This window comes from Polypterus senegalus, chromosome 17, assembly GCF_016835505.1.
Source record: "Polypterus senegalus isolate Bchr_013 chromosome 17, ASM1683550v1, whole genome shotgun sequence".
Taxonomy (NCBI): Eukaryota; Metazoa; Chordata; class Cladistia; order Polypteriformes; family Polypteridae; genus Polypterus; species Polypterus senegalus.
In genome coordinates this window covers 35,479,210-35,621,856 of record NC_053170.1, presented here as the reverse complement: position 1 = coordinate 35,621,856, position 142,647 = coordinate 35,479,210, and the positions used below count along the sequence as shown (strand labels likewise).

The 142,647-nt window shown below is 36.1% G+C and overlaps 4 protein-coding genes and 3 long non-coding RNA genes across 10 annotated transcripts; 3 read left to right on the top strand and 4 right to left on the bottom strand.

Moving 5' to 3' along the window:
* Nucleotides 1-6,402: 6,402 nt before the first annotated feature.
* Nucleotides 6,403-13,568, bottom strand: LOC120517139. Its single transcript, XR_005630998.1, has 3 exons — nt 13,455-13,568; nt 6,633-6,670; nt 6,403-6,463 (listed from the first exon to the last, which is right to left on the bottom strand). It is a non-coding gene; the product is annotated as an uncharacterized LOC120517139 (long non-coding RNA).
* An 11,957-nt stretch (nt 13,569-25,525) lies between these two features.
* Nucleotides 25,526-26,119, bottom strand: LOC120517186 (claudin-23-like). Its single transcript, XM_039739353.1, has one exon. It carries the CDS (start codon nt 26,117-26,119, stop codon nt 25,526-25,528), a length of 594 nt encoding a protein of 197 aa, XP_039595287.1.
* A 12,242-nt stretch (nt 26,120-38,361) lies between these two features.
* LOC120517753 (claudin-9) lies at nt 38,362-39,314 on the bottom strand. Its single transcript, XM_039740218.1, has one exon. The coding sequence runs from the start codon at nt 39,102-39,104 to the stop codon at nt 38,430-38,432; it is 675 nt and encodes a 224-aa protein (XP_039596152.1). The 5' UTR covers nt 39,105-39,314; the 3' UTR covers nt 38,362-38,429.
* A 9,456-nt stretch (nt 39,315-48,770) lies between these two features.
* Nucleotides 48,771-111,553, top strand: dhdds (dehydrodolichyl diphosphate synthase). Of its 3 annotated transcripts, none has more exons than XM_039739773.1 (9): nt 48,771-48,849; nt 54,456-54,576; nt 64,213-64,329; nt 66,080-66,222; nt 92,918-93,034; nt 101,668-101,769; nt 104,662-104,776; nt 106,641-106,748; nt 111,094-111,553. In XM_039739773.1, exons 2-9 carry the CDS (start codon nt 54,514-54,516, stop codon nt 111,343-111,345), a joined length of 1,017 nt encoding a protein of 338 aa, XP_039595707.1. In that variant the 5' UTR covers nt 48,771-48,849; nt 54,456-54,513; the 3' UTR covers nt 111,346-111,553. The 3 variants fall into 3 exon arrangements, with proteins under 3 accessions (XP_039595707.1, XP_039595705.1, XP_039595708.1); XM_039739771.1 differs by having other exon boundaries at nt 48,838-48,917; XM_039739774.1 differs by lacking the exon at nt 48,771-48,849 and having other exon boundaries at nt 54,470-54,576; nt 64,213-64,345.
* On the bottom strand, nt 53,365-126,682 carry LOC120517444. Its single transcript, XR_005631038.1, has 3 exons — nt 126,541-126,682; nt 98,451-98,548; nt 53,365-53,868 (listed from the first exon to the last, which is right to left on the bottom strand). It is a non-coding gene; the product is annotated as an uncharacterized LOC120517444 (long non-coding RNA).
* On the top strand, nt 114,328-119,733 carry hmgn2 (high mobility group nucleosomal binding domain 2). Its single transcript, XM_039739775.1, has 6 exons — nt 114,328-114,514; nt 117,031-117,069; nt 117,450-117,479; nt 117,669-117,716; nt 118,175-118,252; nt 118,830-119,733. The coding sequence occupies exons 1-6, from the start codon at nt 114,500-114,502 to the stop codon at nt 118,863-118,865; spliced, it is 246 nt and encodes an 81-aa protein (XP_039595709.1). The 5' UTR covers nt 114,328-114,499; the 3' UTR covers nt 118,866-119,733.
* On the top strand, nt 125,468-138,140 carry LOC120517443. Of its 2 annotated transcripts, none has more exons than XR_005631037.1 (3): nt 125,468-126,132; nt 133,204-133,348; nt 136,348-138,140. It is a non-coding gene; the product is annotated as an uncharacterized LOC120517443 (long non-coding RNA). The 2 variants fall into 2 exon arrangements; XR_005631036.1 differs by lacking the exon at nt 125,468-126,132 and adding an exon at nt 130,510-131,763.
* Nucleotides 138,141-142,647: the final 4,507 nt, after the last annotated feature.

The following is a 142,647-nucleotide window of genomic DNA, read 5'->3' as shown; positions in this document are numbered from 1 at the left end:
TTTAAGGGGACTCAAATTTCCTCTTACCTCGAAAAAGACACACAGTTTATTGGTGTTTGTGTATTGGCCTGCTGTATGAGTGGGTGTGCAGTACGATCGACTGGTGTCTCGATTACCTGCTTGTATATCTGGCCCAATGCTCCTGGGATATAAAGGTCTTGTTCCCGGAGTGTCTGCAGTCTGGAGGCATACTGTGTACGTCTAGACAGGCTGCCTTTAATTCTCTTTACCTATTCTGTGGCATCTTGTACAATTAGATGATGTATGGCCTGCAAATCCTTTCCCTTTTAAGGCACAAATCACACTGCACATTGCAGAACAGTTACCATCTAGTGATTAGATTATAATGTTTCATTGAGTTTTACTAGAGTGAATCTGGTAAGATTGTTAGATGTACAGTACATTTCACAAAGGTCAGTTTTAATCAATTATGATAAAGCCATAAAGAAATTCCCTGAGAAAGAAGTTGTAGAGTAGATCTTGGTAATGTTAATGAACGATGCTTAGTATACTGAAAAACATAAGTGATAGGAAACCTGAGAGATCTGTTCAGCGGATGAGTATGTCAAGAAAGAAACTGAACGCAGCTCAAGAACTGGACTGTAGGGCTCATGAAAGCAAATACATTTTATTTAAGAATTCCTTTAACAAAGCTCTCCTGCTGGATGGGTTAACTGGTGACTGAGAATTGACCTGGTGCTGGTGAACATGGATACCATAAGGGACTGATCTCCTGCCCAGGGCTGTTTTCTTCTTCATACATTGTGCTTATTGGAAATGCCAATGGGACCCTGCATTGCATAAAGCAGCTTTAAGAATATTATTTTTTGTTTTCTATGTGGTGGAATATCAATGCCAATGGAGGTCATTCTTAAGATGTACAACAAGTATGCGACATCTCAGCTGGAGCCCTGTGGGCAGACTTTCCATGTTACAAGAAGAACATAACAAGAGAGAGAAATGAATAAGATCCTTAATAGGAACAGAGTGATGATGGGATTGATTACAAAGTAGAGTAACGTAATGCATAGTATTACCTTGAGAGCCTTACTTTAAGTACAACGGAAATCACAAACTTTCTTTTTTGAATTTCATATTCTCATTACAATTTTTCTTCTGGTCCTCAAATTCAAAAGTTTCAAGAGCAACCTTGGTAAAGTTATTACATTTTTTTTTCCATTTTTTGAAATTATTACCAAAAAATTGTTTGTTACTCTAATTTAAAAATGTGGCTTTCTCCTATTGCAGAGTACAAATATTTGTAGTTCCACAATCAACCAAGAGATGGTGCTGAAGAGGCAGTCACACTGACTCCTCCAAGGCTGCACAAATTCAGTCCCAGAAGGCCATAGTGGTTGCAGATTTTCATTTTAACCTAATCTCTTAATTATAATTTGTCAAAAACAGAACTTATTTAGTTTTTATTGTCTTCATTTTGCAATGCCAGATCAGCTTCAACATTTCTCATGGTTAATTGGCAGCTGATTAAGAATACAAGACACGATTACAGAGAACAGTGCTGGTATTAGTTTCAGCTTCCCTGCGAATCTGCTATGGATAAGGATATTTGGAAGATGAGTGAATAGATGGGACTGTTTTAGACTAAAAGAAGCTATCAAGGGTTCAGACTTAAAAACTGAGTTGAAACAAAAACCTACAGCTGCTGGGACTCTCCAGGACTGACCCTTAAAACTCCACTCTACACGTTCATACATATGCCTACTCCCCATGATCCAATTCAAAACTGCTTACCCCAGAACAATCAAGGAATCAGTCCTAGCTGGAGTACAAGTCCATTCATTAAGTCATTCATTTTTTGACTTGCTTACCCTGTTCAGGGTCACTGAGGGAGGCACTGGGCACAAACCAGGTACCATCCCAGGACGAGGTGCCAGTTCATTTTAAGGTTCACACCCAAAACGCCCTAGGAAATCGTTAAAGATTCATATGAGTCGGTGTGATCAGCTGAAGAACAGAAGTCTTAAAAGGCTAGGCAAACCTCCTGGTCAGAAACTGGCAGGGATGAGAACCAGAAAATTCAAATTAAACCAGCAAACTAATTAATTCAGGGAAGAGGGTAGTGCAGAATGAAGAATTGGTACCTAAACCAAAATAAACATGAGATTCTGTAAAGATGTTTGAGATAGATCCATAAAGAAATGGTGAGAAGGTGCAAAATCCACTCACGCAGTGCCTGGGGTCAAAGTCTGAACCCAGGAATCGGAACCTGAGAGGCAGCAACACTGACTTTCCAGATGCAATCATTCAGATACATTGATGAGATGGGGAGTTCGAGGCTGGTCCGGTCCTGCACAGGATGCCAGTCCATAGCAGGGCACACTCACTCAGACCAGGCCAATTTAACGCTGTCGGTCAGCCTAACTACCTAGCAAATGGAGTGGACTGCTTTGGAACTAGCAAAACGGGCCTGACCACCAGGGATCTGTGCCTTCCTCATTTAGTCAGTTCTGACAATTAAAACATGTTTCACTGTGAAAGCCATTTTGTAGCATGCGATGCTTTATTCTGACCTGCAGCATGAGATGCCAAGGCCATTCCACCAGCTTAGGGTTTGGGCACTGCCAGCAGTAATGTAACTGGACTAGTTGCATGCATTAAGCCCTTGATTGATTCCTCTGTAACAGAAGAAAGCACAATGCCATTTGAACCATCAAACATGAACATCTCAGTGAAGTTATTGTGCCACCTCTGCGATTCTTCTCAGTCTCCCTGATATGGACTACATAGAAAATGAATTCTGAAGAACATCCAGAAGAGCTCGATCTTCGGGGCTCTTTAACACCTTCAAACAAACTGCTGCTTTGCTGTACGCCAGGGCTTTACTACCCTTTGGTCCTTGAGCAGTTTTGAAAACATCCTTTCTGCACCTGAGTGTCATGTCTTGGTCTCTCACACTGTCCTGCCTTATTGTCTAATCTTGCAACTCTTCTAAAAAATCAACAACTGAACTTATGGTGAACCTTCTAGGACAAAACGGCATGATCCCTACAGACACTGGTCTTGCCGCACGATGATCTCTCATTAATACCATCAGGTAGAAGAATCTACTAGACGGTCACTGCTACTCGCAGTCTTTACTGTGCAGCTAATGGCTGAGTGCTTGACCAAGGGTTTAGTCCAAAGGCTAAGGTCCAGCCTTACCCTGCCTGCTTAGTACTTAAACAGGCTCATTCCAATCTGCCAGGGCTCACTCATGGATACTCTCAAATCATGTGGCATCTCATCTTTTAAATCTGCATGTATTCCACTTGTTGCTTTTCATTTTCAACGTTCTGTTTGTTTAATGTGCAGTGCAGCAGTTAGCACCAGTGAATCATGGCTCTGTGGTCCTGGGTTCAAATCCCATGCCTGTTTGTTAGCCTTGTGGGGTTTGCATGTTGAGTTGTCTTCTTGGTACTTTGTTGTACCTCCAACATACCCAAAGACATGCAGGTCAAGTTAACTGGCGTCGTGTCCCAGTACTGGTGCTCCTTTGAGGGATGTGCTATGGGACTGGCTCTGGCCCGGCATTTGATTTAGCATATTCTACAATGCGTGAACACACGTTTGCTTTGTGCCTGTGCCTAGAATTGCTGTCTCTTAGTTGACTTTTCTTGCCTCTTGCTTCATTTGACCTGATTGTCATACTGACCTCTTTTTGTTCTTGACCTTGTAATCTCATTATCTGCCTGCCACTCACATATAGGAATTCATCTTCTAATAATGTTAGCAGCTGCTTCCATCCTCCTCCCACACACACTTAAGACCTCCATGCTTTCAATTAACGCTCTGTTCAAATGAGGTGACATATAGCTCGAGTCTGACGAGTGCAACTCCATCCCCATTCTTAGAATATAAAACGTATAGATAAACAGGCAGAACTTTATTTGTCCTCAGTGGGAAATTTACTGTAGCTCTTGAAATAAATAAATAAATAAATAAATACACACACTTTGGTCTGAACACACACCAGAATGACTATAACACAAGAAACTTAAAAAGAAACAAAAGTCCTGACATGGCTGTCCGTATATACTGTACATAAGCTCAGTATCGATATTGTAAAACTGCGTAATATCAAATGCTAAGAATCCCATCATGTCTCTTTGAAGCCTTGACTAATTGATTTGCTTTGCCTCTCGATGCCTTGCTACTTAATAAAGAACATTGGTACAAATAATGTCGCATTGCTACTAAAACGTCCCACAGCAGGCCAGAAAAAGGAACTGCAGTGGAACAACGTCATAAACAGCCAAAAATATGTGTATGTAAAGGGAGAAGCAGACATCACACACACACAAAGATGTCTTACAATTATAGACTTCGTTCTTGAGAAAACAAAAGAGAAATGTCTGGTGACAAAACCAAATCTCTGCATCTTCAAGCTATAAATTCCAGCTTTTCTTGGCGCTTGACTATTTTGCATTTGGACTGTCTATAAACTTTTCTTACCACACTATAATCTTACTCTGGTGTTTTGGAATATACTGTACAATAAATTAGTTATGGAGAATGGCATCTACTGGGATATGCATTTAGAGGTAGTGTGTTTGTAAAGATATACATTTTAAAATGCTAATTATTTTTTTGTTATTCAGCAGTATACAGTTTGTTCAGTGTTCTAAATATACATTTTATTTCCCCTCAGCACCAAACCTGAAAATAAGGATACCTTATAATGTTTGCCCTTCCTTTGCCACCTCTCTACTGGAGCCACGTGCCTACTTTAAACACCCGGTCCAGCCTGCCCTTTTAATCTTCTGCTAGCCAGGTAGGCAGGTTTATGCGTATGAAATGCCACCATCATGCATTGCTACTTGTACTTTAAAACCAGCTACTGAACTATTGAAGTTATTTGTGTGCTGATGGTCACTTGATACTTTCTGCATGGACAGCATATGTAGTTTTTATTGCATTACGACATTATGTATACTTTCCTGTGTTTTTGTGAGTGTGTCTGCCGGTGTTGTATTATTGTCAAACTGTTCTGCAGAGACATGCAAGAATCAAATCACCTTTTTGTTATTGCTGTTAATGACCTGATTGGATCATTTTCTGATTCTAATTTACTGTTAATATGCTTTCATTCAAAATCTCTAACATCCCACTTTTGCCAGTGGACAGAACATGTTTATGATCGTCTTGCTGTACGTATATTAAAGCCAACTAGACTGAAACACAAGACATGCAGGCACTGCTCAGGCACTGCTCAGGCACTGCTCTGCCACTGGAGTCTCCTTCAGACGCTCATTTGTGAACACATGAATGAGTGAAATCTGCCCTCTAGAGTCGAGAGCTCAGATGGCACCAGCGCTAGCTACACTTGCACTCTTACATTTATAGAGAGATTTTTTTATTCTTGTCATTTGCTTATACAGACTGACTGTGAATTGAGTTGTTCTCCATGTTGAACTAATCTGAAACTCAACCTCCTCAAATGTAATAAGGTGAGTGACACCTTCACTGTATCATAATTCTTCACATTTTTCAAATGTAACAGCAATGGCAGCTATTTGTCTATTTAGTAAGTCCATCAGATGGGTCCATCCATCATCAAACCCATTTCATCCAAATCGGGATTGTGAACAGGACAATAGTTCTTCACAAGGCACACACATTCACACTCACTCATGCAGGGTACTCTAAAATTGACACATCTTTAGGATGTGAGAAGAATCCACAATACCAGTAGAAAATAGAATATGCCAACACTACAGACGGTGATCAGGGCCAGGATTCAAATCTGGTGACCTGGAGCTGTGAGGCAGCAACAGCACCTGAACTCCTGAACCCCCAGTCACTATTAATGCTTTAAAACCAGTGTCATGTTGAGAGCCAGTCTGAATGCTCTAACAGAGGCACCGTCAAACTAGAAATGTTTCCAAGGGAGACACAGAGAAAGAGCTGTTGATGTCGTACTTATAGTTATGAGACACAGAAAAGATGAGAAACTTTTATAGTCAGTAAGGACCTACCAGAGCGGCAGACGTGTTCCTGCTCTAAATTATAAGGATATGCTACAGAACAGTATCTCATCTACATAAAATGGATTTCATCAGAGGTGCCAGGCTAAAATGCAGATCCAGAAAGCTATATGGGACAGCTAACTCTTTAAACAGGGATTGTGTCTCGGAGGCAGAGCGATATGTGGCAGCAAGGGGCACTCAATTGAGAAGGACCCTGCATTTTGTGAGGAATAAGATGGACGTGGCTCCTGGAATGTCCTTAAACTGATAATAGAAAACCATATCTCACATCTCAAAGTTTGAAACTGCAATTGTCAAAGTTGTTACTTAAATGCAGTTTCTATGGAAAATGTAAACAGTTCATTAATGTTTAAAAAGTCTTTTTATTTTTACAGAAGTAATGATAGTGTACCTGCTGTAAGTGTCATTCCAGTTCCAGATACTGGGGTCTTCATCAATAACACGTTATCATCCACTTTGGCTTACTGTGCACGAGCCTGAATACACACAGAGGTGAACCAAATACAACAGTAAAAAAAATGTAGGATTTTGTGAAAAAGATATAGCATGTTAGATAAATAGGAACAATTGGAGGTATGATTTATATAAGCAAGGACAGACATAGACTATGCCAAATGAGAACCAAAGGACAAAACTAAACTGTACCTGTAAACAAGTCAGGAGCTGCAACCTGCAAGAGCAAGCTAGAGCAAAAGAATACAGGAAACAAAAATTAGACAAGGAGTCGAGAATGATGGCAGAAAAGAGACAAGGGAATGCTGCAATAAACATAATGGGGAAGCTCAAAAATCTGAGGATCTATTGGTGACTGGCTTAAGACTGAAATACGTAAACCACATGTGCTGTTTGTAAGCAACAGGAGACACCACCAGTGAAAAAAGAAGTGGCCATGAAAACAAAAGTGATACGTGTCATGACAAAATGTGTGTTCAGAAGTTCACAAAGCTAGTGCTGATCTATCTATCTATCTATCTATCAGATGAACTTCACCAGCACTGAGAGGAGTCAGAGTATTCAGTGTACTTTACTGTTGAATTTTCACAGGCCAGTGGCCCATCTTAATGGAGAAATAGGTTGTGTTGCTTCACAGGCCACTGGTCTGCCTATACCCACTACACTGGGATAGAGGGCTAAGACACAGCATCGCATGGCCCAGAACTACTGTAGCAATAACCCCAAGATACCTCTACAGTGGAGTTCTATGTATTACAGCTTAATTGAAAGAGCATTACAACATAATATTTAACATTTGCTAATAATTACAATCAAACCAGACTTAAAGTTATTTTTTCTACAAATGCAAATGTGAAATATGGTATTTTATTCTGGATAGCACATTTTCATAACAAAGAATTTTTGAACAGCAAGATTTCAAATAGCACAGGATACTGTAGGTGTAAAGGTAAGTAGTAAAGGCCAAAAAGCAACTGACTGACATTTTCAAAACAAAAAGAAAGTCGAAAATGCAGTATAAATTCATGGTTTTGCCTCTCCAACTCTATTAAGGTAAAAAGCCCCATACCCATAAAGGTAAATTTCAAGGAGGAACGTCCTGCTGGTCTGCTCAATAACAAGACTCTGGTTTATGAATGGTTGTTGATGGCAAGGCTGACTTGCATGGCCGGCCAGGAGAGTTTATGAATAAAATGTTGCAGTTTTGTGCATTAGCCACCACTTGGCTCCAGTTTCAGGAATGACTTTCACATGCCCATGGGTCTGGTGACCATGGAGTCACACGTACACTTTACATAATGTTGATTATATTCTTGAATAGTACCCAGCAGAACAGCAGATTGAAAGGTTGGGGGCAGCTTCCCCAATGATAGCGGGTCGTCTGTTCTGCATGTAACAATATGTTGCAGAGATCCTGTCACTCGGCAGATCAGCCTGGAGCTATTTCTCAATAGGATGTTACTTGACCGTCATTCCCCACGACTTGCCTGCATTTCATCAGTACCACATTTTTTTCACATTTAACCTTTAATGATAATGTCTTACTTTTCTTTGGTTAACCTGTAATAGTGTACTTACTGTTATCCTGAGAGGAACTGTTGTCTTATATAAGTTTAGATTCAGGTTCAGAAAATGAAAACATAGATGAGTTTTAAACTTAACGCTTGTAAGAAAGACTTTTGTCACATACATCAGATTTTTGAAATTATGCAAGGATGTTTGTATTAAACTGAAGACAAATCAATGGGTGAGAAGTCATAGTTTGGAGTACTGTAAATGCATTAAATAATCTCCAAAGTTGTAAGCACCCCAAGGTTGTCTCGAACTGAAAGGCTATTATGGCAGTATTGTTCTGGACTCCAGTATATGAATGGGGCATTGCTAAATATCTTGCTCATCCTCTGTGTTGTGGATAAAAGCCTTGTGCTTCTTTTGTGTTGCTGATGAAAGCCAGTGAACATGTGAAAAATACAAATAGACTGCCTGAAGCTTGTGGACTGTGGAGTGTGGGAGGCTAATATGGATTGTGGTAAATATGTAATTGTATTTGGGTATTATTTAATATACAGTGGTGTGAAAAACTATTTGCCCCCTTCCTGATTTCTTATTCTTTTGCATGTTTGTCACACAAAATGTTTCTGATCATCAAACACATTTAACCATTAGTCAAATATAACACAAGTAAACACAAAATGCAGTTTTTAAATGATGGTTTTATTATTTAGGAGAAAAAATCCAAACCTACATGGCCCTGTGTGAAAAAGTAATTGCCCCCTGAACCTAATAACTGGTTGGGCCACCCTTAGCAGCAATAACTGCAATCAAGCGTTTGCGATAACTTGCAATGAGTCTTTTACGGCGCTCTGGAGGAATTTTGGCCCACTCATCTTTGCAGAATTGTTGTAATTCAGCTTTATTTGGGCTTTTTCTAGCATGAACCGCCTTTTTAAGGTCATGCCATAGCATCTCAATTGGATTCAGGTCAGGACTTTGACTAGGCCACTTCAAAGTCTTCATTTTGTTTTTCTTCAGCCATTCAGAGGTGGATTTGCTGGTGTGTTTTGGGTCATTGTCCTGTTGCAGCACCCAAGATCTCTTCAGCTTGAGTTGACGAACAGATGGCTGGACATTCTCCTTCAGGATTTTTTGGTAGACAGTAGAATTCATGGTTCCATCTATCACAGCAAGCCTTCCAGGTCCTGAAGCAGCAAAACAACCCCAGACCATCACACTACCACCACCATATTTTACTGTTGGTATGATGTTCTTTTTCTGAAATGCTGTGTTCCTTTTACGCCAGATGTAACGGACATTTGCCTTCCAAAAGTTCAACTTTTGTCTCATCAGTCCACAAGGTATTTTCCCAAAAGTCTTGGCAATCATTGAGATGTTTCTTAGCAAAATTGAGACGAGCCCTAATGTTCTTTTGCTTAACAGTGGTTTGCGTCTTGGAAATCTGCCATGCAGGCCGTTTTTGCCCAGTCTCTTTCTTATGGTGGAGTCGTGAACACTGACCTTAATTGAGGCAAGTGAGGCCTGCAGTTCTTTAGACGTTGTCCTGGGGTCTTTTGTGACCTCTCAGATGAGTCGTCTCTGCGCTCTTGGGGTAATTTTGGTCGGCCGGCCACTCCTGGGAAGGTTCACCACAGTTCCATGTTTTTGCCATTTGTGGATAATGGCTCTCACTGTGGATCGCTGGAGTCCCAAAGCTTTAGAAATGGCTTTATAACCTTTACCAGACTGATAGATCTCAATTACTTCTGTTCTCATTTGTTCCTGAATTTCTTTGGATCTTGGCATGATGTCTAGCTTTTGAGGTGCTTTTGGTCTACTTCTCTGTGTCCGGCAGCTCCTATTTAAGTGATTTCTTGATTGAAACAGGTGTGGCAGTAATCAGGCCTGGGGGTGGTTACAGAAATTGAACTCAGGTGTGATACATCACAGTTAGGTTATTTTTTAACAAGGGGGCAATTACATTTTCACACAGGGCCATGTAGGTTTGGATTTTTGTTCTCCCTAAATAATAAAAACCATCATTTAAAAACTGCATTTTGTGTTTACTTGTGTTATATTTGACTAATGGTTAAATGTGTTTGATGATCAGAAACATTTTGTGTGACAAACATGCAAAAGAATAAGAAATCAGGAAGGGGGCAAATAGTTTTTCACACCACTGTATTGTGTTTTAAAATATTACTGTCTTGTTTCCTGGTCAAACCTAACAGTGGGTTTAGTTAAGTGAAGGGCTTGGTTTGTTTTGAAGTTACAATGACAAATGGGCTCTGGAAAAAAAAAAAGTTTTTGGATGGAGAAAGAGGTTTGAAGATTTTATATGACAGAACTTAGAGCTCAGTTGGCTAATGCTACACCATTATCAGTTGTATATCTGGCTGAAGAAAATGTCTAGCATTGTAAATTCCCCTTCACCCACACGTATTTATGATATCCAGATGATATAACACATTCATTTTGTATCTCTGCTGAAGGAAAGCTGAAAATAAAATAGCCATATAACTGGAAATTTAGAACACATAAAAAAATGTACAGCATGTTTATGAGGAGAACACAGAAAACATATGATGGCAAGATAAGGAAGCCAATTTCTGTTTTACTCTGGGTCTTCATTTGCATATCAGGAAATTTTGCTTACCTCACCTACTTGCTTACATACTAAGCACCACACCAGTGGACTCCAGTCTCATTGTCCGTCTCTGTCTTCCCCAGTCGCTCCATCTAGTAATGAGACTTTCGATGTGAAGCACCTTTATACCCTTTCTTCTAAGGCCACCTCTGTGTCAGGAGTGGGATTTCTTTTTCCACAGGAGCAGCAGGTTACAATTATATGCAGTGGCTATCAGTCTTCCTGCATTATCCTAATGTAGCCCTTGAAGAGACGCATCTCAAAGCCAGTTCACCATTCACTTAAAGTGCTGGTTTTCCCAGTAATCTTCTATGATACCTGCCACAATGGAGGTACATGGCACCACCCACTCATTCTGGTCAGGGACTGTGTGTTGCCACTTTGGAAACTGAAGACTAATAACTAACCTCTTGCCAGTCCTCCCAGATCTCATTTATGAAAAAGGGACAATTATAAACCATGTGCACCACCTACTGTATTGTTTAGGAGGTATTCTAGATTTTTGCCAACTCTGTCTGTTTCTCCGTCTTACAACTGTCGGTCAAGAATCTCTGGCAGCCTGGGACACTTGCCCTCTGTTGACCTAAAACACTTTCCCTATCTCGCTGCTGCCTCAGCATATTTACTTCTAGCACACTGAATGTAGTTACTGGTTTTATTTGCCTATTCAATGCCTCTATTCCCACATTAACATGTGAATTTTCACGTTCCTGCCAGTTCAAGTTTGGCACTCTAAATTATAAATGATGCGCTGCCGCTAACCTATGCCAAATCCATTGGAATCTGCAGTTTTGTTTGTGCCTTACCGCTAAAGCAAAATATTGGTGCAGTCAGTATCATCATTTAAAAAAGCGAGTGACTCTGCTAGATTTTTGTTTTCTATTACATGATGAAGGGTGTGTCTAATTAAATTAGTGATGACATCTTTAAACATCCTTTGTCCTGGTTATGTTTTTGGGTGTCTTCATTACTGAGAGCCTCTTCCAGTCTCTTAAATGTCTCCCGATCAGCTATGCCAGGTCATACAGAGGACAGCTCCTGATGTTTAGGGTATAAGATATTGTATCGGTGGCCATTTAAGATGAAACGACAGACACCTTTTTAAGTATAGTGGCCTTTTGGCTAAGGTCCTGAACTGTAAATCACAAGGGTGCACAGTTCATCCCAACCAGTGACTCCCTGAGGGAGCCAATTCACCTAACTGTGCTGCAATTGTAAAAACATGGAAACAATCAGAGTGGATCTGCAGAGCACCTTGCAGTGATCTTCACTATTGATAGATACTATGTCAAATCAGATTTAGCATTTTGTATAATCTATAATGAAACCAATTCTTTTTTTTTTTTCAACTAATTGTATTGATCTTTGAGTAAAAATTACATTTACATAATGAAAAATGGCACAAAGAACCTGAGGGGCATCAATTAATGACTTCTGCACCAGTGCTCTGAACTTTACTACCAACTATTTTTCATTTTGCTTTGCACAGAAAATTCCACCAAGAGGTGCTGTAGCACTGCTGCTTAAACAGTTCTCGTAATTTGAAGACTTGCTTGAAAGCTCCTTCTATAATAATCAGCCTCTGTCAACTCACGTTGTTTTACCTGAGCAGGTCTTGCTCTTTGTTCATGCTCTTATAAGACATTTGCTATTTCCCTTTTCTTTTTACTGCTCCTTCAGCGCCAGGCTATTTGCTGCTGAATTGAGGGCCCCTGATGCATTGGTTCAAATGTTCCATAATTCTTAATTGGTACGAAGCACTCTAATATTGTTATAACCTCCTTGACTGAGGTCATCCTTCTTGCCATCTTATACACGTTCTTTTGATCATCACAACAAATGTGTTTAATACATATTCAAATTCAGAAATTCTCATTTGTTTAACTTGGTGCCTAATACTCGATTATAAATCTTACATTTTGTCTAAAATCTTCTGCCATTTTCATCAATAAACCATTGTATTGTTTGTTCCCAATCTCAATTAACTATTTTGTCATCATGATATTCATTTTCAGAATCTGCTCTCTCCACTACAATGTTGTTCACCACCAATTAGTTTTTTGGATGCGCACAATAAAGTGATTCCTTATTGCCTTACTTGCATGATAACTCGCCGATACCAAAACCTTCATACATTATATTAAAAACCTTGCATGGCATATCCCCTGAAATTTTTCAAGTGAAAGCAAAGAATTTGAAGATTGCATTCTGACGCTCTGGTAACTTTTAATGCCATCATGTGTGCCCTGTGCTCTTCAGCATATCTTATAATTTGTTTAGCCTTAAAGCTTCTTTGTATATAAGCTTGACAAATATGTAAAATAATTTCCCATTTTGGCACTTTCTAGTAATTCATCCCTACTTACTATCCTAGGTAAACTTCATGTGAGTTAACAGTTCTACTGAACTAATATGGCTGTTTTCATGCAGTGTAGACAAACAGATGTGAACCTGTTGCATATTTAGTCTGGCACTCATATACCACTGGAACCAAATGCCTGTTGCACACATTGCTCTTGTTTCTATGCTCCTCTAAATGATAGGATGTATTCATGATGTTAATACTAATTACATTAAGTGAAGCAAATATTATACTATTTTGATCAAGTGTTCAGAATACTGACAAAGTCTTAACTTGCATGTTCAATCATGCAACATGTAAACTCTCCAGAACAATGATAAACAAGAATGTATTAAAACGCAGAACTTCATTGTATTGAAACACAAATATGATGAGACAAATAAAAAAAAAAAAAAACAGCAAAAATGAGTTGGCTAAAAAGCAGTTTAAGGTAATCAAGTCCCAAACATAATCCAAGGAAAGAATCAAAGGCAGAAGGAGAAATAATCCACATGAAAAAATCAATACTTACAGACTGCAATAGCAACCAAATTCGCTCAATCATCCGCTGGTGAGATTGCTTCCCTAACTCAATAAATACCTGGAGTGGGGTTCTCAGCAGCAGTGATGCTAAGTTGGCCTTGTCTTTTGGGGTACTACTGACAAACTACAAGGATAAAAGAAAACAATACATTACACTAAATTGTATTTTTAACATAAATATAACATGGGTGGCATGGTGGCGCAGTGGGTAGCGCTGCTGCCTCGCAGTTAGGAGACCCGAGTTCGCTTTCCGGGTCCTCCCTGTATGGAGTTTGCATGTTCTCCCCGTGTCTGCGTGGGTTTCCTCCCACAGTCCAAAGACATGCAGGTTAGGTGGATTGGCGATCCTAAAATTGTCCCTAGTGTGTGTGCGCCATGTGGTGGGCTGGCACCCTGCCCAGGGTTGTTTCCTGCCTTGTGGCCTGTGTTGGCTGGGATTGGCTCCAGCAGACCCCCGTGACCCTGTAGTTAGGATATAGCGGGATGGATATAATAACATTAACAAGCAATACATAAGCACATGAAAAACACATTAGAATAAACAGGGAATACATAGATTAAAAATGAAAACCTAAGCCAGAGAAAACCCCCTGATTAAAACAACACAAAAATAACATCAGATATGTGATCGGGTGTCACAAATTGACAGTTTTTATTGTGACCAGATAAGAGATAAGGAAGTTAAACAACTTATTACTAAATGAAGCAAGCTGTTAAAAAATGAAAAGGATAAATAAAGCAGTGAAAAACAGTCCCAGGTAAGGAGAGGATTCATAATTTGTATAAACTAAAACTAAAAATTAGTTGAGTTGAGTTCTTTAAGTATTCCAAATAAACTCCAATAACAGTATTGGTTGCTAAGCATCCAACACACAAAAATACTACAATTACATAAATTATAGGAACTTTAGTGCATTACATAAAGATCTGCTTCAGTGTGCTTGAGCAGTGAATTAATAAAAAAGCATCTGTTTTTACTTTATAAAGTACGCGTTTTAATTTCCCTTTGTTCACAAACAAAGTATAATCTATTTATCTATACAGCATGAATTCTGCAAAGTACAATTATGTTCACTAATTTAACATTTGCAGTAAGTCATACTGTAAGTATATTCTTTACATTCGACCATTCATGCTAGAAATTACAAGTGTGAATTTAATGTATTATGTAACCGCAATTTCTTGGTTTGACTCAAATTAGATTTTGAAAATTAAAGAGTTTTAAAAAATTAAATATTACTCCAAATTACACTGATTTAATATCCGTTTTAAAAACTATTATGCCTAAATGTTGGTACCTTATAACAGTTTGATCCCATGTACTGTATATGAAAAGCATTAAACACCAAAAGTATATCTTAAGACAGAATTGCAGAATCAGCTGACTCGGTACCTTCTAGTAGTTTAGATAGCCTTAGTGCTTATGAGAGGAAGACTAAATATGAAAACAATGCTAATGCTGTACCTTTGGTTTGGCCTCTTTTGACTAAGGTACAGTATATCTTGGACCCCACTGTGTCTGTGTAAAAGATGTTACTTAAGAGTAGGTGAGGACTCTGGAGTAGGACCCGCTGTAGCTCTAGAATAATTTAGAGTGGGTCTATGGGTTTACTTGATTTGAGGTTTAGCTGATTGGTTTTTCCTCAAAGTTGTCTGCCTCTTGTGTAACTTTTCACAAAGCAACCACATAAAGAAGATAAATAAGTATGATGGCATATGAAGATAAATACATATATCAGGTTTTGCAGGTATTTCCTTTCTTGTCTGCTGGATCACTTCTATCATATCCAGTGCTTCAAATTAATCAAAATATTTTGCCATGGAAAAAAACAAATAAAAAATATAATAAATTCACATGGCAATATTTCAAACAGGCAATTTAACCTTTTAGTTCTAGTGATTGTTTTCGCAGGACACTTTATGACAGATTCATCCATTTTCTGAACCTGCTCCTTCTACTGCAGGTTTGTAGAGAGTCGGGGCCTGTCCCATCAGCACTGGACTGGCCAGTCAGCAGACAGTCTCACACTAACCACTCATTAAATGTCTTTATCTTCACTCTGAGGCTTTCTGCAGCTTTTGCAGCTTGGACGACTGAAGCTGAACAATAGAATAATTCCGTCTAACATCTCAAAACAACTTCCTATCCAGGCAAAATACAAGGAGCTGCCTACTCTGTACTCTGTGTTCAGATCTGGCTGTAACATTGGTCGTAACCCAGTTTTACTCATATGAAATCTTGGGGGTCCAAGACTCAAACAGCCAGAAAGGATTATGATTATGCCACTTACGCCAGCAACGTTCTGAAGAGGAAAATCCATCAAACAGCATATTCCAATGCTAGCCAATACAATCCCCACTCCATACAGAAACAGAGAGCTCAGAATCAATGCTCGTGTCCACTTGATGCTCACATACGTATCTCTGAAAGGCCAACACTGTTTGAAGTTTGATTCCTAAACCTTCAGGCATGACTCCCAGCATGGCTACACTCTTTCCTACTGCAATGTGGCTCTGCCTTCATTAAGGAGTGGTGACTGCTGGAAATACAAATCTCAGGCCAACAGGTGCACAGACTGTCCTAGTTATCATCTGAGTGGGGATTCGCATTGTGAGAACACTTTACAGAGAGCACAGCTGTAAAATAATACAATCAGAAATAGATCACGATTATTACCTTCAAAAATACTTACTTGAATTTAGCAGGCTGAACTAAATTCATCACAGATTTTAAACTGAGCCTTTAAGAAAGTTCAAGGAGTCTGAAATATAGTAAAGATGTAAGTCACCCCCTTAAAAAAATGAAATTCTTTTAAAATATATTCAAGGGTTAAAATAAATTAAAATATCTTGTAGTATACTGAAATTTATTGTATTGTGCATTTTTTCTTTAATATGTAAATTATTAAAATTTTTGTACATTGCAAAAAATATAAAAATATACTTATGAATATATTTTAAAATAGTAGGAATAATATACTGTAAAACATATAATTTACAATATATTATAAGTATACTGTAAATTCTAGTTTTAATATACTCTACAATATGTTTAGTACTGCGGTGGGTTGGCACCCTGCCCAGGATTGGTTCCTGCCTTGTGCCCTGTGTTGGCTGGGATTGGCTCCAGCAGACTCCCGTGACCCTGTGTTCGGATTCAGCGGGTTGGAAAATGGATGGATGGATGGATATATTTAGTATATTTTTATATATTTATTTTATATACTCTAAATATATTTTATGATATTTGAAAATATTTTGATATATAATTGTCTTTCCTGCATATTAACCCTCCACTAATAGAAAATTTGATTAACAGAACAGATGCTCTACATTATTCCAGATGTATTTATAGTTAAAATGTTTGCCTGACAGTAGATTTATTTATTTCTAGAAAGTAATATTAAAGAGATACTGTATGCATTCAACAAATTACTAGCACTGTAACTTTTAATATTTTTCTGGAAATGTTATAAAACCTCAAGCTTATGGTACATGTTTTAAAGTGATATGCCTCACATGCTACTTTCTTTGTTAGTTGTGGTGATCATACTGTACTTTGGAGACCCATAATATTGTATACAGTGCACCACAAGGATCTCTTCTGGGTCAGCTGCTCTTTTAAATCTACAGTACATGCTTCTGTTGGATCAGATGATCTCACAGCATAAGGTGAGCTACTGCAGCTATGCAAACGACCCACAGCGGTATTTATCGATAGCGCCTGATGACCCTGATGGTCTCGGCTCTCTGATCCTGTATCTTACTTGTCTTTGAGTAGTAACTTTCTCAAACTAAATAAGGAGAAAACAGAAAAATTAGTTATTGGCAAAACTGAACATAATGAGGATATTAGAAATAAACTTGATCCCTTAGACTTAAAAGTCAAGTCAGAGGTGAAGAATTTAGGGTAAACTATTGACTTAACTAGAAAAAGAAGATCTGAGCACATTTCAGTAGTTTTAGTGTTGTTACATTGGTTACCCGTGTCATTTAGAATAGACTTTAAAATACTACTACTGTAATGATTTACAAAGCCTTAAATAATCTTGCTCCGTTCTATATTTTGGAATGCCTGTCCCCTTACACTCCAAGTCGTAATCTCAGATCTTCAAATGAAGGTCTGCTTATAATTCCAAGAGCCAACCTGAAAATAAATGGTGAGGCAGCCTTTTGATGTTATATACATACAATTTGGAATACTTTACCTATAGAAATTCACCAGGTTAATATTGTAGAGCAGCGTTTCTCAACCTTTTAAGTATTTGCGACCCGAGTTTTCATAACAGTTTTAATTGCGCACCCCCTAACATCCCACTAACACCAATTTGTTCTTTTTTAATTAATGATATATCATAGATGCATATTTTATTATACCTACTGTGGTGAATACCTCCTTGCAGTATGGAGGTCCCCAGAAGACCAGCAGAGCATCATGGACATTGTAGTTTTCATACACAGCCCTCCTGGATGCCGTGGGGGCCACTAGGGGATGCTGCAGGGAGGAAAAATGGCTATTTGCCCTATGCCTCGGAAGCACACGTGGATAAGAGGAATGATGTGCTTCCGGGGTGAAGAAAAGAACTTGTACCTGACCCGGAAGTGATTGAGAGTCACATGGACTGGGGATTAGAAACACTTCCGGGTCAGGAGATATAAAAGGACTGTGGGAGCTCCCAGACGGCGAGCTGAGCTGGGTGGAAGGGTGGCAACGCGTCTGGGAGTGGAGGATTGTATTTGTGATTTATTATTGTGATTTATATGAGAATAGTGGAGGAGAGGGTGTTTTGTACACTGTGGAAATTGAATAAAGTCAAAGTTTGGACTTTTACCTGGTGTCTGGAGTCGTGGACAAGGGTTCAAGGGAGCAAGAGCGCCCCTATCTACCACACTACTTAACTTTTATCGACATTTATCTATCTCTATATTTATTTTTCTAATATCAGAATGTAGTTTAAGTTAATTTGTTTTGGTTTCAATAGATGTATTTTTCATATTTTTGATTCTTGTTTTCTTTTCTTCACATCTTCGCGCCTCCCTAGGGGGGCCCGCCCCACAGGTTGAAAACCACTATTGTAGAACAATTTTAATAAATGCTAAAACCCCACTATTTTAAAATGGCGTTTTATTGCTACATTTTAGGTTCTTCTGTGGGGATGATCTGAGCCAGCACCACCTGATCAAGATACCATGCTTCCCTCCAGCATTTATGGATTGAATGGTGGGTGTCCCAGAATGTCCACATGACCATCCATCCATCCATTTTCTAACCCGCTGAATCCGAATACAGGGTCACGGGGGTCTGCTGGAGCCAATCCCAGCCAACACAGGGCACAAGGCAGGAATCAATCCAGGGCAGGGTCCCAATCCACTGCAGGACACACACAAACACACCCACACACCAAGCACACACTAGGGCCAATTCAGAATCACCAATCCACCTAACCTGCATGTCTTTGGATTGTGGGAGGAAACCGGAGCGCCTGGAGGAAACCCACGCAGACACGGGGAGAACATGCAAACTCCACGCAGGGAGGACCCGGAAGCGAACCCAGGTCTCCTAACTGCGAGGCAGCAGCATGACCACATGACCATCATCATCAAATTCTACCATGTGAAGCCTGTATCTCATGAGGACTGATTTAGACCATTGATGTTAGGTATAATGCCCAGTTTGGGACTGGGCAGTCCTTTGGCCTTGGAACCCTAGTAGACTTTGTTCTTTTTTTTCTTCATCATAACTGGAGTTTTGTTTTTTTTTCTGTCCTCCTGGCCATCCCAATCAGCGCTGACAAGATGAATATGCTTCCCAAGCTTCTGCTTCTATTTCAAAGCATTACCAAATCATTTTCTAAGAAACTAGATTAAATCATATCCTCATTTAATTGTAATTCGAAACCTCCACACATCCAAAGGTCAACCCAACAAACACCTAAACCAGAAGGTGGCATAGCAGTACCTAACTTACAGTTTTATTACCGGGTGGCAAATATACAAGCTATAAAAACCTGGACATTGACACAAATTGATGAACAAACACAAGCTTGGTCGGAATTAAGAATAAACTCCTGCAGTATTTATTTACATTCCTTGCTTTGTACTCCAGTAAATACAAGTTATCATCAATATACTAACAACCCAACTGTCCTTCATTCACTCAGAACATGGAACCAATATAGGAAGCACTTCAAGACAGAGAAGCTTTTATCTGTGGCACCTCTGCACAATAACCACCTTTTTCCACCCTTCCAAACTTACCTTGTTTGGAAAACGTACAGGATTAAATTTAGAGATAATGTCTTTGAATCCTAAGAACAATTACACTTCAAATTGAACTTCCCATCAAATTAGAAACTTTGCTAAACGGAGTCTGCCCAGTTTGCCTCTTGCTATTCCTAAAGAAATATTGATTAGTCTTAAAGACTCAGATAGCATTTCTGTAATATATAAAAATATTTTTAAGTCCCTTCCTTTCAAAGATCCCAGAGTACAGTTGCAAAAGGATTCACAAAATTCACTCTAGTGCCATATGCACAAAGCATAAAATTATTCAACTTAAAATCTTTTCTCATGCACAACTATCTCATTAAAAAATGCCCAAAATATTTCCAAGGCAAGATCCAACCTGCAAACGTTGCAGCTCCAGACTTAATGGGCCGCATGTTTTGGGCCTGCACCAAATTAACATCATTCTGGACTGAAATCTTGAAATGGCTGTCAGACAGCCTTGGTGTCACAATCACACCTAATCCATTAACAGCTGTGTTTGGTGGACTCCCAGATGGGCTTAAAGTGGAGAAGGACAAACAAACTGGAACTGCCTTTACCCCTAGCCTGTAGACTTATGTTGCCCAACTGGAGGAATTCTAGCACACCTCTTTTAAGTCATTAGGTAACTGATGTTACTATTTGAAATTGAAAAACTCAAATTCTCCCTTACAGGACCTGTTCAAAATGTTTTTAAAACCTGGAAGGATCTAATCAATAACATTTTAGAATAAGCCTTTATATTGGGGAAAAGGATTCTCTTTCCTCTTTTCTGCTTTTAAAGTTTTACTCTCTTTCTCTTGGGTGAGGGAAGAATTTAGTTTTGCTAAGCTTGGCTTGATTGTATACAATTTTACTTGATTTTAATAAAATCAATAAAAAAGACATACTTCATAACATTATTGGTTAGTCTTGTTTGTTTATATTTTATACTAGGGGGTTCTGTCCCCGGCTCGCTTCGCTTGCCAACCCAGCCACTTCACGCTCTGCCGTTCGCTTATGGGTCTGCGGATGTACAATTTAAACATTGTTAATTTCATGGGAACTGTTACATATGCATAATAGAACTATTTTACATTACAGAGAAAAATTAACCATAGTAAAAAATAGTCAAACTTCATAAATTGAAAGAAAATGTATATGCTTTTGCATTAACGTCATTTTTATTAAATTAAAAATAAGCCAATTATTATTATTTTTTTCGCTACCTTTAAAGTTTGTACTTCTTCGCCTTCTTTAAATTGAATCATATTCTGACCTGATAAATGAATTGGTAATAATTCAACAGAATGACTTGGACCGTGCATTGGCAATTCCATTACATGCCATCTGCTTTCCATTGCACTGACATACCGAGTATCTAAATATGCCTGAACTTCGTCCCGAGACTGTTCTTTGGATACATTCACGCATACTCTATCGTGCCCTTTATGAATGTATTTGTAGATGTACTTAATACTCATAACCAATGCACAATACTCGACATTAATATGACCATCAAATCATTTGAGCAAATACGGTTATACGGTGCAATCATTGAATTATCGATCATCACAACTTTCTTTCCGTGATAAGTAGGTTGTTTGTGATGATTATTTCTGCGCCGATAATCAGGAAAGCCAGCCCTAGTCATATCTGTTGAATTAACGAAAGCTTTAGGAAATTTCTTTAAACACTTTTTTTGGTTTCCCAACATAATGAATCTTTTAAATGAGGTCCGTGAGACTGCATGTGTTTAATGACTTTGTACCATAATTCAGGGTAGGTTTCTCTGTTTGGAATTTCAGCGCAGACAAAGCAATCTACATCATCAGGAGTTAATAACTTATTTTGCAAAGTAACCAATAAATGCATGTGAGGGTTTTGCAGATAAATTTTGTGTAGAGTGTGATACTTTTGGACATATGGATTTGTATCTATTATTGTCGGAGGGAATTCTAATACGTCCGATCGTTTATACTCTTTCGATTATTTTGCATCACTTCTCCATGATCATAACGTTAAAATTTATAAGAGATGAGAGAGCAGAAAATGTGCCTGTCAAAAGCCATTCACACAAAGGAGGTGAGAATACTGTGTGCGTGGTTGTTTATGGTGGAGAAGAGGCGTGACTTGAAAAAATCTCAAAGCCAAGGTCTCAACTCGCAGGACTTGAAAGAATCTTCCAAAAAGTCTCGTCTTCTCTTATCAAAAAGTCACGTATCGTCGCAGTTTTTTTTTAATTATAACTGTGAAATATTAACTTTCTTGTAATTCCATCAAGTAGCCTAAAGCACTTTAAGCTACATTGTTTGTATGAATATGTGCTATATAAATAAATGTTGTTGTTACATGTGCTGGCACCAATAACTTGGATTCATTGGAAAGCCTGTGTTTAATATGATCCAGTTAAAAACATAAGCCATAAATGATCTTTTAGAAAAATACAGTAGAACTGAATACAAAGTATATTACATGTTTTACACACAATGTATTTATAAATTATATTTATTACAATACATTAAGGAAAAGGTATGTTTGATTATATTTCAAATATACTCTTAAAATATATTTTATAACTACATATATTTTACATTATACTGTAATGTATGCTCACATATATTCAGGTATATTGTAATATATTTCATTTTTATCAAATGTTAAAATCAATGATTGTTTTAATCATTTATGTTGTTGGCTAGTCTATGCAATCTAAATCAGAGAATTTGAAATGCAGTGGAAGTAGCTTGTGATGCTGATGTGGCTGCTGTACGGAGTTTGGCACACATTCATATACCTGATGATCTAGTTAAGAGGAAGCAGAGTAGTACTGAAGTTTGGAGAAAAACCTACCTCTATGTTTACACCTTTCAATGTATCTTTGCCAGATAATTATTAACTAAAACTGAACAATATATTTAGGCATTGTTATTCTATTTATTAGGCTATTATACATTGGCAATGTTCCTTCAAATGACATAAAAAAGGCATTTTTTTTCTTAACAGATGCACTAGATGCAACTTGTTGGTATACAGCACATATCTATTGTAAGCTGTAGAGGGTGTTCATGAGAAAGTGTCAACCCCAAAATAACACACCAAAAGCAAAGTTCAAAGCAGAATGGGGTTTATTGAGATCAGGTAAATCAACAAAGAATGAACCATATCAGTTAAAAAGACTGCAAAGAAAAACTATCCAAACCTCACTATATATATATGTATATATATATATGTATATATATATATACAGTATGTATGTATATATATATACAGTATGTATATATATATATATATATATATATATATATATATATATATATATATATATATATATATATAGTGAATGCTCCAGAGGATGCAAAAGAAAATCCCATACCCGGCCGGGATGCCATAATGAAGAGATGTTACAAAGACTGATGGCAAGGAGCAGTGTGTCCCTCACAATAGGTGGCAGTATCCCTCACATATGGTCTCAGTTTGGACACCTGTAGGGCTGCATGAGAGTTGGAGTCCGGAGGTGCAGTTCTGTAGGGGGTCAGTGGGGGACGATAGAGGGTGCAACCAGGGGAGGACCTCCCTGGATTCTGTATGACCCAGAAGTGCTTCCAACAAGATTTGCTACACCACCAGAAGTACTCGTAGGTACACCATAAAAGAAGCCCACTGGAAAGACACTTGGAGTCAGGAGGCAGTGGGTGATACCTCATCTTGTTCGAGGAAAAGAAGGAAAGAAAATCTTTTGTCTTAGTTTGTGATTAATTGGCTGTGTTTTGTGTAAACGTTGCATGTTCATTGAACTTTGAAGAGCTGTAAATACTTGTATGTTTTCTCCAGAAGTTGTGGTGGGTCATTTGTGTCTGCATTTTGGGAGATATATATATATAAATCCCCTAAATCCAAAGAGGACTGTTTCATTTATGTTAGGTAGAATGCCCAGAGGGGACTGGGCGGTCTCATGGTCTGGAATCCCTACAGATTTTATTTTTTCTCCAGCTGTCTGGAGTTTTTTTGTTTTTTCTGTCCCCCCGGCCATTGAACCTTACTCTTATTCGATGTTAATTAATGTTGATTTATTTTGTTTTCTTATTGTGTCTTTTATTTTTCTATTCTTTATTATGTAAAGCACTTTGAGCTACTGTTTGTATGAAAATGTGCTATATAAATAAATGTTGTTGTTGTTGTTGTTGTTATATATAAATATACTGTGTATAGATAGAGAGAGAGAGAGAAACATACATACACAGTGAGATCAAAAAAATATCTGCAATTTATTTAATTAAATGGATACAGAAAAATAATACTGAGTTTACCTGAGCATCATTTTCAGTGATGTGCAATGCTTACATGCTTGATTGTCCAAACTATGCCACACTCAGTATTGTTAGCTGCAGTGGATGTGGAAGGACGACCTGAATGTTCTTCTTCTGTGACAGTAACGCAGCCATTTTCAATCTGATTTTCAATCCATTGATAGATAACTTTACTACAGCAAAATGTTCTTCTATAATGTGCTGCCAACAATGTACCTGTGCCCCCAGAACACTTTCAGCACACAAATGATGTATAACAGCATGCTGCCCATTTTTGGGGCATATCAAAGAGGGGCCAACCATGTTAACAATGGTATAACACATCAAAAATAAATAAGACAGTTTGGACTTGTGTTATAGCAATTTAGACAAATAAAGCTCACACATGCATGAGCAAATATCACTTAAGGCTAGTTTTCAAATTTCAACCATTACGGATACTTTTTGACTTACTATTGTATATATAGTATGAATGATTAGTATTGATCACCTTGAATAAATGCATGGACTATCTGTCTGTCTAAATTTAAATTTATAAATATAATTACATAATATTATTACATAATACAATTATAAAATATACAGATACAAATATAGATGATTAGCTTGACCTGTAGCCCTTACTCTCCCAATTCAGTGACATGTAATTTACAGTATGAAGGTTTTAATTAACTAATCAGAAGACGGGGAAGTAAAACATAGCTTTAATATTTCACTTAAGCTATACAGTTTTGCTAGTCTATTTGTTTGAGAGGGCGGCTGACTAACCTGCTCATGCTTCATGTCATATCCAAAAGCTTAGAAACTTTATTTTTCTTTCTCCCCAAATCCCCCTTTCATTCTTTCTCAATGCACCATACCATATAGGAGAAATTACAAATCCAGTGGTTTATTTCTGTTCTAGCTATTGAGTTAATTGTGGGATTAAGACAGACATATAAAGTGTTCCTCTTATGATTTATTTTGTCTCAATTCTACCAAATTCCCATATTATTTAAAAGGCCATACACTTAGAATGGTTTTTGGGCTGCCTGTCATTATCAGTAGAAAGCTGGAATATGCAGTGCTCTCTAAACTCTAAAATCCAGAGCATAGAGTATAAAATAAGGGACAATCACCACTTACTGAATGTCCACTCATGTAGTTTATTAGTGGCCACTCTGCTCTCGCCTCAAGTATGACATAAATATGAACATGCCCCTTGAAACCACCCATTATAATACATGTAGAATAAATACTGACTATGTTTCTCTTTGCTGGCTTGAAGTTTAAATATTACATATTGTTTTCGTTTTTGTTCCTCTTGACCAAACATCCACAACCAAGGAACTGCTGTAAAATTCTTACCTTTGGAGAAAATAATTAAGCCAGACCTTGCAAATTAATTTGAATTAAACGTTTGTAAAAAAAATTCTTATGACACCATGATATTAGGGAATAATCATCATTTTTCACATATTGTATTGGAATTAATATGAAGAGGTAAAAGCAGGTTATCCTTTGTTTAAACATTTGGACCATAATGGAGATCAGTGTCTCTTGCTGGACACTTGCAACTGTAATTACACATCAGTAGGATTCCTGATATCAGCACAACAAATCCCCCACACCATCCAAGGTATAAACAAGTGCCCATTGAAAATTTCTCTACACCTTCTATGGCTGAGTCCATAATAGCAGATAAAATTTCAAATGCCCTGTAGGAGACAACACAAATATACAGAGATCCAGCCAAAGCAATAAACAGTCCTGCAGATCCAGTAAGATTTGGCATAGAATTATCATCCCACCAATGCACCCCTATATGAGCAGCAACATAGCTCAGTGCTCCTATGATCACAGATATAATGGCTAAGAAACGCTGTAGATGGATCCACCAGGAAGCCACAGCTTCTTTCAAAAGTGGCTTGCACTCTCGAATGTTGAAAGTGGTCACCTCTTTGCAAGTCTCCCATAATCCATCATAGAAGAAGAGGTCTAGTGAGTACCCAGGCCTTTGTGCAAATTCTCTCCATTGAGGCGTGACTGTGGCTGTCAGAAGCAAAATCCATCCAAGTGGTGTCAAAATGAGACCAAATATCATTGAACATGTAGCCATGTTCTAGTTGTGATTAACTGTGTGTAAAAGAACCAAATATTGTGGTAATTGTCATAGGCAATAATATTTGAGGGATACTTAGTTATTTTTAAGGAGAAAATCCCACTGACTTTACATTTAGTCACTGAATGAAACAGAGATGTCTTTGCAGAAGAAATATACGTTCTACTTTCTATTTTTCTTTCTTTCTCATTAACAATTGTTTTCCATAGAATAAACTTGTAGATTAAGCTAAATATCTATCTGCAGCTTTTCCTTCACATTCCCAGAAGAATCTAAGTCTTGATAAATTTCAAGCAATCTTCTTTGCTTCAGTTTGCACACTGAGAATATGTTAAGGCTCAGGGTTCTTCAAACTAAGTTCCACATTTGCATAGTCCAATTGCAGATTTTCAACAATCAACTGAATCTTTCATTCTTAAGCATTCATTAGATATTATTTAACGTCCTCTGTATATTAAAGCAAAGTACACTACATATAATATCTTGATTAAGGCTATCCAACATGACCAACACATTGTACTTTTCTCAAGGAAACAATCTATACCTTTTTTGTCAGTAGAGATCACAGTGCCTTGCATCATTACTGTTACCATTGTACATTCCGCTGTTTTCAGAAAAAGTTGCAGATACGTCTTACACGGAGCTAAGAGAAAGGATGAACTTGCAAGCTGTATTTGTAGTACATACCACACCATTGCTTTCATAGATCTTCTGATGGAATATTGTAGTAGCTTTAGTAGCTGCAGTAATATGGGACATCCAAGAACACATGAATCCTTTGAGCAACTCTTCTATTTCATGCTTTCTTTTTCATCTTTCGCATGGTACAAAATAAAGAGTGCAGTATATATTTGCATTTTGAACTGAAAAATTATGTTAAGTCAAACTTCTTCTTTGCATTGCTTGAAAGAAAACAACGTATGCACTTAAAAATGACATGTCACACTCTGAGAAACACACTGATTTTGGCAGTGCAGGGAGGGTTTTAAATCCTCAGTAACTTATGCTAGAAGGAAGAAATTCTGTTTCCGCTGTTTGACATGTGATTAGCCTTTCTTTTAAACATTAGTGAGCTATTTTAGTACCTAATGATTTCCTGGGGTCACAAGTTAAACGTGTATGTGAATTTTACATGTTTCCTTCCACATCCCAAATAAAGTACACAGAGAAATTTAATGTAATGCTCTATCCAAGGCCACAAAGGACATTAAGCAGTGGGCAGCTGAGACAGAGATTAAACCTGTAAGAGTGAGTGAAGAAGGTGCATGTGTAGAAATGCCTTTCACAAACATGCTTTTTCCAATACTGGGTTCCAGGGTGTCAGAGGTTTATTTGGAGAGCACAGGGTGCAAGACAGTACCTAATCGAGGACAAATGCTAATTGTCTGCTTTTCAACATAGTAACCTCACAGGATGGTTTACAGTCACAAAGTAACTTATCTTTCCATATCTTCTGTATGTATGAGGAGACTATAAAAACAAAAAGAGCAAACCTCATAAAGGGCGTGGGAGTCACACCCAGGTCAGTGAAGATGTAACAATGCTAACCACTATTGTTGTGGCAGCCACATGTGTCTTAATGTATGTTGGGTACTGAAAATTAAAGAATGTTGCTTGCTAGCTGGCATAGCTTGTACATTTTTTGTGTATGAAAATTTTTAATTAACAGGAAAGTAACTTAAAACATAAAATAAACATAGCATTTAAAACAGTATGCAGCAAGTATTAGATATGTCAGTCACATCTTGCCTGTCATTTACAAAACACCAAAATACCATAGACTTTCTTTTTGTTGATAGCTGTGGTACATTTAAGGTAATGCCATAAATAGCATTAAGCACTGCAAATTGTGAAAAGGGACTGTTTTCCCATCTAAGACGTAATTTGATGAAGGTTTAATTATCTGGACCTTTACTATTTTTTCTGTTGACATTTCATTAAAAAAATAATGGAAAGCCCGCTGCTTGCAGCATTATTACAAATTAACTAGGGCAAAATAATTTTTCAGGGAAACCAGCAATGCTGCCATGGCAACGTGTTCCAGCTGAGTGCTGCAGTTGACTGTGTAAGCTGAACCTTATACACACCATTTGGAAATTTAAAAGCCTGATGCTTTCAGTTAATATATTGTAGAATGTATTACCTTATACTTATTGGGGCATGCTTTGCATTTAATCTGATACTTAATGGACAGTTTATTTATAAGAAAAAGAAATATTAATACACACACAGCATGTACAAAAAAGATAAGTTGTAAGTTTGATGAGATTTAAACATACTCCATTCTCTTGTATTTTTCCTTTATTATATTTAATAGTGTTGGTACATAAAGATTCAATTTGTGTTCTAGGTTTTCTAAGCAGCCAAATCAGTATAGTGACTCAGTATATGATTACCAAAACATTACTGCTTTCTGCATCTCTAAATCATTATTTAAAAAACATTGACAAGGCACTGGCACAGCAGGTACTGCCTCACAGTGCAGGAGCTATAAAAGTGATAGCAGTAAAAGAAAATAAAACTGAGAATAGGTTTAATATTATTCTATTTCACTGAAACCAATTGTCAAGATAACTTGAAATATTAGTAAATACCAAAAGCAATGCTAAAAGTAATACTTTGATTCCTTCAGTGTCTTAACCTGCATATTCTGATACACAGAGGTGAAAAGTTAACCCAGCTGCCTTGAGAGCAATGTCTGGACAACCTTATACGTGGTTCCAGTCCTTTGCCTGGTACAATCATGCATATGTACAGGAAACACACTAAATCATACTGGTCCAATTTGTGATTAGAAATTAACTTAAATATCTGTCCTTAATAATAATTCATTACATTTATATAGCGCTTTTCTCAGTACTCAAAGCGCTATCCACACAGGGAGGAACCAGGAAGCGAACCCACAATCTTCCACAGTCTCCTTACTGCAAAGCAGCAGCACTACCACTGCGCCACCTGTGAGGACACTTAGTAACTGACAGGAATCTTGAGTTCCATCCATCCATTTTCTAACCCGCTGAATCCGATCACAGGGTCATGGGGGTCTGCTGGAGCCAATCCCAGCCAACACAGGGCACAAGGCTGGAACCAATCCTGGGTAGGGTGCCAACCCACCGCAGGACACACACACAAACACACCCACACACCAGGGCCAATTTAGAATCACCAATCCACCTAACCTGCATGTCTTTGGACTGTGGGAGGAAACCGGAGCGCCCAGCGGAAACCCACGCAGACACGGGGAGAACATGCAAACTCCACGCAGGGAGGACCCAGGAAGCGAACCCGGGTCTCCTAACTGCGAGGCAGCAGCGCTACCACTGCACCACCGTGCCGCCCCATCTTGAGTTCCTGAAAATAAAATTTGTATAAATATGTAGAAAATGTGCACATTATATACAGCACTTATTGTGCTGAGCCAGGATTTAAGCCCAGTTCTCTACAGCTATGAGACAACACCATTAACCACTGAGCCATCATACTGTCTCCTTACCACAATATACAGTAATTAATGAAAAATCATAATAGTTTATATTTACACTGAGTAAAAAAATAAATAAATACTAGTAGCCTTTGCTTTTTTCCTCATAACATCTTTACTCATATTTTTAAAAATGGAAAGTATATTTCAAAACAAATTGTAGAAATAATAGCAGATTTGTGATACCAGGATAATTGCACCATTGTTCCTATTTAGACTGATTAGTATTTAAATAAATATATATTTTTTCTTTAATGTTACTCACAGACAAAATAAAGGAAAATCACATAACACCGTATTCTGTTTTTTAATATGCTGAACCTTCACACTTGTTGTGTAAAAGACGCCATCTTACACATTGGAGTACCTGTAGGTCCTTTTTTCTCTGAATGCCACTGCTCTCTTACATTGCTGTGGAGGACAAGCCTTAATGGCACCACAGATGCAAATTGCAAACATGAAACAATGTTCAATGGTGGGGCTGAATTCTAACATTGATTCCTCCTACAAATAACATTAAATCTTGAATGTGTTACAATATTTCACAAGTTTTTTTGAAGCAAAATTATTTCATCAAGAATGATAGCTGTAGGACCAAGAAGAGTCAAGCACCTTACCAGTTCAAAAGATAAACAAAAGAAATATTTATGAAACATACACAGTTTTTTCCAGATTATGTCTCATGACTTGCCTTGAATACTACATCCCCATGCTGTTTAAGACACTGAGAACACAAGTTAAAAACACTAAGAATTTCTTTTTATTCTTGTTTTCCTTCACAGTGCTCTCCACCACCACAACCACAAATAAATGCACAATATACAATTATTCTTTCTTCCTTTCTTTCTTTCTCCTTCTTTCTTGTTTTCACATCTCCCAGGAAACATTGTCCACCTTCCACCCGACTCTGGCTCCCTTCTGTGCAGTCTGTCCTATCCTTTTATGTTGGTCAACCCGGAAGTACTTTTGGGCTTCCACTCATGCGACCTGCCAGCACTTCTGGGTTGGGTGAAAACCTTGTCTCCTGTATATTCACAGCACCCTCTGGCGGCACCCATGGCACCCAACTGACCCCTAAAGACAGTTTCTCCAAATAATACCATGCATATAGATGAAAGATATACCATGGTCTTAGTAGTAAACATTTTTTATACATGCCACTACTCTACAATGACTTGTATTGTCTTACTTGCTGTCTTTCCATATGCACATAATTGTGTTTAATAGTGAAATTAAGAAGAACATGTAAAAAGTGTCTGAAAACAATGAATCAGCATTAAGGTGAACATATTAGAAAGATTAATTACATTCTGCCCCCTCTAGATTGTTTTGACCCTTTCTCTCAGGGTTGAATAATATGTCCATGTGCCTACTACACAACAATGTCAAGGGCACTGTAGATCGCATCTCTTTTTTTATCTTTTATCACACTACATCACTGACATTCAGAATAGCCACAAGCTTAAATCCTATCTCTCAAACAATATTGAATCATGTAGGCTTTTATATTTTGCACTTGGCCTACTTCTGGACCAACTTCTGAAATATTGCATGGTTACAGTGTTCAAAGTTTCACATTCTTTTTAAAAGTCCAAGAATCCATGATAACTTATGGGTTGCCTGTCTTTTCCTACAGACAAAAAAGTCACATAAACTACCTGAGCATTCTGGAGGCTAGCTTAAATACATTGTCCTATGTCATTTGTTATAAATTAGAACCCTTTAACAATCTATTTCCTATATATATTAAATTCATAGAGTTATTTAGCCTTTTTTAAAATATAAACTGTTCATTATATATACACTCTAACAGAAATTTCACATATACAATATATTGCACCTACTCCACCATGTTTTGCATCTTCAAGAAGTGACATAAAACACTTACCTCCTTAACAAAAGGCTGCAGTTCTTCTCAAAACCAAGGTAGCAACCAGGTCCTTGCTTCTCAATGTATTCAAAATGAAGTGAACGAGCATTGCCTGTTGCCCTATAAAAGCCTGATAGTGTCTAAGAACTGTCTTATCTTCTTGATCAAAGGATGAGAACTCCCCAAACAGGTTTTCCTTACTCAGAATGCAAATAAAGATTAAAGATTCCGTTTTTCAGTGCAGAAATGAAGGTGGTATTCTACTTGCTTCTTATTCAATTGCTTCAAACAGATGTACACAACTGAAAAACAACAGAATCATTTGTTTTCTTAAAATAACACAAAATACTATTTTGTACAAAGATTCATTGCATCTTTTGATTGATTTTGTACAAGTCTGAAATAAATATTCATGGTATTCACAACTTTTTAAAAGGTAAATAGCAACCATAATGAAATGAAAAAGTGATCTTGTAACAAAGTAATGATAATAAACAAACAAACAAAAAAAATTTCCCACCATTAGGAGTAACATTGCTTTTACTGATCCTACAACTGAAAAAATAAAAAAATGAGAAATTATTCAGAAATAATTAAAATCTGTTTTGGCTAAAACTTGTTTGAAAGCTTGTGGCAATTTTCACAAGAATACATAATATATTCACTGGTCACCCAGTAAAGTGAGAAACAGAAAATTAGTAGAAAACATGAACACTCTGCTACTACTATCAGTAGGAGAAAACATATTTGTGTTTCTTAGCATAATCGATAACAGGTAATATGCTTTAGAGAAAAATAAGTTAATAATAAACAGGAATCAAAAATACTATTTGGCAAGATATTATCAGGTCTTTCATATTAACATTAGAATTATTTAATTAAGGGTGGCACAGTGGCACAGTGGTAGCGTTGCTGCCTTGCAGTTAGGAGACCCAGGTTTGCTTCCCGGGTCCTCCCTGCGTGGAGTTTGCATGTTCTCCCCGTGTCTGCGTGGGTTTCCTCCGGTGCTCCGGTTTCCTCCCACAATCCAAAGACATGCAGGTTAGGTGGATTGGCGATTCTAAATTGGCCCTAGTGTGTGCTTGGTGTGTGGGTGTGTTTGTGTGTGTCCTGCGGTGGGTTGGCACCCTGCCCAGGATTGGTGCCTGCCTTGTGCCCTGTGTTGGCTGGGTTTGGCTCCAGCAGACCCCTGTGTTTGGATTCAGCGGGTTGGAAAATGGATGGATAATTTAATTAACTAATATATTAATCTTTGCTTAATAAAGCCTCTTTCACATGGAGCACATAGTGTTTTACAAAGAAAGGAAATTAGGTGTGATAATGTAGCACCAGGAAGTAAATCAATCAACTGAAAACCAAATGAAAAAGAGGAGAGTCCATTGCTTCCTTGTCATAAAGATCAAAGCTCATAGTAAATATGCTATAGCAAGTGAAATAAGGGGGATTTGCATAATAAAAGGATTTCAAAGACACCAATGAACGCCATTCACAATCTTTTTAAATAGCTTTTTCTGTTTTATTTAACCTACTGTATATTTTGAAATATCTTACAGTTCCTTGTTAACGCTATTAGTGACTAAGTGAATAATAAATTAATACTGTAAACATGTACTATACGTGCATGGCTCCTAATAATATACTCTGAATATATTGTTCATTGAGAGTGATGGATATATATCTGGTCAGGATGAAATTTTTTTTACAGTAGTATTACTTTTTTATTTGCAACTTTTTGGCCGTTTATTTTCATTGGTTAAAAATAAATTAAAAATTGATCACAAAAAAATTATTGTACCTTTTTAATTAACTATTTGACTTATGGTCCAGAAATTGATAGAGAAGGTTTAAAAGTGAAAGCAAAAAAAAAAATACATTCAGCTGCTTTAATGGTGTGAACTTTATTTGGCAGTGGTAATGGAGTAAACTAAGATACTCACAAAATCCTTTATCTTATTAAATACAATGTCATTATCCAATATTTTATACTGACTAATTTTCAAACTGGATTTTAATGTTTGCTTGCTCTTTCTTTTAAAACCAAATGCCTAATTTTCTTGAGAGTGCACACAGAAACCATTGCAATAAAACTCTTGATTGGTCATTATTAGCTTTTCTAAAGGAATTTTTTAAGTGTGCTTAAGAGTTTAAAGTGGAAGGTAAGTGCTAATATATGAAACCAGAAACATTATATATATATATGGCGTATCTAGAATAAAAATCTAATCTAATGTATGCTAAATTTTGCTAGATGTAATAATTATTAGTAGCTAGCACTAAAATCACATCAATGTCATTTAAAGATTTATTATACGGGGTGGTGCAGGGAAACGGGAAATTTTCAATTGACGTTCAATGAATGAACACATTACAAAATATATTTAATGATGAAATTTACAGTATATACAGTTAATGATGGTAATCAATATTCATACAATATTCATTTTATGTTTTGAAGAAAACATCATGGAAGTGTTCCCCATTTCTCCATACACATTCTGACAGTTGTGGAAATTCTGCATTGCTCGACGTAACATGTCAATAGGAATGCCAGTGATTTCCTCTTCAGTTCTCCTTTTTAGTTCAGCAATGGCTGCAGGACGGGTGCGGTATACTTGGCTTTTAAGATGTCCCCGCAGAAAAAAAAATCACAAACAGTGATATATGGGGAGCTCGAAGGCCATAGAATGTCACCGCTGCATGAAATGATGTGCCTTCCAAACAGTCGTCGAATAACTGCCATCGATTGTCAGGCAGTATGCGAAGTGGCTCCACCTGTGGACTTCATTTTTAAGGCCGAACCAGTTTCTTTGAAATTACGCACCCATGTTGCTAAGACAATCTATTAATTTGACTGAAAAACTTATTCAGTTTGGTTGGAGTAAGTCTGACCTACAATGGTCAGTGCCTTGTACTATTTAGAGACATAATAATTTAAGCTTCTTATGTGACCCTCCCAAGGAAATCAGATCAAGATAATAGATAGATGGACTGCTTTTATGTGTAAAAATTAATATTTTGTAAATAAATTAGCATTATTTTAGAATTGCATACATATTTAGTGGCACTTTTGTATTACAGCTTCAGGGACCTGAGTTAAGTTCTTTACCCAGTCACTGGTTGTGTGGGGTGTAAAGTCCTCTCACTGTTTATGTGTATTTCTTCCATGTGTTTCAGTTTACTCCCACAATTCAAAGAAGTATGAGTGTGCATAATTTGTCCTAAATTGGGCTGACATCCCATGATTTGTGGATAAACCTAGCAAGAAAGACAAAAGCTTTCAGTGATGGTATCATGTGAAAAACAGATTGAGAAAAATGAATGAATTAACTTGATCCCTTTGGCCATATAAAAAAATCTAACCCACTGTCAGAGTCTCTCCAAGCCAGGCATATTTTATAAAACAATCTAGCACCATTGAAGAATTATATTAAATATGATACCTCAGTCATCTAAAATACTTTTAACAGTGTAATCTGTCAGTGCAGCTTTGATAGTGGGGAACTTCTCAACCAGCAAAATAAGCTTAGCTGTAGAAGTAGACCCTGCTCTACCAAATGCATCCTGCACTGCCTCCTCTGTAAAGAAAAAGTCTGCCTGGTCCAGGAGTTTTCTAAAACCTCCTGTTGATAATATTCCCAATCATGCTCAAGATGTCTCCAGTTTCCTGAGAACAGTTTGGTGGATTTATCACCTACCACATGTCATTAAATGTGGGAGGAAATTTATTTTCTACAGCTGCTCCACATTCTGTCTGGACACTCTGTAACCTAATAGTTTTCATTATGGTTAATGTATACTAACCAATCCCAAAGTTACTTCCAGGAAGATACTTTCTGGCTCTCCTCTTTCCAGACACCTCCATCACTGAGATTTTAATCCACAAATAAGTAACTCCAAACCATGAATTACAGCGTGCTTGACACAACTATAATGTATTTTGCAAATGGTTAAATTCTATTACTTATGTGATATGTTAATTGAAATATTCCTTTCCCAATATTCTCTGAGATAATCAATGCATCAGTTTTTGAACATTTTGTTGACATGCTCTGTAGATACAGTCTGCTTTTCATCTAGACTAGTCAGTATTGCCTAAGGGATAGATATAAATGAGACAGATGAAGGTAGGGCTTGTTGCATTTGATGAAGGTTCAAATTTGAAAATAGGAAAAAAAAAAGATTTTTACTGGAAGATTATGGAGTCTAATACTTAAAGGATGTAAATGCACTGTCAATATAAAGATCTGTAAATTTCATGGTACATCTTTCTATTTTATTGTTACATTTCTAATTATTTAATTCTTTCTCATTGAAATGTTAGTATTTTCCTTAAATAAACAGCTTAATGAATATGTCCCAGAGCATTGTTTGCACCTCTGTTTCATCAACCTTAAAACATAGAAAATAATACACCCATATTTCTATAGTTGTCTTGATTTGGAAAAATATTGTCGCGATAGAAAACATCTGATTGATTTTAAAAACAACAATACGTATGTCTTTGTCTTGGAAAAAAGATTAATTTAAAAGATAATAATAATAATAATCCATTGTATTAAAAAAGTTTTCCGTTGTGTGTGCACGTTATTCAGCCTTGACCCCTCTCCTCCACACCGCTCACCCAAGCATTACTCCTATTGCGCACATCCTCTCTCCGTACCACCTCGTTTCACTCTCAGTGGTGCTAACTCGCCCTTCAGCGCAGTCAGTTATAATGGCAAGGCAAAAAAAAACTAATCTTTTCAAGAACGCTGAATTTTAGATCTCGATAGAAAAATAGCTGCAAGAGCTGATTATGAATGACAAAAAAAGAAAATGAACAAAAAAGAATATAAATGAATATAAATAAAAATCAAGAACAAAGAGAATCATCCAATAAACGAGAAAGACAAAAAATATCCTGAACAATGTGTGCACAGAAATACAAAAAAGCAACGTTTATAGAATGTAAGTTAGAGGATAAAGTAATTTATAATATTGTTTTTGACGAGGTGTTAATGTAATTCAATTTTTTATTTGCTTTTTATTATATTTTACTTTTTTACTTCTACTTTTTTACTTTTTACTACATTTTTCATTCAGTGGTATTTACAACAGACAGTTGTAGTGAAATACTCAAGTAAATGATTTTCTATCCATAATAAATAGGCACCAAACCGTCTTCCTCCTGCACCCTGGATACTCTTCTATATACCACCTCTTTAAATGCAAACTTTTTCTCTAATGGAGGGAACCCCTGACACCCTTCAAGTGGCTCAGCTAGTTAATCTCTTAAACACTGAAATTGTAATATTTAAAAATAACAAAACAGGTTTATAGAAATAAAAAATAATGCTACTATCATTTACTAAAGCTGTAAAAAATGCATTATTTATTTTTAATTGATTCTGTAATATAATATGAACAAGCAGGCAGCAACAGCACTAGATCACCCATGCCACTTTGACACCACCCGTGAAGTTACTAATTCAAATGTATTTCTTCTTTATTCTTTAAATATTATAAACAAACTGTTTAAGTAATCTCAGAGGTATTCTTCTATAATTTTTTCTTTTAAAAATCCACCTTTCCTTTTTCCGACTGAAAAAAGTCTTTCTCTCACAGACAGAATATTTAACAAAGCTTTCTGCGACAGAGATTACTTGCCCTTCGTGAGGTTCTTTCCAAATATGATTGTACATACTGTCTTTATTTAGGTTACAACAGGTGTTTAATCCATATGATAGCTTGCACCCATGAGCAGGATTAAACTGGTTCAATAATGGATTGACGGATTTTGCCTCACAGGTAATATACCACACATAAATATAAAACTAATTCATTCACATTAACCTTTACAGAATGACAGAAAATACTGCATATGACAGGTGAATCAGTATAAATGCTGAGTATCTAATACACTGACAATATATAAAAAGTACTGTATTACACTAGATAAAATGATATAAATACAGATTTTGAAATCTGTAAAAACCACACCTGTAATGTAAGGAGGGTGACTTGTGACTTGAATATCAGTGACTTGTTAAACAACTGCCAGTGTGTAGATCACTTCTACTCATAAAAAGAAATGGTTTTACTTTCTATTGCTCTGTCTGCAACAGGAGATGGGCAAAAGGTCATCTACATAATTGAGAAGGCAGTACCTGATGTGTCAGATTTCAGGACCATCTCTACAAGGAAACATGCTGCCTCTGAAAAGCTGTAAATCTGATTTTGAAACACATTTTTCAAGGGTCTAAGCTAAAAGACAATAGCAGACAAATATGTAATCAGTTGAGTTCAATTCAGTTAAATTCAATTTATTTTTATAAAGCATACTTCTTCTATGTCCAGTTTGCAATACACTCTTACCAATTCAACATAGGTTAGTTAAAACACATAATTACATGCAGCAAGAACACAAAATTCATGACCGTCTTTCTATTTACTATTAAACGAGCTTAATTAAAAAAAAATGTATTCAGAAATATACATGTAAATGCATATACTGCATGTATATCAATATATTTACTTTTTTTATTTAACAGTTTCTTTAAGAATGAAGTGTTAAGCTTGATATCTGCTGGTTATTATATTTTAAATTAAACCCAAACTCCTAATAAAATGGGAAATGAAACTACAAGACAACAAAAAAGCATTGCACAAACTAAATGAACTAATGAGTACTAAATGCAAAATTGAGGCATGTTGTAATTAAGTTTTTTTTTTTTTTCCAGGATGTGAATAAAAATATTTATATATGAAAACCACATAATATGTTAAATAACACTGAAATATATCAAATTAATAAGCAGAAATTCTTACTTTCAGAGAAGAAATGTTGCATATTAAAATCAATGTATTTTTATAAAACAACCATCTACATGTTACCTTTAAATCTCTCCATCTTTCTATTGTTTTCTTGATTACATTTTATAGTGAGCACATCTTATTTCCCACAAGAATTCTGCCTGTTAGACATACTCTTTCAAAGGGATGCCTCCCCCAGAAGGTGACTTGGGGGGTGCTGAAGCTCTGCTGTGCATTAGGTTACTAGCATAACCTCTTCTATAGTCACGAGGTGTCTGAGGACAGGTGCTACAAAGGAGGGCACCTCCCAAAATTAGCAAAACAGCTGCGGCCCAACCTAGATAGATGGCCTGTCCAAGTTCCCTCTTTAAAGCCGGTGGTGTATTCTTATTATAAAAGTCAATGATGATGTTGTGAGCGGTCCAAGAGATGGGAATAAGGATGAGGACTCCAGTGCTAATGAAGAGCATTCCCCCAGTAAGTGCAAAACCAGCTTTTGCCTGCTTGTCATCCACAGCGCAGGTTGTGCACTTCATGCCACAACAGGTGAACATGATTGAAAGAAAACCAAGAAAGATAGCTAAGCACATTAAGGCTCGTGAAGCCTGTGTGTTTGGTGGGAGGGCCAGCAAAGAGTCAAAAATTTTGCACTGCATCTGGCCTGTGGTTCGGTATACACACGTCATCCATATGCCTTCCCACACAATCTCTGAAGTCAGGATGGGACCATTGATGAATGCTGTTACACTCCACTGAGGTAAAGCAGTGACCGCTATAGCCATTATCCATCCTGTCACTGCACCAGTAAAGCCAATTAGCTGAAGGCCAGTGTTTGCCATGGATGTTTTTTTTGTTAGTTTTTATTTTATAAATATTTTCTCTCTTCTGAAATCCTTCGTTTTCTTGAGAAGCTGATTCTGCCAGGTCCTAGATTTCTTTCTCTTTGTTTGGTGGTATAGTGTATATTCTTAGGTTTGAATGCATTCTCTTCAGCCAGCTACAGGTGCTTCTGTTTCTGTGCTGTCCTCTAATGGCTGCTCTCACTGAATTCTTCAGACACACTACACCAACCAAAGAGAATTGCAGCTTTTCATCCAAAGACAGGGTCCTGTATCCCAGCGATCAATGACAGTAAATTATTAAAGAATGAACAGCAGACTAATTTTAGCAGGTTTTAATGATGTTAGGAGAGATGTGTATCACAGAAAGAAAACTTTAGTGTTTTGTGAAAGCTGGAATCTGCATAAACACTAAAAAAAGAACACTTCAAATAACAACCTCTTCAGATAATAATTATTTGTCGACTTTAATAATACTTCAGATAATACATTGCTTGATGTAAAAAAGGGTTGTGTTACTGAAAGAGCAGTTTGCTCTAGGAAGCCATGAATTTAAAACTGAACTATATGAAAGGTTTTTATTTGTATACAAGGAAACCAAAGCCATTCAAAAAGATGAAAGAAAAGACAAAAGAATAATTTCCAAACAATAGGAAGGCTACTCTCTTAAAAATAATACATTTCTTTAAGTGTATTCGATTAATTTCTTTAACATACTGTATCTAATAATTTCTTAGTCAGGTGTGCTAATGCAGCTTCTAAAAAAATTTGGATACTGCAAAAAATATCACTTGATATCATATCACAAGAATCAAACCCATGAAAGCATCTTCAGCCCAGGAGATACCTTATGTATGTATTTAAGCTGTGTTCTTTTACACTTTAAAGTGAATTGTGCAAGGCCATAAAGGGAGAAGGATTTGAGGAAAATAGCTGATTACAAGTTCCAACTGCAGCTATGGATAATGAGTTTAACTGTTTGATAGCTTTCATGTAATGAAGGCCTGATGGATCCTTATCAAATTTAGAAACAATGAGGAAAGGCCAAGGAATGAAGTGAAATATTAGAGGATCAGTAGAACAAGGGTGGGCAACATCAATCCTGGGGGGCCGCAGTAGCTGTAGGTGTTTGTTCCAACCCAGTTGCTTAATGATAAAACAATCCTTACCAATATTTTAATGCCATGGCTTGTTAGTGCGTGGCTCTACCATGTCAGGTCCTTCTCATTTTCTTTTCCTTTCTAAAAATATCAGCCAAATGATTTGAAGTCTAAAAGGGATGAGTAATTCTGAGTCCTTTAATTTTTTTCTCTTCAATTTCCTTGCAAGTATTTAATTAAACCCAACAGTGTATGATAAATACACATAGGTTTAAATGGAAACAAGCTAAATGGAGAAATGCTGTTTTCTTTTGTCATTTGCGTTGTATTACTGATAAGGTCCAGTTAAAAAAAATGAGAATATGGCTGTTTAAGACTAAAATAAGCAGTAAGGGTTCAAAATCTTAGCGAGCAAGATGACTGCAATGAAGCAGGAGTGTTACTTGAGCAATATGTGCTTTTGGGTTGGAACAAAAACCTGCAGCCACTTCGGCCCTCCAGGAACAACTTTGCCCACCCCTGCAGCAGAGAGATACTGTACAAAATACTGTACTTTCAGTATATTTGCTAATTGTACACTGTAAATTAATAGTTTTGTATTTACTAGTTTGTATAGTAGTGTTACAAAGAAACAATGGTTAGCTCCAGTAACCTAGGTTCAACCCACAGCTTCACTGCCATTGATATGGAACTTAAATATTCACATACAGTTTTTCCTCGCATGCCAGAGATGTGAATGGCAGGTTAACTGACTAGTTAAAATTGATTCAGCATGTGTGAGCATACATCCTTATAATCATTTAAAGGCAAAAGAAGGTGTAGAAAAAGGCTGTATGATTGGACAGTTTCCTAAAATATTGTAGTACATATACAGACACTGTACATGAAGACTGAAGTGAGTTAGGAAATATAATGTAATTTATAATTTGTGGGCCTAATCAGTAGTCATGCTTTATTCAAACTGGGGATTTAAATGAAATATTTACTACACTTTATTCCTGATACAAATTTCATGCTGTATTTAGAGGTAAATATTTAGTGCAGAAGTTTATGTTTAGGATTCAAAAATATGCATTGCTTAGCTTTAACTTAACTAAACATGCTGGGATAGACATACATTTATTTACAGAACAAATGCATACTAAATATATGAAAAGAACACTCACATTACATTATATTCTCAAACCTGCTTTATCCACTTTAGTACTATGGGGGGTCATAGCCTATCATAGCAGCATTAGGAACAAGTCAGGAACTAGCACTATATAGAGTGCTGGTTCATTGTAGGGCTCATTCACATACTGATGAACATGTTTAATAGAAAAAAGCACATTAGGATGATATATGTTTGCTTTATAGGTTTAAAGTTGCCAATGACTGCTCTTTATATCCCAAACATTTCAAACGACAGCCATTAAAAGCCTGTAAAGAAGAGGTCCTGTGATTTGGTATTTCATCGTAATACCTTAGGCTGGCATAGTGGCATAGTGGTTAATACTGCTGTGTTTTAAATCCAATATCCTGGGTTAAATTTCACACTATGTCTTTTCCGCATGGAATTTGCATGTCCTTCCTGTATTTGAATTAGTATGTTAGGTTTGTCATACATTCCCAAAAGATAGGAGTGCTACATTGGCCCCTGTGTTTGTGTGTGTATGTGTGTGTGTGTGTGTGTGAGTATGTATGTGTGAGACAGAGCGGGAAACCTGCAACAGGCTGATGCTACAGGTAAGGGCTGGCTCTTGACTTACACCCAATTCTTCTGGGATTGGATTAAATGGGCCCATAAATGTTATTATACTACATACAGTATGTTATAATTTTTTCATCTTACCCTTGATACTGACTATAGCCTACCTCATTATAAGATTTTTAGTGTAAAATGTATAGAGAACAGGGCTATATAGAATGCCATCAGTACCTTGGATTTATGCACCTAAGATATACAGTTTTTGTAAATCAATATCATTTTTGTTTTTGCTAATATGTACTGACTGATGTGGCGGTCTTTAGAAGTCAGTTCAGAACCATAAGCTGCATAAAGATGTGGAGAGATATTTTACAGTAAAATAGTTGTATCCCTACTATATTTTAGTGCTTTATTCTATCCATCTCTAAGAATAATTCAATGAGGGAGGACACATATTTTCTTTCTTGAAATTCATAAAAGTAGGTGGAAGGAGTAGGAATTTTGGGTTCAAACCACATCCCCAACTTTTTTTATGACAGTTACAAACCCCTTCCCCCCCAAATTAATTTGTGGCTATGTCCCTGATTTTCTTGATTATAATAATTACTGGCTTGGCTATTAAACTAACAAATCTAATGAATATTTGAAAACAGTATTTATTCACACTAGATTGATATTCATTTTTCTTACAGGCATTCAATTTAAAAGGTTAGTGTTTATTTAAAAAATGTGCAATTACAGTTACTTAATATGACACTCTTTCTACATAGTGCACCATTACAACCTCTCTATATGTTTAGATACATTGCACTACATTGATTATATGTAGCATGTTGATAATTCAACCACACTTCACATGAAGCATTTTGGTTCACAGAATCAAACAATATTGGAAAGCATCTAAACAATTTAACAACAAACGGGATGAAAAACCACTTTTAAATACTGTGAGATTTACATATATACTTGTGTATATAGTGATACTTAGCTTTATGTTAAAAACAGCACTTATTTAAAGGAAGAATGCATACTTTGCCAACAGAGGAGCTTCAGAAGGACCTGCTATGGTTTCATGAATTAAATATAATAGGCCAGTAGAATCTGGTAGAAGTGTACTTCCTCATTTAAACTGCAGGTTGCTTAGCAACAGTCACCAAACAAAGGCCACAGATATTGTTTCAAGAAGGGAAAATCAAGTGTAATGTAGTTTTAGGTTTCACAAGACAAAACAACAGTAAACATGCATTGCTACCATTGTTTCAAATCATTCTCCTTCTCATTGATTTTTTAATATGTTAATTGCATCTGGCTAAAGCTAACATAATTCAACACTTTGCCAGAGCATTTGAATAAACTTCAAGTGGTAAACACCCTCGCTTTCTTAATTTCACCCTGTCTGTTATTCAAATAACAGAATTCACTCCAAATTTTAAATATTGGTACAGAAATATCTAAGGTAGATTTTATTTTTTTGCTGTTGAGCTGCATTTGTATTCCATGTAGTGGTCTACAATAAAGAGCATTTGGACAACACCAAAAAATAAAGAACACTTGGAAAGCACAAAATCTACCCCTGACCCTTCACTTTTGACTAAGACTCAAGATCAAAATGATGAAAATAACACAGGTATGCATTCAACAGAATATGGATAAGAATAGTGAATTGGAATGTGAACAAAAGAAAGCAAATATTTGCCTTTGATGGATGTTTATCTTCCATGATTACTTATTTTAACTCTCTGTCCATTTACTGATAATTAACTTTCCCAACTACATTACCTTGAGCAAAGAAGCACATAGAACATTAAATGCATTTTCCAGTTAAGTTAATACATTATATAAAGGCAGTAGGCAAAACTAACCAATCTGTATTATATACTGAAAAAAGCAAACAACTAATTTAACAATTTTCAAAACCAAATGATCTACATTGGTAAAATGTACCTTAGGTAGCTTATTCAACAGCGCATTCTGATAAAACACGATGTGCAGTGCCTTCTCTGTGAGCTTGGTTGCTGGTCAAAGTCTTACTGTCATATTGCTCTTTTTCTGATAGACACTTGTATATAAAAAAGAATATGACTGACTTGAGCACTATTCCAACATTGTCTTTTATAAAATATAATTATCCATGTGTTTTTTGATATTAAATTTGTTTAATAATCTTGATCTAATCTTGTATTAAGTTCTGGTTTACCTGCTAATGTATTAAACCTTATCATTCTTAGTAAGGTTTTAGGCTTCTGCATAAGACTCTTTAGTAAAACAGACAGCATTAGTCCAACAACACAGAATCCTGATATCACTCTTAACACTGAAATCAACATGTAAATTATTTGTATAGTTAAATGATGTATGTTTATTGGTATTTGGATAAATTAACTGTCTAAAGCATTTCATGTACAGTAGCATAAAAACGTATTTGCCATTTCCTAATTTCTTCTGTTATTGCTAATTTTTGATACTGAATGTTTTTGGGTCTTCAACCAAAGTCTAATATTAGACAAAGGGCATCTGAGTAAACAAATAACATATTTTAAATTATTTAATTTGTCTAATGAACAAAGTTATCCAACACAAATTACTAGTGTGTGATAAGGCAATTGCCCCCCAGTTAAATCAATAAAATTATGCAGATAATTAAGGTCAGCACACTGAACACAACTAGTTTAGTCTAGATTACAGCCAGACTTGCTAAATATGTACCACAGTTTTTTTACCCTTACAATTAGAGTCAACAAGCATATAATGTTAGAACCAAAGGAAATTCCTGCAAATATCAAGAAAAAGGGACTCTCATCAACCCACAGTGAAAGCATAATCCTAAAATGAAAAACACTTGAATGTAGTAAATCTAGTGAATTTTGACTAGCCTTTCACAATTATTTTGTAAGTCACAAGTTATTTCAAAATAACACCCAAAGAAATTTTGTTGTTTCATCAAACGTTCATAACTCCATAATCAGAAAGACAAAAATGGGCTTCAATGGAGAGTACAAAGACAAAAGACATTACTAACCTAAAAAAAGACAAGTGCCTGTCTCTATTTTGCCAAAAAGCACCTAGATGATTCCCAAATCTTTTTGGAGAATGGTCTATAGACAGGCACGATAAAGGAAGAAACTTCGGCTGACATTGGTCTCATTATGTCCAGTGTAAAGCAAACATACCATTCTATAGTAACACTATAATTCTAACAGTATAATATACAGTAGTAGTAGTAGTAGTAGTAGTAGTAGTAGTAATGCAATGATGTGGGACAGTAGAAATGCTTTGCAGTCTCATGACCTGATATCTTGCTATAATTTAATGAACAATGATTCTGCTATATATGAGATCATTCTTAAGGAAACACTCTGGTCATTTAATTATTAGCTGAAGTTGAGGAGTATTTGAAATACTGAAAAATTGTAATACAAAACAACAACAGCAAAAAATCCAAGTCAGAATGGCTTTAAAAAGCTTTGGAATGGTTTGGTCAAACCTTGGACGCAAAACTAATAGAGAAGTTGTGACAGAGTCTGAAATGAGCAAATAATGTTCAAAAACCTGACAATGTTTTTGAATTAAAGCAGTTGTTTAAGGAATAGTGGGCTAAAATTCCTCAAAAGCAATGTGAAATACATACCCAATTAAAGGAAGTGTTTGACTACAATCATTGCAGCTATAATTGTCAAAGTTAATACATGTTGTATAACTTTGTTCATTCAATAAGTGATGTTTTCTATTTACTCCCATGTCATTTACCTATTATTACATATTGGCTGAACACCAGAAAACATTCGGTGTTGCAAATTTGCAGTACAAGAGCAAAGCAGGAAGGACTAAATATTTTTTATGGCTCTGTATGTTTGTTCCCAACTGTTGAACCACAGGAAGTTCATTTACTGCATAAAACATGACTAAATGCTGGGATAAAGCAAAGTTATTGCAGAGGATGTCAAGGACATTCCTCAAGGCCAATTACAGGAAAGGTTTCCTAGAAGAATGTTCAGTTATTGTTTTTATTCCTTTGTTGAACTATTAAATATCACAGTGTTAAAATACAGCATTAATTAATTAATATTACATATACTATTTTCCTTTGTTTCACTTAATCCGTCTTTTGTCTCTCCTTTCTCCTCCATTTAAACAGTGTATTGGACCAATTGCTGGGCTAGCAATGCGGGTACCAAGTCCGGATAAATGGAGATCAACAGCTGGACAACAACACAGATTTCCATACCAGATCAGTTGATGCCCAGGTTAACAACAGCCACCACCAGTACTGTTAGCCAACAGGGTGCTGGTAGAAATTGGGCTACTGTTGGCCAAAGAAGGAGAAGAAGAGGGTGAAGGCGTGTCCGAAGGCAGAAGGAGAAGAGGAAGGTGAAGAGAATGGAAATGAGGGTAGGGACTTTGAAAATTGGCAGTATGACTGGTAAGTGGAGAGAGTTAACTGACATGATGGAAAGAAGGAAGGTTGATATATTGTGTGTGCAAGAGACCAGATGGAACGGGAGTAAGGCCAATTGTATTGGAGGCAGGTTCAAATTGTTTTACCATGGTATGGATGGAAAGAGAAATGGGGTAGGGGTTATCCTTAAGGAACTGTTTGTCTAGAGCATTTTGGAGGTGAAAAGGGGGTTGGACAGAGTTATAATTATGAAGCTAGAAATTGAAGGTGTGATGATAAAAGTTGTTAGTGCATATGCCCTACAAGTTGGGTGTGTGATGGATGAGAAAGATGATTTCTGGAGTGAGTTGGATGAAGTAGTGGAGAGTGTACCCAGAGGAGAGAGAGTAGTAATTGGAGCAGATTTCAATGGACATGTTCGTGAGGGGAACAGAGGGGATGAGGAGGTGATGGGTAAGTATGGTGTCAAGGAGAGGAATGCAGAAGGTCAGATGTTAGTAGATTTTGTGAAATGGATGGACATGGCAGTGGTGAATACATATTTTAAGAAGCGACAGGAACACAGGGTGACGTACAAGAGTGGAAGAAGATGCACAAAGGTAGATTATATAATTTGCAGGAGAGCCAGTCTGAAGGAGACTGGAGAATGCAAAGTGGTGGAAGGGGAAAGCGTAGGTAGGCAGCATAGGATGGTGGATGACATTAGATATGAAGAGAGGCCGAGTTTGACAGAGCCAAGGATTTAATGATGGAAGTTGAAAAGGAAGACTGTAAGGATGAGTTCAGGGAGAAGGTAAGACAGGCACTGGGTGGCAGTGAAGAGTTGCCAGATAGCTGGGCAACTACAGCTGAAGTAGTAAGGGTGACAGCTAGAAGGGTGCTTGGTATGACATTTGGACCGCGGAAGAAGGATAAGGGAACCTGGTGGTGGAATTGTACAGGAGAGTATACAGAGGAAGAGGTTGTTGAAGAAGCGGGATAGTCAGAGAGATATATAATGTAGACAGGAGTATGAGGAGATAAGGCATAAGGTGAAGAGAGAGGTGGTGAAGGCTAAAGAAAGGCGTATGATGAGTTGTATGAGAGTTTGGACGCTAAGGAGGGAGAAAAGGACCTGTACTGATTAGCTAGACAGAAAGGCACAACTGGGAAAGATGTGTAGCAGGTTAGGGTGACAAAGAATAAAGATGGAAACATACACAAAGGTGAGGAGAGTGTATTGAGCAGATGGAATGATTACTTTGAAAGGCTGATGAATGAAAAGAGAGAGAAAGTTGGATGATGGGGAGATAGTGAATCAGGAATTGCAACAGATTAGCAAGGAGCAAATAAGGACAGCTATGAAGAGGATGAAGAATGGAAAGGCTGTTGGTCAAAATGGCATACCTGTGGATGCATAGAGGAGTTTAGGAAAGACGGCAGTGGAGTTTTTAACCAGATTGTTCAATGCAATCTTGGAAAGTGAGAGGATTCCATGAGGGGTGTAGAACTATAAGGAGCACCAATTCATCATAGGCAACAATATTGCCCATGACCAAACTTATTATGTGGAGCTAAAACCTGACTATGGGAGCAAAAACTATGCAGATATGGAGAACATACATACCACACATATACAGTGACCAACTTGAGATTTTAACCCAGCTTGTTTGACCTTTGAGGTAATAATGCTATCCTTCATGGCACCAAGCCACTTTGTCATCAGTTCAATACATATCATTTAATAGTTGAATATACCCATTCCACTGCCTCACAAATCCATCATGCTACTTTTGAATCCCACATGTGATTCTCTTCTGCGTGGAATCCGCATGTTCTCCCTGTGTATACTTGTATTTTCCTTCCATGTCCCCAAAGACATGCTAAGTATGTCAATTGGTGATTCAAAACTGGCCTTGAGCAAAACTGCATGTATGTGATTGGGCCCTGTGATGTACTGGCACCCTTTCCAAGATTGTTTCCCTAGTGTGTAGTGCTCCTGGGACAGGCTCTGGCTCCCTGATGATCTTGAATTTTATTTAGCAGGCTTGAGAATATAAATTTATGTGTTACACTTTCCATTGACAAGCCTAACCAAATGCATACAATTGGACAGTAAAAGGAGTGGAGAGTAAACGACTAAACCTAGTTATGATCCATTATCTCTGTTATTTGTCATACAACGGTGAAACACCCTGACAAAATGACATTATTGGATTATACTGTATTTAATGCTATAAGTTTTTTTCTTATAAATTGAATATTTTTAAATTGATATGTGTAACAACTTATAAAATCTATGTTCAATAAGTGTTCTGACTAAGCTCTGTACCTCAATATGTCCTTTTGCACGGTGTTTCTGTAGTGTATGAAAGAGTCTACAAATAGCTGCAAAACATGTTCGGCCCCTGTGCGCCCCCTGGTGACACAAGTGAGTTAGTGTGCTAGTATTGGCAACCCATTGCCCTTACCATCATGTCTTCCTTCTGTAACCGAGTAGGTTTTACGACAGCGTCGGCGAAGCACTTGGTTTAGTGTATTACGAGAGACGCATGATCCGGAAGAGACGTCAGCACAGAGGTAAGCTTACGAGTTGGAATGAGCGAAACTGAGAGGTGGTATGCTAAGAATTACATACAGTTTTCAAGGTATGTTTAAGTAATTATTGTTGTGTGTTGGTAGTTAAGTAGATTAAAAAGTTGCAGGTAAATTAATTTCGCAACGAAATGACGTCGCGCAGATATTCTGAATGAATGAACTATAGAATTTTTAAAGGAAAATACCTTTCTCTGTAGTCAGAATTGTTTTAAATACTTTTCACGCTGTTATTTTAAGATAATTTATGCATTTTTAAAAGTTTTATTTGAAATCGAAGTAATAAAAATGGTTTACACCTTTAAGTTAAGTCACAAAACACTCCTGAATGATACCTGGAGAGACCCACCCCGATTATTACAATATGTTTTACTTTCCCGGGTGTCTCTGATCCTTCGTCTTTCGCTGGCGATGGAATTGTCTGTATCCTCAAGGACTTCCAATTCCAAGGCTATGTGTGGTGGCATAGTCAGCCAAAGACTGATGTAATTCGCTGGTGTAAGACCCTAAGAAAACAGAAAAAAGTAAGCATATCTTTCAGGTTCAAAAACGATATCAGTAAGGGTAATGTGCAAGTAGTACATTCATTTTTAATGTTTTGCTTATATAATGCATTCTATAATTATATATATATATATATATATATATATATATATATATATATATACTGCTCAAAAAATTATAGGAACACTTTGAAAACACATCAGATCTCAATGGGAAAAAGAAATCCTCCTGGATATCTATACTGATATAGACTGGGTAATGTGTTAGGAACGAAAGGATGCCACATCGTTTGATGGAAATGAAAATGATCAACCAACAGAGCCCTGAATTCAAAGACCCAAAAATCAGAGTGAAAAAATTATGTGGCAGGCTAGTCCATTTTGCCAAAATTTAATTGCAGCAACTCAAAATTGTACGCAGCACTTTGTATGGCCCCTGTGTTCTTGTATACATGCCTGACAACATCGGTGCATGCTTCTAATGAGATGACAGATGGTGTTGTGGGGGATCTCCTCCCAGATCTGGACCAGGGCATCACTGAGCTCCTAGACAGTCTGAGGTGCAACCTGGTGGCATTGGATGGACCAAAACATAATGTCCCAGAGGTGTTCTATTGGATTTAGGTCAGGAAAGTGTGGTGGCCAGTCAATGGTATCAATTCCTTCATCCTCCAGGAACTGCCTGCATACTCTCACCACATGAGGCCAGGAATTGTCGTGCACCAGGAGCCACTGTACCAGCATAGGGTCTGACAATGGGTCCAAGGATTTCATCCTGATACCTAATGGCAGCCAAGGTGCCTTTGTCGAGCCTGTAGCGGTCTGTGTGACCCTCCATAGATATGCCTCTCCAGACAATCATTAACCCACCACCAAACTGCTCATGCTGAATGATGTTACAGGCAGCATAATGTTCTCCATGGCTTCTCCAGACCCTTTCACTTCTGTCACGTGCTCAGGGTGAACCTGCTCTCATCTGTAAAAAGCACAGGGCACCAGTGGTGCATCTGCCAATTCTGGTATTCTATGGCGAATGCCAATCGAGCTGCATGCTGCTGGGCAGTGAGCTCAGGGCCCATTAGACGACATGGGGCCCTTGGGTCACCCTCATGAAGTCTTTCTGGTTGTTTGGTCAGAGACATTCACACCAGTGGCCTGCTGGAGGTCATTTTATAGGGCTCTGGCAGTGCTCATCCTGTTCCTCCTTGCCCAAAGGAGCAGATACTAGTCCTGCTGATGGGTTATGGACCTTCTATGGCCCTCTCCAGCTCTCCTAGAGTAACTGCTTTTCTCCTAGAATCTCCTCCATGCCCTTGAGACTGTGCAGGGAGACACAGCAAACCTTCTGGCAATGACACGTATTGATGTGCCATCCTGGAGAAGTTGGACTACCTGTGCAACCTCTGTAGGGTCCAGGTATCGCCTCATGCTACCAGTAGTGACACTGACTGTAGCCAAATGCAAAACTAGTGAAGAAACAGTCAGAAAAGATGAGGAGGGAAAATGTCAGTGGCCTCCACCTGTTAAACCATTCCTGTTTTGGGGTCATCTCATTGTTGCCCCTCTAGTGCATCTGTTGTTAATTTCATTAACACCACAGCAGCTGAAACTGATTAACAACCCCCTCTGCTACTTAACTGACCAGATTAATATCCCATAAGTTTCATTGACTTTATGCTATACTCTGATTAAAAAGTGTTCCTTTAATTCTTTTGAGCAGTATATATATATATATATATATATATATATATATACATACACACACACACACAGTGGATATAAAAACTCAACACACCCCTGCCTTGTCTTCTCATTAGTCATGGAGGGACATCCTAATATTGGTAGAGTCATTATTGAGCCATATGTTCTCCACTTGTTGATGACTGCCTTCACCATACTTCATGGGATGTTTAATGCTTTGGATATTTTTTTATACTAATGTCCTGATTAATACCTTTCAATGATGAGATCCTATTCATGTTATAAAAGCTCTCTGCAGTCTATGTCTTTTGGAATATGTTGCAACCAAGAGAATATCAAAATAATCATACAGGAACAGCCAAACTGTATCGGAGGTCCATCAGAGCCAGTTTACTTGAAGTCTAGTGTATACTAACTACTATTTGAGATGAGACTTATTGTGATTGTTTGATATTGAATGCTGCCACATTCTTGATTATTAAAAGGTGTGCACACTAATGGAACCAGGTTGTTGTATGTTTTTTTTTCCTTTTTTCACTAAACAGTTTCTGATTTTTTTCTTTTTTGTATAGGTTGCAGTTTTGCAATAAAGGAAGAATATGTTGTGACAAGATTTCTCATGAATTCATTTATGTATTACACAAAATCTGTGATTTTGGCAGAGGAATGTAGACTTTTTATATCCACTGTACAGTATAATGCAAAGTTGGCTCATTCACCCACTCATGAACAAAACCACTATTTCCTCTTTAGTTAAAAAGCTGAAACTTGGCGGGATGGTACATATAGGCCAGTAGGTGGGTTAACAACACCCCATAAAATAGATAGCTAAATACTCCTACATGTCAAAAAGGCTTTGACAAAATTAATTTAATTTTAGTGGCATTATAGAAAAGAAAATTATCACACTTTTTTTTTTGCCAAGACTTTTATTATTTGATTATTTATTAATATTATAATATATATATATATATATATGCTGTGTATGTGCTGAGAACAGACAATATGTAAACAAAGCATGCAGCAGAAGCAATTGATGAGCCACATGAATAGCTGCTGGCCTACAGGGTGTACAGATAACTGAAAATGGGGTGGTGTCTTGGACAGGCAAAAAAGAGATGTGACCATGTTGTAAAATAAAAAAAGTTTGCGAAACTCATGGAAGATGCAAAGCTGTTCGGTTAGCAAGCACTTTTTTTCTGTTCACTACTGGCCCTCATGGTTATCTCTGGTTATCTGATCTGCTCTGTCGACCTCTAGCCCCCAATCATGGTGCTGAAAACCAACTTCCCAGACCCTGCTCTTCGATCATGCTGCTGCAGACTCCATGGGAGAAACGTTGGACTTGGATAGGGGCACTTGAATTTCTAATTAGGAAACGTTTGCTTTCCTTGCTCTTCACGTTAATATATTGTATCACTGTAACACCTACGGTATTGGCATTTATTCATGTTCAGTTCGATCACTGCTTTGCATATACATACGCATCTGCAGACTTTTAATGGGGGCTATATACAACTGAAGAAAAAACTGAAAATAAATACTGTACGTGGTTCAATGATGTAAGCAAATGAAAATTGTAAATATCAAATAATGATAATAGGTAAACCTGCACTGCTACATTGTAACTGCATTATATGATGCTATTATAGGATACAGGTAGCAGTGTGGGACATGGGGTGATGTTTAGAGGGATGGCGGGTAAGTGTTACATTTGCAAATATTGGCATCAAGAAACTTTGAGGGGTAGATACTTCCAAAAAAGGGTAAGCAGTGTGGAGCTGACTGTTGCGGGGAACAAGGAAGCTGTGGAGAGTGGCCTATAAGAGGAGAATCATTGTGCAGCGAGATTCTCTGGTGGAACTTACTGTGGGAAGCAGGCATGCTACGAAGCTGGAACATCAGAGCAGTCTTAAGAAATTAATGTTACATTGCTCAGGGTGCAGAGATATTTACACCATGCTCCAAGGCCGAATCATCAGAGCTTCTAAGTGGTGACCTTCCTCCGCCTAATGGAAGGTAACAACTTTATGTAAATAGTTCTCAGACATTACAGCTTTTCCAGTGTTTTGGTTTATAATACATGGCGTATTGGCTCAACTTCCAATAAATCTTTACACTGTGTTTACTTGTTTTACCCAGCAATGACAGTTCATTACACAAACGTACCTCTGTATCTGCAGGTTTTGGTTCCAGAACTGCCAATACTCAAGCCTCTTATATAAAGTAAAATAAACAGAGTAATATTTGCCAACAACCTACACAGGTCCACCCATGTACTTTAAGTCATCTCCAGATTACCTACTGCAATGTAAATACTATGTCAGTAGTTGTTATGACAAGACAAAAAATCTATAAAATGGACAGATGCAACCATGGCCTTGCCAAACTACATATTACATGTTATCAGCGCTGTAACATTTTCTTTATTTCAATGCTTATAAATGGCATAGCTGAAAGGAAATACATAGAATAAAACACAACTACATACAGAAAATGTAATTATAAATAGATAAAATATTAAATTATTCTCCTTATCTCACACATTCACTGTGTTCACTTGTCAAATGCAGACAGGGACACGTTGGAGGGCACTCAGTAATAGTATAACAATCCGGGTGAGAGAGAGAGATGCAGAGAATTGGAATTAGGCCCTTTACACTGATTGCTGGTGTGTGGCCCCAAAACGACTGTTTGTCTTCATCAGACTTGCTTCTGCCATGTCAGTTAGATCTTCAGTGGTGCCAAATGCTCTCCGCCACTTTGTCCCTTTGTATCCTTACCATGTGACAAATAGTACCTGGAATATGCAATAAAATGATTATTTCTAGGTCCTTTTTGTTGTCACAAACATACATTGGAAACATGGAAGGCATGTGTACTTATTTCAAAACTTTTGCCACTTCCTCTTAAGTTTTTTAAGGATTGTATCTTCTGGTAATGTCCCATGACCCATACCCTCCACTGAAAAGTGCCAGAGCAGGCAAGATAATTTTTAATTTATAGAAAATGCTTAATTTTAGAACACAGTTTCACATAACAAATGCATACATACCATGTTTGTGAAGAAATAACTTCAACTTGTCAAATACCAAGTTACACTTTAACCACTATGCCATCATGCTGTACTATTCTGTCTTTATGTAATACTAATGTAATACCATTTTGCAAAGCACCTAACATTTACTAGATTACAATTTTAGTTAATAGTGGCAGAAAAATAATAGATCTATAGAAAGTATATGTGGATTACTTTTGCCTGCCTTCCCTTACTTTTAAACGTGTAAGTTTGCTTTTTTTCTAATTTGCAGAAATACATTGAGAGCTCTGCCTTATTTTCCAATTTATAATAGATGGATTTGATTGAGTTTTTCATTCCATTCACAGGATTTTATAAGTGCAAAAGCCTGTAAGCCTTTGAAATCATCTCTGACAAAAAAAGAAAATGTCTTGGATTCGGGAAAAGGAACTTAGTTTCATTGAGCGTCTCACCGCCAACATATTAAAGGTAGTATTTTTTTACCATGGTAGTTGACAATGGTTTTCTCATCACTATGATGAGACTTTGAAAAAATTGTCTGTACATTCTCTGCCGTAGATCTATTTGGTACATATAAACCTTGTGATGTTCATATTTTCTAGTGCAAAATAATTGAACCTAATAAAAGTACATTAAATATTGTGTAACTATTGTCCCAGATTAGAGAGGGATTTCTGTATTGTATCAGTGACCCTTTGCTTAGGCTGGATGCATTTTTTAGTTTTCATCTTAAGCTTTGTAATATTATCATTGTATTTAGTTAAATAAATAGTTCAGATTTTTTCTCTTATATAAAAAGTTAGTGTTAGCCAAACATTGTTTTCTTATATATTCTGTAACAATGCACGAAAGTTAGTTCTTATTGTAAATAGTGTTTCTTGTAGATTTTAAGGAGCAGAATGCAGGAGATGTTGCAAGAAGGATGCTGCAAAATTTGGCAGTCTTTCTTTAATTTGGTGCACCATGCAGGGAAATTAAGGCATAGCGATGGAAATGTATAGGATACTGCAGATTTCTTATCATGCAAACAGCTGCAAAATTCACTTTAATGCAAAAAATTTTACTTTCCCTCATATCTATTGGATAATCTGATGAGAAGTGTTTTGTCCATCTGTGCCATGTAGATTTTCAATTTGGAGATTAGTTTGTAAGTTGCTTGTACAGCAAATTAAAACTTTTCAGAAATTTTAAAACTTAATTTCTTAATGTATTTGCCTTTGATTAGCTCACTATTATATCTGAATAGAAAAATTACACAAAAGCAATGATCCATAGTTAATGCAGTACTGTATATGTAATCTATTGTAGCTCAGCTCTACATCTATCTGGAACAATAAAATTTGATTCTGTAAGATAGTAAATGTTGTCCTACACCAAGTTGTTCTCCAGCATACACTACAAGTTTTCAATCCAGACATCACACTTGTAGAGCAAATAATTAAATAAATAGTAACAAATAATTGTATGTAGTTTTAGTAGCTGCCATCTATTCATGTCATGTTTTCTGCTTTCATCTTTAGAAAACACCTTTGTTGCTTAAAAACAAACCACTAGAGTTTTGTAGGGCATGCTGGATTGTTCAAGTTTGGTTTTATTTGAGGTAAATGCAGTATTTTGCTTTATGATTCAGAAGCATTTGATGTTGATTCATCCACCATGTGAATGTATGAAGTGACTGTGTGAATTACTTGGTTGAAACTGAACTGTAACTTAAGAATTTTGATGTGTACTTTGTTGGACTAGGAAATTAAAGAGTGGCACAGACATGAGACAGTACAGTACAGTATGTATCTATGTATGTTTTCAACTTCAAAAATATTGATTCAGTTGAAGAATTGTGTCCATATTTTATTGAAGAACAGCACTGTTAATTCTGAGGTCTGTAACATTTCTTTTGATGTGATACTAACTATAAAATAGAAATTTTGTTTTTTCTTGATATTTATCAGACATATTTTACAGAAAGGATTTGCACAAGTTTTCTAAAACAACAACACTTTTAGGCTTATAATACTTCAGTTTACCAAAATTTAGTGTAAAATTCTATGTTTGGTTTTGCACCTGTAAAGCGTACACCATTAATGTTTTCATTCATGCATCATGAAAATTAATTGATACATATGATTTCAGCTAAGAAGTAAATCTTAAATTTAGGAAATAGTTTTTGATTCCCTCGTTAATTGTATAATATTTCATTTATCTGTGTGAATATTATAATATGCTTCACTTATGATTTTTAAGAGTTTTAGCATATGTAGTTTTAATGACATCCAGATACTTTACACTAGTGGCTAAGGTGCAGGGTTGTAAATCATGAGTTTGCTGGATCAATTCCTGCTACTGTTTTATTTTGTGACGATGTAGAAAGATAGAAACAGCAGTGCTGTACATTACAATTAATTGTTTGCTTTGGATAAATGCTTTAACTAAATAAATAACTTAAAAGTGCTGTAAAGCAAGGTACTCGTCTGCAGTTACTGCGTTATAGTATATCTGTTATCCGGAAACAAGAAAGGAAATTGGAAGACGAGTGATACGTTTGCAGTTTATGGGACTTGCTCAAACAGTACTCGACACCATACTTTTCCTCCACTTTAAATTAATAAATTAATGTTTTGTGGCTCAATTAATAAAATCTTTAAATAATGTCTGTTGTGAAAATATATATCTTACTCAAACAGCATATTTTATTTTTCAGTAAAATATACAGTATGACTAGCCAGAAAAATGGATCTTACTTTATTTACTCTCGTCAAACACAATGGTTAATTGTAACTGGCTAGTATTTCATTAATTTTATAAAATAAAATAATTTAAATTTAGAATATTTTGTCAGGGAAACAGCTTGATATCTCTGTATTACTTTATACTTACATGTAAGTTGTACATTTTATCAAGCACTAACTTAACAACAGTGCTTTGTATTAAGTCCCTGCTTTGGACCTGAGCATTTGTCTCATGAGTTGGACTATGCATGTAAAAATCTGATATTTACATTTTGCAATCATAGGACTAAGCTTAGTTTTCATTGTTTTATTCATTGTGAAAATAGTACATTTTTCAGTTACTTTATTGATCTGAATCACCTGTTGTGTATTACACATGCAGAGAGAACAGTGTTTTGAAATCAGAATATGAATAGAAATTGGATCAGTTCTAAATGTCATAATTAGTGTGTCTTTCATATAATATTAATATAATATAATATTTATCTTCCTTTGTATCTACTATCTCAAGCAGTGAATTGTAATCTAGTTATTCCATTTTTCTTTTTAACTATATATATATATATATATACAGTATATATATGGAATCATTACATTACATTACAATAAATCATTACATTTATTTTTGTCAGTTTTTATGCAGTATTTACATTGTCAAAATTGGTAAAAAGCTTAATTTTATGTTGATCTTAGTTGTGTCAAAACTGTGATATGACATTCTTTCCTGATGCTGCTAAAAACCACTGCTACAACAGCATAGTGTTTGTTGTGCAGACAGTAAACCAGTTTTGTCCAAATGTAAATTTCAGACTGAAGCTGATGCAAACAAAATCTAATTTTAAATGGCAAACCTGTTAAACCAGCATTGTTTATAGACTGTGTTACAGATTGTGTTTTCAAATTGAATTGTATTTAAAAATAATTGAAAAAAATCATATAAAAATGTATGCACAGTGTTTTAATATACAGGGTGGGCCATTTATATGGATACACCTTAATAAAATGGGAATGGTTGGTGATATTAACTTCCTGTTTGTGGCACATTAGTATATGTGAGGGGGAAACTTTTCAAGATGGGTGGTGGCCATTTGGAAGTCGGCCATTTTGGATCCAACTTTTGTTTTTTCAATAGGAAGAGGGTCATGTGACACATCAAACTTATTGGGAATTTCACAAGAAAAACAATGGTGTGCTTGGTTTTAACGTAACTTTATTCTTTCATGAGTTATTTACAAGTTTCTGACCACTTATAAAATGTGTTCAATGTGCTGCCAATTGTGTTGGATTGTCAATGCAACCCTCTTCTCCCACTCTTCACACACTGATAGCAACACCGCAGGAGAAATGCTAGCACAGGCTTCCAGTATCCGTAGTTTCAGGTGCTGCACATCTCGTATCTTCACAGCATAGACAATTGCCTTCAGATGACCCCAAAGATAAAAGTCTAAGGTGGTCAGATCGGGAGACCTTGGGGGCCATTCAACTGGCCCACGACCCAATCCACTTTCCAGGAAACTGTTCATCTAGGAATGCTCGGACCTGACACCCATAATGTGGTGGTGCACCATCTTGCTGGAAAAACTCGGGGAACGTGCCAGCTTCAGTGCATAAAGAGGGAAACACATCATCATGTAGCAATTTCGCATATCCATTGGCCTTGAGGTTTCCATTGATGAATAATGGCCCCACTATCTTTGTACCCCATATACCACACCATACCATCAATTTTTTTGTTCCAACAGTCTTGGAGGGATCTATCCAATGTGGGTTAGTGTCAGACCAATAGCGGTGGTTTTGTTTGTTAACTTCACCATTCACATAAAAGTTTGCCTCATCACTGAACAAAATCTTCTGCGTAAACTGAGGGTCCTGTTCCAATTTTTGTTTTGCCCATTCTGCAAATTCAGTGCGCCAATCTGGGTCATCCTCGTTGAGATGCTGCAGTAGCTGGAGTTTGTAAGGGTGCCATTTGTGAGTAGCTAATATCCGCCGAAGGAATGTTCGACTAATGCCACTCTCTAGTGACATGCGGCGAGTGCTACGCTGTGGGCTCTTGCTGAATGAAGCTAGGACAGCCACTGGTGTTTCTTCATTAGTGACAGTTTTCATGCGTCCACATTTTGGCAAATCCAACACTGAACCAGTTTCACGAAACTTAGCAAACAGTTTGCTAACTGTAGCATGGGAGATGGGTGGTCTCGTAGGGTGTCTTGCATTGAAATCTGCTGCAATGACCCGGTTACTGCGTTCACCAGACATCAACACAATTTCTATCCGCTCCTCACGTGTTAACCTCTGCGACATGTCAATGGCTGTAAACAAAGAGAAACTTGTAAATAACTCATGAAAGAATAAAGTTACGTTAAAACCAAGCACACCATTGTTTTTCTTGTGAAATTCCCAATAAGTTTGATGTGTCACTTGACCCTCTTCCTATTGAAAAAACAAAAGTTGGATCCAAAATGGCCGACTTCAAAATGGCCACCATGGTCACCACCCATCTTGAAAAGTTCCCCCCTCACATATACTAATGTGCCACAAACAGGAAGTTAATATCTCCAACCATTCCCATTTTATTAAGGTGTATCCATATAAATGGCCCACCGTGTAGATGGCATTTTAGTGTAGTGGGTAGTGATGCTGCCTCCCTGAATCAGTGACTCATACAACAGGAGGTTTTCCATGTTTTCTCCATATTTAGGCTGGTTTCATAATTTAGTTTGGCTTTCACAGTGTTAAAATGAAAGTATAGAATATGCAAGTATTTTAATACTAAAACTACAAAATAGTAGTTTTTCAGCATCAAATGTCAGGAGTGCTTGAAGGATGAGTTATACTGAATTTAGAATGCTCAAACTAATGTAATCAAACATAGTGAAGAAGCAAAAACCTCAGCTGAAATAGCATGTACAATCACTTGTGGATAGTTCGCTTGGTCATGTCCAAACTTGCTTAAGTTGATTAAATTAAGGAATAGGGGGACAGGGTGCTTGGGACAGGCCAGGTTTAGAACGTCACATAAAGGTACAGGCAGTAGTATAAAGACAAATATACAAGATAACTTTGAAAGTTCTAGTGTACTGTTTAAAAAAACAAAACAAATTAAGGCAAGTATCACATTCAAAATTCCTTGCCTTAATGTTAGATGCATTAAAAAAAAGATTAATGAGTTGGAATTATATATACAGTAGCTGCACATAACTTTGACATATTAGGAATAACAGAAACCTGTCTAAATAATAGAGATGGGTAGGAGTATAACATGCAGAAGTGCACATTATTTAGGAAGGACGAACAAAACTGAAAATGTGGGGGAGTCTGCATTTAGTAAAGTAGAATTTGAATGCAATTTTTCAATTAGATGGTAAACCAAAGCTTAGTGAGGATGCTTAGATTCGACTAGACAATATTATGGACCTCCTAATACAGATAATAGTTTCAATTTATAGTCATAGGGGACTTTAATTACCCAAACATTAAATCTGATCTCGCATTATGCATCTTCTAGTTGGAGAGGATGTTAAGATTTGGAAACTGTAGTTGCTGATCTTGTCTACATAACATGTCAATATACATGAATAAAATTTGCTGAGTATGACAACACAACTGCCTGTCAACTCTACTCCACAATTTCAACACTTGCAAAGAGACCATGCTCTCCACTTTTTCTGGCAGCCAATAATGTTCTACCTGACGAGACCAGTGTTGTATGAAGCGTTAACAAGTAGCACAAGTTCAGCTGCAATCTCTGCTCTTTTTTTCCTTTTTCCATTCTGTTATAGTACTTAAAACACAACACATGAGACAGACAAGCTTTTGCTCTGTTTTTGAGGTCTAAAACACCCATGTTTCTTATTGCTCATCGCTGCATTATATGCTTTCTACTTCTGGGTGAGTACTCACTAGTTGTCAGCATTCATTCACACAAAACCCATCTGTATGACTTAGGACAAAATCAACCCAGTTTAATTTTGTTGGGGTGTGTTGCAGACTAGTTGGGGTGAGTCACTGGATATGTCAGAATGAAAGTTATGGGAGCATACCATGACTACCTTCAACCTAAGATTATGTAAATTAATTTGTAATGTAAAATCACTGGAATAACCATATAACTGGGCAAGCCTTACAAGTATTGGAGCACAAGAGCATGGGTTTTTCAAGGTAATGTTGACTTAAAAGTGACTGTTTTTTTAATATAAATTATTAATGCACCACCGAGGGGCTGAAACCCTGCCTAGATTTAGTATTCTGTAATCAGGATAAAATTCAGGGATTAGATGTGTTTGAACCATTAGGATCTAGTAACCATAATACATTTCACATTGTTTTGGCACAGTATATATTCAAAAACCCGAACAGTTTCATTTTAGTAGGACATTAAGTATTATGTGACAAAGCGAAAGTGAAATAACGTATGCTAAACTTTTAAGTGTGGAGTCATTTGAAGAGATTTGGGTTGGGTTTAAAAGAGATTTTTGTATAATGTAGGACAAGTATATCCCAAAATTTAGAAGCAGTAAGAAGTTAAAAAAAATGTGTGGTTGATAAACAAAGAGCTATATAAAGACGTTACAAAGGAGTAAACAGCTGTATAAAGCATATGAGACTAATAACTCCATCACTTACTTTAGGGCATATGAAAGCAATAGTTGAAAAGTATATTAGGATGGCTAAAGGCAGTTGGAGAGAAATACTGTGTAAAAGGTGAAAGTGAGAGATAACAAAATAGATTCTTTCAATATTTTAGTAGTAAAAGAATGATCAAGGAGGAATTAGAGTATTAGGAACAACACAGATAAGCTCAAATATACAGAGAATGAGATAGCAAATGCTTTGAACTTGCATTTTGTTGAAGCTTAAATGTATGAAGAAATCGATAACCTTCCAAAAGTAATGGGGACCAACCACTAAGGTGGTACTTGGTGATTTGGAAATTATACAGGGAGAAATCAGTTAGTCAGTACAGGTGGTTACAAAATTGTCTCAAACACAGGAAGTAAAAGATTATGGTGAAGGGAACTTTTTCAGAATTAGGTTAAACGTGGTACCAATCAGGGATCAGTAATATACATAAATGACCTGGACATGAATATAATCATGAAAGCTGGCTAAGTTTGCAAGTGATACCAAACTAGGTGGTAGGGTGAATAATGTAGAATCTGATAAGGATTTGGACTGTATACAGGCTTGAGCAGATTTGTGGCATTAAATTTAATATGAGAAAATGTAAGGTATTGTTACGAAGTAGAAATGTTGGGTTTGGCCGCACAATAGGATATCTGAAACTTAAAAAATGCACCTCATTAAATGGATCTTGGAGTCACAGTGGACTCAACACTATCAATATCAAGAAGCTAAAAGAAGCAAAATGCTAATTTGAATTTTGTGAAGGTATATGTAAATGGATTTGTATTTGTGTGCTAAAGACACATTAACCGCTTGTCTGTATGCAATCAGGATACAAGTACGTAATGTAGACATTGTATTTACATCTTAAATTCTTGGTAGGACATTATTTGTCCCCAGAAGTAAATCTGGCTTTAAATTGAAGCTTAATAAATAATACGTTATGACAAACAACAGACTCCTTTCAAATATACACCAGAATGACAAACGTGAAAGAAAACGTCTGATTTGGCAGTTTCAGTTGCAGTGAGGCATTAAACAGGTCTAAAACAGTTGGCATACAGGAGGCCCAGTAGCATTTCATGATGCACTTCTGCTGAATAATTTGTTGCCTGAATGTACTTGGCGCTCATGTGTCAGAGAGAGGCAGCACTGTAGCATTGTTGATAATGGCACTGTTTTCATTCTCACTTTTGTTCCAACTTACAGGGTGTTGAGAGGCCATCCCGTAACTGATTCTGCCTTTGTAATTAGCTTGTTGATTTGGTGGGCCTCTCCTGAACTGATGTTACCTGCCCACAACATTGTAAATTACACTGACTGTCACACAATTGTAAAATACAGTATGTAAAGGTTGTCAATATCCATTTTAATGGAGTGCCATCTCCTAAGAACGAAGAGTATAATCTGCTTTATTTATACAGTTTGTCTGTGTTAAGGGAACAGTCCAGCCTACCATTGATGTGGACCCCCAAGTACTTAAAGCAATACCCCACCTTTACTTCCACTTCCTGAATAGTGACTAAGTATAAATCTCTTTGGTATGGTGATAGTCATGTGGTTCAAATCACTGGCAATGTAAGTAATCAGTCATTGATTGCAGATGATGTAGTCCATCAGCGCAAGCCCAATATAGGGATATGATTTTAACTAATTTGTATTAAATAAAGCGAATGATTTAAAATGTATCACAATTAAATCACAGTACTTTTTATATGTTAAGAAACTATAGAATTACTGTATTCCAATCCACATATAGAGATATGATCATATTGTAGGGTTCATGGCAATTCTCTGTAAAAATTTTATATGGGCAAACCGTTTTAACGTTTTTAAAGCTGCTAGCTAAACAGTAATTTATATACGGTGGAAATGAGTGAAGTTTTCAGATTAGGAGACAGTTTAGGAAAAACAAGCAATCACAATTACCTAAGCAGTAAAGTCTTCCGACTCAGACTTTAAAAGACAATCAAAAACTTAAAAAGACTGAATATATTTATTTTTTTTTTCTTGGTGTGAACCTCGCACTGTTCCATTCCATCTGAACTAGTGTGGTGCTGAGGTATCACCCGTTGCATGGCTGCACTCGGGTCCAAATCTGGATCCAGAGTTGGTTTGTCATGTGGTGGGTGTGGCAATGCACTGTATCAGTGCCAGCTCCTAACCTCCTCATCATGAATGCTTATAGTATACTTAACATGTTATTCTTCTAACCATTTCAATTCTAAGTTATTGTTTTGTTTTATTTTGATCTTCCACATTTAAGCTTTATTTCTTAGTCTTAGGTTTACAGAGTTGTCATAAATTGTTAAATTACTTGCTTACTCTAAATTACAATATTAAAGTGAAAGAAAGATTCACATACATAATGTCAAAGTAAAAAAGTTATGCAAGAAAATACTTTTGATCTGGATAGAAATGTACGTGTTTCCAAAGTTCTAAAAACTCTTTAATATTATTAGTTTAAAAAGTTGCAACAAACTTTGCCAGTTATATTAATCAATACCTATCTAAATTCATTTTTAAGATTAATTGAATTTTGTTTTTTGCAGCATTATCTTACCAAAACTGAGTCTGAAATGTGATTGATATAAGTGGACTTCATTAATGTTGAATACTATATGTTAACATATTCCTAATTTAGAAAATAAATACTATACATAGTTTTCAAGAAAAGAATGCAAGGGAAAAAGTAGTACTCATTTCATAACACTAAAAAAAATTGTCATGTTCATATTGTCTGTTTCTGCAGGCTGGCCCAATGCCCAAGCACATTGCCTTTATAATGGATGGAAACAGACGTTATGCCCGTAAACTGCATGTAGAAAGACAACAGGGACATATGCATGGGTTTGACAAGCTGGCAGAGGTATCAACAGTGTAATGTAATTCAGAACTATATTGAACTTTCTGTTAAAAATTGTAAGATTACCTTAAGAAAATAATTGTTACTTAGTATGTATAAACTATTGATGATTTCATTGAATTTCTTCATTTTCAGCATAAAATGTTATCAGGTTAATAGCAGTTTTATGTTAATTGAAAAACTTCTCAGCCTGATTTTAGGAAATAACCCAGTCATTTTTAGTACAGCCACCCTGCTACTTAATTTTTTTATTCTCATTGTTATTAACCTGACTAAAGATTATTTTTTTTTATTCTTATACTGTAGCTGAATATATCTGTATGCATTTATGTGGAAATGCAGTGACATTTTTTTAAATCTGTTTATCCAACAATATTTTTTTCAAATCAACTTAATGCTTTTTCAGCATCACTGATGCAAGGCGTGGATCAGCCCCTAAAAAGTAATCAGTGTAATTTTTCTTTTACTGTAAGTTTTTTATATTATTGTATGAATGTTATGGTAACAGTTTAAGTTACACTATTGGCTTCACTTAATGTAATTTGGATTAACATTGTGAATGCATAATGTTATCATTTAGAGTAGCATAGAAACAATAATAAGAAGTACATCAGACTAGTTGATTTGTTTTCCATTAATTAAAATAAAAAGTTATGTACTTCAATATATTTTGTTTATCATGGCCACAGGTAGTGGCAACAGGTGTGAGTTTCACTATACTTCATGTCCGTGACAATATTAGTACTACTATTACTGTAGTGAGACTTTATAAGGAGTATAATGTGAAGGACAGAATATACAGGTAGACTTTGGGTTTCAAATTATTTATGTTCCTGCCAATATTATTAACTTAAATTTGTATTAGGTTGGAATTTGCACTGAAAATTTCCATTAATGGAAATGTTGGCAAAAAATGCATGTTTCATTATTACTTTTTATTTTTATTTATTTTTTTTTTTTTTGAGAAAAACATTTCAAACTTATTAATTGGGGTGTTTCCCAATGTCCTGGTTAAATTACCCATCACAACCTTGTTCATTGTGGCGTGCAATTATTCCCTGTCCCTTATTGGCTTTCTCACCTTTTCACCATAAAATAGCTAATGATTAGTGAGCATATTCGTGCAAGAACAGTTGCATCACATTATCTAGATGGATGCTACACATTGGTGGTGGTTGAAGTAGTCATCCATTGTCTGTGTAAAGTGCTTTGCGTAGGTTACAAAAGCACTATATAAATATAATTAATAATTATTATTATTTTATTATTACTTATTCATCTATGTCAAAACTAATTTGGGTTGTTCATGAGCAAAAATTGTATCTTGCTAAATGAAAATTACTTTGAAATTCACTTGAATTTTTGAGTTTTTAAGTGTTCTTTTGTATCACTTGAGACCCATTTGTACAGTACAATGCTTTTAAGTGGCTTAATCTTATTATTTTGCTATATCCTTTCAGTTATGGTTGTAGCTTTACTTATAAAACCTGAAAGAGATCAAAAAGAAAATTGACCGAATCATTTATTTTTAAATTATGATTATTTAGCATGTTATTTGGCAAGCTAATTAAATGTCAGAAAAATGTTAATATTACTAAGGAGCTTGAAGTTCCAATGCAGTAACTAAAATGAGATTTTCTGTCTCTTTTTTATTTTTTTAGATGTCTTAGTACTTTATATAAATATAGAAATCATCGTAAGTTACATATAGAATTTTGTCAGCTAGCTTGTTTTAACTCCAATTGATTTCCAGACCCTACGTTGGTGCTTAAACCTTGATATCCGAGAGGTGACTGTTTATGCATTCAGCATTGAAAATTTTAAACGTGCCAAGGAAGAAGTTGATGGCCTTATGGAGCTTGCACGACAGAAATTTACCAGACTACTGGAGGAACAGTAAGTTTTACTTTTGGAGCTTTACAGTTATTTTTGTAAATATGGTGATAACAATTTTTAGCTCATAAACTACTATTTAAAAATTATAGCTGTAATGTTAATTGTGAACAGAAGCTTTTCATTTTTTCTGCAGATCAGTTTATGTAATTATCTGATGTTACACTCTAGAGCAGCTTAAAATCATATAGTAAATAATAAGAGTACATATTTGTACAATTTGAGAACTGTCAGGTTAGCTAACATTTTCAGGCTTACATTGGCAAAAAGTTAACTTTTCATAAGCATAAAAACTGTAGTAGTATATTAGTCAGTAGTTTTAGATTGTCTTAAACAATTTTTGCAGTTTTGTAGGTGTCATACTCTTTTTCCAGAGATCAATTGATTTTCTACAGAAATATCTGTAGAAAAAAATGGACTTCTGTCATAGACTCATGTCATCAAAACATGGTGTTAAGCATCAGATAACATATACATTTTGTTCAGTTACAAAATCATAGATAATAACTCCCTTACAAATACCATCATGCAACTAAAATGATTTTTGTCATCGCAAAAGTGACAGGTGTCATTGGCAGCTTTGTATTTTTTTGTTGTTATTTTCTTTATTCATCTTGTCTGTCTTTCCTCATCCCATACCATTTATAGTATTACTAGACGCTGTTTTGAATCCTGAAGACAACGCTAAAGTATCATCAATGAATAACTCTTGCAATTCCTGTGTATAATTCCTTATATAAACAGTGGTTGCTGTGTCAGTTCTTCTAAAACTGTGGTGAGGATGAAAGAGCCAGTGGTAATGCTATTTCCAGATAATAAAGCAACATGTTTAGCAACCATACTTGTTTCATAAGTTTATCGTGACTTTCCTTGACCTACAAAATGGCTTGATTCGTTATCTTGGCTTTGTCAGTTAAATAGTTAGAAATACAGTATATAATTGCTTAACATTGTTTGACCTCCTTCAACTAAATCTTTATATACAAACATGCAAGCACTTATTTATATCATGCATAATCCTGTGATTGCAATTATAGCTATCTGACTCCTCCCCATGGTCTATCCATATTTCCGTATATGTCACGAAGGACGTGATTTTTTTTCTTAAAGTGTATGTGCTGTATTCTGAAACACTATATACTGAAATGTATACAATCTACGAAAACATACAATGCAAATGATGTGATTCTGAGCAATATAATTCTGTCTATTCTATGGAATTCATTTATAAAACATAAATTGTATAAATATAGATTTTTTTTAATCCATGCAAATGTATCTACTTCAGCCCAACAATAAACATTATGTTGAATGATTTCAATCTTCTGTGTTACAGAATATATTTTGCATTATTTCTTCATGGTCATGATATATATTTGTTTGCAAAATGAAGATGTGTTCTAAAGTGAAGCATATTTTATACATTAAAAATTATATATATATATATATATATATATATATATATATATATATATATATATATATATATATATATATATATATATATATATATATATATATATATATCCTGCTCTTGAATTTTATAATGGAGCCAGTAGGTACCGGGGTCCCATTATAAAGAACAACCTTAAAACTTACCAAATATATCCATTTATCAATCTACATTTTCAGATTATACATGTTTTGTGAAAGACTTATCCATGTTATTTTAAAGAGGTTATAAAAGCAAACTATTGTTGTGACACTATCATTTTAAAAGGTGACCAGATGTCTGCTTCACTTCAGCAACTACACTATTATGTCTTCTTCTGCAGCACCCTTTCATCTCCAGGGCAATGGACTCACCTTGTAAAGACATTATTGAACTCTGATGCCTAAACAGGTTTTAATGGACAGGGGTGGGGGGATTTTGGGCATTGGTTGTCATAACTCTATCCACCACAGCCAGTGCTTGCAGACAAATGAACAAGAAACGTATCCATAATTTGAGAAAATAGTACCAAGAATATTTGATAAAAGCATACCTCAGCAATGTGGACAGCACCTTTTCTTAAATCAAAACCTTTGGTACTTCAAAGTGGATGTATTTTGATAAGATTTGAGGCTTTTCTTTACAAAGGGTCTTTGGTATCCACTGGTTTTATAATGGTAGCCATTTTAAAATGCAAGTGCAGGCTAGTTATTTCTGTTTCACTTTAAAATATTGTTTCTTATGACAAATATATATAATGGTTATGAAGAAATAAATAACTTTGACTTGAAAGATATTGAAATTAGCCTTTAAGATCAGAACCAATTCATGGGCTCAGGTTTCTATGTAGTCCTGATGTGCAGGTGTAGTTGGAGTACTGTAGTTATACATACCTTATAATACTTAGACATTGCTCCAACAACTCTAACAGCATAGTAAAAGTTATAACACTTTTAGATTCTTCCAGGGTTATTTATTTATCAACAACAGGCAAATTAAGGAAATTCCAAATGTAAGTGTATTACAGGTAATTTGACAGTAGTGCTATCTCTAAGTGCATTGCCATATACAGTTTGTGAGACAATCTCAACACAGAGCACATGTGCATGTCAGTATATGTGTAAAGAATGATTTATATCCCCAAGGTTGCTTCTTGTGTATCCACTGCAGGATAACCTATATTCTTTGCACATACAATTCAAGTGTGTGTGTGTGTATATATATATATATATATATATATATATATATATATATATATATATATATATATATATATATATATATATATATATATATATATATATATATTATTCGCAGCGCCAACAATCATGTCTTCCCTTGTAGGCCATGACACTTTTGTCCAATGATCTTGCTTTGCCCTGCTATCCCAGAGGCACATGAAGCATGGGTATTTTGTGTATCCAGATTGCTGTCCAAGCAAGAAGTTCATCATTTTCGACCACTGATGTTCATGATAACAGATTTTCTGTAATATGATTTTTACATATTCATATTCTTCATTAAGTTTTGTTGAGTGAGCAATAGGAAGAGACATATAACGGTTACCATTGTGCAAGAGAACACATTTCAAGCTTCTAATGGAGCTGCCAATAAAAAGCCGACAGTCTTCTAGTCGATATTCTGTTAGTCCCATTTGAAGTATTCCTGGGATATCATTGCAGTATACAAGTTCCTTCTCTTGGTTGAAATATGGGAGAAGCCTCTCTTCTCTTGTTCGATAGGCTGTAATTTTAACTTCCGCCTTTATAAGATTTCATTCATTAACTTTCAAGGCTGATGTCGACTTTTGTCAAAAGGAGGAGTTGACGATGGTAATCAACTGTACACTGTGACAAAACCAACTGTTATGTTTTAGCTGGACTCTACCTAGAAGGAAAATTAGCTTCATTGGTTTGACCAAGATTTCCTGCGCTCCTGTGAGTAGCAAGGCGCAAACAACAGCAAAAATGGCACTGTTATCAGGCGAGAGATCAAAGTGAATGCAAAAAGCAAACTACTGTGTGGACGACATTTTACCTATTATCTCTGAACTGGACTATGACTTGTCGGACTCCGATTTTGATACAAGTGATTGAAAACGAATGTGAGGTTACAGCTACAATTGACTGGTCCCCAGCTAATCATGGTGCTGAACGGGTTCATGTAGCTCAGGAGTCCTTAATCACGTTCCTGGAGGGCCACAGTGGCTGCAGGTTTCTGCTCCAACCCAGTTGCTTAATAAGAAGCACTTATTGCTCAGTTGACACTTCTGTTTCACTTTAGTGGTCTCACTCGTTAAAATTGTGAACTCTTATTGCTTCTTTTAGTCTTAAACAACTGTATTCTTGGTTTTTAATTACTCCTAATTAGCAATAACGTGCAAATGTCAAAAGAGAACATCAGTTCTCCATTTAGCTTGTTTCCATTTATGCCTCTGTTTGTATTTATCATGCACTATTGGGTTTAATTAAATACTTGGAAGGAAGGTGAAGAGAAAAAAGTGAAGGACTGAGAATTGCTCATCCATTTTTGCCTTCAAATCATTTGGATGATATCCTTAGGAAGGGGAAGAAAATCCAGGATATGAGAATGACCTGACAGGGCAGAGTTAAAGCACCAGCATGCCATGAAATTAAATTATAGGTAAGAATTGCTTTTTAATTAAGCAACCGGGTTTGAATAAAAACCTGCGGCCCTCCAGGACTGTGACTGAGGACCCCTGATATAGCTGATATGCCAAAGCAATGTTTGCCAGGGAGGAGTGCCACTTAACAATGATAAGAGGTAGGAATCACATTGCAATGCACCTTGATCGCTGCTGCTGCTGCCTCAGCCACATGAAGACAGCTTGTCAGCAAGCCTGCCGCATATTCTTGTCAAACTGGATGCCACCGCATGCGGCGACAGATGTTTTATGTTGATTTCTGAAAAAATATTCAGCCCTCAAAGAGTAAGTCTGGACACTAAAAGTTCAGATGCTTGCTTGGAGAGATGTAAGTCTCGAATCAGGTTATTGAGTTCTTTTTGCCTTAATGGTTGAGGCGTCGAAGAGCTTCCCTCAAATTCACTTCCACTGGTATTACCTGCCATACACTCCAATCCCTGCCTCTCTTCAGAGTCTGACAGTGGCTGGTTTGGTAGTCTGGTAAACACTGGTATGGGAATGTCACTGCCATGTGAAACAGGTTGTCTTGCTGATTCCAAATCGGGATAATCCCACCGAGCTTTCTTGTAACGATTAAAGCCTTTAATCTTTACAACACAAAAATAACAATCGTCATGGTTGTGTTTTGGTTCTCTCCATACCATTGGCACACCAAAGTTTAAACTTTTTCTTTCACCTTTTGTCCACTGTCGTAGGTGCTCCACACATGTTTTGCAAACCATATGTGGAGCCCAAGACTTATCCTGGTCTCCAAGCTGTACTCCAAAATAAGCCAGGTATACTCAATGTACAAAGTCTGTGATATTTTTTCTTTGTTTTTCAACGATGTACTCTCCACAGATGTATCAAAATACATCAGGATTGTTGATGCAGGCTCTTCTTGATGAAGTCATAATTTTTACATGTATTTATATACTTATTAAGACAGAACTTTTTGGGTATAAACCAAGACTGGGTTGACAAACTTATACTGTAGCCAACTTCTTTCCTCTGCAAATTCACAGTTGAATTCTGGCTTCAAAAAGTCACTTTTTTACCATTGTAGGCCTACAAATTGAAATACAAAATAATTATATGTGATATTTCATTACTGAAGACACTGTTAAAGAGTCAAAAGACAGACCAAAAGCTATTGCATTTGTTATCACACACAAGTCGCATTGGGGAAATGCATTATTTTCATGGATGTCCATTATCTCAAAAAGTAGAACCAATTCAGCAAAAATAATGGGATTTTTTAATTCAGCAGCCACCCTCAAAATACCCTAAATCTATTCAAAAACCTTGGCACCTGAAAAAAAAATTTTTTTTGTAGACCTGTGTAATATATTGTTATTTGAAATACATGCATCTTATGTGCGTTCCGTGACTACAACCATCAGTGTAAATGTACAAACCGGATTCCAAAAAAGTTGGGACACTAAACAAATTGTGAATAAAAACTGAATGCAATGATGTGGAGATGGCAAATGTCAATATTTTATTTGTAATAGAACGTAGATGACAGATCAAACGTTTAATCCGAGTAAATGTATCATTTTAAAGGAAAAATATGTTGATTCAAAATTTCACGGTGTCCACAAATCCCAAAAAAGTTGGGACAAGTAGCAATAAGAGGCCGGAAAAAGTAAATTTGAGCATAACGAAGAGCTGGAAGACCAATAAACACTAATTAGGTCAATTGGCAACATGATTGGGTATAAAAAGAGCTTCTCAGAGTGGCAGTGTCTCTCAGAAGCCAAGATGGGTAGAGGATCACCAATTCCCACAATGTTGTGCAGAAAGATAGTGGAGCAATATCAGAAAGGTGTTACCCAGCTTAAAAATTGCAAAGACTTTGCATCTATCATCATCAACTGTGCATAACATCATCCGAAGATTCAGAGAATCTGGAACAATCTCTTTGCGTAAGGGTCAAGGTCGTAAAACCATACTGGATGACCGTGATCTCCGGGCCCTTAAACGACACTGCACCACAAACAGGAATACTACTGTAAAGGAAATCACAGAATGGGCTCAGGAATACTTCCAGAAACCATTGTCAGTGAACACAATCCACCGTGCCATCCGCAGTTGCCAGCTGAAACTCTACAGTGCAAAGAAGAAGCCATTTGTAAGCAAGATCCACAAGCTCAGGCGTTGTCACCTGGCCAGGGATCATTTAAAATGGAGTGTGGCAAAATGGAAGACTGTTCTGTGGTCAGACGAGTCACGATTCGAAGTTCTTTTTGGAAATCTGGGATGCCATGTCATCCGGACCAAAGAAGACAAGGACAACCCAAGTTGTTATGAACGCTCAGTTCAGAAGCCTGCATCTCTGATGGTATGGGGTTGCATGAGTGCGTGTGGCATGGGCAGCTTGCATGTCTGGAAAGGCACCATCAATGCAGAAAAATATATTCAGGTTCTAGAACAACATATGCTCCCATCCAGACGTCATCTCTTTCAGGGAAGACCCTGCATTTTTCAACAAGATAATGCCAGACCACATTCTGCATCAATCATAACATCATGGCTGCGTAGGAGAAGGATCCGGGTACTGAAATGGCCAGTCTGCAGTCCAGATCTTTTACCTATAGAGAACATTTGGTGCATCATAAAGAGGAAGGTGCGACAAAGAAGGCCCAAGACGATTGAACAGTTAGAGGCCTGTATTAGACAAGAATGGGAGAGCATTCCTATTTCTAAACTTGAGAAACTGGTCTCCTCGGTCCCCAGATGTCTGTTGAGTGTTGTAAGAAGAAGGGGAGATGCCACACAGTGGTGAAAATGGCCTTGTCCCAACTTTTTTGGGATTTGTTGACACCATGAAATTCCGAATCAACATATTTTTCCCTTAAAATGATACATTTTCTCAGTTTAAACTTTTGTTCCGTGATTTATGTTCTATTCTGAATAAAATATTAGAAGTTGGCACTTCCACATCATTGCATTCAGTTTTTATTCACGATTTGTAGTGTCCCAACTTTTTTGGAATCCGGTTTGTAGAATCACAGAAAATGTGAGGCAAGAAATGTTGAACACATAACTAAAACAGAAACTGTTTTCATAATATAGTAATAATGACAAAATGCTGACGTGAAGTGTATAATATGTGAAGACTGAAGTCCAAATATCAAATAAACACTTTCACAAAAGGAATAACAAAACAAGTGTGCTTTTATTCAAGAATATACCCGGAGAATAAGAAATTATTCAATTTACATGTTGCTGTCAATGTGTTAAAAACTGAAACACAAACATCAATCAACACAACCTAAACATATCAGTTTATCTGGTGCAGAGGTAAGAACTGCTGTCTTATAATCAAAAGGTTGCGAGTTCGAGCCTGGATCTTCCTTACATTTACCGTTTCCAATAGTGAGCTGCTATTATTATTACCATTATATAATAAAAACATACATTTGATTTGAGTCTGTAACAACCAGTGTAAGTATTTGCTACTTGTAAAAGATATCACTGAAGGCATATAAGCAGACACACAAACACTGGTGTATTATGTCTTCTTGGAATTATTTTTATTCAGTTTTTATCATGAATAAAAGCACACTTGTTTTGTTATACCTTTGCGAAAGTTTTTAGTTTATATTCCAGTAACCACTTGAATGACATCAGATCTGTCTCTGCCTCTCTTGCTCAAACACACACATTCATACATGAAAACCTCATTATTTGAAAATGCTATGCCATTTGAACATGTTTTTTTCTTGATCTTGCCCAATCTGCACATTATGGTGCTGAGAATGCAGACAGATTTGTTTTTTGGCTGCATATAACATTAGCATGGTTCTACCAGATCTAAACTCTGTCATGGAGAATTGCTCGCATACTAAAGTGGCTTTAGCTGCAGGTGGAAGTTCCTATACCAGTTTATATATGATGCCAAGCAGAGTTGTGTTGCGGTGCAACCGTCTATTAGCCAGCGAAAGTAACATGAAGACGTTGGCTGTAGTTATGGATCTGCCTTTGTCTAGAAACGGCTTCATAAGCTTGATGAACACAGCCTCGAAAAGTCTTTGTCCCATGGGATGACTGGGATCTTTTCTAAAATAAGGAGTGGCATTTGCACATGTACTTTGTCTCCAAATCTGCCACAATCCAAAACTTTATGCCAAATTTGTCAGGATATAAGAAAGGTCAATAAACCTTGGTTGGAAACAGTTGCTCTTCATCTATACTAATAAAAGGCAAAGCCCTCACTCACTGACTGACTGACTGACACACTGACTCATCACTAATTCTCCAACTTGCCGTGTAGGTAGAAGGCTGAAATTTGGCAGGTTCATTCCTTACAGCTTCCTTACAAAAGTTGAGCAAGTTTCATTTTCGAAATTCTACGCATAATGGTTATAACTAGAAGTTATTTTTCTCCACTTACCGTAATGGAGTTGAGTTCGAAAGCTGTGGGGGGCAGAGTTTCGTGTGACATCATCACGCCTCCCACGTAATCACGCAGTACGTAGAAAACCAGGAAGAGCTCCAAAAACCGCTGAAGAAAACATATAATTAAAAAGGCAGCGAAACAATTAGAAGCGAGTGACATATAAAGCCATATTCAGCGGCTCACGTGAACTGACACAGTGCGCAGACAAAAAGCAACAGTTCCAAAGAGTGCTGAACAAAAACCGAATTACACTGCTACGCTCAAATAGACAAACCACACGCCGTGGCGCAATAGTAGAGGCTTCGCCTCTAGCGCTGGCGTCCGAGGTTCGATTCCCGAGAGGGGATGCACTGAGTATGTACGCGTGCTTCCCGATTCATTTTAGCCTCGCATCCCCTTGGTTTGAGACGTATGAAAAATATGCGGTTAACGCAGAAAGACAGATCACCAATTGAAGCTTTATGAATAATGGATACTTTATTCGCAATCAATGATTGTTTTGGTAAAGCCATACTCAGTGTATTCATTAGATGAACGGTAAAAAAGTAAGAGCGAGGGGAGGGTAACTTATTGAGGCACGCAGGCAAAACCACAATAGCACGCGGGCTCGATGTACTGTAGTGCGCGTCAACTCGATCTGAATTGCGCGATCACATTGAAAAAATATATCTTTTCAAGTTCTATTTAGTCCATATGTGTCAAACTCAAGGCCCGAGGCCACATCCGCCCGGCGTAATTATATCCGCCCGTGAGATCATTTTATATATTATTGTTATTAATGGCCCGGGATATGAAGCTGGTAACACAATAAACTACAGATCCCATAATGCAGCGCTTCAGCTGCCTTGCCTAACACTTACCGTTAATCAAGTCTAGCTTATGATGCTGCAAGTTATTGCGAAGCTAGCCCACATGATGCCGAAGAGAAAAGGTGATTCTGAACATAGAGCCTTTAAAAACCGATGGGAGGCTGAGTATATGTTTACTGACATTGCCGGTAAACCCGTGTGTCTCATTTGTGGAGCTAATGTGGCTGTAATTACAGAATTTAATCTAAGATGGCACTATGAGACAAAACATCAAGATAACCTGAAAGACCTGAATGCAATGCACAAGATACAGAAAGCAGAAGAGTTAAAGAAGAATCTGACACTTCAGCAGACGTTTTTACCCATGCAAAATCACAAAGTGATTTCAAGTGAAGCTACTTTTATGGGAGACACAAATGCACCAGTGCAACTTGCCCCACTTTCCCTGTTGCCAAGTAATGTTGAACCAAGTCGGCACAACGGTGTTCCCAAATACACACTTTGCTGATAAACTGAGTGCACTGCGCACTGAGTTCGCACGGCGCTTTGGTGACTTTGAAGAACAAAAAAAGAATTTTGAGTTGTTTGCAACCCATTTGCCGTCGATGTGGAAACTGCACCTGTGCAGATTCAGATGGAGGTGATTGAGCTGCAGTGTAATGGCACACTGAAGGCAAAGTACGATACTGCACGGCCCGCACAGTTTATTCACTCCATTCCCGCAGAAATGCTCCAGCTCTGTCTACATGCGGCTCGAACCTTGTGCATGTTTGGTACCACATATCTGTGTGAGAAGCTCTTCTCAGTCATGAAGACTAACAAAACAGCACACAGGAGTCACCTCACTGATGAGCACCTGCAGTCCATCCCTGAGAATCTCCACAACACAGAACCTCACACCAAACATAAACGAACTTGTTGCCAAAAAAAGATGCCAGGCGTCCAGCTCTGATAAAATGACATAAGAGCAAAGACAACTGAATGATTTGATTTGTTATTGCTGAAAAGAACAAATTTTATTTATATTTCCAGGTTTTGTTATGCACCATGTTCATATTTGAATTTGTATAATTTTGACAGGATATATTTTTATGGAGAGCAAAATCTTTTGGGATATTTAAAATTTAAGTTTATTTTTTATATAAAATTACATAAGAGTAAAGAAATTTGAATGTTTGTTCTTTTAACGTTTACTTTATTTCTAACTTGTATAATTTAGACAGGATATATTTTTATGGAGAGCAAAATATTATAAGTTATTTAAGGTTTGAGTTGATTTATTCGAATAATATTCTGTCGACTAAATAAAAATTCCTTCTATTTAAAATTTAAATAGAACTTGAACAGATAATGATAGTTCATAATATCCAGGCAGACTTGCACGTAAGAGCGGAGTCATCCGTTTTAACAAACAGCGTATTGCACTGATACGAAATAGCCTGCCCATTTAATTATTTAGGAATGGATAAATAAATGAAGATTTTGTACAAATAATGTTTTTCATTTTTCTTCCTTCATGGATTCTGGCACCCCCAGCAACAGTTGCTCGCACCCCAAAGACTGTATATATGTATGTGTGTATGTATGTATATATATGTTTATATGTGTGTGTATATATATATATATATATATATATATATATGTGGATGTATGTATGTATGTGTGTATATATATATATATATATATGTGGATATGTATATATATATATATATATATATATATGTGGATATGTATATATATATATATATGTTTATATGTGTGTGTGTGTATGTATATATATATATATATATATATATATATATATATATATGACAGCAACACTCCTCACTCACAACAGTGACAAAACAATTACATTGACAATCATGTTACGTTATTTTCAAAATGTTTCCTTTTCTTTTTCATTACTTCTTTAACACACCACTTCTCCGCTGCGAAGCGCAGGTATTTTGCTAGTAACCAATATGTTGCGTTCATCAACAGTAATATGTTGTCCTGGGTTGTAACCCAAAACACAGTTCTCAACAAAGTGTTGCTTGGTGTCCAAGATGACAATAAATCTGTAGTTTTTCACACGTTCCACACGGGTGTCTTTGTTGTCAAAGCGAAAATGCTGCATGATAGTCTGGTAGCAGTCACAGGGCATTGTATCTTTGATTGCCTATACAATAAATAGTAGTCACTAACTGTAGTCATAGATTTTCTTGTGAAAAGAATGGAGATAAACACCATCAACTCAGAGAGGGAGAGTCAAGTTAGTTGTACCACGTGAACGTGTCTGAGAGAATTAAAAAAAACACGGTAACTTTTAGAAGTAGCAAAAATTTTCACCGGGTGTTAGATTCAAATAAAATATATGTTTTTATTATATAATAGTAATAATAAAAGCAGTTCAATACCAGTTGAAAACAGTAAATGTGGGGAAGACTTTGAATCAAACACACAACCTCTTGATTATGAGACATCAGATCTTACCTCTGCACCACCCAAACAGACACATCTACTTTTTGTCAATTGATATTTGGATTTCAGTTTTTACACATTGACAGCAACATGTAAATTAAATAATTTCCTTTTCTTTGGTTATAGTCTTGAATAAAAGCGCACTTGTTTTATTATACCTTTTGTGAAAGTGTTTATTCCAGTCTTTATACATTACACACTTCACATCAGCATTTTGTCATTATTACTATAATATGTCCTGACACTGCACTCTTATGTGGGAGAAACTGGACAAACACTCCACCAGAGAATGAATTTACACAGGTTCCACATTAAACGTGGCAACAGAGATGTTCCTGTAGCGGCCCACTTCAACAGCCATGGACACTGTGAGAGGGACTTTAAAGTCACAGTGCTTATAGGTAACTTCAAAACACAGCAAGATAGAAAAAAATGGGAAGTTAAACTCATGTTAAAATTTAATACATTACAACATGGCTTGAAGTACTAGGATGTTGTACCGTGTTAGCCATTATGAATGTAGAGAAAAGCCAAGCAAAATGACAGCTTTTATTGGCTAACTAAAAAGATTACAATATGCAAGCTTTCGAGGCAACTCAGGCCCCTTCTTCAGGCAAGTTGCCTCGAAAGCTTGCATATTGTAATCTTTTTAGTTAGCCAATAAAAGGTGTCATTTAACATGGCTTGAATAAAGACAAGAGTTTTATGGCGAGATATGAGGATTGTTTGTATCTCTTAGAATGACACAGACAACCTGTCTACAGACCCATATTGTTTTGAAAAACTCATCACAAACTTCAAAGGACTTTGTTGGACAGTTATCTTGTCCAAAGATCTTGACCATACATTGTTATTCTCTCTCTTGTTAAATTAATCTTAGCCTGAAGGAATCTATTAATTTTTTACATTTAAGATTTTTCATTTAAAGATTTACCAATGTTGTTTCTTGTCCTAGTGTGTGTATATAAACACAGGGAACTCCAGTTTCTGTATTACATCTTGCCTGAAGAAGGAGCCCGAGTTATCTTGAAAGCTTGCATATTGTAATCTTTTTAGTTAGCCAATAAAAGGTGTCATTTTGCTTGGCTTTTCTTTACTATATTATGAAAGAACTACCTGTTTTAGTTATTGTAGTGATGTGTTCTTGCCTCACATTTCCTGACATCATACTTTTAAGGGGAATATAAGGTGGCCCGGCATTACAAATATTTTTGTAGGCTTCAAGGATTCTAATGTTAACAACCCTAGGATGCAATAAGAACAGGTAGTAGCTCTAACGGTTCTAAGTAATTGGTTTTCTGCCTAGAATCTAAGGGTTCTGAGTAATGGGTCTCTTGCCTGGAAAGCTGAGATTGGAATGCATCTCCTGTACAAACAGGCAGATCATTGCACATCTTTGGGACTCTGTAGCTAAATGCTTGATCTGCTATTGTTTTTTTATTCATCCATGGATTGTTTAGTATATGTGCATCTTGAGATATTAAAGTATGCTTTGCTTTGTATCTAATGATAATTTAAAGATGGGTAAGTAGGACCTATGCCATTTAAAAAAAATCTACATAGGAGGAGGAGGAGGACTTAACTGGAAGCCTGTGTAATGAGTTGCAAACAGTTATATGGTCATACTTTTTTAGTTGTTGTAATGATTTGTGAGGCAATAGTTGGCCTAAAGCTACATTTAGAAGCATATGAAAAGCCTGGGAATAACATATTGCAGTAGCTAATCTTACTAGAAATAAATGTATGAATTTATGATGTATAATTTTTCAATATCCTCCATATTTAGATACTGTCTTAATTTTCAATATTTTCAAAATGAGGGGAAAAAAATAGGTCTTAGATAGTGTGGGCTGCTGTCAAAGATACAGTAACACCTAAGTTGCATGCCAATGTCAGTTTTTATTAGACTTATGGAGTATGAAGATAATAAAGTACTGTCATCACATTTATACCAATTGTTTTTTTTTTTAAATATGAACTAATCCATGCAGGGCCAGTGCCAGCCCAATGTAGCTCTATTTTTTTCAACAGTGATCTGATAACAAACACTTTTAGTGCATTAGCAACCATGGCAGTCCATCTAATATTGACCTATAAATAATATGTTTCATTTTAGACATTAAAGGATATGCTTTGTAGTTTTGAAGTTATTTCTTCACAATCATGGTTTATATTAATTTGCCAAATGAAATTGCATTCTAAAATGAAGCATATTTTATAGATTTTAAAAAATAACTAGTCTGCTCTTGGGTTTTATAACAGATGTAATGTGTACCTGTGTCCTTGCATAAACAAAAACCTTATACTGAATGTGTCCACTTTGAACTACCAAAGTTTTTGATGTATGAAAACATGCCTTTTTCATTTCTGAGGCATGCTTGTGACAACAAAAGTAAACTGGAAACGTATATGTCAGTCTGTCACATGTCCTCCTTGATTCTGTCGAGCTATCGCTTTTTGGGTCTTCCACGTACCGTTGTGCTTGAAAGTTTGTGAACCCTTTAGAATTTTCTATATTTCTGCATAAATATGACCTAAAACATCATTAGATTTTCACTCAAGTCCTAAAAGTAGATAAAGAGAAACCAATTAAACAAATGAGACAAAAATATTATACTTGGTCATTTATTTATTAAGAAAAATGTTTGAATATTACATTGTTGTGAGTGGCAAAAGTATGTGAACCTCTAGGATTAGCAGTTAGTTTGAAGGTGAAATTCGAGTCAGGTGTGTTCAATCAATGGGATGACAATCAGGTGTGAGTGGAAACCCTGTGTTATTTAAAGAACATGGATCTATCAAAGTCTGCTTTTCACAATACATGTTTGGATCGCTTGGACTTCATTGTTCCACCAACACATCTGCTTGTCAATACATTTTTTATGGGCCTGCATTTTCCCCAGAGTTTTGCGAGTGATGTTGTGGATTTGCTGGACCAAACCTTGCCACATAGAATCTGGTGGTGGCTTCGGATCAACAGTGAGCGATTGGAGAGCATCTGCAAATTGGTCCCTATGTTCTAGTAGCTTCCTTTACCATTTGATCCACTTGATGCCAACTGCATCCGGTGTGGGCCTCCACTTGATCTGTAGTTTCATATCCAAGATGAGAATGTGGTGTTGTGGCGCAATGCAGATCAACAGGATTACCTTTGCATCCACAGTCAGCTTCAGGTCTCGTCTTTGGTTTAACCAATGATCTGCGTGGAGTGACTAACACTAGCATAGGTGGCGAGGTGACTGACTCGTTTCTTGTAAAAGGTGTTGACTATGACGAGGTCATGCATTTCAGCATAATCAAGATGCGACAGCCGTTGTCATTCTGTTCTCCATATTCTTGCCCTCCATGCTGTTGGTCATAGCCATCACGTGTCATGCCGAAGAGGCCATTTAAGTCGCTGTCAATGAAGATGTGTTCTTCTATGCTGATCACTTGTGAATGGTTGTCAATGGAATCCCAGAAAGTTTCTTTTTCCTCCTCTTGGCATCCGGTCTGCAGCACATATGCTGAGATTATTGGCAAGGTTGTTGATCCAGATTTGATCTTGATTGACATCAACCTGTCTCATATTCGGCCAACTTCAACGACATCGTCTCTCAGATGTTCGTTGACAACTTTAGCTACTCCATTTCAAATTGCTATTTGGCCTTTGTAGTAAAGCTTGTAGCCTTTGCCAATTTCTTTCTCTTTTGCTCTCTATCATTTTGTTTCTTTAATGCAGGCAATGTCCACTCACCTGAGTTTGAGGACGTCAGCCAGTTTGCATGTATGACCAGTGAGCATGCCGATGTTGATAGTGGCTGAATGTAGGTGTTGGACTAGCTTCTTTGGCCCAATTCATCCACCAGCGGGTAGTCTTCGTGACTTTTTCATGCTGCTCAGGTGAGGGTGATGTGCGTTGCTTAAGGAGGATGCCCTAGAGTTCCTGAATAAGTTTTGTGAAGACATTAAAGCCATGAGGTGCGACTAGAAAATAATATAGAAGATGTGTTCTATGTTGGACCTCCATCGTTAGCCAAGGTTGGGTTGCGTGGTCGGCACCACAGGTAATGGTAGGATTTGGCCGACCACTCAAATCATATGATTGTTTTTTTCCTAAATAGAGTTTACTTTTCCCCAATTACATTGTATTGTTATTTATATAGCCTACGGAGCAAGAGTCATGATGAACTGCAGTGTGGTGGTTTCATAATACTTCTTACAAATAACAATCTGAAATTAACTAATTATACTGCATTGTGTTTTTTTCACATTGGGACCACAGTAACCATTAGCTTCATTATAAAACCACAGGCTCAGGCTATGTGTTTTGTGGAGTTTATGAAGTATGTTCACTTTAGAATGTAGTTTCATGTGGCAAATTAAAATATACAATGATTTTCAAGAAGTTATTTCATAAATATAAAATTTATCATTTAAAGTTATAATTTTCTCTTCTGGTATCAGGTTAAAATTACTATAGTGGTGTGTGCAAGGAGAGACATGGTTTGATACTACAATATTTAGTTTGCAATATACTGCAATGTGGGATTTTATTTTTATTATAATGAACTTTTTAAAAATCTGTACAGCTAATACTTGTAGGTATTTTGCAAGGCAGTTCAGAAGTATCAAGTGTCAGATTGGCAGATGTTCTAAACAGAAGACAAGGATTATATGGTATCACTTTAGATTATATATGGCATGCTGTACTTACCATGTAATTACCTGTATAATTACAGAGTAACATGGTTTATGGACAAAACTGTAAATGTGCATACGCACAAAAAAAAAAATCCAGATGCCTAAAACAGTGTGTATGCCAAGTTCCACGCACTTCCACTTTATAAAACCCAATGATCATGAAATTTAACAAATGTTATAGTTGTGCACCTGATTGTTCAGCAACTTCACTTTGAAAACCTCCGGTGGCTGAAAACCAAGAGTGGACAGAACTTGCAAAGGAGTAGGTAGAGCTCGATTCCTCAAAGTCTGCCTTTGTAAAGCCAGCACCAGTTCAGCACATAGCTACATGATAGCTCCTGGAAATTGAAATTGACTTAGAAACCAGTAATCATCATCTGTAAATATGTGTTGTCTTCTAATTCTTCCATTTGCAGTGTCTTCTAACAACTGTAAAGCAGCTGTGGTAGATGAAATCGTTTGGCTATTCCGTGCACCATTATATTGTTACAGAATGATTAAAATCAAGTGAAATAACAATATGATGGTAATAATAAGTAAACGATATGCAATTAATTTTGGTTTATTTGATAAATCCCGCGTCATTGATGCAAATGGAAAAAAGAAAGGGACACCACACAGAAGCAGTAGCCCTGCTTTGATGCTGGGTGCTGCCCGTTTGCAAAACCAGAAACTTGCATATGCATGGTGTGAGGCTGCTATTAAAATGTGCGTGGCTTTACACCATCTTGAATTGTGCATGGAAAAGGGTGTATGAAACATTTCTGTGTAGAAATTACAACACTGTTTATGCATGGTCTCCCCCTTTCAGGGCATCATAGTGTTTAAATGACTACTTGTAGTCATTGACATCACCAAGTGTTGAGGATCTTCTCTGGTGATGCTCTGCCAAGACTCTAGTGTAACCATCTTCAGCCTCTTCTTGTTTTGAGGGCTTGTCCCTTTACGTTTTCACTTCAACATGTGGAAGGCATGCTCAGTTAGATTTAAATCGGGTGAAGTTTTCCATTTTTTAGCTTTGAAAAACTCTTGTATAGCTTAAACAGTATGTTTAGGATCATTATCTTGTTGTTGGATGAACTCATCCAGTGAGTTTTGATGCATTTACTGGAACTTAAGCAGAATTCATTGTGCGACTACTGTCAACATGTACATTATCAGTGAAGATAAATGTGCCAGTACATGGGGCAGCCATAGATTCCCAAGATGTAACAACCCCATCACCAGGTGGTTTGCTTTGGATCTTGGGCAGTTTCTTTCATCTCCACAATTTGCACTTGCCTTGACTCTGATACAGATTAATCTTTGTATTATCTGTCAACAAGACTTTTTTTTCTTTGCAGATTTTTAAGTTCTTTTTTGCAAACTGTAATCTGCCCATCCTGATTTGTGGCTTGCTGGTGGTTTGCATCTTGCAGTTGGGACCATTGTATTTTTGTTCACGAAATCTTCTGCGAATAGCCATCTCTCACACATCCATATTTGCCTCCTGAAGACTGTTTCTGATCTGTTGGACAGGTGTTTGGGACTTTTTCTTTACCATAGTGAGGACTCTTCTGTCACCAGCAGTGGAAGTCTTCCTTGGCCCACTAGTCCCTTTGCAATTACTGAGGTCACCCTTGCATTCTTCTTAATGATATTCCAGACAGTTGACTTAGATAATCTTAAGGTTTTACTGATGTACAGTTGTGTGCAAAACTATTTGCCCCCTTCCTGATTTCTTATTCTTTTGCATGTTTGTCACACAAAATGTTTCTGATCATCAAACACATTCAACCATTAGTCAAATATAACACAAGTAAACACAAAATGCACTTTTTAAATGATGGTTTTTATTATTTAGGGAGAAAAAAAATCCAAACCTACATGGCCCTGTGTGAAAAAGTAACTGCCCCCTTGTTACAAAATAACCCTAACTGTGGTGTATCACACCTGAGTTCAATTTCCGTAGCCACCCCCAGGCCTGATTACTGCCACACCTGTTTCAATCAAGAAATCACTTAAATAGGAGCTGCCTGACACAGAGAAGTAGACCAAAAGCACCTCAAAAGCTAGACATCATGCCAAGATCCAAAGAAATTCAGGAACAAATGAGAACAGAAGTAATTGAGATCTATCAGTCTGGTAAAGGTTATAAAGCCATTTCTAAAGCTTTGGGAATCCAGTGAACCACAGTGAGAGCCATTATCCACAAATGGCAAAAACATGGAACAGTGGTGAACCTTCCCAGGAGTGGCCGGCCGACCAAAATTACCCCAAGAGCGCAGAGACGACTCATCCAAGAGGTCACAAAAGACCCCAGGACAACGTCTAAAGAACTGCAGGCCTCACTCGCCTCAATTAAGGTCAGTGTTCACGACTCCACCATAAGAAAGAGACTGGGCAAAAACGGCCTGCATGGCAGATTTCCAAGACGCAAACCACTGTTAAGCAAAAAGAACATTAGGGCTTGTCTCAATTTTGCTAAGAAACATTTCAATGATTGCCAAGACTTTTGGGAAAATACCTTGTGGACTGATGAGACAAAAGTTGAACTTTTTGGAAGGCAAATGTCCCGTTACATCTGGTGTAAAAGGAACACAGCATTTCAGAAAAGGAACATCATACCAACAGTAAAATATGGTGGTGGTAGTGTGATGGTCTGGGGTTGTTTTGCTGCTTCAGGACCTGGAAGGCTTGCTGTGATAGATGGAACCATGAATTCTACTGTCTACCAAAAAATCCTGAAGGAGAATGTCCGGCCATCTGTTTGTCAACTCAAGCTGAAGCGATCTTGGGTGCTGCAACAGGACAATGACCCAAAACACACCAGCAAATCCACCTCTGAATGGCTGAAGAAAAACAAAATGAAGACTTTGGAGTGGCCTAGTCAAAGTCCTGACCTGAATCCAATTGAGATGCTATGGCATTACCTTAAAAAGGCGGTTCATGCAAGAAAACCCTCAAATAAAGCTGAATTACAACAATTCTGCAAAGATGAGTGGGCCAAAATTCCTCCAGAGCGCTGTAAAAGACTCATTGCAAGTTATCGCAAACGCTTGATTGCAGTTATTGCTGCTAAGGGTGGCCCAACCAGTTATTAGGTTCAGGGGGCAATTACTTTTTCACACAGGGCCATGTAGGTTTGGATTTTTTTTTCTCCCTAAATAATAAAAACCATCATTTAAAAACTGCATTTTGTGTTTACTTGTGTTATATTTGACTAATGGTTAAATGTGTTTGATGATCAGAAACATTTTGTGTGACAAACCTGCAAAAGAATAAGAAATCAGGAAGGGGGCAAATAGTTTTTCACACCACTGTATGTAAGGTTTTTATTCTTGTTTTTCAGCCTCATAATAGCTTCTTTGACTTTCATTGGCACAGCTGTTGTCCTCATGTTGAACAATAACTACTACAGACTCCAAAGGTAGAGCTCCAAAGGTCTGTAGGTAGAAGCAAGCCTAGGTACTATATCTTATACCTGCACTAATGAAGCAATGAAACACAACTAAAAAAATCACAAACACCTGTGATGGAAATTGTCTCAAACATTATGGTTACCTAAAATGAGGGGACCATGATGTATAAAAAGTGTTGTAATTTCTACATGGTGTGACTGAAATGTATGCAAGTAACCTTAAATTAAAGTCTGCGATGTGCACTTTAATCACATCTGAATTGTTTGATTTGTAATTTTAAATGGTGGTGTAGAAGGATAAATAAAAGAATAAAACATTTTTGTCCTGAAAATTTTGAAAGGAATTGTATATGAGCTTGTTGGACATGCCATTCCTAAACCATGGCCATTAATGTTGAGTTGCCCCAACCTCTTCTTTGCAGCTATAGCAGCCTCCACTTATCTGTGAAGGCTTACCACAAGATTTTGAAGTGTGTCCTGAGAATATGTTCAGCCAAAAGAACATTTGTGAGGTTAGGTACTCATATTTGACAAGAAGGCTTGGCTTACAAACGGTGTTCAGTTCATTCCAAAGGTATTTAAAATGGTTGAGATCTGGAATCTGTGTATATGCATTGTACTTTTGGATAAAAATGTATTGGTTTTCAGCTCTCTTGCACACTGGGCCCATCCCTATGACTAAGTACAAAATCATAGTGAGCCATTGGGTATGTCAGACTAGACCTTCATGTTAGCATGCCAGTGGCTGCCTCCAACTCAGTAAGATTATTAAAATGAAGGCTATGACTGAAAATTACTAGAAAAGTTGCGTAATATGTCTTGAGCTTTATTTGTAGCATTAAGGAGTAGTGTTAATCAAGGCACCCCACAAAAAACGTTGTTTTCATCATTTCTATATTCCATATACTCAAGTGGCTTGAGCAGTGAGAATGGCTGCATTGATCTCGGGCACTAAAATATTGTACCCAAGCTCATCAAATACACATGATACTATATTATCTAAGGAGAACATATCCATGAAGTTCAGAAATTCCTTAAAGTGCTCCTTAACAATATCCCCAGTTGAAGACAGTTTTCAACTCACTTTTTTAGAACACACTTGGTGACATCCTGCCTACCCTTTTTGAGTCATTGAATTTCGTGCCAGAACCTATTCATAACTGTCTAAAAGTCTCCATGGCCTTATCATACTTCGTGCACAAGCTTTCATTTCACTCATTGATATTGCTGCTGCCTTCTTTGCCTGCCAGAACATTTCAGCCAAATCTTGGTAACAAACAATAACACACCTTGTTTTTGCACTAATTCTGCATATGGTTGCCTTTCATTTTATTTTTGAATTAGGTCCTCCATTGAAAAACAGCATATGTGCAGACATTTTGTTAAAATATGTTTGTTGTGGTATTCTAGTAGTACAATGTCGGCTATACCTGTTAGAGTGGCAGCCATTTACATTGCATTTGAGACAGATATGTGGTACATTCCTCCACAGAGCCTGGAACATGCATATGCTAAGCGTCATAGGAATCTACAAACCGGAAGGAGTAGTTGTTGGGTTACAGCAAGGTGTGGGCCTGCCATGTTGTGAATGAGCTGTAATAAGTGGTCCATGGTTGTAAAAGATTTTAAATAAATAATAAAGTCCCAAGAGCATGCAGGCTCAGAACAGATGCAGGTGTGCGCCTGACAGTGCTGCTTTAGGGTTGATTACAGTGTTTGGCTGATTGCGCACTCATATGCAAATGCGGGTGGATCAGTTAGGCACTGCATTCTCATCTCAGAGTGGGTGGAGGATCACATCTGCACCCAATAAATAAATACACTGCGTTCCAAATTATTATGCAAATGATATTTTTCTCTGATTTTCCTAAATAGTTGATACAAGTGGCAGTCAGCATAATTTGAGTCATCAACCATCTCTATATATAATCTTCATTTGAATCTTGATCTTTGTTTGTCCGCGAATGAATTAGAAGAAGAAGCACTAGATGGCAGTAGAGAGACAGCTAAAACATAGGCATTGCATTAAGAATCTCCTCCAGGCTTATACTACTGAAGACTGTAGTACTCCAGTCACACCTCAAAACATAGACATTCAAACTAAACAAATTGTTGTGCTTTAAATTAACTAAAGAGATCTTCATTTATATCTTGATCTTTGTTTGTCCACGAATTCCACGCATGCGTAGACCACCTACCAGTTTAGTACTTTGTTGTTACTCACGGATTGCAACAATGTGCCGGAATAACGAAAGGGGTGGTGGACAGTGTTACGCTGGTTAGCTCCTGAGGCCTGGTTAGAGAATGAGATTGCCGAAGATAAAAGGTACATGCCTAGGTAACGTATGAATGAAAGAAAGACAGTGGGTAAAATGAATGACAATGTAACAGCACATTCCGGAAATTATTATTTTTCGTTGTAGCCGGCAAGTGCTGCACGTCTCACAGTTGTACTGTGCCTTGCTCACATGTCAGTGAAGTGATCCCTATTTATGCTTTAAAGAGCCTGGATACCTATGTGTCCCCCTTTTATAACCATTGCTCTGTGTATATTGCCTTACTCTTTGGATTGCCACAAAGCAACCTGTGAGATTGAAGAAAGGTTGAGAAGACATCGTGAGAGGAAACGACAGCGTCATGAAAACAAGGCAGACTGTGAACGGACAGAAGCAGAAATGCTCCTACACCACCACATAATTACTATTCGGACAGTGATTCCGAGTAGGCCGTTCCTATCGAATCAATATCCAAGGGTTTTCTTTTGTAAATTTATTTCCCTTCATAATGCAAAAATCATAATGCTGTGTGCAACGAAGGGCCCAGTTCACGACTGGCAGCCGCGTTTAAACAGGGAGCCCTTCACAGATAACTCGCAACGTAGTTGGGCGCACATGGCTAGTTAGAGTATAATTTGAATGTTACTGAAAAAACCTCCTAATGATAACGGTATGTTTTTCAAAAATAAAAAACTTAAAATGCATTGTTCCAAATTATTACGCACAAGAGATTTTCAAAACATTTTATAGGTTGTAAAGAACTGTCATTTGTTGAATTTGCAGTATTAGGAGGTCATCCATCCATCCATTTTCTAACCCGCTGAATCCGAAACGGGTACATTTACTGAATTCAAAAGCTATTTCAATCAAAAACATCTTAACAGGTCAAGTTACATATCGACATAGGACCCCTTATTTGATAGCAGCCTCACAATTCTTGCATCCATTGAACTTGTGAGTTTTTGGAGAGTTTCTGCTTGAATTTCTTTGCAGGATGTCAGAATAGCCTCCCAGAGCTGCTGTTTGGATGTAAACTGACTCCCTCCCTCATAGATCTTTTGCTTAAGGATGCTCCAGAGGTTCTCAATAGAATTGAGGTCAGGGGAGGATGGGGGCCACACCATGAGTTTCTCTCCTTTTATGCTGATAGCAGCCAATGATGCAGAGGTATTTCTTGCAGCATGAGATGGTGCATTGTCATGCATGAAGATGATTTTGTTACAGAAAGCATGGTTCTTCTTTTTGTACCATGAAAGAAAGTGGTCAGTCAGAAACTCCACATACTTTTCAGTGGTCATTTTCACACCTTCAGGGACCCTAAAGGGGCCGACCAGCTCTCTCCCCATGATTCCGGCCCAAAACATGACTCCGCCACATCCTTGCTGACATCGTAGCCTTGTTGGGACATGGTGGCCGTCCACCAACCATCCACCACTCCATCATCTGGACCATCCAGGGTTGCACGGCACTCATCTGTAAACAAGACTGTTTGAAAATAAGTCTTCATGTAGTTCTGGGCCCACTGCAGCCGTTTTCTGCTTGTGAGCATTGGTAAGGGGTGGCCGAATAGAAGGTATATGCATAACTGCAATCCTTTGGAGGAGCCTGCTCCTTGATATTTGCGGGACTCCAGAGGCACCAGCAGGTTCAAATACCTGTTTGCTGCTTTGTAATGGCATTTTAGCAGCTGCTCTCTTAATCCGATGTATTTGTCTGGTAGAAACCTTCCTCATTTTGCCTTTATCTGCACAAACCCCTGTGTGCTGTAAGTCGGCCACAAATCTTTTAACAGTACGATGATCACACTTAAGTTTTCGTGAAATATCTAAGGTTTTCACACCTTGTCCAAGGCATTCAACTATTTCACGCTTTTTGGCAGCAGACAGATCCTTTTTCTTTCCCATATTGCTTGAAAATGGTGGTCTGCTTAATAATGTGGCATATCCTTCTTTAGTAGTTTTTCCTTTAATTGGGCTCAGTTGGCAAACTAATTATCACAGGTGTCCGAGATTGATTTCAGTGATCAAAAGAGCCCTGAGACACAATACCATCCATGAGTTTAATTGAAAAACAAAATATTTAATCTTTATGACACTTAAATACAATTTGCATAATAATTTGGAACGCGGTGTAAGAGGAACCTGCGCGGCAGAGGGGATGAGGAATGACAGAGAAACAGAAAGATAGACACGTTAAAGACGGGAGAGAGCCGGTGTGAGAGAATGGAGCAACGCAGCTGGGAGGAAATTCCCCTAGGAGATGCATAGGGCTGACATTTGGGGGCTTGAAGTGAGTCACTCCAGCCAAGCATTTCTAGGGGTATTTGGAGTGACTCGATGCTCGTAGAGGCTCCTGAATAAGGAAGGCCAAAGAGTGGCAGCGGCAGCATGAGACGAAGGAGCAAGGGCTTGGTGCGGTGCACTGCTGTATTTATCTACCAGCTGTATTTATTTACCAAGCCCAATTCTACCTTCCTTCCATCATACTTTCTGTCTGCCTTTCTGAAATAAAAACTTGGTTCTCTTCTAATTTTCTTAAAACTTAATGATAAAACTAAGGTTCTCCTCATTGGCACTAAATCTACTCTCACCAAACTTGACAGTTTTTTTCTTGACAGTTGATGGTTCTATAGTTTTTCCTTCCCCTCAGGTTAAGAGCTTGGCTGACATCCTCAACAGTCCCTCAAAGTTCATATTAACAATACTACACAGTCCACATATTTTCACCTTCGCAACATAAATTGTCTCTATCTATTCCTCTCAGCTAATAGTACTGCTATTCTTGTACATGCTCTGGTAACATCACATATTGATTACTATCTGTAATTCTGTATTGGCTGGCCTCCTTCTCAGTCTTTTGCATAGGCTTCAGGTCATCCAGAATTCTGCTGCTCAAGTTATTACTGGAACCACTTCCATAGAACACATTAACCTGGTTAGAACTATAAGAACATAAATAAAATACATAATAAATAGAAGTAATGTTTTATAATCACAATGAAGGAACCATCAGTATTACTGTAGGCCACGGAATGCAAGTGAATAGAAATGAGTCTTTAATCTTGTTTTGAACAGTTCAATTGTAGACGGCTCTATTTAATGAGGTAAAGAGTTCCACACGCGAGGTGTAGCAGCTGCAAAAGCCCTGTCCCCCTTGGTTTTACACTTGGTACGAGGGACAACAAGAGACAACTGACCAGAAGATTTAAGCACTCTGGATGGCTGGTGTAAAGCACATAATTCAGATAAATAGGCAGGAGCGAGTCCATGTAAAGATTTAAAAACAAGCAACAAGATTTTAAAATCAATTTGAAAACTGATAGGCAGCCAGTGTAAAGAAACTAAAATAGGAGAAACAGAGTCATACTTTCTTGCCCCAACCAGAAAGCGTGCGGCAGCATTCTGGTCAACTGTAACCTGTGTATCAGGGATTTGTTAATCCCATAATACAGAGAGTTGCAGTAATCAAGGCAAGAAAAGATAAAAGCAAGAGTAGATTTCTCAAGATCCCTAGGAGATAAAAAAAGGTTTGATCTTACCTAACAGATGAAGCTGGAAAAAGCAACTCTTGACTACAGAATTAACTTGTTTCTCAAAAGAGAGGTTACTGTCAAAGATAATGCCAAGATTGTGGGCTTGAGGTTTGCAAAAGACAGAGAAAGAGCCAAGAAGTCCAAGACCAATTTGGGCTTTAGCGGATGGACCCACTATAAGCACCAACGTTTTATTTTGATTCAGATCAAGAAAATTATTAGCCATCCAGGATCATTTCAAGATTCTGCTATTAACGTTCAAAGTTCTTCATAGCCTGGCAGATTCATATCTTTCAGATCTACTTCATATTTATGCACCTGCTCATACTTTTGTATCTTCTTATTTAAATCTCTTGGCTACACCCTCTGCTCGTTTATCTGTCATAGGGTCTAGAACCTTTAGATTTATTGCTCCTCGTCTTTAGAACTCCCTTGCTTAAGATATCCACAGCATTGATTCACTTCCCATCTTCAAATCCAGATTTATAACTTATCTTTTTAAACCTGCCTACTCCCCTTGATTTTTTCCATTGACTGTACAGTTTAGTACTTTTTAAATCATATATACATAATGTTATTTTAATTATATATTATTATTTGTCATTGTTTTCTTTTTATTAATTTATTTCTTTAAGTGTTTATTCATTTTAATTAATTTTTTGTTTTGGTGTATTTCTTTGACTTTTTTGTATGGTGTCCTTGAGTGTCTTGAAAGGTGCCTTTAAATAAAATGAATTAATATTTGTTATTACTGCCTGGAGCCCCCGGTGCCAACAGCGACCTAAGCCAAAGAGGAAAATTTGGCAGTGCCTGTCAGAAGTTATGACCTTTTAATGTAGTTTGTATGTATGAATTAGAATTTTCAAGTTGTAACAATCATCCTCTCCTTTAAGACAGTTAAGCAACATGTGTTAAAAAATAATAAGTTACTTTTCAAGCTTTTTAGGCAAATCCCAAATATGCCAGTTACAAGATATTTCTTTGAGAACTTTAAAATAATCATTTGTACTTTTTGAGGCAGTCATGTATCTGTCTATGTTCATACTTCTGTGTACAGAGACAACTTACAGAAACATGGAGTATGCATAAGAGTGCTGGGAGATTTGGATCTGCTTCCACTAGACATTCAGAAGCTCATTGCACAAGCAGTATTATCAACAAGAACTCACAACAAGTAAGTTATAAAATATTTAACACAAAAAGTTATCATGTACGGCCTTAACTAAAACAGTATAATTGCATTTTGCATTACATATCAGATGATCCTTTCAAAGAGTTAGCTTTGACTATAACAGAAGTAGTCTACTGATTTATGTTTTCATTTATACTGTAATAGTTCAACTTTTACAACTTGAAATTTTTATTTGGGTTTGCTTCCTTTAGTCATGTTTCAAGCTATATCCACAATTACGAAGGTAAGTTTGAACTTCAGTTGAAAAAATACATCCATAATTGATTTTTTTTTTCTTTAATATTATACAGGTTACTGACAAAATAAACAATAAATTACTGTACTGGCATGAGCAGCCAGAACAACTTCAGTTCACCTTGATATAGGTTCTACAAGTTATAAAAACTGTTGAAATATAAAGTACCATCCTTTTGAGAAACTCCATTATTTAATGTTTTCATGATGGTGGGGTAAAATGCTGTTTCAAATGTTAAACCAGACTCTCCCCTAGTTGATTGGTGGGGTTGAGATATGGAAATTGGGATTGCTGTGATCTATGGTTTGAGGTACTGTACATTACTGTCCTGCCAGTAGTGGAATCTAGATAGTATAGTAGCATAGTAATTAGCCCAGCTATCACAGAGTCCCAGAGTGCCATTTGTTAATTCTCATCAGACACTGCTTATATGGAGCGTTGCATGTTATGTTATGCATTCTCATATTATATAATGTAGGAAATTTTTTAGGGTTTATTAAATGAATTGGTGCACATGTATATACCTCAAGAGATGTGCATGTTAATGAATTTAAATTGAAATATATTTATCTGCTTATAATATGTAGCATCTAATGAACTTTATCATTGTCATATAATTAGGAATGTGCTTGCCATAGCCTTGTCCAGCTTTATTTATTTTACCTTTCTTTAAGTTTTAAATGCTTTGCCAGTTTGAATTGCAGATATTACAATTGCAAAAGAGTACTTGTGTATTAGACTTGATAGTCTACTGTAAAGTTTAAATATTGATTATCTCCAAGATTTCAATTTGTCATGAGACAGACACTAACCTCTCACATTAGCAGATTCTGAAGACAGATGCAAAAGATCAGAAAGGATAATAAGTTAAGATAGTATGCTGGATATGAAAAAGAGTGGCCATCACAAAAGACGTAGCATTTGAATTCATTTTAATAAATCAAAAACAACATAAGGGCCCAAATCATATGTTTCATTGATGTTTAAAACCTCTGCTTATTCTGAATAAAAACCTATTTGAGAACCAGCAGTTCCAGCTTTTGCTCATGAGCTGTGAGGCAAATGATTTGATTCACTGAAAAATGTTGGAAGTCCCATCAAAAGCTTAAGCTTTCTTTTTTACTTCTGAGGTTGTCTGCATGTATGAACTTTATTAACTGCAACAGGTTCAGCCAGGGAAATCATATAACTTGTTAGACACCTTTTATCACAGGTTATACAGGGCCAGTAAGGAGCATTTAATACGAAAAAAAAAATAATAATAATAAGACATTTATTTTTCATTATAACTCTTACATCTTTTCTTTGTAAACATGTGCAACATATGAATATTTCTTTGATGTGCACGGAAATAAGGATGTCTTTTTAACAAATCCAAAGCTCTTTTAGCAACAAAAGAATTTCAGTTACTTATTTGGGGAAAGGACTGCCAGTTTTAAAATATGCTATTTATTTGATAACAAAAACTGGTTTGCATACATTTATTGAGAAGTTATCTTATCATGCAATCTGCAATTTAAGGAGACAAGTTATATAAAACTTGATCCATTAAACCAGTCATCTAAACTACTTGTTGGTATTAATTTATAAGGCTTAAAATCTCAACAGACTTGATAAGTAAACTGATTATCATCTTTAACGGTATTTAGATTTTAAAAAAGGCACAATTCAGAAGAAAAACGTACACAGCACAACACATTATAAACTTGGATGGTTTGTTCTTTCTGTCAGGTTGTGTTTGCATATTCCTAAGATATTTAGAAGTCAATGTGAAGATTGTTTATTATTTTAATAAAACTTAACACAGTACAATATGTAAAAGATAAATCGGTGTAATATATGCAAAAGGGTCAAAAGATGGAGTGTGTGTGGTTTTCTATAGCATGCAAAACATTTGTTTAAATAGGATACTTGTTGAAAATGAAAAAGGTTGATATGGTCATAGAGAATGAATCTGGTAAATAGTACAAGTTTACAAAGGTTTGTGGATAGTAAACTCTTCAGAGGTAATTCTGCTGATATTGTAATATACAGTAGGTCCTTTTTATGCTATAATCTTTCCTTGTTTGAAATTTTATTAAAGCAGTATTACACAGGAAAAACAATAACAGTTTTACAATCTCAATTATTTTTGCAACTTAAAATATTAATATTCGTACATGGTAGGGATTTGTGATACTGAAGGTTTTTAAGTGAACATTTTGAGGAATGCAGAGTTGGCAAACATTACATTTAGATTGTACATTGCTTTAGGCAGCAACATTTCCAAATTCTTGACAATACTGTGAAAAACTGCAATTTATTGTCATGTGTATATTGTTCAAGCAAGTACACCGACAAAAAATTAAGAGAACACTTAAATCACACATCAGATCTTGATGACTGAAATGTTCAAGTAGAAAATCTTTACTGAGTAATATTATGTAGTTTGTTGAGAACCCAAATCAGCAACTCACTGAGGGTCTGGATTCAATATCACATCGAAAATCAAAGTCAAACATTGAAATCACAAGACTGTAGGTACAGTCAGTGACATGAATGCCTTCATCACCCAGGAATTGCCTACACACTGGCCACATGAGGCCAGGCATTGTCCTGCACCAGAAGCAACCCTGGGCCCACTGGACAAGTGTAAGGTTTGGCAATGGCTCTGAGAATTTTCATCCCAGTAACTATCAGCAGTCAGGGTACCATTGTCTAGCACATGGACATCTGTGCGATCCTTCAAGGATATGTCTCACCAGACCATCACTGACCCACCAAACTGGTCATCCTGGATTGTTGTTGCAGGCTGCACAATGTTCAGGTCAGGGGACTGAGATGGCAATGGCAGAACATTGACTTTGTGGTCAGTTCACCATTGCAGGGTTGATTTGGACAAGTGTTTTGGATCATTATCCTGCTGGAAGATCAAATGACGACCCAGTTTTAGTTTCCTGGCAGAGGCAGCCAGATTTTGATTTAAAAATCTCCTGATATTTCATGGAAATCCATGATGCCATATTCCCAAAAAACATTCCCAGGGCCTTTGGAGGAAAAACAGCCCCACAACATCACAGAACCTCCACCGTATTTCACAGTTGCGACAAGGTTCTTTTCATTATAGCCATCCTCCTTTTTACACCAAACCCACTTGCGCGTTTATTGCCAAAAAGTCCAATTTTTGTTTCATCAGGCCATAGAACATGGTTCCAGTCAAACTCCAGGTGCTTACATTTGTGGACAACTGACAGAAAAGGCTTCTTTCTGGCATACCTTCCAAATAATTTGTTGGTATAGAGATGCTATCTGAATGGTGGTTCCGGAGATTTGATAACCCCAGGATTTTACTTTTTCTTGCAATTTCCCAACAGTGATCCTTAGAGATATTATTGCCTCTCTTACCATCCTTCTCACTGTACATAGGAATAAAATAAACTTGGGTCCTCTTTCAGGCATGTGTTTGTCATAGTTCCAGTTGATTACCACTTTTTTTTATTATTGCCCTAACTGTAGAATTGGGCATTTTCAGGTGAGTAACTATTTTTTTAGAACCATTCCCTGAGTTATGAAGGGCAACACACCTCCCTTATTTGGATTGTGTGTTCTCTCTTCTTTGCCATTATGATGGTTGACTAAGGAAAGTTGGTTCTGTGACTCCTCACATTTGTATCTCGGGTAATCAGGAAGTCATTGATTTCAGCTGGAAAGTTCTTATACACTCCAATCAATTTAAGAATGTCCAATTTAAATGGGAAACATGCTTCACTTACATTGTTTCACATTAATTTCCAAGGGTGCCAACAATTGTGTTTTTGTTAAAAATCTTTTTTTTTTTTCTGAGGGCATTGTTTTTCTTTGAATGAACTTGTTTCAATTAAAAGTCAGATGTTTCTCATTTTTTCAGTGTAAGATGACAGTTCTTTAGCCAACCATGATTTTTTTTCTTACCCTTCTTACTAATTTTTACAAGGGGTGCCAATATTAGTGGAGTGCACTGTATAAAAATCTATATGTACACACTTTATAACTAAGCATGTTTTCAGAAATGAGAAATGCCAACTTAGTGATACAGAGGCTTAATGGTTCTGGCTTAAGAGTTTCAGGAGATTGGGTTCAAATTCTGTCCCAGTCACTGTGTGTGTGAGAAGTTTGCAGCTTCCCTATTTTCATGCTTGTTTTCCATGTCATTTCAATTTCCCTGCCACATCCCAAAGATGTACAAGTTATGTTACTTGGCTAACTTTCCTTATGAGGGATTGAGTGTATTTAAGGCTAGGCCTGCCACAGTTATTCCCTGGTCATGATTATTTGTGCTGTGATTGCTTTACATAATCATTAGAATTGTTTTCATATAAAAATAGCTCGATAAAACAGAAATGTGATATTTTTATCACTATTTACACATTGTTTTACAATTGTTTTACAATGTGTAATGTTTGACTTGCACTAGTTTAATGATGTACAGTGCTGGGGAATGTTACTTTCAAAAGTATATTACTTGTTATTTACCAAAAAGTAACTATGTTACCTAGTTAGTTATTATAAATGTAATGCATTACAAATGGTGCATTACTTTTGTGTTACTCTTTCGTTTTATGTAAAACTGCATCTGCATATTTTACTGGCCAGCATTTGTTATTAAATCCTTAACCCAAGAACCTTCATTAAAATGACTAGAAACACAGCCAAAATATTGTAGTTAACCTAGAGGGACATGCTCCACAGGTAGCTGAAAGCTGTCTGAGGGGACAGAATACCTGGAGAATCCAGCTATTAAAAGCAGCCCTTTGAGCAGCATAGGGGGCACAAACACACAGCACTAGAGAGCCCTGCCATCCTCCCAGCTAGCTGCTTAAACATATCAGATTTTTGCCTTACATCCAGTGCTGCTGTAATGATCACTGGCTCCCTGTGAACCTAAACTGAGCTGACTAAATTTACACCTCGGCACATCCACAATAAACATAACTTTTGCTTGTTTAATACTTTTTGACTTGACTTGTCTGCACTGGTCGTGAGAGCTGCATTGCAAAAATGCATGCATGATCTGGGTTTTCCAAGTGATGAATTTCAAAGAGAGGCTGGATACATAGGTGTCAGAATGATGAACAAAGGGCTGAGTATAATACAGCAGGTTATCAAAGCACTAGATAGACGGGCAAAAATATTTGAAGTGCATACCTTAATCACGTAGGTCACCCAGTCACAAGAATATTGTACAGTGATCCCTCTTCGAGAGCGTGGGTTGCGTTCCAGAACTCCCTGCGAAAGGTGAAAATCTGCGAAGTAAAAACAAAAACACTTATAAACTCTCCCACACTCTTCTAAAAATTTCCCACACAGTTATACAGCATAAACTCTTTATATTCTCTTAGATATTAGGTAAGATTTCAAATTCATTGAAATTATGTATGTAAACACACTGTTTATATACAGTAAAACCTAAATGGCATTTCGCGCCCTGGTTAAAGGACACTGCGGCCGTAGATCTTATATTCTTTTCCTCCTTTTTAATATAACGAACTATGGACTCATTGATGCCGTAATGGCATCCTACAGCGGCGTAGCTGTTCCCTTCCTTCAACATATCCAAAACTTTTACCTTTTCGTCAATCGTTAGTATCTTCCGTTGATGCTTGGGCGCAGCCCCTGAAGCAGTAGCAGGAGCAGATCGTTTTGGAGCCATAACGAAGGGCTTGAGTATGCATAAAGATAAACACAAAAGTTAACTCATTACACAGCGAAACACATTGATGCTGAATGAGCGAGACGAGATTTCCGGGTTAACGCAAAGCGGATTTGAATTCTGCGCTTCGTCACTGAGCCAATCAGCACCCAGGAACTTAACTGTGTGCTCTGATTGGGTAGCTTCTCAGCCATCCGCCAATAGAGTCCCTTGTAAGAAATCAAATGGGACCAACTGAGAAAGCATGTACCAGAAATAAAAAGACCCATTGTCCGCAGAAACCTGCGAGCCAGAGAAAAATCCACAATATATATTTAAATATGCTTACATATAAAATCAGTGATAGAGTGAAGCCGCGAAAGTCGAAGCACGATATAGCGAGGGATTACTGTACTAATCCTCCTTTTATCTCTTTTGTTCTCTCAGTTTAACTCCTTTAATGGAACAGTTGACTTACTGATATTAGTACAAACTATTTACTAACATTTGTAGCGGGCACAAGGATTTCATGCAGTTTGAAGAAGAATGCAATTATATAGAAGCAACAAAAGCAAATTTGCTTATGTGTACAAGGTATAAATGTTTGTGGACTCTTATCAGCATGGAATCATAAACAGTTCTTTGCAAAAGTTTGGGTACTCTTGGCTAACTTACATACTTTCTTGACATTTGGATAAAAAAGCAAATTTAATTATGACAGTATGAAAACTGAAACAGTGGTATTTTTATGAAAAAGTTAATGTACATTTAACGATTTGATAACTAAATATATTTATATATATATATATATATATATATATATATATATATATATATATATATATATATATATATATATATATATATATATAAAAAGAAAAGTTTGGGCACTCTTTCAGTTGTAAGGTCTCAGAACTCATTAGTATGGTGTATGGCTTAGCTCATTAGCTCTGGTCAAGAGTTGTCATTAAGAATTCTAAGTTGATGACAATTCAAGAGACTAATAAATTCTTGACTCTTCAAACATTGCATCCTACTTGACAACCATGGCCTCTTCAAAGCAACTAAGAGGATCTGAAAATTAAACTATTTGATGTGTGCAAAGAAGAGGAAGGCTATAAAAAGATATCAGAGTGCTTCCAGCTAAAACATTTCTGTAGTCCCATTATTTCATTAAGAAACAAAAGATCCTGAAAACCAAGAAAACTGACAGAAAAAAACAGCCTATATACTGTGCAGGAAGGCAAAGCAAAGACTGCAAGAGATTTGCAGACGTTTTTAGCTGAGAAAGGAGTGGTGGTGCAGCATACTATGTGACAGCATCATAAAATACAGTTAACCATGCAAAACAACATATGCATAACACAGTCATTTTGGAACCAAGTGTTGTGGACAGATGAAGTTAAAAATCGGACCCTTTCGCCACAACCAGAAAAAAAAAAGTGCTTGGAGAAAAAAGGAGCAGTGTTTGAAGAAATGAACACCTTGTCAACTGTTAAGTATGGTGGTGGATCTATTATGCTGTTAGTTTTTAGTGACAGGTAGTGTACAGGAAACACTGTGAGTTAAAGGAAGAATGGATTCTACTACATGTCAACAAATACTTGAGGAGAATGTCAGACAGTTAGATAGGAAACTGAAGTAGCAACAAATGTCTTTCACAATAAAGCTTTAAAATCCACTATGAACTGCCTCAAGAAACACAAGGTGCAGGTTTCGGATTGAAACTTGCAGTCCCCAGACCAAAATATCAATGGAAATATGTGAGTAAATCTTAAAACATGTTGTGCACACAAGATATACCAAGAATATATCACAGCAGGAAGTGATCTGCAGTGAAATTTTCCAGAATTTAAAGACTCTTATTTGGCTACAAATATATTTAAAAGTTGTGATTTTTGTCATGAAGGTGTTACTAAGTACTGACTTAACAGGGTGCACAAACATTTGCAAATGCCTTGTTTACTCTTTTACTTTTTTCAGTTCATCAGTTAAATTATAGTTGTACATTAACATTTTCATAAATTACCATTGCATTAGTTGGTTTGCTGTCAAAGTTGTATATACTGTTTTCCACTTCAAATATTAACAAGATGTGTAATTTGGCCAGGGGTGCCCATGACTGAGTGCATAATGACATACAACACCTCTGTGAAATTAGTTGCATCACTACCTAAAACCTAAAATAATTTTTAGCCCCTAGATTACTGCTACATGGCATACTGATTTAAAACAAAAAACAATTTTCAGTTTTTAAAAGGAGTCTTTAATGCCATTGTTTCTTATATTTTCTGAGATTTTTTTCTAAAAGTATCTATAATTTCATTACCCAGAAAATATTCATTTTTAAATAAAACACTTTTGGTATTATGCCTTGTTAATTTATTTAGTCATTAGAGAATGCCATCCCAGCTACTGTTGTTAAATGTAGTAAATATTATTATTGTGTAATTATGTGTAATTGTTACTATATTCAAAGGCTCCATATACTGAATAATACAGACACATTTCTGGAAGTCACATTTTACAATTTAGTGATTGTATATAAATATATATTTTCATTGAAGTTTTTTTATACATGCTTGTCATCTTATTCATTTTTTCATATTTTCTCATGTTATACAGTTCTTAAGAAATAACTTTGAAGCTATGACATGAAATACCCAAATGAAAAATAAATCACAACTTTGTAAAGTGATTATTTTGTAAATTGTTTCTTTTCCATTTTTATAGGTGCTTTCTGAATGTATGCTTTGCCTATACCTCCAGACATGAGATCAGTAATGCAGTGAAAGAAATGGCATGGGGAGTGGAGAAAGGCTTAATAAAACCAAGGTAGGGATTAGTTATTCCTCATTTTAATGTTGAAATTATACATGTAATGAATACATTATGCAAACAGGAAGCATTTAAGCAAAACTCCCAACTACTGCCTGCATTTCTTTGGGTCTAATTTTTATTGGTAGTCATTATATAGGTCACTGTTTATTAAACTATAGGTTTCGGACATGATTATAAAGGCCAGTAGAATTGGCCAAGTTCATCCAAGTGCTAATTCTGTGGTGAGTTATACACTGCCCTTCATTTACTATTTTATTTATTGTGGTAGTATGTGAAACTACGTCATTGATGCATCACAGATTGCTTTTATTTGTATGGTATTAAAATGTAGAAAATATTCGTTATGACACTACTTACCTTCTCACACCCAGTGAAACAGTCAAGCACAGATGACTGACAAGCAAAGAACATGTATACTAAAGGATGCTAGATGAGGAAATGATATTGTCAATCTTGTGAGGTGAAGGTAACATGGTGCTACTTTGAAATGTAAAAATAAAAATCGCAGATGCAGCACAAGAATGTGGTGATTTTTGAGGTGTTATGAAGGGCAAGTGAATAGAGCTGGTGTGTATATGTTGTGTACTACAAGCAGTTTCAGTGTCCACGGGCAACCACCAAAACTTTACTTCTCTTAGTACAGTTGTCACTGAAGGTGTAAATACATAGTTTTTACATCAGGAATCTATTCCCTGTTTTCATTGATAATTACTATTTTATTAGCAATATGTTTGCATTCCATTTTTTTGTAATATTTATGTAAGAAGTGTGCTTGAATTAAAACAAAAACATTTACTGCTTTTTATTGTATGCCACTGTTATTTGTCTGTTTATGGCTCTGCTGTCATTTTGATAATAATCCTGTCCTTGGGTGGCAAAAATACCAAATTCCTTTTTTGGAGCCTCATATTAAAATGTTTAAGAAATCCCTGGTATAGAGTACTAATAAAGTAATGATAAAAGAGAACAGATTAAAAACAGTACAGATGGCTTATTCATTATGCCAGTCTTGGGTTACAGCAATTCTGCAGTTATGAACAAGTAAAAAAGTAAAAACAAGAAAATTCTTTTTCAATTAGTATCCCCTTGTTTTTTTGTTAACTTATGGAAGAAGAAAAACAGTTTTGTCACCAATTAATATGTAGCAGCTGTCACTATTTGTGGGCAATAAATAATACTATGCACTATGAACTTTTCAGTTATTTTACGCTTTCACACACGTTGCTGAATGTAACTGGCAACATGCACAGTAAGTTCAGTCACAGTTAGTGGTGACTTTCCATGCCTTTATTTTGCCTGTAAGACATGTATGCATACATTCAACATACTGTAAATACCTGTGGTTCGTTTTAATTTTAATTATTTGCTTTTTATAATGTGAAGTACATTAGTGCTTTAAAATAAGAAATAATGCATTATAAATTTTTGCCAATATTTACATTGATAGATATTTTCAGTAAAAGTTCCAACTTTAATTCTGATTGCAAATGACAGCTGGAATGAAATGTGTTTGTAATCCAGGGGCCATGTGTAAATTAAAGCAATACCTTCAGTAAATAAAAACAATACCTATATAAATAGTCTATCTCACTTGATAAATTATGATGTTTTGCTATGAAAATCTGTTCGTGTCACTCTCTGACTTTTTACATGTTTTTCAGAGTGATTTTTTGGGCACAGTGTTTGAGTATATAAAAGTGAGTCTGGGTGGGGAAAAAACACACCAATGTTTATTGGTTATTTCTTTTGTTTGGTGTGTAAAGTAAATTTGCAGTCTTAAGGTAAGAAAAATCTGCTGCACATCTTGTGAGGTATTTATATTAATTTAAATTAGCTTTCAAGGTTTAATTAATCTGTCCTCAACATAAATCTGACTCTTGTGGATTCTAATGATCAGAATGACATTGTCAACAGATGGGATCCTGAAGCACAGCATGCCATGATCATAAATGGTTTCTGAAAACTTGGTGGATATCTATCATTCTAGTTTAAGGCACAACCAAAATACTCCCAAGGCATATTGTCAATCATTTGAATTTTTGGGATAGTAGTCAATGTTCTTAGGTATGGCTGTTGTGGTCAAGTAGCCTGTATGTCAGTGCATGCTTCAGGATGATGCTTGGTCATCCATTCATAAGGGCAGTTGAATCATGCAGCAACAAAATGATGTGAAACTCACTTGTATGTCTAAACTAAAAATGTTTATGAAAAATAAATGTAGATCTTTGCAATGGCCTAGGCAAAATACAAAACAAAAACTTTTCAGATCTTTTCAAGAAACTGAAACAAGCAGTAAATTAGGATGAATGTAACTATGTTGAAATAGGTAGAATGAGTGGGACAGTATTCATCCACAGCACTGTAATAGACTGAGTAATACCTATAGAAAACATCCAGTTTAGCATTAATGGAACTAAAGAACATAATCAGGTATTTAGGACATGTAATCAATTACTTTTTAATGGAGTGTACTACAAATTGCATAAATTTCTTAAAGCATTCAAATTTTACATTATTTGCAGTGGCGTAGTATAGTGGGGCAGCAGGGGTGGCCCGCCCCGGCAAAGAATTACTGTATATTTTAGTCTTTTAAATTAAAATACCTAAATAAGGGGGCGGCAAAATTTTCCTCCGCCCTGGGCGGCTGACTCCCACGCTACGCCACTGATTATTTGACTACCCACTTTCTCTTCTATCAGGTTTTGCTTCAAGATCTGAAAATGTTAATTGTGAAAAAAGAAATATTATATAGAAAATAATAGGTGCAGATACTTTTTTATAACAATTATGCTCAAATGTAAAAATACGTTTTAGTCATAATGAACAACTAAAGCTTGTACATTAATAAAAAAAAAACAGCTCCATTTAATGTGTCCTTTATTTTAGTGACATTTCTGAGTTTTTACTGGAGAAGTGCCTCTATACAAGTAATTCACCTGATCCCGAATTGCTAATCAGGACATCTGGTGAAGTTCGACTCAGTGATTTTCTTCTCTGGCAGGTACAAAGAAAATAATTACTCATATTAACCTAGTTCATTGGTTTTTTTTTTTTTGGTTTTTTTTTTTTTGTAGATTTGAATCTACTTTGAAGAACTAGTTTGGATCTAAGTTTGAGAACCCATCTTAATTCTTTGAATTTTTGTTTATCATTGGCTGTGCTTTCAAAGTAGCAACTTCCTTTTAATATATGACATGCCTTATGGAAACTAGTATTTCAGCAGTGACATTAAGTTTATTGGATTAACAGAAAATATGCAAAATGCATCATAACAAAATCACAGGTGCATAAATTTGGGCAACCCAACAGAGATATTACATCAATACTTAGTTGAGCCTCCTTTTGCAAATATAACAGCCTCTAGATGCCTCCTAAAGCCTTTGATGAGTGTCTGGATTCTGGATGGAGGTATTTTTGATCATTCGTCTATACAAAATCTCTCCAGTTCAGTTAAATGTGATGGCTGCCAAGCATGGACAGCCTGCTTCAAATCATCCCATAGATTTTCGATGATATTCAAGTCAGGGGACGGTGACGGCCATTCCAGGACATTGTACTTCTCCCTCTGCATGAATAGCTTTGTAAATTGGTAACTGTGATTTGGGTCATTGTCTTGTTGGAATATCCAACCCCTGCGTAACTTCAACTTTGTGACTGATGCTTGAACATTATCCTGAAGAATTTGTTGATATTGGGTTGAATTCATCCGACCCTCGACTTTAACAAGGGCCCCAGTCCCTGAACCAGCCACACAGCTTCACAGCATGATGGAACCTCCACCAAATTTGACAGTAGGTAGCAGGTGTCTTGGAATGCGGTGTCCTTCTTCCGCCATGCAAATCGCTTTTTGTTATGACCAAATAACTAAATTTTTGTCTCATCAGGCCAAAGCACTTCGTTCCAAAATGAATCTGGCTTGTCTAAATGAGCATTTGTATACAACAAGCAACTCTTGTTTGTGGCGTGAGTGCAGAAAGGGCTTCTTTCTCATCACCCTGCCATACAGATGTTTTTTGTGCAAATTGCGCTGAATTGTAGAACGATGTACAGATACACCATCTGCAGCAAGATGTTCTTGCAGGTCTTTGGAGGTGATCTGTAGGTTGTCTGTAACTATTCTCACAATCCTGCACATATTCCACTCCTGTATTTTTCTTGGCCTGCCAGACCAAGGTTTAGCAGCTGTGCCTGTGGCCTTCCATTTCCTGATTACATTCCTTACAGTTGAAACTGACAGTTTAAACATCTGAGATAGATTTTTGTACCCTTCCCCTAGACCATGATACTGAATAATCTTGGTTTCCAGATTTTTTGAGAGTTGCTTTGAGGATCCCATGCTGTCACTCTTCAGGGGACAGTCAAAGGGAAGCACAGCTTGCAATTGGCCACCTTAAATACCTTTTTTCATGATTGGACACACCTGTATATGAAGTTCAAGGTGTAACGAGCTAATCCAACCAATTTGGTGTTGCAAGTAATCATTATTGAGGAGTTACATGCATTCAAATCAGCAAAATTACAAGGGTACCCAAATTTTCACATAGCCAGTTTTTCACATTCGATTTAATTCCATACAACAAAATACTGCTTCTCTTAAAATCTTTGTTCGGAAAACATCCCAGTACTCAGATGTTCCTAGGAAATGAAAGACATTTCACTGTTATCTTTTTTGTTGAAAGTAGAGTAAATTATTATGCAGGCTGAGAGGAGCTCCCAAACTTTTTCATATGACTGTATAGTCTATTCTAAATTGAGCATTGTTTCATTTTGCTTTGTAGTTTCCTTTTTTTATTTAAATCAATGCATTTAAGTGGTTATTTACTTAAGCTTTGCTTTATTATACGTGTATATGTTGTTCCTTTTAGACTTCCTATTCCTGCTTGGTATTTCAGTCAATCCTCTGGCCAGAATATTCATTTTGGAACCTCTGCGAAGCAATACTGCAGTATCAACTTAATCACTACACCCTACAGGTATTTTTGCTATGGTTTAATTCATGATTTTGGAAATTTCCAAATCTTGTATAAATATTTAACTTAAGATAATTTTGTCAAGTCTTTAAACGTAATAAAAACATCAGTTAAATTGAAATATGGAGTTTTAAATATTTGTTTTTCTTTAAAAAAAATTATTATTTATTTTAGCAAAAATGATCACTAGACCATGTATATTGTCTTAAAAAGCCGCAGCATCATATGAATGCTTTTAGGGTAAGTTTTCCAGATTATGAAAAATCCAATTCAGTTTGTTACATTATAATGAAACTGTTTACTACTTCTCCCTAAAACATGCACCCACAATACAATACATTTTACAATAATACAGCAAACACCTATAAAGCAATCTCTAATATAAAATGATATCAAATAAATAAATGAACCTAAATAAACAAACATACAACATGTATCAGACAATCCAATTAACAGTCAGGCACCAAGTAACAAACATTAGAACACTGGAAAAAACAATCAAGTAACTGAGTTATGGGGTTCTCTGTAAAGGAATCATAATCGCTGGCCAAGCAGGTAATAGCCAAGTTGACTGTTTAATGGCTCCAAGAAGTTAAAGCACAAAATGCTATGATTTGTGTGGATTGCAGCCTAGAAAACTGCTTGCTGCTTGTGTACATGAGGTCAAAGACTAGAGAGAGTGCTTTGTTTAGGTATCTTACGAAATAAATGTTTTCAGTGTACGGGAACCTAGCTCCAGCTAAACTCCAAACCACTTAAACCACCCATCACAATACCTTTTGGTCTACTAAAATACAGTTATGGTGTGTATCTTCAGAATTAAGTAAGCATGTCAGATTGACATTCCACCGACTTCTCAAGCACTCTTGAGCCACCTTCACAATATACAGTTGTGTTCAGAATAATAGTAGTGTGTTTAAAAAAGTGAATAAAACTCAAAATCCTTATAATACCTTTTATTTCCATACATGCAAATGTATTGGGAACACTGAAAATACTGTTCCAAATCAACACATGAAGAAAAATGTATCAAATTTGTGTTATTCCTTTTCAGAAAGTGAAGAAAAGGGAATATTAGACTGTTAAAAAAAATATCAGTGTCTGCAGTCTTCTTTACAAACTCATATTTTTACTATATAAACTGAAAAATGTTTCAAGATTTTGCTTTCCTTTGAATCACTGAACTAATATTTAATTGTATAACCACTGTTTCTGAGGATTGCTGCACATCTGTGTTGCATGGAGTCAACCAACTTCTGGCACCTGTGAACAGGTATTCCAGCCCAGGATGATTGGAACTACATTCCACAATTCTTCTGCATTTTTTGGTTTTGCCTTAGAAACAGCATTTTTGATGTCACCCCACATCTTTTCTATTGGATTAAGGTCTGGGGATTGGGCTGGCCACTCCATAAGTCAATCTTGTCCTACTTCAAGGGCATTTCCTCTTCGGCATAAGGCAACATGACCTCTTTAAGTGTTTTGAGGTATTCACAATGATCCATGATTTCTAGTAAGTGATAAATTCCAAATGGAGTATTGCGACGACTGCGGGAAGGCCTGTGCGCTGGAACTGGGGAGTCCTCTACAGGGCATATTTAGCCTGAGCCTGGAACAGGGGTGAGCCCCGAGGCTTTGGAAAACATCTTACATCACCCTAGTCCCAAAGATACCACGTCCTAGTGAGCTGAATGACTTCTGGCCTGTTGCTCTGACGTCACATATGATGAAGACCATGGAGCGGCTGCTGCTTCACCACCTGAGGCCACAGGTCCGCCACGCCCTCGATCCTCTGCAGTTCGCATACCAGGAGAAGGTGGGAGCGTAGGATGCCATCATCTATAGGCTACACCGATCCCTCTCCCACTTGGACAGAGGCAGTGGTGCTGTTAGAATTATGTTTTTGGACTTCTCTAGCACCTTCAACACCATCCAACCTCTGCTCCTTAGGGACAAGCTGACAGAGGTGGGAGTAGACCCACACCTGGTGGCATGGATCGTGGACTATTTTACAGACAGACCTCAGTATGTGCGTCTCGGGAACTGCAGGTCTGACATTGTGGTCAGCAACACAAGAGCACCGCAAGGGACTGTACTTTCTCCGGTCCTATTCAGCCTATGTACATCAGACTTCCAATACGACTCGGAGTCCTGCCACATGCAAAAATTCGCTGATGACACTGCTATTGTGGGCTACATCAGGAGTGGGCATGAGGAGGAGTATAGGAAGCTAATCAAAGACTTTGTTAAATGGTGCGACTCAAACCACTTACACCTGAACACCAGCAAGACCAAGGAACTGGTAGTGGATTTTAGGAGGCCCAGGCCCCTCATGGATCCCGTGATTATCAGAGGTTACTGTGTGCAGAGGGTGCAGACCTATAAATATCTGGGAGTGCAGCTGGATGATAAATTGGACTGGACTGCCAATACTGATGCTCTGTGTAAGAAAGGTCAGAACCAACTATACTTCCTTAGAAGGTTGGTGTCTTTCAACATCTGCAATAAGATGCTGCAGATGTTCTACCAGATGGTTGGGGCGAGTGCCCTCTTCTACACGGTGGTGTGCTGGGGAGGCAGCATAAAGATGAAGGATGCCTCACACCTGAACAAAATTGTTAGGAAGGCAGGCTCTAGTGTAGGAATGAAGCTAGACAATTTAACATCTGTGGCAGAGCGACGGGCGCTAAGCAAGCTCCTGTCAATCATGGAGAATCCACTGCATCCACTGAACAGTGTCATCTCCAGGCAGAGAGGAGTAGCGTCAGTGATAGACTGCTGTCACTGTCCTGCTCCACTGACAGACTGAGGAGATCGTTCCTCCCCCACACTATGCGACTCTTCAATTCCACCCGGAACGCTAACATTATTCAAAGTTATTGTCTGCTTTTACATGCATTTTTTATTACTCTTTAATATTGTTTTTTGTATCGGTATACTGCTGCTGGATTATGTGAATTTCCCCTTGGGATTAATAAAGTATCTATTCATCTATCTGTCTATGTAAATAGGCCTGACAACATAGTATGAGAAACATACCCATATTGTGATACTTGCTCTACCATGCTTCACTGTCTTCACATTATACTGTGGCTTGAATTCAGTGTTTGGGGGTCAGTGGCCTCCTAGACCCACAAAAAACAATCTTGCTTTCATCAGTCCACAAAATGTTGCGCATTTCTCTTTAGGCCAGTGAATTTGTTCTTTGGCAAATTGTAAACTCCTCAGCATGTCCTTTTTTTCAACAATTCACAGATAACTTTAAACTTTCTTTGATCTTCCTGGAGCTGATTTTTGGCTGAGTCTTTGTCATTTTGGATATTCTTCAATCCATGGTAGTTTTCCATTTTCTTCCACGTCTTTCAGGTTTTGGTTGCCATTTTAAAGCATTTGTGATCATTCTAGCTGAGCAGCCTATCATTTTCTGTACTTCTTTGTATGTTTTCCCCTCTCCAATCAACATTTTAATCAAAGTACGATGTTCTTCTACACAATTTCTGGAACAACCCATTTTACTTAGATTTTCAGGGAGAAATTCACTATAACCAGCATGTACAACATTTGCTGCCTTCCTTCCTTAAATAAAGGCTACATTAATTGAACCACACTCTGCTATTATTTTGAATTTGCCTTTTTCAATTAATGATTCAATTGCACAGAATCAGCAGCATTCATGTCATTACTGTTGAGTCTGTTGCTTTTCTATTACTCTACTCCACCTACTAGTAAATTATTGCCATGTAGAAATATAATTTCTACCAAAAACAGTAATTGGTAAGGTTAGTGATGTTGGACACCTATTATTTTGAACACAAAACTGTAAGTGATGTTCAGAGACCATAAGAAAGGATGGCAGACCCTTTGGAACTTAAAAACTACCCACTTTTACCACAGTAAGATTACTAATGTCAATAGGAACATGACTCTGTTCATCTGTTCTTAATTTTGTAAGCAAATGTTTTGCTGCACCATTCATTGAGAAAGTTAATTTCCTGTAGAGAGCCTTGACATTTTTGGTAATCAATTCCACTGTCATTGTGTCATCATCAAATTTGAGAAGTTTGTATAATATTTGGCAACATAGTTATATGTGTACCTATTTTCACCTTTTGATTATTAGAAACCTTAATGTTTACAGTCATTCACTTCCATAATCTTCTTCTACTATATCTGTGGATAAGACAGGAACCATACTTTATTCAAATACATCAATTGCATGTGACCGTTTTATTTTAGATGCTTTTATTGTCAAAGCTGAATTGAAACAATTAACACTGATAATTTTCAAGATTTGAGAAATGTGTGCCATGAGTTCTGTCTTGACAAAACAATACTGTTTTCTTTACAGAGAGCTAGAGAGGTCCATAAAGAAGAACAGGTACTGGAGCAGTTGGAAGCAGATCGTTCTTGTGTAGCTGACCTGCTGCAGCAAGATGGAACAGGAAATCTATTGGATCCACAGTCCAAAAAGGATTTACTACAGAAATATACTGCTGAGCGAGAGAAGAGAATCCATTGTTTTCTAAACATTTTGCAAGAAAAAAGAAACAACTTTTTTGTAGAATTAAACAAGAATTCCTTGGCTTCTGCCAAGGCATAATTGCTGTGTAGCCAAAAAAAACTACAGTGAACCACTTCAGTAGTGAAGTGCTCTTTATTAAAAAAAATGTATTAATGTAAAATAAAATTGTTACCCCTATGGGGAAAGAAAATAAGTAGACTAAACCATTCATTAAAATAATCCTGAGGTATTGAAGGGTACAGAAAGTTAATGGCTACGGTATACAAAAATAAATTTATATTCAGGATTTACATGTTCAGAACAACTTTGTTCTTCACACCACTAAACGGTATATGCCATAACAGTAAATTCTTTGGTATTGAAAGATAAAAAGATGATTACAATTAGTTGTTTTGTTTTGTTTGCTTCTAGTAGAAATTGGGTTATAGTTTACCATCCTTTTAACTCATGCGGTGATCTTTTTTTATTATTTTAATGAAAATTAGGCAACTTTATTATTATGAGATATAACATTTTGGAGCATAGATGAGTTTCTGCATTAGTGTTTTAATACTGGAAACTCCTCTACGGTAGTGTTTGTTTTGCAGCTTTTCAGCAAAAATGTTCAACTCATCTCTTTGTGAAAACATGCTCATTAGGATAGCCAGTTTAGTTATGTTAAGAATTTATTTTAAGCCAATTATTAAGGTATGTAGTAATGTAGACAAGTGTCTTTTAAACAGTATTTTATGCAGTTATTGTGTACTGAACACTCATCAAGTAATCGAACTACATGAATGAAATACTGTATGTGTGACTTGATATATATATTTAATTTTGAAGCTGATGGAGTCTTACAAGTAAAAAGGAGGATTTTGTGATTCATTACAGCAAAACTGAAGATGAGTAGAAGACATGGCACAGTAATTTAATTTCGATGGGTGGTATCAGAACAGTTTTTCAGACCCTCGCACAGTATCTGAACAGCATGAATTATATTGAAAATAGCAGGTAAATGTAATTAATCTTTCAGGGTAGTTTGATTTTCAGAGTGTGTAGCTTTAGTTGCAGCATTTTACGTACACTACCGTCTGGTGTTAAATATATATATATATATATATATATATATATATATATATATATATATATCACCATTCAGTCTTTGAATATTTGCTATAAATCAGTTGTCCAAGTAATTAATGCAGCATTTGATTCATACAGTAAGTATGCATTGACTGTTAAATATAGATGTATTTTAATACTGAAGAGAAATTGCTGCATATGTGTCAGTACAAACAAACTTGCAGTAAAATAATTGGAATACTTTTTAGTTTGGATTCCCGTATTCCTCCTAATATGTATGGTTATGGTGTAATCCTAATTAGTACAAAGTATAGTTTTAGGATTATATTTGATGTGTGGAAGACCACACAGATTAGATGTTACTTATTGCATAAATTAAAAAAAATACTTTATGGAAACATTTTTTAAAAGAACAGTTTACAATGTTTATTATTTGTATATTAACATTGTAATATGGTAGAAAGAAATGCAGCCAATATATTTATAAGATGTAAAGACTATTTTAAAACGCACAAGAGAATAATCAATGTTCAGTAATTACCCACTTCTGTTATACTGCATATATTTACTGAACCAATATAATCGAATTCAGGAGTACAGATCTGAAAGAAACCAAGCAGTAAATACAGACTTTCTAAACCAAAAAACATTTTTTAACTAAATGAAAAATATGTACATTAAAAAAACTACCATAAGCATTAGAAGTATAATTCTTCCAGATCATTGTAGAAAACGTTTTTAACTCAATTTTACGTTTTACTACAAATTTTAACCATACTACATAAATCAGGTAACTCTTTCAAAAGTATGTAAAAATATACGTTTTGTACTCGCGGGTATTCACAGTTAATATTTCGTCTTTATCATCATTTTGATAACATTGTAAATTTTAACGCAAAAAGAATACCGGTCTCTTTTTGATGCATTTCGGAGAATTTCCAGAGCTTGTGTTTAGTACCTTTCACACCCATAACAGAAGGTAAAACGTTGTGTATAATCATGCCCTTTTTTGAACTCGATTATTCTAAAGCAGGGGGTCCGAGGCTATACCAGCAATAAAGGACACAAAAATGTCAAATCGCAAATTGAGTGGGAGATTACAAAGCAGAAGAACCTCTATTTTTGGATTCCGATTTTAAGCATGTTGCTACTGAGAGAAAATGTTAAACTTCCATACTATTTCTACTGAGTACAATGACGTATGAACAAGCTTGAAAACAGTAAACCTCATAGCACATAAACGGGTGATGCACATCTTAACATACGAAGGCGAGGGTACAATCGTAAACGAGTACTGCGGCACAATGGTCGTATTAAATCAAAAGGTTAAATGGGGGCTGGCCAAAAATTGGCATTAAACAGTTGAACGATCAAAAAAAAAAACTTAAAACCACTGCAGTTTAACAGTAGTTCATTCCTTCTGTCTTCATGGCTCACGGGTGGGGTTTTTGTTTGCATAGTTTGTGTCATTGTAAAGTATCCTGCACTACTGATAAAACTGTTATAGGTACCTTTCATTTTTGGTTCTCTGTTTAATAAGGCGTATGGCGCCATACACCACCATTTCATTCACGCATAATTTATTGTATATGCATTTTATTGTATAGAAGTAGGAACTGTAAAGGAAATGCATTTAGCAGGTTGAATCTTTCACCATTTATTGCCGACATAACGTTTCGGCTTCCGCCTTCTTTGCCAATCTTACTCGGCGGGATGGTAAACTGATGCTATTATCTCTAAACTGTATGAACTTGGGGCCCGTTTTTGTAGTGTCTTGCTCTGAGGACACATGAATTGTCTCGAAGGAAGGAGACAGGCGGTACATGACCTGATAGCTTTTCTTTGTACGTATCAAGCACCGACGAGCCGGACATCAGTTTCCCCATTTCTAAAACCCTACTATACATGCATCCGCTAGCGCTGCCTTAAACGAGTCTCCTGTCTCTTTAAGAAAACTGCTACACCCACTAGCATGTGATGTGATTTGTATCCAATGTCTGTTTGCGGGATGTAAAAATCTGGTTGGAACCGGTTTTTCCATCTTATATTTCTATATAAAAACTTTATAAAAAAGATACGGCCATTATTTTACATTTAAGAGAAACCATCGTCTATATCTGCTTGTTCTGTCCTTCCGATTATTTTGCGTCTCCTGTAGAAGCCGCGCACAATGCCTAAAAGAAAGGTGAGTATAGACGGCACCCTACGGTGGATTCGTAAAACTATGAATGCATTTAGTCGACTCGCGCAAAAAATATGAATTATCAGTATGAGCAAATTCTCGATTTTCTGTGTTTGCAAGTCTTTGTCAAAATCGCTTTGCACAAAAATGCATGCACCTTTTGCCCATCGTTTATTAAAAACTAAACTTCAGTGCGCATATTTGCGTGCTTAAGTTGAAATTTGTAAACAATGCTTTCGTTTTTTTAATTATTATTGACGTTATCAGACATAGTACGCGTGTCCGGTGCATGTGCTAATTGTGTGTAAATGTTAAGGTTTGTTCCGTTATGTATTTATCATTATTCAAAGTGAAAAATACTGCCAAGGGCACTTGTCGCTTGACGAGAAATAGTTGTATACTGAAAGAGTAGGGTATTATGAACTAAAACTAGCACGAAAGGTCGATATAGTCAAGTGTGCAAATAAGGTTTGCAGGTCCGTTACGCTCCCGACTGTGACTGCACAGTTGCGCACTGGTTTTCCCACAAATCAGGCGAACAACGGGACAGGCTTAGAGCACTGTGACTTTGGGACGGGGCGCTTGTACTGTCTCCACATAAAGTCAAAACGCTTCGTCGGTGCATTTATTAAACGTGTAAAACAAATAAGCGAGCTTGACAAGGGCCAAATTGTTGATTTACGAGAGATCGGTTGAAAATCAGTCCACCACACATCGCGTCTTGTGTTGGTTATACAGATGTGACACTGGGACGGTGGCGGCTGTGGGGACGCTTTTACGTTCCCCGAGAAGGATCTGGGAGGCCGGAAGGAACAAAACGAGAGAAGCGGAGAATAGTGCAAAAGGCAGTCGATGCGATTTAAGCAGCGCTCTCCACCATCCACATAATTGTGGACCCCAGTAACTGATCGGGTAACACCTCGGACCATAGGCCGACCAATCGAAGGGGTGGGACACCATTCACAAGTGACCATTAACACGTCTGACTTTGACCGCTATACATTGTCTACTCTGTTTGGTATAATTTTGTGCTAATTATGTGATGTATCAAAGGCCCAGAGTTCGTTCGTATCCGAAATCGAGAATTATAGCTCGAACCGGTGTCTCTTAACATCCCTTCCACGCCTCCCTGGCTTTTCCAAACAGTCTCATTTCCAGCTGCCATCTTTGTTATTGTTGTCTAGTCTTTAGACTAGCGAAGTGGATCGGTGTCATTTTATAGCAACAGTGGATATTGCATTGACAGATTATTATATCCAACTTAACGCTTAAATAATTAATTTATAATATGCCAACAATGTCCGTATTGAAAAAAATTGTAATTTTGACATAACCGTTTAAGAAACCGTGGGCGTCTTCGGGTGACATTTCCTTTAATGTAAGTGATTCCGTGAAATAGTTATTTTTTACAGTTTTGAACGTTTAGTTGATGTTAAACGCATCGACAATATTTTTCTCATGAAAACGTATGGTTTTAGTGCCCCGTGTTCTGCTTTGACCATGCGTCTGTCTTCTATGTGCCCTGCCCCCTCCCCTTTCCTCCTCTTCTGCTGTGGAGCGCGTGCGCTGGTCAAGGGGGGTGGTGCTTCATTGCGCCTTGGCACATTTAAATTTAAATACAGGCGGGAAAATTGTAACCGTCAAAAATCCGCCGCTATTGTATTTCAAAGCATAGGCGTGCATCATATTTAAATTAAGTATGTAATATCGAAGCACATATTTACTTGACTTCGCCAACATTCGGTTTACAGAAGCATCGGGCATGTGGGGGCGTGTGGCGCATTGTGCGCATGGGCGCAAAAATTTGAATTCAAATATAGGCGGGAGAAATTTGACCGCCAAGAAATTCGCCGCCAACGTATTCCGGAAGTGACGCAAGTGGGTGTAAATCCGGAGTTGCTCCATCTAAATAAGGCAAATAACAAACCGCTATATGAAATAGCTGTTTGCTACCTGTTATTGTTATGGTTTACAGGAATAGCGCTCAATAATTACCTGCAGTGTTTTTTTTCCATTATTTCAGAACTGTCACACTGTTACGTTAAATGGCACGTTTGGCTTATAATTGAGCACATGAATAAAACTAGTAAAGCCCAAATACTATACAGTCAATAACTATTTTTACTTTATACCGTAACACTATTACTTGCGGAACAGATAAATATTAATTGAATTAGTTTTGAAAATAATCTAGTTTGACACACATTTTAAACATTAAGTGCAAGTCGTTTTTTTAAGTGTTGACTGTTATGCTAATGGTTATTTGTGAAATGTATAGCTACCCAGAAAAAAAGGGATAGTGGGAATAAGTTTACACTAAATTACTGAGAATTGATTTTTAGATCAAATGTATTCTGTCCTTAGATGTTTGTTCTTTTACTCTGTAGATGTCAGTGAAGCACTTGTGTACCTGACATTTATTTTCAGAAAGAAGCAAGCATTACTTTTTGCATGCAAGTGAAATGTTTTTAGTGTATTTGAGGAGTTTGTATTAAAATCAGCTATATTCTCTATTTTAGGCTGAAGGTGATGCCAAAGTTTCCAAGGCTAAGCAGGAGGTATGTATTAATGATTTATTAAAAAAACGAATAAATTGTCTACTGTAAATGAAAGTATTAGTCCACAGCATTTTGTTGAACCAGCTAATTACAACTGTTATTTGACTCCTGTTTTTTATCAGTTAAAAACATTATTCTTTCTAATTAGTATGCAACAGTTAATAAGCATTTACATCTGCAAAGATGATGTTTTATAGTCCTTAATCTACCTACCATTGATTAGATTAACTATTAACTGCAAAGGGAAATTTAGATCCTTACAGAAGTAATCTGTATTCTACAAAATTCTTTCAGGATTGCCATATTTGTATTATGCAATTCTACAAAGTAATCTCATGTTGTTTTGTACAAAAGTAATTTATTTTACTTTTCTTCTTCAGCCTGCAAGGCGGTCTGTAAGGTTGTCAGCTGTGAGTATAATTGAATTTTAAATTATCCTTAAACCTTATTTAATGTTTTGTTTTTGCTTCTTCCTTTTCTCATGTTTATTATTTAAGTTATATATAGTATTTCCTTTTTTGCAGGTCTGTGCTATGCCTTTTGTTTTTTTTGCAAAGTTAAGAATTCCAAAAATAATATTGATACATTTCTTGTTGCAGAAACCACCCCCTCCCAAACCAGAGCCAAAAAAGAAGGCAGCACCTAAGGTAAGACTATCTATTTTTAAACTTGATAGGCCGTGATCTTCTATTTAGTGTTTAATGTTTGGAATAATTAAGTTGTTTCCTACCCAAAGTAAATATTTAACACACCTGTTTCTTGTATGATATTGTAGTTGATTTAACCAGAATTGCAATTAATATTATTTATATAATAATGATTTGCTTTTTTGCCATGTCAGGCAGTTACTGGTTACACTCACTGACAAGTTTTAAATTCACCATGACACTCAATCTGTATGTGCTTTGAGATGTCAACGGAAAACTAGAGGATCTTGGAAGGCTCCATTCACACATAAGAATACGCACACCTCACCTAGATAGTGACCATTCCATGATTCATACTGTGTGGCCCTGTGGTTGGAGTTGCAAATCTATGGAGTGCAGTGTGCTTTTAGGTAATCTGAGTTTGCTGTTGGTTAAAGTTTTCTGTACACTTTTAACAGAAGGCTGTTAAAGGAAAGAAGGGCAAGGCTGATGCTGGAAACAATCCTGCTGAAAATGGAGATGCCAAGTCAGATCAGGTGAATAATTATGTATTTACATGTAACAAGTGTGTTTGTTTAGCAAACTGTAAATACAGTGCAGTGAACTTGAGAATTGGGGGAAGAAGCAATGTCAAATTCCTATTTTTTAAAGTATAGCAAGGGTGGTGAAAAATTAGAAAGGCGACTTTATTTGGAGGGTCTAATAGAAACTGTATGTTTTTGTATACAGTGATTTGTAAGTTGCCACACTTGTAAGATTTTCAGAAGTGCATGTTAGCTGAATAGTCTAAATGCAGTGACTCTGTTAGCCTAAATGTAAGGGTAATACACTTATTTTAAAAACAAAAATCAATCTCTTCAGTTGTTGAAGTGTATGCAGCAGACATATTACCTACTGAGAGTATATTGTCTTTTGAAACTAGGATATTAAATTTTGAGTTTTGCTTGCTGAATTATCATATGTCTTACTGGACTACTGAAATAAGTTCTAAACTGGAAAAGTAAAGTATGTTATAAATAGAGAGGCTAGGGTGAGAATTGGTCCTAGTCCTTCATTAATACATCATATCATGTAAAAAAAATTCCATTAACATTTTGATGGCTTCTTTTTCAGGCACAGAAGACTGAAAGCACTGGAGATGCCAAGTAAACTGCGTGTGATCTTTTGATAATTCTGTGTACTCTTGGTGACTGTACAGTTTGAAATAACTATTTTTTATCCAGTTTTATATAAAAAAAAAGGTTGTTAGATTTCCATTGTTAGTTTCCTACATTTTGTTGTACTGAACCATTGTGTTGCATAAGGGTTTTCTTTTTTATTTCATTTTTCAATGCCATTGTGTTGTTTTTGTTGTTTTTTTTTTTTTTTTTTTTTTGACATTCTGTAAACTCCGTCCATGACATGCTACATTAGGTCTCCCCCTTTTTTTTATTAAACATTAATCTTTAGAAGTTCAGTAGTGTTTTTTTTTTCTTTTGTTTTGTTTTTTGTTTGTTTTTTTTTAACTCCTTAATCTAATTGTAAGGCAGCTAATGTGGTATTCTTTGGGTTATTCTTTTAGGGTAACGCCAAATCCTCCCCTTTTTGTGTAATTCTAGTACATAATGATTTAAAGCTGTGCTAGTATTTGAATAGAACATGAGTTTAAAGTGTGAATTTTCTCTCCCCGTTTTAAAATGAATATGTAATACTCTGATTGCTTCTGTATTGCTTATAATTTTATTTTGGTTGAAACTCAAGTGGTGGTTGTCTTTATATATTAAAAATCAATCTTAAAGGCTTGCATTAATAAAAAAAAAAATAATGTTTGACTTAATTATCTGGAGTTTTCTCCAAACCTGTACTGTATATGAAGGACCTTATTTCCTTATGGGCTAAAATAATGTAGGGGTCACAAAATTCTGGGCTTCAATTAAAGTCCGGAAGTGTGGTATGAGATGGTGCTTTTAGCATTTATGGACTTGTGTTATCACAAGTTTTCAAATAAACTATATGTTTTCATAGTACAACAAGCTTATATTTTGCTTTTCTGGATCTCTGCTTTGGTCCTAGTTGATTTTAAGGTTAGGCAGTAAGCTTTACTGTATGGCAAGTTTTGCTTAAAATACATTTAAAATGTATACATTTGTTAACCTGCATGTAATCACTTTGCTATGGGAGTCTATTTTATACGGGAAACAAAATTTACTTTTCAATTATGCTTTTTTAATATTTTAAATTGACATATGAAGAGACTTTTAAAAGAAATAATCCATTTTATGAATATCATCAAAATAATTGTCTGTTTCTTACATTATACACTTTTTCTGTCTTAAAATGACGTGTGCATCTTCCTATTACAACCTAATATTGGAAAATGTACAAGTATACTCCCAGATGGAAAATATGCAGTCTAATAATAATTATCTTTATTTACATATTGCTTATAAGTTTGGCTTCCAGACAGAATTCTGAGTTTCTTAAAAGAGTAGGATATTCAAAGGGTAATATTTTTGAGGAGCAGTAGTGAAAGGAGAGCAGCCAGCAAATATGGTGCCTGGTATTTTTGCTGCATATGTACCAAGACTACACAACCCGTTCGCTAAGTTAGCATTTATTTTTTTCTTTGCTAAGTATCTGAGTTGAGTAATACTATGGAAAGTGATGAAACATTATTTTTTTCTAGTTTTTAGTACTATAATGGATTAAGGTACACTTACTGCTACTACAGTTAAGTGCATGCTTTCATTAACCTTAAAGAGGGTATCTTCATTGTCTTATAAGTAAAGCACACTACAGTTAAGAAGATAATGATTATTTACTTTGCAAGTTATATGTTGAATGCCTGAACTCAGTACCTCTTACTGTACCTTAAGAAGTGCTTCTTTTTAACTGCCAAAAACAGCTGTTTACAAATGCTGTTACCAACCCACCCACCCCATGCAAGGTCCCAAAACACATTTCAGTGCATCACAGCATCTGTGGGAAAAATATAAATGTACATATAATATATTACAATGCATGTTATTTATGGTTGTTAACTGGAGCAATCAGGAGAAGCAAAAACTACTAATGTGCAATCCTTACATAATAAAGAAGTACTAAATGGATGTGTGAATGGAGATTTGTTAAGTATCCAACCAGGCCTCCAGAAATGAAAACTCTCAGATTCTGCATCAAAGTATAAAAGTAAATGAAAGCAACAATTGTTGGTCAGTAGGTCTGCACAAAGATTAGTTCTGCTGTCTCAGCTCCACTATCCTGTGTTTGATACCAGTACCTTAATCTTATCTTTGGATTTTATGTGTTCTACCAATGTGTGGGTAGGTATTCACTCCATATCCCAAAAAGGTGTGTAGGTCAAGTTCATTGATTCTGAATTGACTTTGTAAGGTTGCATGTGTGTATGAGTTGTGCATTTGATAGACTAGAATTTTGTATAGGGCTGCTTCTTCTACCTTGGGCCCTATGTTGCTAGAATAAGGCTGTAAACCCCCACAACTCTAAATTGAGTTAAGCAGGTTTGAGAATGCCCTGTTTTAAAGGTTCAAAGTTGCAATATAGATTTAACAGCTTTTCAAAAAACTCAATATTAGATCAACATATTCTGTTTTAGGTCCTGTAATTAACAATATTCTCACTAGAGGGTACTATAACGGTATAGTAAAGGTGCAACTTTGATGCTGTTTTGTTTGCTAGCAGCATAAGAAACAGGATCAGGACAGCAAGTTTAATGAAAATGCTGTGCACATTGTTTCTTCTTATGCTTTTCCTAAAAGTATAGAATAGCTTTTTTTTTTCAATAGCATTAACATTGAATTAGGGACTCTTAAATTTTCTAGCTTGTTACTGTATTGTTTTGACTAAGCATTTGTTATACAGAAAAAAAAAATACATTCCCGTGCCTGTTAAATCAAATTCAGGGTTGTCAGAACCCATCTTGGCAGCACAGGGTACATGTTTGGAAACAAGCCTGCACAATGTGACAGTACACCAGAGAGCACTTACACTCACATTAGGAACAATTTAAAATCACAAGTTAACCTGACCTGTGTTTGGAAGCAATACTGAAGTACCCTGATGAAAACCCTATGCAGAGAGACCTGGTATAAAATTGAAACTTGGGAAATTTTGTCTTTGATACAGTAGTACTATCCATTTTGACACTGCTGCACTGGTGAAACAAAATGGACTCTATTCTTCTTAATTGATATTTTGTCTGTGGAGTTTGCTCCTTTTAATTGTATCCAGATACTGACAATTGGTGATAAAATACAAGTGTAAAGTGTACTAATTAGCACATAAATGAATGTGAACCTGAAGTAGTTGCTCCCCTTTAGCATTAAATGTCATTTGCACCTCTTGTCTGCACTGCTCATCACTAACTGTCAGCATATAAATGTATTTAAAGGAGCACTGTCTGATTGTTTAAAGCTATAATAAAAGTGAAATTTCCTTTGAAGGTAATTATCATACTAGAGCTCTTTTCTGTTTGCAAAATAAGAGGAGGAAAAAAGGGCTAGATACTTGAACAACTGGATGCATTAGACATGAGAGTGACTCATTGATTTGTGAAACAGAATAAAAACCTGTAGCAACAGTGGTACCTCAGGACTAAATGTGAAAACCACTGAGCCTGACAGAATATATTGTGTTTTGTTTCAAAAGCTGTTGCATCAATGCAGAACTACAAGTACAAATTAACTTCCCATTTTAAGGATTTTGGCAAAAAAGCTTTGATTATATTCACAACAATTAACTTCATTCCCTGAAGTCCAGTAAGACTTTGCTTTTTTAATTAATACAGAAAGGGTAACATTGTACAGTAGTACATTGGCTAGTGCAGCTACTTCATAGCTCTAGGGGCAGGGATTTGATACCTTACATGGTCAATATCAATGTAGTACATACACGATTATGTGACTGCATTGGACTGGCTAGTGAACTTTGTTAGGTGTGCTTGTGTTTTAACAAGAGAATTAGACATAAAGGCCAGACTCCAAAAATAGATGGATTTCTTTTAAACTTGTTTAATATTAAAACACAATTTGATAAGCACTGAGATAAGTGGGAATGTCTGGTGACTCAAGACACTGGATTCTAACTGTAATGTCACTTAAACCTGTCTGTGCTTCAGTTGTAGAAAAAAAATAAGTTATGATGACATTTGTTTGTGAAGTGTAATGAGATAATACTCATCATAGAAAGGTCATGTATTAAATGACTGGCAGTTTATTTAGCAGCATTTTAGAATACACTGTCATTTATGCTGGTACCAGTTGCATGTTATCACTGATAAAAACAAGTAGGATAACAAAATAAATAAAAGTTTATAAACATAATAGGAAGGGTTGTCTGTCATGCAAAAACTCACAAACCACTGGGCCTTGAACTTTGATCTTAATTGAGAGCTTCTGCAATAAAATGTGCAACACCAACCCAAGTACTAGAGGTAATGGCTATCTTGGCATTTGAAATTGGGCATTGGGTTAGTTTCACCTGTGGCTGACCGGAAAAGAACAGGAAAACAACTGCAGTGACATCTACTGACAATAAAGAACATTACACAGGTCTACTGATCCGTTTTCATCACAGACACAAATAATGCAATCTAACATAGTCATATACAGTGTTAGGGCATGAAAATGGTGGCATCCCTGGCACAGTGACCCAGGGTACTGTATTTTGTAAGAAGTGAATGAACCACCTTTCTTTGAAGACTGGATGTTTGAGTGTTTCCTAGTTCTTACTAAAAAAAAGACGAAAATGAGTCATGTATACTTAATAGGCTATTACAACAACACACTAGAGGATTCATTTTGTATACCCACTAATCCTAGCAGTAGAACAATAACTTGCCTTATTCATTTCTTGTCCAACTAGGCCTACTCCTCACTGTACAAGCGAGAAGTCAAAACAATACATTTAATTTTTAAAAAGTGTCAAATTAAAAACAGGAATTTGATTTTAATCTATTGGAGCAAACCCTGCAACCACAGCTGGAACTTCAGAACAAACTCAGAATCACTCTTGAACTATAATATATTATTTCAGACACTGATTATTAAACTTCTAAACTGCTTAAAATTTGTTTAAGAGGAAAATCGGCTGTTTGAATGGTAAGAATCATGTTGAACCCTACAAGGAGTCTGACATTTGCCTGTGACAAAATAGGCACTCTTATTGTCCACCCTAACAAATATCATGATAAAACTTCAATAGTTTTGCCCAATTCCTGTTTTTAACTGAAGGAATTTATAATGAGGTTATAAATATTATATTAGTTTTCCAACTGTTGTGGTGTAGTATCCACCAGTCATTTCAGGGGAAACTGTTGTGAATGCAAATTTAATTGCAAGCCTCTGTATCTACAAAGCACAGTCTCGTTTTGTTTGTTCCTTAAGCAGTTTTTTTTTTTTTTTCCCAAATACAGTCTTGAAATCTGGCACACAGCTACTTTTCACCAAAAATCAGATTTTGGCATATAACTTTTTTCCTTGCTCACCCTGGGGGTGGTAGGGTAGGCAGGTCCCAAGAAACATTATAATGTCATTTTCTAACCCACTTATTTACTGAACAGAGTCATGGGTCTGGGAGACTATCCCAGCTAGCATACAGTGCAAAGCAGGAACAGACTCTGGAAAGAGAGGCAGTCCTTTGCAGGATGAACACACATACACATACACACACTCATCCCCAACCACACCAGAGGGCCAATTTAGTATCACCAATTCACGTAACCTGCATGTCTATGGACTGTGGGAGGAAACCCAAATAAATACGGGGAGAACATGCAAACTCCATGGGACCCAAACTCTGGTCTCCTTACTGCAAGGCAGCAGGGCTACCACTGCACCACTGTGCAGTGAACACTGTAATGTGATCTATCAATATAGTAACAATGCTAAACAGGTTATGATGGTGGTGTAATGATTAGCGTACTTGCCATCCAACCAAGAATTCTCAGTTAATTTTCCACCTGTTACATCTAATATTTTCTTTAACAACATTATGTCAGTATATTCAAAGGTAATTTGGTTGGTATTATATATATTTTTTTCTTTTCAACATTTCCACTTTATGACTAGTAATCAGATAGTTACATACTGCATAATCTTATGTATTGTTCCAAAAATACAGTCAGGAATTTCACAATTTAAAACAGTTTGTTCGTTTAAGTCCATATGATAGCACTATTTTAATCAAATAGAAAATTGTTTTAGCAAAACCTACATGTTTCCTCTTGCCGCATTTAATAAAATAACTGCCCCCAGTACTTAACAGCAGATACAATAATGCATGTGTTTAATACAAGGCAAAGATAAAATGATTAATGGTCAAAATTGTATCATAATAAATTTTGTAAGCCTTCTTAGGTAAAGGTGTCAGCCAAAGAAGTAACTGTAACTGTAAATGCACTATAAAAAGTGGGACTATTGAGACTGGGTAAAAAAAGTCCCTTTGAAACAATGTATGCTATGGTGCGTCTGTGTGTGTCAAGTTTGCAGATTTCTGCTCTGGTAGGGCCTTACTTTTATCTTTGATGCCTTGCATGTACACTAAAGTGATTAGTGAAATTCAAGGAGTCACACACCTATGAAAAAGATTTAACCATAATAATATTTTATATAACTGACCATCACATTTATCCCTAGATATATAAAATGTTGAATATTATGATTATAAATTATTTGCTTACCTTGCAGAAGTGTTCAAGTCGCCTCAAGGTCGCTGTAACTATTATTATTATTACTTATTATTAATTATTATTTGCCTAACGCCTTTATTCAAGGTGACTTGTATTACATTTCTCTTTCTTTTTATTTTCTTCCAGTTGGAGCACAGGCAGGTGAAGTGACTCTCTCATGGCCACACAGTGTCAACAGCGGTACACCGAACCCACAACCAAATAAAACAATGAAAATATGCCTATTAGTGAATTTACACTTTGATTCTCCAGTACACGTGTGGCATGAATGTGCTTTCACATTAAAATAGTAATGTTAACATTTTAAGCGTATTTTTACATCGAGCTAAGACCTTTTAGGGCTGTAATCATTAAAAAAAAATTTACACAGTTTTCTAAACACACTCGAACTAATAAATCACTGTCTTTTAATGGACACAGTATGCCAAGATAATTTGCGTAAAATGAAAATCTTTATATTAGACAAAAAAATGACAAGTCACCTTTATGTGTTACAAGGTAAGGGGAAACGGGGACTGGGCAGGCTCTGCACGTTAAATATTGAACAGCTTAGTCGGGTCCCTCCTTTGAAAAAGTTACGCCTGCTGAGTGCCTTCGTTTTGCAGGCTTACATTCTTTTCTTACATTCTTTACACTTCTTGTTTACGTGACATTTCATCAAGAAATTATTTTTTTTTAATCTATCGTAACTGTAACACCTAAGCAAGAGGCGGCTTAAAAGCAGCTGGGGTAAGTGTGACTAATTGACCCGAAGTTATGTGATTTAATGTAATGTCAGCTGTATTATACATTTTGCTCAGTATCGAACTTTTTTTTAAATAATTTAATTCCTTACTAGTCTGGGAATTATGCAAGTGTATTATAAAGATCGTAAACTAATGTGTGTTTATGCAGTTATTTGAACGTTCACACAATTAGCGTTTCTCTTCAAGTCACCGCGACTTTATATTTGAAAACAACAATGCAATATTCTATTTTCTTTCTTTAAGATGTACACATACCAATATTAGTAGAAGTGTATGTTTACGGCTTTTGCATTTTTTTGTACCAGCGGCCACCACTGTTGTTATTCTTTTTTTAATAACAATGAATTGAGCGTACCGGAGTGTTAATAATAAGTGTATTTAAAATAATTACCTTGGATATACAACTTTAACATATTTTAAGTAGCAATTTAAAGTTATCCTTAGTATTCATGGCAAAATATAGCAATGTTCTCTGTTCTTGCTTGCCTTATATATGAAAAAGAGTAAGCTTTACTATTTAGATTTTTTTGTTTGCTTTTTACATCGGAGTTTAGAGTGCTGCGTGTCACTGGACGTGTGCGTGTCCTCTAGTTCCCCGCTTGGCCAATCACGTCCGTCGCTTCTGCAAACTCTTTACGTAGCTGACACCGCTACCAATCGCGTATCTACCACTGGGGAGTCAGCCAATGACGCGACTCCTAAACGACCGCCCTTCTTATAGTGCCCTTTGCCACAATTTTGAAGGAGCCAAGCGTGTTGCGTAAAATGCCCTGGGAAAAATGTTTCTTAGGAAATGGGTGAAGGTAAACGCTGCCTTGGGTGTGAAGTCTATTTTTTTCTGTGACTTTTACAAGGGTGCAGTTGCGCATATGTGCATAATGATGCTCAAAAGTGTAACCTTTTAGAATGAGTGAAAATAACCTCGACTATATTGGTTGGTAGGGTTCATGCGAAACCTCAAGAAAATTATAAGAGGATTTTTATCCGATTGGAACGTTGTCTCTCATAGTTCAGCCTTTTTGTTATCTTCTTGGGCCCCAGTGATCACCTGCCCCTGTGCTGAAAACAATTACCTTAGAAGTTGGATTACGGATTCCTATTGCTAATATAACCTCCATTGTTTTAACCCACTTAATCCTGTTTCAGATTTTGAGCATGTCTAGCCGATTAATGATTATTAATTAAGCATAAATCAGTCAGTATGTAGATGTAGTGTTTCAGTGGCCAAAGGACCTAGTCCAGGGGTGGCAAACTCCAGGCCTTGAGTGCTGCAGTGGCTACAGGTTTTCACTCTAACCCTTTTCCTAATCAGTGACCAGTTTTGACTACTAATTAAATTTTTCCCCCATCACTTTAATAGCCCTGTTAGAGCAGTTCAGCCCTCTGAATTGATTCCTTTCTTCATTAAATGACAACCAAGCAAAAATGAGATGTGAAACAAGCAAACAGATGACCAGCTAAACTGGGGCTTCAAACTCCAACCAATTTCACTCCAATCACTTTCTTAATGAGAAGCCAATTCTTGCTGTTAATTAAATCCATTATTTAATTCCATGGCTGCTCTCATTCTGCCATAGCACACATTTCGAAAACTGTTGTTTTTCTGTTCTTTCTAAGAGCGCTGTCATAATGCTTTGTTGACCGGATCAGCCTTACCAAGACCATCACCTCTATTTAATTTCAGATATTGTGTAATGGGAACATGGGAGATGGTCATGTGGTGGCTTGTTTTGTGTTTAATTATTGTCTGGCTGCTAATTAAGGAAAAAGAAACAACTATGGGGCCTGAATCAAGTTAATTAAAAGACGTAATCAGCAGCAAAACCTGGTCATTAATTAAGAAGATGGTAAGAATGAAAACCTGCAGCCACTGTGGCACTCAAGGCCTGGAGTTCGCCACCCCTGACCTAGTCCATGTGAAAGCAAGTGACTTGTGTCTGAGTATTGTCATGTATTCTCTGAAATTCTTAAATAGAATTTTAGATTATTAGGAACTCTAAAACTATAAGAGGGAGTGTGTGAAAGGATGGAAGAACATCATGTGTAAAGTCTATTCCAACACAGTTTCATATTCATTTAAAACTGAATTTACCTATATTCCGATTAGGGAAAAAACAAACATGATGATTGAATGTAGTTTGACCACTAACATTTTTTGTGTTTTAGTTTTGTCATAAACTCTAATGTAAATTTCAGATAATTTAACTTTTGAGTGCATAAAATAATAGTGTATGCGCGATTTAAAAATCATTTACATTTTATAGTTCATTTGGGCCTTTGCAATAGGCATATCTGAGCAATTGAAACAAATCATTCTTCACTATAGTATATAGTGCTTTTCACAAAGTACACCATCATATAGTACTATTTAAATAATATTGGGTAAATGATCAACTTTAAAAGTAATCACCTTGCATGGTGTAATTTTTCAACATTTAGTGAAATCCAAATTGTGCACAGTAATTTTAACACTCAGCTGTGTATGATTTCTTTGAAGGGCTTGTTAGATTACATCTATTCTTGTTTAATTAGGTACAGTCTGTTGTGATCAGTGAATGAATCTCATGGCTGATATGGGAACACCTTAAAATCTCCCTGGAAGGGATGAAATTAGATCTGCCATGCTTGGTTTCCATTAGTTGACCAAAGCAAAGGGCTAGCACAATAAATAGGTGGATTGGTCTTGAAGAGGCAGTCCATTTTGATAACCTTCATTATATACAAGAAGGTGAGGTCAGAAGGCATATGGGAAAAAAAGTCAAACTTAATTCCACACTGAAAAACAAACTAGATGTTTTTGGCTGCTGAGCTTTTCTCAGATCTACTGAGCCTTGGTTTGGTTTAACAGCTGAAGCATTGTATTTTTAACTTTCTGGTTTTAATAAGTTGAATTTAATTTTATGTAATGAGGCAAGTAAAAAAATGGAACAGCAGTTTATCTATCAATTTTCTTATAGAGAGATTGTTTAATTCTGCAGCAATGGACATTTTACAGTTTTAATATCACAACTTTCTTAGATTTTAAAAACAGATAGTTTATAAAAATGCATGTTCAACTGTTGTTACTAATGGTGTGTGTTTTGAGAATTGCATGCCATACAGGATGAATTCCTGTAAAATGTGCATTGCTGCAGAGTGAATGTTCAAAGTTTATGAACCAAAGCTGTTTTTATATTAAAAGTCCAGACGTGGTGGTGAAACACTGTTTCTCAATTTTGGTTATAATTCCAACTAGTGTGAAAACAACTACCGAAATTTTTAGATCATGCTACTAATTTGGTTCAATATATGCTAGTGATACAAGAAGCACAAGTAGGTGTGCATGTATAGAAACTAATTAGCAAGTTTGTTGCAGTGAAAAACTGCTGCCCCTGTTTACCTTCAGGACCATGACTGAAGTGGCTATCAAATATTAAGATATTTATTTAAATTTGGTTGAAAATTTCTTTCTGTGTTTAATATGTTTGTTTTTCTAACCCATCATATACAAATCTCCAGCAGAATTGTTTTAAATTAAAATTTAATTTTACAAAAATGAAGAAAAAAAAAATGAGAAAATGTTTTATTGGATTTGTTTTCATAACACTCAAGTTAATTGTTATACATTTCTTATTTTTAATTTTTCAAAATAAATCCCTTTCAAATTAGTAACTTGTATAGCATGCAGTTACACTGTTTGAGCCCCTTGAATATGTTACACATTTGCATTTATTGTGTGTATTCCTTGTTAAACTGTAAACTTACAAATACGAACTTAAGACAACTGTTAACAAGAAAACTGATCAAGGATAACATTTCTGTAGAATGAGAATCAACTTGAATTTAGTAAAATATAAATGATGCTTGCTGAATGTATTTTGGAAACTGCAGAAGTTTGAAAAGGAATAAACTGCCTTATTAAATAAAGACGGAAGCTGATTAAATGTTCATTTGCTATGTCCTGGCTGTATGAATATTGCTGTCAGAACAAGTGCCAATTTCCCAAGACTGTGCTAAGGACAAGCAGGTTTTGAAACTGGAGAAAAAAAGTGTTTTGGTGCCTAAGTTTTTCTCTAGGCTCAGTCACTGTCTCTGTGGAGTCGGCATGCTATCTCTGTGTTTTCAAAGATGTGTGCATGTTTTAGGTTAATTGAAAGCTCAACATTGGACTGTTATGAGTTACTGTGCCCTATTTGGACTGGCATCTCTTTATTATTGATTACAATCCTGTGCCTAATGCTAAGTAATTCTCCCGGTCTTTGTGACAATGTATTGAATAAAACTGTTTTAAAGGATGGATGAATAGATATTGCAGAAAGCCTCTTATTTGTGGTGATATTTATTATTTTTAATTATTTTATCCAGATTTTATTTCTTGTCATTTTAGGTAAATTTTACATTTAATCTTGCTGGAATCATTTAAATGGTGTCTCGGGAATTAGAAATAGAAGCATGCAAAACAGCAGTGTTTATGCCAGTAAAAACTTGTGCACTATATATTTTATTTATTTATTTTATTCTATTCTGAAGGTGGCAGCAAGCACATTGTCTCAGCACATTGTGTTTTTGCTTAAGTGTCATGTGTTGGTACAAAATGTCAAAGGTGCTACATATAATAAATCCTGACATATTTAATGCCTCTAAGTATGAGTTTGCTTAGCTAATTCCTTATTAAATGAACATAATTACAATAAGCAATGTGGTAGAAAACGTTAGACTATACAGTAGGGACCGTCCATCCATTATCAAACTCACTTAACTGTGTTTTGGGTCAAATGCCAGCAATTACCATTTGCGTAAGGTATACACCTAAAGATAACAAGTGGAACATTTTTTTAGAAAGTGTTACAGGGTCAGTTGTTGTAAAGTTGAGATAATGTTGGGCCTTTTTTATTATTATAGTGGGAAAGTTAATTTCTCTAAGAAAAATCAGATATTAGAAATCTTTGATGTGACAGAGTTATCTAAAAAACAAAAAAATAATGCATTAGAAAATGCAAATCAAGAGAAACAAAAAGTAATATGCAATAGTGATATCTAATCCTATGTCAGCATAGAATATCAGATGAATAAACTACTATGTGAAATAAGCAGCAGAGACCCAGATGGTTATTATTATTTTCTGGTGAATGGAGCATGCAAAACAGAAACTGTTATATAAGCTAAACAATAATAAAAGAAGAAGAAATTACCAGTCCAATTAAGGTTGATTAAACATTTTTGGCTATGTGTATTTCCGCTATGAATATTTCAAATAGGTCATTTTTTAAATTATATTACTCTATTACATAAGTGTCAGCTGATTCAAAGAATCCCGAAAATATTTAGAGCAGAACTTATTTTTTTTCTTCCTGTGCACTTAGTGTATGTTGTACCATAAATTGTTTGTGACAAGTTGTAAAAGCGTCTTGTGGCCATGGAAGTTGGACACAGAAGATGATGTGTGTCGACAGCTGCTTTGCAATACAGTGATACAATCCCATCATTCTGGTTGGGTTAGCCTGTGTGGTATAAAAGGCTGCCTTGCGAATGAGATTCTCTCAGTCACTGGTCTCCTCAGCCAGGAGTGACTCTGCACTCACCAAGAGCTCTTCAGTTAAACAAAATAGTATCTGCAGAGTTGGGAAAAGGAAAGGTGAGGTTTTATTTGTTTTTCTTACATATTTTGGATTTCTTTGCAGGCTGGTTTTAAGTGTTTTTCTACCAGACAGATGCTGACCTCACAGATATTCATAATATTTATTGAGACATTTTAGAAATGGAAATATAGTATGTGCTTAACTGCATAAAATGCAGAGGATTAAGCAGTCCTAGCAACATATTTTTTCATAAACATTTTTCTTTTAAAAAAATAAGCAGTTGTCTTACATAACTTCACTTTTAAGGCAGTACTACACTGATTCATCATCACATATTCTGGATGAAAATTCATAGTAGTTTTTAAAATAACTACATTTGTTTATACTGTCTAAGAGTGATGCCAGTTTTATTCCATAATTTTGTATATAAGCATTTTGTCACATTCCGAATCAGACCAAGATAGTTTTCTAATTTCATAGTATGGTACATTACATATAGGAAATGTGTATATACAGTAGAAGTAAATAAGGAAAGGTAACCAGTACGTATAAAATACACAATAAAATATATTTATATGGAGTGCAGAAACACTGCATGTATTTCAGTTAGTAGCAGTACACTAATAACATTTGAAATTCTATGTGGTTGATATGTATATCAAAATATTTATATGTAAACATGTAGCATAAAAAACAAAAAATGCAAGTAGTACATCAAATGCATCTACCGGTTACATATTAATTTGGTTTTTTATATGTAAACTTAGACAGTTTTGATCCATTTTCATATTGTATTGCTATAAAAGGTATAAAAAACATTTTTATAAGGTGCTTTTTTAGATTCCTACAAGTATATTTGTGTATTTATATAATATGTATATTTTAGCAGTTAGAGAATGTGCTAATTGTTATAAACTTTATAAGATGGATTTAATATATATAGTTCAATATTGGAGGAATTTGTAATATAGGTATTCATGAAAATCTGCTCAGTAATGAAATGGATATTTTCTTAAATTAGACAACATGTTCATTATGTATAGAAACCTCTATATGTAAAAAGGTTTAATAAAAATACATTTACTAATTCACAATGAGTATGCACATTTTTCTAATTTTGCAAAAATGCATGTACTTTGCAATGAAAATTTTATACTTTTCAACAAAAAAATAGTACATTTCATAAGTACCATTGTAAGCTTAACTTGTGCATCAGGCAGGGTTTGCAATAGATAGATAGATAGAGCATGCAAAGCAGCATTTATTTACTGTGTTAGGAAGATATCTCAAAATAGAAGACTCCTTTAATATAGTTATTTAGAATCTAAACTCTGAGATTAATGCTGTACTAAATCACTTGAACTGAGTTGTACAAATCAGCAGCATGTAGCATATGCATCCAAATCGCTTAACGGATAAAGCAGACTGGAAGTCCCAGGTCCAGTTTTAATGTTTAATGTCTAACAGACTCTTTCTTTGGTGGAAATTGTTACTAGGTTGATGAAGTTAAAAGTGACAAGCTGATGATCACAACTGATGGTAACTCTGAGTGATGTTCTCTAACTGCTAGAAAAACCAGACTGAACAGACATGATCATTCGATTAGGTAGACTGACTCCTGGATACTTTCGGCTTCTGCAGGTTGGATTTAATTTTCCACTTTTTACCAAAAGATTTAAAATTTTAATTCATTTTTATAGAGTAATTTAGGTTAGCATTTTTTTTGTTTGTCTTAATTTATTATATTTGGTAAAGTTTATTGATTTTAAAAATTATTACTATGTAAATGTAATGTATTTTAGGGCTAACAGCAAGGATAATGGTATACAATAACAAAACTAAAGATTTATAATATATGCTTGTTCCTCATATAAATTATTGGTTTTTTTTATAATATTTTATATTTATTACAATGTCTAAATGTCATCTAAGAACATTATTAGATTGGTAATTGCTTTCTGTATTTCGGTTAAACCATGTAGAAACAAACATTTCTTTCACAAACAAGCATGAACTGATACAGATAAAAATAAATGGGGAATTCTGAATTGTAGCTACCCTATATACATATTTATTTTTTGCAATTTGTGGTTGTGAATACATGCTAATAAGGATAAAATTATTATAATGATTGAATAATTTCAATTACGTGCTAGGCATTGTTAGTAATGTCTGTGAGGGCATTTTGAGTTTGGGTGTCTTTTAATGTTAAAATGTGCAGCTCATTTGCTCTTTCAACTAGACTTTCTCTTAAAGAGTAGAAAGTGTTTTTTAATTTTTTTGTATCTACTGTATTTTGTTTATTCTAATTTTCTGTTTCAAATGCATTAAAATAGAATTATACATTTCATGCAATATGTCTTCTTAATGGATTTACCCTCTTGATTCACAAAGCCACAGGGAAATGCATATGTATCATTTAATTACAGATGAACCATGGTGAAGCGGCTTATGTAAGAACCTCACTGTGAATTAGAGCACTCATTCAACACACTCTAGAGCCCAGAGGTTGTAATGGCGGCCAACCAAAAATAAAGAAAGGAAATTCATTAATAAAAATCAACTATAAATGTACTCCACTGTTTATAAATATAAACATTTTAGAATACTGTCCAGTTATTGAAATTCTATTTAAATCTAAGTCTAGTGGACTTTGCATTTTTTCACTTTGTGACCTTTGTGTGTATGTGTGTGATTTGTTTTTTCGTTTATTGTTTTTTTTTTTCCTTGGTCATCCAATTTCCTTTTGTATCTGAAAGATATGTTTGTTAATAGTTGACTCTAAGTTGTCCTGGTGTAAGTGTTCCCTGAAACACATTTAACTTCCAAACAATGCCCTTATGTTGAAGTAGGGTTTAATTTTTTTTTTTAAAGTTTTGTGAATAAGACATTATTTTATTAACAAGGAATAATACACTTCTTGTTATAGTAATGTTCTGATCAGTGAGCCTCTTTATAAAATTGCTTTAACCAAACAGTTTGCCCTTGTAGCTTCTGAAATTGTTTGCTGCACTAGCATTGCCTTTTTTAGAGACAGGAGATAAACAATCTGTTGGTTGTTAAAACCTAATGGAAAACAAAGATGCCATTAAACCATGTAATGCTTTTTAATAAGCTATGGGTTGAGCTCTTAACAGTTTGTTGTAACACAATTTTCAAGATATTTTGTAAGCCTAAATTTTTTTTATGACGGTACATTCTGACTGCATACATATGGACAATAATGATTAATGAGAACTTATGATTTTATATATATATATATATATATATATATATATATATATATATATATATATATATATATATATATATATATATATATATTTTTTTTTTTTTCTTGGGAGCTTTAGGTATCTTTTTTACTTATTTTTCAATTATTAAATGTAATAATTAACACTTAGTACTGTAGTTATTTCTAAAATTTTACACCACTTTGTCAAGAAAGAAAACATGAATTATTCACAGGAAATACCTCTCATTCTGCAAACCATATATTAGTTTTTGTATATTTCTTTATTTTAAATTTCCTTATTAATATTTCATTCTATTGTGAACCTGCTCACCATCTGAGAATAATTATAAATGACAGGAAATCACTGAATTAGAAGAGTAAAAGCCAAAAACCTTTTAATGTTTTTGTAATTTTTTTGTGGTACATATGCTTTGAAGAGGGGGAATCAGGGTGCCTGAGTAAATAAGAATTTATGAAATTTCCTGAATAGTTCCTGCTGTTGTTATAGCACCTCAGAAGCAATCTTTGAAATGTTTATTTAAAGTATTTTTTTGTTTTATTTGTAGTTCTATAGCCAGTTTTTTGGGGCATTATTTAAGTGTAAATACAGTATATCTAAGTAAGCAGAGGTAGGAAAGGTGTAAGAAAATGACTTCAGTGATCCAAATTGCTGAAAATGAATAAGTGCATAGATTTTAAGATTTGCTGAATGTTTTATGCTTTATATTAAGATGAAAATCTATTTTTAATCATCTAGTCAATAACACAATGTATAATTTAATACTTTTTCATTATATGATAATCAAGATGGTTGTGAATGGTACTGGGTGCAAGCCTAAATGTGCCTTTGTAAGGGTTCCAATATTGACATCACCTGGTCATTGTCTGCACGGACTTGGCAGATTCTATTCCTGACTTTTTTTTTCCCCTAGCTACCCTGTCTTCTTCCTACATCTCAAAAATGTGCATATTAGGCTTATTTGCAGCTCTAGTTTGGCCTGGCAAAAAAACAACAAAAAAAACAACTGTACTATATGTGAAATTTTAGATATTACAAAACATTCAACTGTTAATAATACAAACCGTGTTTTCTTTTATTAAGTGAACTAGTCTTGTAATCTGCATTTCATTTTTCAACTAATAAAATATTAAAGTCCTACAAATGTGTGCTACATTTATATAGAAATTAAGTGTTACTTTTGCATTAGATTTTCAACAAAGTTCATTATGCAACAGCCAATGAAATAATGATGATTAATTATAATTTTACAATTTTACATTCATGAAATAGTTACTGTTTTTTTCTGTTTTGTGCATTTTGGATAATGTGATTTTGTTTAACCTGACATTCTATAAATGTAGTTTTTAGAAAGAAATCACATTCACGTTTCCATTTGCTTATTTTCAGAGACAAATTGCAGGGGAGGTTGAAACACAGCAAAAAGACAGAATGGTTAATCACATTGCTATGTTGCTAGCAATTGTTGGACTTGGTCTGTCATACTACAGTTCCAGAAGAATGGCCAGACAAGCTAACGGAAACCAGATTTCTTAAATCGCCTAAGTTGAATACTGATGGGAGAATGGTATAGAAGTGTTGGAAGACTGTAAAAATAGGAAACAGTAACTATTCAGATTCTTGCAAACACCATTATAGATAAGGCTGATCACTGAAAGCCAGAGGATTTAAGAATGAGCAAGGACCAGTTATAATAACTTTTGATCGCTACTTTTACCATTTGTAGCCAAAAAAACTTCATTGTAAACATTTACTAAACAAGAGTACATAAAGTGGCAATTCTGTCAGTGAAACATGAAGTAATGAAATATGATGGGAAGAGGTACCAAATTTTCACAAAATCCCATAGTGAACTATTCTTAGAGATGAAGTCTTGTTTGTAGTTACTCATTAACTAAAAGAGATACTAGCCTGTCCTGCCTATGACCACACCAGGACATGAATCCAGCAGGGTAGCAGTATCAATAACTATTTTCCTGCCATATTACCCTCAGGCTATTTGTCCTTAATCCAGGAAAATGTTTGTTAACAATTTCGAAATGAAACAAATTGCACATAGGTTGACATTTAAGTTAAAATACATATGAACATATAGTAGATATATTTTCGATCTTTTTTCTATTAGTTACTTAATTGTTATTATAGTTAAGAATTCTTACAAAATACCAATATGAAATTACATAAGTGGTTAGAGATGTATGTTTCTTAATTCAACTTTTAGCATTTTTAGTAGACAATGTTGTATTCTCATTTGTCTCTCCCACAGCCCTTTCAAAAGACCACTCTTCTCAAGTAAAGGAAGTTTTTTTTAATATTTTGTTCTTCCTTTGTCATGTATTCATATAGAACTTTCCATGAAACTCCATATTTCAGGGAATCTGTACAATATATTATGATGAACATTGTTACATTTGAAACATCGGTAGCTTAACTGACATGCTTAGATTCACACAATACACCAGCAGTGGCTTTAAAAACCTGCAACCATATGAATTATGTTTTACATCTAGAACCTGTAAGTCTCACTGTCAGTGCTTATGTATTCCATATATTTTACTCGGAGCGACTCATTGTTAAGTTTAAGGAATTCATTTTGACAAACTGCATGAATTTATTGAAACTAGGCTTCAGACCCAGGTGGTTTCTGAAACACTGGATCTCACAACATTTGGGATTCTTTAATACATTAGCAAAATACAAAATAAGTCCTTTTGAATAGCAGTTGTAACTGTTGTATTTTTCTAATGAGGAGTAATTAAGTAACTTGATTTATTTAGACATTGTAATATATATAATCCTACAACTTAATGTAATTTAAACATTTATTTAATTTTATGTTTAGGGTATATGTCCTTGCAAAGTATGTTTTGTTTTAAGCTTTGGTAAGGAATGAGCAGATGACCAAGTTAAGAGTTTAGCTGAATAGATGAGAAATTTAAACAAATGAAAGAAATGATATAAAAAAACTAACATTGCAGTAGAATAAAAAATATTTTAAAGGTCTGAATCAGACGTTGCTTCATTTTAATCATCATTCTTAATGTTCATTTCCTTGTCTGATATGTAACACAGTTTTTATTTTTGGCACAAATGTTATTTATAAGTAGGGGATGACTTCTGTTAACAAAAGAAAGGGTGCAATAATAAAAGTCGATCTAAACAAAGGACTTGACAAAGCAGAACATGGTGACTGTGCGGGTTTTTGTTGTCTGTGTTTTTCTATGACTGTCAGGAAGCTCTGTCTGAGATTTGAATCTTGTTTTTCCATCTCGGGGAGCACATGCCTTTGTATCAGATGTGATGTGCTGTGACAGGCTGAATCCACGTTTTTCGGCACATGCAGCCACCGTCATACTGTCTGTGCTTTGAGACAGTCCATTCTGCTGATCGGTGCTAGAGGGGGAGGGGGGTGACTTTAAAACCCTTTCAGGCACCAGTGTGACATGGAAATGTTCATCAAAACCAAAAGCCAAAAACCTGAACTTTGTAGTATCCAAATTATATAACACTATGTGAAGGATAAAAAACACCAAAGGGCCACGATTTATCTGCATGTTTCTGACATTTAAAGAACAGAGTTTAGTAAGACTGTCTCAGCCAATAGGATGGTAAATGACAAATGTTAAGGTCTACACTGGCCTGTGCACTTCTTCATGCATTATAGACAGAAGGCAGCATCTGTACAAGGCTGAAATCAACCCTAGATGGATCACCAATCCAACACAGGGTATGAATAAATCACTTTAAATAAAAATGGTAACATTTGTACACATTAACAATAGCCATGCCTTTTGTATTTACTGTTCATTATGTAAATTATAAATTAGGTTTTCATACATTGTATGACCCCCATAGAATTTGTGACTTGTAGTGAATCAACCACTATGAGGCTTTATTTGAGCCCTAGATGCTAACTGCAAATAACCTGTATTGTGTGAGTGTGCCCTGAAACTGACGGCGTAGAAGAAGACATGCTGCATAAACCTGCATCACATTATTTTAAGTAACATGCAGACATGAAAGCGGGTTTTCTTGCATTCGAGATCATTAGGGTAAGATGGTGCTGCAGAGTGCTATGTCCAAATTATGAATCACAGAGTAAGAGACAGCTCTTTATTCATCAGACTCATTATAGATTCAGAAGTAATATAAATTGCATAATTTAGTATAAAATAAATGCATTTATATTAAAACAAAAAGTATATAATAAGCAATCTGTGGCCAGTGTATTAGGTACACCAATCAACTACAAGGCATGACCTACTTTTGCCTCCATTTGCCATAAACTGAATTCACCAAGTCATGACTTCAATGTGTTGCTGGGAACATTCAGTAGGGTTTCTGATGGCACAGGGTAATGGACACATCTGAGGCTCACCTGCAGAGGAAGGGTGCAGATTACATTTTCATTATTATATGTTTTCAGACCTCATTTATGACTAAATGACACCTATTACAGAAGAAACATAGCAATGCCTGATATGAATATGTTCTTTAGAAAACATGTTAATAATAAATCCAAACAAAATAGAGAAAAAAATAATTTAAAAAGCAATAATCAAAAGGGCATGTTCATGATGGGTTTATTTAGGTCACTGTTCAATTTAATATTTACCAAGCAGCAATGTCCTAAAAATCTACAACAGATGGATTCCTGTCCTTTTGAAGCTTACAGTAAAAACCTTAAAACTGATGACTGACAACTCCATTTTTGTTAATTTCCGGCGTTGGCTGTTCGACCTTGTGCCACATGTTTAATGCCCAAAGGGACTGAGTGACTCCTGTTAGAGACAAGATGACTAAATATTTTAAAAGAACACCACAAACAGTTCTCTCCTAGCAGCAGAAAAGGAAAGACGGACCAGGCCGTTTTGAGCTTATCTCCTTTTGTGTGTTTGTCTCTCTCCCACTAATCTCTGCCTTCTACAGTTTTTCTCTTGCTCGCTGATTCATTTGGAGTCGTTAAAGCAGCTTATCGTCTTCCTATTTATGGTTTTATACTAGGCTTTAGTTTTCAAGTTAATTTTTTTGTCCACATTGGCCCATTTTCACAAAGCATTCAAATGCCACCACAGCTGAAAATATATGAAAGAAATGAAAAATATCAAAATCGAATAAATAATCTTCATTTTATATACAGTGCTACCTTTACATTGTATGTTAGAGAGCAAAATAAAAAAAAAAGTTCAATTGGAAGCAACAGGGTATAAAGCAGGATCATCCATCCTGCTTGTTTAACGTGCTTGACCCAGCTCTGGAATGCTGGGAGTACAGCACCATGCATATGACAGGAACCCAGCCTGGGTGTCGGCTTAATGCAGGGCATACTGACTCCAGTGGCCTTACTAAAGTACCATCCTACACTCTTAAAAATGACAGTTCTTTCGTGGCACTTTACTGGGTTGTTTGGCTCTTTGCTGGATGTTTGATCAGCAAATAACCATTTCATTTTTGGTTGGGTTCTTTGCATATGAAATTAGTTCTTTGGGCTTTGAAATGATTCTTCATATGTGGATAAAGCATAATCCTTTAAAATTTAAATTTATAGCAGGCTACCTAGCAAGATTTGGACATATAATGAAAGCCTGTGTTGTGGTATCCTTTTAAAATCATGAGCCCTTTAGTATTTCACAACTTCATTACCATCTCTTTATGGTTATGTATGAAGCCTGTTATGTATCTACATAAATGTAGATACCAAAAATAATTCCCTTATGGCATCTCTCAGAAGAACTGCTCTATCACCTTTATTTTTAAGAGTGTATTGTGGCCATTTGGATATGTAGAGAGGGTCACTAAAGTCCAAAACTTTTACTTGTATAGATTTTTCACTCACACACTTCCTACCTATCTGTTTTATTGCCAAGCTTGTCCCTGCTCTGACACAATGTAGCACTAAAGTTTTAGTCAATGCCTTAGTTACTTTGCTCATCAAGTACTATAATGGCATTAATTCTGGCATCTCAAACAAACCTCTTCACAGATTACAGCTTATTCAAAACGCTGCCACCAGGATCACCACATATGCCAGGCTAGTAGAACATATTACAGTTCACCTTGTTCGACTCTATTGGCCCAGTATGGCATTTTGGATCAACTTCAAAATTCTTCTCTACACATTTAAAGCTTTACATAACCTGGCCCCCAGCTACATCACCAGCCTCCTCCAACCTTATACTCCTGTTTGTTTCTTGCAGGTATACTAACTGTCCAAACTATTAACCTCAGTGCTATGGATGCTGGGGCCTTTCCTGTTGTTGCACTCAAACTCTGGAACACTTGACTCCTCCATATCCGAAACCTGGACTCTATTTCAAACTTTAAATCTGCTTGAAAAACTCACTTATTCTGACAGGCCTTTATGCTGTGAGTCCATTGTTCTATATGATATTTATTGTTTAGTTCAGTTTAGTTTTTTTAATGTTTACTGTTGTTTTACTATTGTGGATTTTACTCTGTGAGGTGGCCTTAAGTGCCATGAAATGTAACTTAAATACAGTGATTATTATGACTATTACACATTGATTAACCCCCAAGTCACACGTCCTCTCTTGCTTATACAAGGCTCATTTAGAGTTGTTAGTTTACCTAACACGCCCATTTCTGGAATGTACCTGGACAAAAACAAAAGTATGCCAACTCATACTATTTGAACCTGATCTCCCGAACCATTCACAGTATCACTCAAAATATAGACAATTCCTAAAAAAGCCCTCTTTGAAGAGTCTATCCAAACAAAAGTGAACTAATAGCACATGGGATGCATAAAGGAAAGCTGTGTGTTCTTTGACCATTTGCTTAGCTGATTACGACAATGTATGGACCGACCCAACCTTGCATACCTCTATAAAAAACAAATTTAAATGTCTGCTGGACAATAAAAGGGCATCTTTCTAACTTTCTAAATTTAAATTCCAGTCTGTTTTGAAAGAACAAGAAGAGAAAGAAAAAATACAGAATGAAAAAAATATCTGTAGCAAATACTCGATTTTGTATTGTTTCTAATTCAATGTTAAGAATAGACTTAAAATACACTTCAAATAATATTCTGAGCGTGAAAAATATTTACGCCTTAAAACAAAAGTAACTCATTTTTAAAAAATCATCAGTTATTATCAAAGCATTTTCACTGAATCCAATACCATGCAGAAACAATTTGTGGCAGAGAAATTCCAATTTCTAAATCTACAATAAGTACGCCGACTTCTTTCCCTGGGTGGCTCACGGATTAGCCCTGCTGTTTCATGGATCCAATGTCCAGGGTTTGAATCCTGCACCAAGTGGCTGTATGTGCTCCATTTACAGAGTCTGCAGTGCCAAAACTGTTCACCCCTTGAAAGCTGTCACGTTTTATTGTTAATATAACATTGAATTGCAGTGGATTTCATTTGGATTTTGTGAAACTGATCCAGAGACAAAGACTTTTTAATGTCAAAGGGAAAACCAATCTCTACTAAGCGATTAATGATACATACAAAACAAAAATATTGATTGCACAAGTGTTCAAGTCAGTATTTAGTAGATGTGCCTTTGACAGCCATGTCTGCCATTCAGTCTGTGTGCACAGGTCTCTTTGTCAATCCCACATCTGGACACTGCACTTTTCCCTGTTCTTCTGTGCAAAACTGCTCAAACTCTGTCAGGCTGCATGCTGATCATGAGTGTACAGCCTTACTTAAGTCCAGCCAT

Bases quoted from the DNA above. Each gene is read 5' to 3' on its own strand.
- hmgn2 (XM_039739775.1), top strand. The intron at 117,070-117,449 runs GTATGTATTAAT...TTTCTTCTTCAG, and splicing joins TTTCCAAGGCTAAGCAGGAG to CCTGCAAGGCGGTCTGTAAG. The intron at 117,480-117,668 runs GTGAGTATAATT...TTCTTGTTGCAG, and splicing joins GGTCTGTAAGGTTGTCAGCT to AAACCACCCCCTCCCAAACC.
- LOC120517186 (XM_039739353.1), bottom strand. From the start codon at position 26,119: ATGGCTACATGTTCAATGATATTTGGTCTCATTTTGACACCACTTGGA.
- dhdds (XM_039739773.1), top strand. From the start codon at position 54,514: ATGTCTTGGATTCGGGAAAAGGAACTTAGTTTCATTGAGCGTCTCACC. The intron at 64,330-66,079 runs GTATCAACAGTG...ATTGATTTCCAG, and splicing joins GGTTTGACAAGCTGGCAGAG to ACCCTACGTTGGTGCTTAAA. The intron at 101,770-104,661 runs GTAGGGATTAGT...CCTTTATTTTAG, and splicing joins AAAGGCTTAATAAAACCAAG to TGACATTTCTGAGTTTTTAC.
- LOC120517753 (XM_039740218.1), bottom strand. From the start codon at position 39,104: ATGGCAAACACTGGCCTTCAGCTAATTGGCTTTACTGGTGCAGTGACA.